Source organism: Eptesicus fuscus, chromosome 8 (genome assembly GCF_027574615.1).
Source record: "Eptesicus fuscus isolate TK198812 chromosome 8, DD_ASM_mEF_20220401, whole genome shotgun sequence".
NCBI lineage: Eukaryota > Metazoa > Chordata > Mammalia > Chiroptera > Vespertilionidae > Eptesicus > Eptesicus fuscus.
The window spans coordinates 101,806,921-101,912,723 of NC_072480.1; the positions used below are offsets into that span (position 1 = coordinate 101,806,921).

The 105,803-nt window shown below is 46.5% G+C and overlaps 3 protein-coding genes across 3 annotated transcripts; 1 reads left to right on the plus strand and 2 right to left on the minus strand.

Moving 5' to 3' along the window:
• Positions 1 to 699: 699 nt before the first annotated feature.
• SPATA4 (spermatogenesis associated 4) lies at positions 700 to 4,902 on the plus strand. The gene is made up of 6 exons (XM_028161074.2): positions 700 to 936; positions 1,271 to 1,400; positions 1,919 to 2,037; positions 2,160 to 2,380; positions 3,818 to 3,934; positions 4,667 to 4,902. Exons 1-6 carry the CDS (start codon positions 719 to 721, stop codon positions 4,690 to 4,692), a joined length of 831 nt encoding a protein of 276 aa, XP_028016875.2. The 5' UTR covers positions 700 to 718; the 3' UTR covers positions 4,693 to 4,902.
• A 1,732-nt stretch (positions 4,903 to 6,634) lies between these two features.
• WDR17 (WD repeat domain 17) lies at positions 6,635 to 75,874 on the minus strand. Its single transcript, XM_054720175.1, has 30 exons — positions 75,777 to 75,874; positions 67,942 to 68,070; positions 66,075 to 66,258; positions 61,617 to 61,847; positions 57,534 to 57,785; positions 53,696 to 53,818; positions 49,847 to 50,013; positions 46,482 to 46,650; positions 45,760 to 45,851; positions 43,545 to 43,627; positions 41,580 to 41,666; positions 39,099 to 39,263; positions 37,820 to 38,022; positions 36,727 to 36,876; positions 36,261 to 36,391; positions 35,835 to 35,960; positions 33,814 to 33,969; positions 30,728 to 30,792; positions 28,091 to 28,223; positions 27,107 to 27,198; positions 26,025 to 26,124; positions 24,444 to 24,583; positions 19,371 to 19,482; positions 15,974 to 16,115; positions 15,576 to 15,678; positions 14,150 to 14,251; positions 13,461 to 13,559; positions 12,975 to 13,158; positions 9,609 to 9,775; positions 6,635 to 6,988 (listed from the first exon to the last, which is right to left on the minus strand). Exons 1-29 carry the CDS (start codon positions 75,840 to 75,842, stop codon positions 9,656 to 9,658), a joined length of 3,906 nt encoding a protein of 1,301 aa, XP_054576150.1. The 5' UTR covers positions 75,843 to 75,874; the 3' UTR covers positions 6,635 to 6,988; positions 9,609 to 9,655.
• An 18,099-nt stretch (positions 75,875 to 93,973) lies between these two features.
• On the minus strand, positions 93,974 to 94,315 carry LOC129149982 (X antigen family member 3-like). The gene has a single exon (XM_054719940.1). The coding sequence runs from the start codon at positions 94,313 to 94,315 to the stop codon at positions 93,974 to 93,976; it is 342 nt and encodes a 113-aa protein (XP_054575915.1).
• Positions 94,316 to 105,803: the final 11,488 nt, after the last annotated feature.

A 105,803-nucleotide genomic window follows, 5' to 3' on the forward strand; every position in this document is an offset into this window, starting at 1 on the left:
AGCAGGCCTCCCGCTGGGCTTACAACCCACAGGATCTGCGGTAAAATGTCCACTGTGCCCTGCGGCCTGGCTTAGTGGTTGCGGGCTCCACCCCCGGTGTGGCGTGCAGGAGGCAGCCCATCAAGGATTCCCTCTCATCATTGATGTTTCTGTCCCTCTTTCCCTCTCCCTTCCTTTCTCGGAAATCAATAAAAATATAAGCCTAACCAATGGACACAGACCACAGGGGGGTGAGGGCATAAGTGGGGGGTGGGGGGGAGTGGGGGGATAAGGACACATATGTAATACCTTAATCAATAAAGAAATTAAAAAAAATAAAAAAAACCTATATAGTTTTTTTAATTTTTTTTAATTTCTTTATTTTTTTAATTTTTTTAAATTTTTTTTTTAAATTTCTTTATTTTATATATATATTTTAAAAAATAAAAGCTAAACCTCAAGGGGGCTCTAAATTAGTGAAGACAGGAACACAGCCTGAAGCCCCCCCACTCCCACCCCCAGGCTGAAGCGCCCCAGACCATGTTCACCTCCAATTCGCTCTGGGATCATGTGCCCCAATCCAGAGCTTCAGATCCCCAAGTTAGGAGGCCCAGGAAGCCCGCCAGGAGGTCCAGCTCCCAGGAGGCCGGCCCCGCCCCGCCCGAGGCCCCGCCCCTCGAGGCCCCGCCCCCCGAGGCCCCGCCCCCGCGGGCGCTGCTATGGAAACCCAGAAAGCTACATGGCAGCCATCCACCGGAAGAAAGAGACTTTGCAAGTGCCATGGGCATCCCAAGACAAGTTACCTCAACTCTCCACACAGTCCTCAGAGGGGGGCCCGGGGCGGCCTAAGAAGTATCTGGTCTACCCGCACCCGCCCAGGAGGTCCCGCCTGTCCCGGTCGGTCCTGCGCTGGCTCCAGAGCCTGGACCTCACCTTCTTCCCCAGGAACATCAGCAGGTGGGGCAGAAGCCGGCCAGGTGCACCCGCGCCTGCCTCCTCCAGGCCGCCCCCCACGCCCCCCCCCCACACACCTGCGCCCTTAGGGAGGGGGCCTGAGAACAATGATGGAGCCTTTCATTCATTCAATCATCCAATCAGTCATTCAATGTTAGACCTACGCTAATAGAGGTAGAGTGCTTTGGTGACTACGAGCGTATTAAACAGCCGAGGCTCTTCAGGTTCCCCAGACCAGTTCCTGGCTGTCAGGCCAGACGGTTAGATTGGTGTTACCTAGAGCACAGACGGTACAAGTAACTACGTGTTATCTCATTTCCTTTCTGCCGTGGATCAGGGATTTTTCCAATGGCTTCCTGATCGCAGAAATATTCGCTATATATTACCCCTGGGACCTCAACTTGTCATCCTTTGAAAATGGCACTTCTCTAAGAGTCAAGCTGGATAACTGGGCACAGTTGGAAAAGGTAAATTCGCAACCATTGACAGCTTTTACTGTTCCGTGGGTGCTTTTAAAGGTCTGGGTTTCTAGACGTGATGGGCTAGGACCGTGGTCGGCAAACTGCGGCTCTCGAGCCACATGCGGCTCTGGCCCCTTGAGTGTGGCTCTTCCACAAAATACCATGGCCTGGGCGAGTCTAGAAGAAGTTTAAGTTTAAAAAATTTGGCTCTCCAAAGAAATTTCAGTCGTTGTGCTGTTGGTATTTGGCTCTGTGGACTGATGAGTGTGCCGACCACTGGGCTAGGAGGTGATACTGCCAAGTTGGCAGCTTGCTCCCTGAGATAGAAAAGAAGGTCATTAACGCGCTCACCTCACAGACGAGTGGGATGTCATGGCTTTCTTGCCGAATAACATCATTTAATAATGAACACGTGAAACAGACAATTAGTGGAGAGATAAAAGGGGGATTGAGGTGAATCCATAGCAGTTGAACATTTGTATAGGACTTCTCGCGATGCAAATGTTTTCTTTCCACTATTAAAGTTCCTGGCCAAAAAGAAAATCCGATTACCCAGAGAACTAATCTACGGGACGATCCACTGCAAAGCCGGGGTGCCGGAGATCCTGATCCAGGAGGTGTACACCTTGCTGACACACCAAGAGTGCGTGAGCTGGGGGTTCTGGGAAATGCTACTTCATCTGAAACTTGGGGTAATACACATCTCATTCCCAAAATGTGGCTCGTGAACAGTATTTTGTTTGTTGTTTTTTTTTTTATTTCCAGAATCCAAAGCGTCCAGGACGACCTTGTGAACTTCACAGACTACAGCTACCAGATGCAACTGCCTCTGCTGCCCAGGTCCACGGCCTCCAAGTTCATTAAAGACAACATTCGCTTGACAGAGCTCATGAGCAATCCCAGCATGCTCAGCAACGAACTGAAAATCGATTTCCTCTTCCTTTTGCAAATGCTGCAAAGGAAACTGAGCAGAAAGTTGCACCCGAGTAAGTTTTCCTTGGAAATCCTCAGCGGAATTCCTCCGCGCCTAACGCCGCTCCGCTCCTCTTGGGCAGGGATGAAGGAAGGACTCTCGTGTCTGCTGCCTCTGGTCACCGGTTTAACGGGAAAATGCACCTGTTATGCAAGCCGCGGGATGAATTGTTTTTGGCGGGGTGGTTTATGTTATCATTCATTCGTTTTGATGAAAGCATAGGTTACCGGTGTATAGACACGTTTCTTTTTAGAAAATCTTTAAGTGAATCTGCTCGTGTGAAATATTGTGGGGATTCAGAGTTTCCATATCAACTCAAGAGACCAAGGAGGGTAGGAGTGTCTAAGAGCCCGTCAGGGTGTAAGTGCGGGACCCCTAGCTGCTCTCTGGCGTGTGGTCAGTGCTGTCCGTTCTGCAGTAGCTGTTGGTGTGTGGACGGCCAGGCCGACGGGGTCAACCCACAGCGTCTTGTGGTGGTGGTGGTGGCTTTTCTAATTATTCAGGACACCACTCGTGCCTGGAACCTGACCTCCCTGACTGCAGACGCTGGGAGACCTCATTACCTAGGCACCCACGCCCTTCGGGAGCGAGGCGGGCGCAGGTCATCAGGATTTCTCTCCCCCTTTGTTGAACCCCGTGTTCCGAAGAGCCATCTTACTCTAGTCTCCGGAAGAAGCGGAGAGCCACAACCTGGCCTCCCTCCCTAATTCATTGTGGGCAGATATTTTGTCCTTCCTCTATCCTCTCCGTTCTCCCATCTTCTGTCATTTTTTGTGTCTCTTCTTCGTTCTACTTGTGAATTTGAGCAGAGACAGAGCTGTAAATTTTGCGTTCAGATTTTTGGTATGTTTTCAAACACTAAAGTTTATCATACATGCATGTGTATAATGCATATACATTTGTGTGCCCCCTTGCAAACAGAATCTCACCAATGCCTTCGCATTCCCCTGTGCGTCCTCTATGACAGCATTCTCTACCCTTCCCGCTGAGAGGAGCCATTGTCCTCCTGCATTATGATTTCCTTGATTTTTAAAAAATGTATTTTTATTGATTTCAGAGAGGAAGGGAGAGGGAGAGAGAAAGATAGAAACATCCATGATGAGAATCATTGATCGGCTGCCTCCTGCACACCCCTCACTGGGGATGGAGCCCACAACCCTGGCATGTGCTCTGACCGGGAATCCATCGAACTGAGACCTCCTGGTTCATGGGTCCATGCTCAACCCCTGAGCCACACTGGCCGGGCTTAAAGTAACTTTTTAAAGCAACTTTTGTGCTTGAAGGAGGTAAGCAATACAGGGAGAGGGGTGTTGAGCTCTGTAGTCACAGCACTCTTAGGATTATGAGAGAAGGGATAGCTACACAATTGGCTGCATTTCTAAATCGTGGGGCTTTGTTTTGCCAACGGCCACAGTGACTTCCTAAGAAACGACGTGTGTCTATCTTACAGGCAGGTTTGAAGTCAAACCGAACGTGGGAGAGCTCACTCTGGACCACATCTCTGCGCAGGCCTGTCGCCACAAGCCCAAAGCAGTGACGTCAAGGCAACGGGCGGTTTCTGTTCTACGTACGCGCTTTTGCTGTGGTTTCCTTTTTAGCTTTTTATCTGTTACAAGAGATTTGTTTGTTTTGCTTTGTTCATTGTATATTAGAGGCCTGGTGCATGAACTCGTGCATGGGTGGGGTCCGGCCAGCCTGGCCAGGGAGAGGGGACATGGGCGGTTGGCCTGCCTGCCTGCTGGTCGAACTCCTGGTCGAGGGGACAATTTGCATATTAGGCTTCTATTCTATAGGATAGACACTGAGTGGCCAGGTTATTATGCGTTCGGAGCTCATAATAATCTGGCCACTCAGTGTATATCTAGCATAAACACACAAGGGGCCAAAGAATGTAGATTTCTTAGTTGCGACAGGACCCTCCCTGGAGAAGTGAGTGACCTGCAGGGCCCGGGTGGCCGGCTGGGTGCTCAGAGTTCCAGAAGCGGGGTGTGCCCTGTGCGTGCCAGAGCAAGGCGCTGGCGTCGTGCGCAGAGGCCTCAGCTGTTTCTGCAGCAACATTTAAAAACAGCTGAGTCATATTCGGATCCACATGAGCCGTGGGTATTTTTAGGCACCACTGGCGACGCCGGGGGGTGGGTGACATGCCGAGGGTTTATTTACGGCTACTCTCACGATGAGCCCGTCTCCGCCTGGGGCCCTTTGCTGTGCATACGTTTACATATCAGAAACGGTGGTGGTTGCGTACATGGTTAATAACCACACATCGATTTTAACTTCATTTTTTTTTTAAATATTCCAGCAAATATAGGCAACGCTGGCAAGTAGGGGAACAATCCCCGGGAAGCAGCCCGGAACAGCTTCTGTCACCCCGAGAGGGGGCCTGTGGGGACCTGGACACGTCACCGTGGAAACGCCTCCTGCTTTTGAGAAGGGCTGCCGCCGCCTTTGCCACGTGAAAGGGACAGATGGCCTCCTCTGGCTTATAGTTCAATGAGAAGTACATTAAAGTGGTGTCTTCGCCATACTTGTACCTGGGCTGTTTTTTCTTCTCAATTCCATTCAACAACCATTTGTTACGACCACCTGGGCCACAGCCTGTGGAAAAGACAAAGTCAGTAATTGGTGCAGAGTGAGCACAGGTCGCTGTCAAGGGCAGCTAGCATGCCTCACCACGACGAGCAGCAGGTCTTCCTAGGAGAGGTGGCAGGAACGGTGAATGTGATGTTATAACTTTGTAATGGTTTCCTCATTAGACATGATGAGAGTTACCCGGCAGCCTGGCAGTGTTTATTCACACATCACATCTATGAATGAAAACATGTATTCTGAACGATGATTATTGTACACTGGCCCATGGGCCATCCTGCCCAGGCCCACAACAGCCGTTAGCATTTCTCACAAGCTGGCGTCCTTCCTGCGGAGGCCGAGCTGTGGAGAGGGAAAGCGCTTGGCTTAGAAGCTGGCTCTGGGGTCGAGCGACCCATTTCTTCCATCAAATACACCCCCTGGTGGCTGCCATCCCCTGCTTTCCTGAAGGGAAACAGAGCAGGCTTATCTCCCGACAGGCGGGTTCCCTTTCATCTTCTGGTCACTGTACGTTCATATTTGGGCATTTTCTCCAACGGGAACCACTCCTGTTGGCTGCCAGCTCATTCCTGGTCCCCTCTGGCCTCCCAGAGGACGACGGTGAGTGCCACCGCGTGTGGGTCAGTTTCCGGTTACACGCGATCACTTTTCCTGCAGCGTGGAAGGCGCACGCAGTTTTATTAGCATTTCTGCCTCTGAGCCTTCCTTGGTTGGTTTTACACACTGGGGGAGAGCATATTTAGTAAAAGAAGGTAAAGCGAGCCCCGATGAAAGAGGTGGCTTCTCAGGAAGGTGTTGGGGATCTGGTTCTACCTGCGGTAAAGGATTTAGTCCAAATGCACGTCCTAAGCAGCTATCGGCTCCCCGCCTCGGCCTTGCATTCTCACAGGACACCTCGCAGGTCGAAGCCGGTGGGGGTCACCGCTAACCCTCCTGGCCGCTCCCCAGGGGAGGGTTTTAGGAAGAAGTCAGCTGAAGAGCCAGGGAGAGGACCGGATCGGGATAAACAGTCTAACACGCTGCTCTGTCCTCTGGACACTGTGTTCCGCCTCCTGAGAAAGCCAGTCCCTTGTGGCCTGGGGCAGGTGCCGGGGCCCCGCGGCCCCACGGAGGGCTGGGCGTCGGGGAATGGTCCGGGGGCGTCACCCCGGGGGAGTGAGTGAGGGCAGCGGGGACGGCCAGAGTGGGGAGCTGTGAGAACTTCCAGGATGCGTGTGCCCCGGACGCCACCGCTGGGGCAAATCTTAGGAAGGCCGTTAGCTCAGAGGCTCTTGGGGAAGGAAGCAGGGACTTTCCCGGGAGCCAGGCAGCCTCGGGAACAGGGTCCTGTCAATCAGGTGGCAGAATGCTCCTCGCGGCCATGGGAGATGGAAGACCCGCTCCTCTCTCCTCCTCTTTGGCGGCCTCCCGGAGGCATGGCTTCCTGCGAGCGGAGGGTCTTCCCCCGAGTGTCCCTGGAGTGACTTTTGCAGGTGCCCCCGGGGAGGGATCTCTGATGGACAGCTCAGCCCTTCGCACCTGCAGTGACTCTGGGAGATACCGGAGCGCTGGGGACAAGACGGATGCTCATCCTGCCAGTGAGCCAGGTCCCATCTGGCTTTCACGGGGTATTTATTAAAATCAGGGGACCTGGGACACATACAACTACATGCACAGTCCATGCTGTTTCAATTCAGCATGGAAGTGTTTTTTCAATTTATTTAAGTACAAATGTTTCAAAGACATGGTACAATAAGCACTTAGTCGGAGTGCACTATAAACATAGCTTCCATGTTACGAGTGCGCTAAACAGGAAATGCCGATTTTACAAATGACGTGTGACGCGTTTACTCTATTCAGAAGACCTGTGAAGACCAAAAAACGTCATTTTCCTAATCACAGGGACAACAAACACAGTCATTGCTGATGCAACCACGCTCCTGAGCACGTCCGGATGGTCTTGTGGAGACACATGTATGCTTCATTAATTGGCTGACATAAAAGTCAGGTTTTCACACCATGTACAGCATCTTGATATTGCAATTTCGTGAAACACCTGGTAACGTTAGAGAGAAGAATGTTTCCCAATGCTTTTAAAATCCACTGTCTTATGGGACTTCCTTCATAAAGGCAGGTTTAAACTTGCAAATTTATTTGTCTACGTTATGGACATCTTCAAATAGTAAAATAAGCTCATATTATTTATTGGATTTTCATGCATATAAAATCTAACAATGGAAATGCTTTTACAAATTTTAAAAATTACTTTTTTTCATATTAAGGTACAATATATACAGATCGACATAGTCAAATGACATTTATAATTCTGCAAAGAATGAATAGTTAAAATTAATATTAAGGTACAGAACATGGTAGATGTCAAAGCATAACGGAATTGCACTTGAATCAGCCCAATTTAGATTTCAGACAGAACCTGGCTTACTCTCCATTGTCTTCACGTGCTACATGATTTTTTTTCATATTTTATACATAAAATATTTTTTGCATTCATTAAAATACAAAATGTGATTACTTATATATGTGTAATTTAAACTCAATGATATCTTTTGAAGGAATTAAAGCAAAAAGATAGGCTTCTTTATTTAAAACAAAATAAAGAGAAATATAGTGGGACTTAGACTCATTTTGAAGTAAGGAAATTTTAGTACACTTATGCCAATTAATAAACAATTCTGAGTTATATTTATCACCAAGGGTTAAAAAATACTCAGATATACTTTATATTATCTACTGCATCTCTGTGTTGGAAACATTCTTGTTTATAATATTAAATTTTTTAATAAAATGAAATTTAATGATGAATTAGAAGTGGTCAGTGTGATGGGTATTATATTATATATTGTTTTCTAAGAAGCTGTTTAAGAAAAATGTTAAAGTATTTTAAATGCAACAAATTTAAAGATAATAACCACGATTATTAGACAAAAACATCTATATTACAAATTCCGCACAACGGCTTGAGTATAAAAGTACTGTTCTTCCTGATATGCATTCACTTCATAAATTTCAAAGTCAGAATTCTAGAACAACTGAGCTACTTATGGCCATGCCTCAGGCTTTTCTTTCTTATAGCTTTACTCTTTTAATTAATATTTTAAAAACCTGAATTTACATAACATATCCAAAATTTTAATATCCTACTTACAGGAAATTTACTTCAAACTAAATTTCATCAAATAAATTCAGTTATAGTTAATATATATCGATTAGAGATTATGTCAATATTACATGCATTACTGAAAATTAATATCTGTACAGACCCAGTCTCTTTTAAAAGTCAATTATCATAAAATGCAAATTCTCATACAGATGCCACCACATTTTGGTTTTTAGCCCCCCAATTTTTTTCATGCTTAGATAACCGATTCCTTTATAATTGGACATTTGAATTTCAGATACAATCCTTGGTAATGTTCCCTCCGTGTGGTTCAGCTGGTTAGAGCATCGTCTGTTCTTAACACCAAAATATTGCAGGTTCGATTCCGGGTCAGGGGACATACCTAGGTTGTGGGTTTGATCCCTAGTCAGGGGGTGTAAGGCTGGCAATGGATGTATGTTTCTCTTACATTGATGTTTTTCTTTCTCTCTCCCTTCCTCTCTCTTTAAAAATCAATTTAAAAATATCCTTGGATGAGGATTAATAAAGTATTTTGACTGTGTATCTATTTATTGATATATATTAAACTTATAACTGAAAACTTTTATTAAAGACTAGAGGCCCAGTGCATGAAATTCATGCATGGGGGAGGGGGTGTCCCTCAGCCCAGCCTGCAACCTCTCCAATCTGGGATCCCTTTCAACTGGGATCGGGCCTAAACAGGCAGTCAGACATCCCTCTCACAATCCAGGACTGCTGGCTCCCAACTGCTCGCCTGCCTGACTTCCTGATTGCCCTTAACCGCTTCTGCCTGCCAGCCTGATCACCCCCTAACCATTCCCCTGCCAGTCTGATTGCCCCTAACTGCCATCCCCTGCCAGCCTGATTGCCCCCAACATCCCTCCTCTGCCAGCCTGGTCACCCCTAACTGCCCTCCCCTGCAGGCTTGATCGCCCCCAACTGCCCTCCCTTGCAGGCCTGGTCCCTCCCAACTGCCTTCCCCTGCTGGCCATCTTGTGGTGGCCATCTTGTGTCCACATGGGGGCAGCCATCTTTGAGCACATGGGGGCAGCCATCTTGTGTGTTGGAGTGATGGTCAATTTGCATATTACTCTTTTATTAGCTAGCATGAGCTAAAACTAGTGGTTTATTATTCATTAAATAGAGGACAAGGTAGGTGTCTGTGAACAGCTCAGCCCACACACCTTCCACATCAATGCCTGAGAAACCCCGTCCTTCGAATGTTCAGTAGGATTGTACTGCATTCAAGCACTGTTCCAAGGGTTGCACCCATTCATGTCTCAACAATAAATACCTGGGTTCCTTCTGCACTTTGTGAACGTTTTATGTGCTCTTTTAGATTCAGTCCTTTATAACTCAAATATTTCCTTCCTCCCAAATATGGCTATCCTATTTTATAAAGGAGACACCTATTTTTTCTCAAAAATATGTAAATATTTTACTTTTTGAAGTTAATGAATAAAATCAACTTGTTATTCCGTACTTCCCCCATCCCCCTCCCAACTTCAGCTCATGCGCAACAAAGGTTAATACTAACCAACGAAAGGTTTTTTAGACACAGTGAAGCCGGAGGAAAGCCTTCCATCAGAATGGGTTGAGTCGAATGCCAGTCCCTAAAGGTGAGAAGGGGTTCACCTTGGCCCACATCAGAGCATCGTTCAGGGAGATGGCGGATTTCCCATCTTCAAGGAAATACACGGGGCCCTGCACACGGTGAGAGTTGAGGGGAGAAGAGGAGTATAAATCCACAACGTGTTTAAACAGAGACAATCCCTCCAATAGAAAACCCACGGCAGATGTTTGCACGGTGCTGACAGGAAATATGAAAATACAGACTTGACTTTGGGTGGCAAACCCACAATACAACATACAGTGATGTATTAAACACTGTACACCTGGAACCTATATGATTGCATTAACCAATGTCACCCCAATAAATTCAATATAAATGTTAACATAAAAGTATGAGAAAATTCGTTTTTTGAATTGCTACATTTTAAAAATTCTTAATGTTAAATATATCCTGATGTCTTTCAAAATAGGATTTAGTTTCATAATTTGAGATCTTTCAATACAGCAGTGTTAACAAAGATAACAGCTAATGTTAATCTGTTAAATACTGCAAAGTTACCATTTTATAAAAGCATATATGTCTCGTCATAGCCTTAAACGTACTTTATGTTTAATCATACGGCTGGGAAGTTATTCAAGCCAGAACCTCTGAACCTGCTGTGTGTGTGTGTCTGTATAATTAAAATCATGCCAAACATGTGACTTGCCAGCAGACCTATAATTTAGTTATATCAGTTAGTCCATATGTCAAAGGCAGTTCTACAGAACTAAATGCAAAATAATAACAACAAACAATGCCCTAACTGGTTTGGCTCAGCGGATAGAGTGTCGGCCTGCGGACTGAAGGGTCCCAGGTTCGATTCCGGTCAAGGGCATATACCTTGGTTTCGGGCACATCCCCAGTAGGGGGTGTACAGGAGGCAGCTGATTGATGTTTCTCTCTCATGGATGTTTCTAACTCTCTATCCCTCTCCCTTCCTCTCTGTAAAAAATCAATAAAATATATATTAAAAAAATAATAACAACGAACAAAAAAACCTTTTTCAGTCTGTATTTCCCAGCTCTGAGAAGGAAAAGCATGATTTTAAAAACACAAAAACCTTGCTTATTTAGATTCTAAAGTTACCAGGTTTCTGAGCATGATTTCAAATAATACAGCTTGTCAACAAATTATTTCTAGACTAGAGGCCCAATGCATGAAATTCGTGCAAGGGGCTCGGACCTCGCAGCCCCGGCTTTGTCCGGAAGTTCATCCAGAAGGTTGTTTGGCTGTCCGGTCTAATTAGCATATTGTGCTGTTATTATTATAGATCTTGGAAGATCCATCATAGGAAGTAGACAGCTTCCCGTCCACAGCTCCTTGAAACCTCACAGGTGTCACCAGGCCCCTTGATTTTCTGTGGAGGCAGCAATCTCCTGGGAGGGCAGCCTCCCGCCGCCTTCACGTGGGTGAGGCACTTCGCGGGGTGGGGCAGAGGTGAGGCAGCACACCCACCGCTCAACCGGTCTCTCGGGAGCGGGAGGGGGAAGAGCCGGAGGAGGAGAAAGCAGCGTGAAGGCATCACCTGGTGGACACGGCACCCGCGTGCAGAGGGCACCGGGGTACAGGCTGGCACTGCGTGTGCGCTCCTCAGTGTATGTTACCTGCTGGCCCCTGTGCTTCTGATCCCTGAACGTCAGTCCTAATGAGCACATGTGCACTGTGTCCTGCCTGTTGTCGGACACACTGTGTGCCCCGAAGACTCAGCCTGAGTGTCGAGGTCACAGGGGCGAGGGCTTACATTAGCAGTGGCCATTTATTTGGAGAGGACACCTCCCCAAACACCTTCTCCGCTGGCCTGGAGGTTAGCGTTAGAGATGTGAGCACCACCCCCATCAGGATGTGAGAACTGACTCACACACCTGTGACTGTGCCTGCGAGGTGGAGCTGTGGTCTCCCAGAGCATTTCACGGGGACTCGGCTTCACTTCCAGGGGCACCTACCCCTGGTCCTGGCTCTGGGGCGATGAAGGCCTCTCTCTTTTCGGGAGGTAACTGCCCTCCCGCCCCCTGGTGTGCACTGGCAGGCCCGGCAATCATTCTCCATCGCTACCCCACTGGACAGTAGGGACCATTCTTAGGAACCGAGCCATCCCTCATGATTGACCCTAATCATTGTTAGTTGCTGAACAGTTCAGTACGTCAATATAAGAACATGCGTACTATGTCAATCATATCCATCTATGAGTTTATAATTGTTTTCTTTGTGTTTATAAGGTACAACTGGAGACTATGCAGTCACATTTAACTGGCTATAACAATCTACACCAGTGGTTCTCAACCTTTCTAATGTTGCGACCCTTTAATACAGTTCCTCGTGTTGTGGTGACCCCCAACCATAAAATTATTTTTCGTTGCTACTTCATAACTGTAATTTTGCTACTGTTATGAATCTTTATGTAAATATCTGTGTTTTCTGATGGTCTTAGGCTCTACAGCAGCGGTTCTCAACCTGTGGGTCACGAACCTGTGGGTTGAGAACCGCTAGCAGGGTTGCCTAAGACCATCGGAAAACACAGATATTTACATTACGATTCATAACAGAAGCAAAATTACAGTTATGAAGTAGCAACAAAAATAATTTTATGGTTGGGGGTCACCACATGAGGAACTGTATTAAAGGGTTGCGGCATTAGAAAGGTTGAGAACCACTGATCTACATTAATAAAAGAGAAAGATGCAAATTGACCGTACCTTCACGACACCCACCAGCCAATCAGGAGTATGCAAATTAACCCAATGAAGATGGCAGGTTAATTTGCATACACAGGGGTCGAGCGGCGGGGGCGGGACGTAGGTGTTCTGCTCCGCCCCAGCCTCTCCGGGCCTCTGGGCAGCGTGGGAAGGCGGAAAGGCGGCTCCGGCCGTAGCGAAGGCGGTGCCTGCAGCCAGGGGAAGGAAGGCCCATTCTTGCACGAATCTTCGTGCATCGGGCCTCTAGTTTGTCATGATGATTGTGGACTGTCTCCCTTATGTAATGTCCCCGAGGACAGGATCTGTATGTATTTTAAGATATTTGTCACCGAGTAGACACATCGTTTGCCTGTTACGTGGGTTCCTACTATGACAACAGCACCAGCAGCAGGACTCTCTGAGTTTATTTTAAGGGGAGAGAGACCATCTGTATAACCCTGGAAGCCTGGGGGGGGGGTCTTCTGGCTGGGCCTCAGGCCTCCGGATTGGCACCTACGTTTCGTCAGATTACAGTTATTTTAGAATCACATTTCAAAAAAATGACGACACAAATAAGAGGATGGAAATGCGTAAATTTCTGCCCGCTGTTAGACAGTACCTGGATTTTTAGCCCCGTGAGACAAGAGATGTGAGCATCAGAATGGCTGGGAAGGTGGGACCCCGTCACGTAGTCCGGCCCAACCATCCCTCTGAGCGGCTCGGCCTGCAGTCTCCGGAGTAGGGCTGCGTGCACCCTTCTCTGTGACTCGGAAGCTGGTGTGTAGGGAGAGTCCTCTGAGGATCTGTATTGTCAACACACATGGCATTTCCATGTTTGCAAAATCTCAGAATGATTCAGGCTTAGATTAGAAACAGTCCCGATGACTTTTTAAGCCCCCCTTCATAGATGATGCCAAATCAATTTTAGACTCAATTTACAGTAAACATGAAGGACTTTAAAAAAGGCAGCATTGTAAACGATTACTGAACATCTGCCAAACAAACCAGAGTCCTTCTTTTGCTAGCGTGAATAACGACAACCCGCATTCTGAACGAGCCTGTCCATGATACTAAGCGTTCCCGTTCTTATGTCCGATTCACTCACGGGGGGATGGGCGGCGTGCAGGCTCTCCACGCCTCCAGCTCCTCAGAGAGGCGCTCGATGGTCAAAGGCACGGACACCTCCCGACGTTTCAATAGCTGACTGCAACGTGAGAAAGAAATTAACAGCTGACATCAAAGACAAAGACACCGGAAAAGCAAACAACTGCAATTTTAGATTTAACAACTACTGTTCAAAAATGTATGTGTATACCTGAATGTGTGTGTGTGTGTGTGTGTGTGTGTGTGTGTGTGCCTGCTCACTGTGTAGTTCGCCTGTAAGTGCTGGTGAGTCATAGCTGGTCCACAGCTGTGGGCTGGGTGACAGTCTGAGGAGTGAGGGATGGATACATGAGCTGCATAATGTATGGAGGACGGTTCGAGAAGCCAAGCTCTGCTGACTGATGGCCATGCACGGCGTCGGTACGGTACAGTGTGTGTTTGCACTAAAATGAATGTTGGGAGTAAGAAAGCGAGCAGGAGAGCGGGCGGACAATGTCAGCTAGCAGGGAGGACTGGGGTGCGGCTGCATTCTCTACAGACAGCTGTGCCAAGGGCAGGGCCCGCGACAGCAGGACCCACCGTCCTGTGGAGTGACACCGCGCAGGCTGAGCGGATACACGGACGCGTGCGGCAGAGTTGGGGACACCGGCTCAGGGAAGCAGCCTGTCCTCCCCCGGCAGGGCTGCTCACCTCGTGTACTCGTAGAGCGCGGGGACGATGCTCGCGTACTGTCTCCTGGCGGCCAGCAGCGCGCCCGCGTAGCCACTCAGGACGAGCAGCTCGTTCCGCGCTCTGCGGGGGAAGATCGTTCGGTTTAAGAAGTCCGTACCTTGAAGTCTGGGACATCATTCTCATCTGTAGTGACTGTACTTGTGTCTCTCTATTCTAATGGGTGACACTGACAGCAAACTCTGTTTAGAAAATTTCCTAAACTCGAGGATGTTGCCTTCATCAGGTAACTCAGCCAGGCGTTGTGCTATGACCAATTCGGGTCAAAACACAGATCTTCAACGTCATCTCACTCTCGCCTTCTTGTTTTTCTCTGTTGCTCCGCTGCTTCTTCATGTGCTCGCTTCCTCGGGAGCTCCTGGGTCAGATTAGGAATCCCCGGCCCGCGGACTGCTCACCCACCACCTTCCTGCCCGGGATCTGCCACGCGTGCTGCCACGGCTTCATCTTCCCACACGGGCATTAAGCGAAAGGGGCCCAAGGCCTCTAGTACAGATCATCCACAGTCTCGGGACCTCAGCCACATGGAACAGTGACCTTAAACCAGGGCGGGGACCTCTGGCCCGCGGGTTGTGTGAGGCCCGTGAAATCATTTGGTCTGGCCCTGCCAACCATTAGGGGTGAGTGAATTAAATGTTTGACCAAATAGGGCAGGCTAATTTTAAAGTTGATACTTTAATGTGGCCCACGAATGAGGTCATGAATATCCAACTGGCCCTGGCAGAGAAGGTTCCCCACCCCTGCCTTAAATGACACCTGTTTCCGGGGGCGGCGTTACCTTTGATGTCCTAGCCAGGCATCCTCAAACTACGGCCCGCGGGCCACATGTGGGTGTTTTTGCCATTTTGTTTTTTTACTTCAAAATAAGATGTGTGCAGTGTGCATAGGAATTTGTTCATAGTTTTTTTTTAAACTATAGTCCGGCCCTCCAACGGTCTGAGGGACAGTGAACTGGCCCCCTGTTTAAAAAGTTTGAGGACCCTTGTACCTAGCCCTTTCACTTCTTCCCCAACCCAGCACACTTTGCACACATGGAGAGTTAACAGATAAGATCATCAGTTTCTCAGGACTTTGGGGTCCAAAGCCACCAAAAAGCTTTAAATTAGCCCTATTTGAACCTGGTGTGCATGTGTGTATGTGTGTGTTCATACATACATAAACATACAAACACTATTAGTAAAGGAGGCCACGAAGATTTATGATTTCTGGTTCAAATTGACTCTGCATTTTTTTTCTTAAGATGACAACAGATAAAAACGTAATTTTTTCTACATGTCCTTCTACCTGTCCAAGATGATCTTATTTCTTGGTCTAAACACCAAAACTCGCAGAGCCACCGTGAAACGCCATGTGGCTGCAGTGATGGATTCTGGGGAAAGGCACTCACTTGGTACACGTGTGCAGGAGTAACTTTTCAGTACGAATGTAACTCAGCAGGTCAAGAACGGGATAAATGGTATCCAAAGTCCAATCTGATCTACTGATGTGTTCTGGCAAAACAGAACCAAGTAAAGAGTCTCTAAGTAACGGTATTCATGTCTGCTCACCCACGGTTGAACCCATGTGATCAGCTCCCTTCTGGCGAATCCTCTGTCCCTGGGATCAGACCGCAGGCATTCATTCGCCCACCGACCCTCTCCCAGGCCCCACACCATGTGGTCAGCAGTGTCTTTTCTTTCTCAAGGTGCGGTGGCTAGTGCTTGATGGGAAAGCTTTTTAGCAGTATGAATGAAAACATGAAATAAATGAGTAGATTTTAAATGTCTCTACCAACTAAACACTCACCTTTGACGAAGTCAATGCCAACAGGAAGGGCTTTCTCAGGTTCTGGACTTAACAAGAAATACTTTACAGCTTCAAACACATGGCCATCCGCGTGCGCTGTCTCCGCTAACTGCATACATTCTTCTACGGTGGGCAGCTTGCACTAGAAAATAACCGGTTGAGGACAATATCACCAAAATGGGCAGGGACAGAAGTAACGTCGTAAGTACTAAATCAGTTCCATGTTTATTTCTTATGAAAGTTGCTCAAAATAGATGTGATTGAAATAACTTGTACTGAGATATATTTATGAAACTATTTGAAGGTATAATAATAATAATAGCAATAATAATGAATAATAATAAATAGGATGTTGCCCAAGAGTCAGCGGTTTTTATCACACATTACCTAATCAAAGAGGGGGAGTGAACTGCCTGGGCTGTGACATCGGAACTAGTGCCTGCAGCTGTAATTTAGGGGAAAATGCTGAGGTTAGTTATTTTAGAACAAAGATGCTGACCATTATAAGGAGCTACACGGCACGCTCTTCCATGCCCTGTACACAATACGTCCATGTCACGTGGCCCCTGAGACAAAGCAGCTTCATTTCAGCAGAAAGGCAGACACTGTACAAGTTTAGCCTTGCCGCTGGGAAACCCCACACTGTGTGGGGTGGAGCCTACGGATGCCATCACCGCAGCGGGAAAGACAGCACCATGGTCTCTGTTTTCAAAAACCCGGTTCGCACCGCGTCTGTTCCTCCCGCAGGCAGGGGAGTTCTGCTTCCATAACGAGGCAGGCATTTCGTTATCTCCTGCATCAAATTCCAACAACGTCCATGGTTGGGTCAGCTAAATCGTTTAAGTTTGCCCTGACCGGTGTGGCTCAGTGGATAGAGCGTCGGACTGCGGACTGAAAGGTCCTGGATTCGATTCCGGTCAAGGGCATGTACCTGGGTTGCGGGCACATCCCCAGTGGGGGGTGTGCAGGAGGCAGCTGATCGATATTTCTCTCTCATCGATGTTTCTAACTCTATCCCTCTCCCTTCCTCTCTGTAAAAAATCAATAAAATAGATTTTAAAAAAAATAAATTGTTGCAGTTTGTCGGTTCGTTCCCGAGTGACACTGATAAATGGCTTGATGCTCTGGCTCTCAGCACTCCGGCCGCCACGGCAGGAGCTGCCACAAAAGAAACGGTTTGTGCTGTGAGGCCGGCAAGTGTGGCTCACCCCGTCTCTTCTCCGTGGGCACCTGCCGCCCTCCTCCCCTCACTTTTCTCTTATGTCCCCTTAAGTTACTGAAAAGGTTTACTCACTTTGCTTACTTACTAGCGAATTTACTCAATAGTTTCGTATTTTCTGTTGTTTAAAAATTAGGTATATTTAACAATAAAGATCACTCAGCCTCTCAGAAAAATCACCATAAACTACAATCCAGGAGTTCTCGTGTGTGTGACATCTCGTATTGTGTCCCATCCCTAGTCACTAAATGACAGTTACGTATCGAGCAACTCCCTGCGCTTGGTCCTGCGCCTGGCTAGATCAGAAAGGCTCCTGCGCTTGAGGAGAGCTCAGAGAGCAGGGGATGCACCCCTGTACCCCATCAGCGTCTACAGACGCAGGCGGCCGACCTTCCCCCGGCCACGCGCGTCTATCGCCGCAAACCGCGCCTATCAACTCTGGTCGCCCACTGTTAAAATCAGACTTGTTAGTGACATCTCTGGGTTAGTAAGAAGATTATGGTAACTTAAACTTGTAAATATCCCAGCGCATCGGGAAGAAATGGGGGTGGTTTCCGTTTTGGAGGCGTGGCAGTTAACGGGTAAAACAGTGGCCCCCATGTGGATGTCCCACTCAAATAGGGCACGGCAGGAGGAGTAAGGCGATCACCCCTGCGGTTCTTGTCGTATCTTAAAATTCCGGAAGTTGTGTGAGTAACATAATATTTGAATATATCATTGTTTGTACTACTCGGGAAGTTGTCCCGTTAGTCACCTCTTCACACATACTAGCTAGTCGTTCTGAAGTGCTGTTGATGGAGCCTGGCGAGAGAGTAACTATGTTCTCTGGAACGTGCGGTGAAGACTTGGCGGAGACCTGCTCGCCCCTCCGGCCCGTCATTAACGGCTGCGATCGTCAGTGCTGATCTCCCCACGCCTCCCATGGCGCCTGCCCCTCCTGGCCCAGGGACACGCTCCTGTCATCCAGACACTGCGCAGCCGATGGAAAGCGCGCCTGCACACAACATCCCTCTTCCTCCCGGGTGCGGCTCATTTCCACAGAAACCAGTTTGCATTTGTCATGTTTATCAAAGCAAAGCACAGCTCACTGAAAGTGAGTCAGGGAAGACAAAGCGTGTGAGGAAGTTAAAATCACTCTTCTCACAACCCACTGGTAGTGCTCAACATTTATCTTTTCACAAGTGTTTTCTCTGATATCACACAAACACACTCACAAACACACACATTCTCACACTCACACACACACACACACACACACACACACTCACACACACACACACACACTTGGTTTATCTCTATTAACACAATACTCAGTAAGTACCCATTATTGAATGAATAGGGCCACTCACACTGGGGGGAAAATCAAGGTTCGTATAAGTAAAAAATCTTTGTTATTTTTAGAGTTGAAAATGAGAACATTTTTTACTTTTATCTTTTTCTCAAAAGAACTATCTTCTTAAATACGCCATGAAGTCATTTTCAAAATGAAAATCACATGGCACGTGCATAGTGTCATAATCTGCTTTTTACTTGTGTTACAGCCGACAAATGTCAATAAAAACAGAACTTCAAGGTCTTCTTAATGCATTAGTCGCACTAAAATACAGAAATGTCCTACAAGTTACCTACACATATGACCTCCCTACTGTGGAACATTTGGGTTGTTTTATATATAATCCTGGTACATAAATTCCTATATTCTGCAAAGGAGCGTTCTTTTAAAGCGCTTAAGAAAAATGCATGCACATTTCATTATACGTTATCAATTCTTTCAAAGACCTCAAATGGTCTACTTTTAAAAGTTGGCATCCGTGAACCTTGAGTGCAAAGGGGGGCAGTGGGGAGGGCTGGGGCCGGGGGCAGGCATGTTGAGGCTGGTGGTCTCGCCCACCATTAACTCACGTAGGCAACAGCTCCCTTCCCTCCTCTGCGCTCACTCTCTTTATGCAACAGGAACAACATCCCCTGCTTTGCAGGGTTCCGTGAGGACAGAGTGAAACACAAACACATGTGAACATTGAGAAGAGGTCCACCACAGAGCAGAAGCGCGATCAATGTCACGTAGGGTCGTGTTTGTTGTACATACAAGGGCCCCAGGGAGAGCAGATCTTAGCTTCCCTGCCTGCATCTACCCCTGAACCTGAAATGAGTTCAGTCACGCGCTGCGTCCCCAACTACCTTCTCACGGAGATCGATCATCTCCTCCTCGCAGCCTGGGTAGAAGGCACAGAGCTTCACCAGCTGAAGTTCATTATCGGGAATCATCAGGAGCAGATCGGCTGCCAAATTCCTGGTCGCATAACAAAAGGGGAAACGCCCATGAGAACAACACGCCACACACAACACCAGCCATGTCAGAGGAAGGAGACTCAGGATTCCTTCCACGCCGTCCTGGCTGCACACAGCACTGACCTCCTGCTCAATCCGCTCCTCGGCACAGATCCCAGGGACCCAAGGGCGGGGGGAAAACGTGTGATGAAATGCCTAAACAGTTCTTTTTAAAAACATGTTCTTATTGATTTCAGAGAGGAAGGGAAAGGGAGGGAGTCATGGATCGGCTGCCTCCTGCACGCCCCCTGCTGGGGACCGAGCCTGCCACCCAGGCATGTGCCTTGACCTGGGAATCAAACCCTGACCTCCTGGTTCAAGGGTCAACGCTCAACCACTTAGCACCACCGGCCAGGCTCTAAATCTAAATAGTTTTTAAAGCTCTGAATTGAGTCTTCACATACTCACAATTGATCCTGTCACTATATAATAATTGCCTGATCACCCCGAGTGGAATTAGGTCTGTGCTTTGGAATGAATTACAGACTGTGAAGTGAATGCTCGCCAGCCGTGGACAAGGGTGTCACTCATTGGAGCACTTAGGTTACGTTTAGAAGCTGGGCATTCGGCCTACCTGTGAAACGTTAGGGCAGTGGTCGGCAAACTCATTAGTCAACAGAGCCGAATATCAACAGTACAACGACTGAAATTTCTTTTGAGAGCCAAATTTTTAAAACTTAAACTTATTCTAATGCCACTTCTTCAAAATAGACTCGCCCAGGCCGTGGTATTTTGTGGAAGAGCCACACTCAAGGGGCCAAAGAGCCGCATGTGGCTCGCGAGCCACTGCATTAGGGGGAAGTCGCACACAAATGCAGTTTTCTGATTTACATTTTTCAAGATGTGATCAATGGAATAAATCACTTAAAAAACTAAGGTGTGTAAGAAACTGCATGTACAGCAGCTTTACATTAAAAATAGTGTGTGTTTTTTTTGTCCAGCTGGTATGGCTCAGTGGTTGAGCATTGACCTATGAACCAGGAGGTCACGGTTTGATTCCTGCTCAGGGCACATGCCCAGGTTGTGGGCTTGATCCACAGTAGGGGGCGTGCAGGAGGCAGCTGATCCATGATTCTCTTTCATCATTGATGTTTCTATCACCCTCTCCCTCTCCCTTCCTCTCTCTGAAATCAATAAAAATATATTTAAAAAAATAAAAAAGTATTTTTTATAAAATTCTTTTCTAAAATCACTAGATGAAGAGTTTTTGGTTGCATACATCATAACTGAGAAAACACTAATTTTCATAGTTTGAGATGTTATTATTCCACTTTCAAGAAACTGATAAACATTCAGCACGACCTTAGAAGAGGCGATACTTCAAGTGCGAATTAGGAGGGTGTGCTGCGGGCTGAGACAAACCCTCCTTCCCCTCTGTGGGGAGCCTTCAGGGAAATCTAGATCGGCCATTGATGTGAACGAGCTATTTTTAAAACATTAGGAGATATTTAATCAAGAATATAGTGAGCACAGAACAACAATAGAGATAATTTGTTGTGTCTGATTTTCTATTATCATTGCAGAGGTAAATCTTTGAATATGTTTCCAATTTCCAAATTAGAGTAATTCATCTGTTCTTGATAAAATTATGAATGACTTTGTTTTCTGACACTAACATTTAATAGCAGTTTTCAATAATGTCCATGAGAATATAGAAATTACTTGCTTTTATAATGTATAAAATTGCTACCCTAAAATTCTACTCAAACTTCTATCAACTACAGACAAAAAAAAATCTGTATTGAATTATATCCTGATACAGTAAAATGTACAGCGATGCTATCTAATTCTATCCACTCGTTAGGTGAAATCACTATTTACTGAAAATTTAGTAAACCATATTACAAGTAATGATATGGACCAAATAAATGATCTAACCTCTTAAATTTCACTATCAGAACAGGTATTTTAATTTGCTTAGCTGAATTAGCTATTATTTTATATTGTAGAGAGCCACAGTTCACTTATACACCTTTACGTATAAAACCACAGTGCTTTTGGCCTAGGCCAGTGGTCGGCAAACTCATTAGTCAACAGAATCAAATATCAACAGTACAATCATTGAAATTTCTTTTGAGAGCCAAAAACCAACTTCTGCGCATGGGCCACGAAGTTTCAGTCGCACTGTATGTGCGCGCCCGCACGTGGTATTTTGTGGAAGAGCCACACTCAAGGGGCCAAAGAGCCGCATGTGGCTCGCGAGACACGGTTTGCCGACCACTGGCCTAGGTTATAGGAACTTTTGTCATTCCTCTATAGTTAGGTTTTATATGCTATAAATTGTGGAAATAAGTTGGCATTCTGTAAGACAACGTGAAAATAGTTAATGATAATTTCTTAATATGGAGTTGGTGTCCCAATAATGTAGAATATAAACATTTAATTAAGCAGTTTCTATAAAAGTAGATGGTACCTGTATTCATCAGATGGAAAGCTAGAAAGAAAACAATTCTGGATATGAATACCAGAGACAGGCAATGCGACCCCAGCAGCAGCCAGCTTTAACCAGCAAACAGACATGTGAAGGGTTCTTGGTTCAGGAAGTTACACATTCTATGGAGATGCTGCTGCTCTCTTAATTACTCTTTAAAATCCGCGGAGCTCTACTACTAATAGCCACTGGACTTACAGATCCCCTTCCCGGGGAATAACCCGATCAGCATCACCTATTTCGGAATTTGAACGTCGCCCTGGTTTTCGGCACACATATCTACGCATCGATGGGTATATACAGGAAGAACACCCCTGGGGGAGTTCCGGGGAAACGGGCGTTTGTTTTATATTAAAAGCACCTAAATAAGATATATAGTCAGTTGAAAGATTTTTAAAACTATTTTAAATTCAGTATCTATTCCTGTTTGCTTTTTTTGTTGTTGCTTTCACATAAACACACACACACACACACACACACACACACACACGCACACGCACACACACACACACACACACACACCACGTTTCCTTAGATTGGATGCTGACTTTAGCATGGAGGCAGTCACCTGTCAGAACAGACCTCACGCTTCGGGATGGGTCTGAGGGGAGCCACGGTGACACGGTGACTGCCCACTGCAGTTCTCCACCGAGGGAAGCCTGGGTCTCTCAAAGGGTCAGCATTACACACACCGATGGGGGCGGGGGGAGGGTACCACGGCGTGCTGGTGGGGAAGAGGCTCTTCTACCCCCGCGCCACGTGGGCCACAGAGAACAGCTCTGGGGTGCCCGGCTCACTCGAGAGCTCCCACGTGCGGGCGGAAAGGGAGGTGGACGGTGTTGCCTGAGTGAGCCCCCACAGGAGGCGGGCCAGTGTGATGGCTGCTGCAGTCTGCATGTGTGTGCCCCCAAATTCACGCGTGGAAACCAAACCCCAAAGGAGATGGTACTTGGAGGTCAGGCCTTTGGAAGGTGCTCAGGTCAGGAGGGCAGAGCTGGCCTGAACGGGACTGGTGCCCTCACAGACGAGGCCACAGAGAGCCCCCCTCCCCCTGGGACACAGTGGAAGATGCCAGCTGTTAACCAGGAGGCCGGCTCCATCGGACACCTAGTCCGCGAGTGCCTGGATTTGAAGGTCTCAGCGTCCAGAACCGTGAGAAATGCCTTTCTGTTGTTCAGAGCCACCGGGGTGTTTGTTACAGCAGCAGAACTGACTGAGACGCTGGGACAGTGCCCGCTCTGGGGACCGTTCATGTGGCCTTGAGTCCTGGCTCTTACGCGCTGAGGCCGAGGCCAATCTGAGAGCTCATCTTAAGGGGGCTCCTGTGCAAGGGGTGTACAGGGGGCGAGGTCAAAGCCCCAGCAAACAAGCTTATCCAAACGTCTCGAGGCGCTAAGTACTCTGGTGAGAGAGAAGATTAAAGTCTAAAACCATCTTTATTCAACACATACCGTCTGAGTGACGGCATCAGCCTCGTCTTTCCTAAAAGTCCCTCCCTCACGAAGGGGGGTCGGCCCCGAGGACAGGGCCCTGCAGGGATGAGTGGGAGCCCATTGGACGGGGAAGCCCAGGTCGCCCCCGCCACTTCCCAGGGTCTGTCTCCCACAGCGGCGCCTGAGTTCGGGGCAACGGCCTGCGCCGAGCCCGCGGGAAATCATCTTCGTTATTCCTCTCCATTGGAAAAGTGACTTTCTCTTCCAACCTCAAACCAAGACACGGGGTCTGACAAGGAGGAGCGGGGGTGCACAATGTGACGTGTGGGAATGTGTGGTGCTGATAATGTTAAGATGCGCACGTTACTGTCTCCCGATGCCTTACGGGCTTGGAGTACCGTGACCTTACAGCGGGGCACTGCAGGATGGGCCCGGCAGATTCCATTCCACAACCATCACTTCCTTCTCACCCCCTTTCCTCTCACAATCCTACCTTTTACTGAAAGAGGAGACCCTGCACTGTTTATCCCTGCTCTCAGGAAAGATGCTTCCTGTTATGTTTGTGGTAGGTTTTTATAAATATTCCTTACCAGATTAAGTACATTTCTTTTTATTCCTCATTTAAGAGATTTTAATACGATCATTATACATCAATACTGTTATCGAATGACTTCCTGTATCTTTGGGGCAATAGAATGATTTTTCTATGTTATTCCATTAATGAGGTAAACTATATTCATTGTATTTCTAAAGTTATCCAACTTTATCTCTCTGGTTTAAAGGCAAGTTACCCTTGATTCTTTTTATGTAGGACTGACTGGTTAGCTAAATATTTGGTTCCAGATTTCTGCATCCATGCTCATGAGTGAGATTCTCTGGCAGTGTTCCTTTTGGTACTGTCCTCGTCCAGTTTAGGTATCAAATATATATTAGCTTCTGATAATAAGAAAAAAATAGGACACCCTGTATGCGCCCAACATGTGATCAAATGCGACTTGCAAGACTGAAAAGATGCATTCCATCACCATAAAATCCTTCTTTACATTTAGAAGCTCTTACCACATTGGGATCATCATGCATTTTCTGGCCAACAATTCCAGGGCGTAGTGGGTGGCGGGGGCTGCCGCCTCGCCCAGGACCGTGCCCACGCAGACCGCCAGCTCCAGCTCGTTCCCGCGGAGCAGGGATGCCATGGCCAGCTTGCCGGGGAGAAACAACGGCCTCGGGTCAGAGACGCACGCGGGGCAGGCACCGCTCCCGCCGCGCTCAGGAAGCACCAGGGTGCATTGGCCGACACTCAGTCATTCTTACAGGACACCGAGTGCGCCATTTCTACCCAGTACGGAGGCGTGACTGCAATGTCAAGTGGAAAAGCTGATAAAGGGACACACAGGAAATACTCTCTAAGGTTAGAATTTAAGAATTTAGAGCATTTGCTCATATTTTTGTAATTAATAACAGTCTCTCTGTAATATCCTCAATATGTCCTTCAGTTTCTATCAGAAAAAAAATGTAAATTATCGCCCTAACTGGTTTGGCTCAGTGGATAGAGCATCGGCCTGCGGACTAAAGGGTCCCAGGTTCGATTCCGGTCAAGGGCATGTACCTTGGTTGCGGGCACATCCCCCGTAGGGGGTGTGCAAGAGGCAGCTGATAGATGTTTCTCTCTCATGGATGTTTCTAACTCTCTATCCCTCTCCCTTCCTCTCTTTAAAAAAATCAATAAGATATATATATTTTTAAAAATGTAAATTATTTTTTAAAATAAATTCTTATTTATTTCAGAGAGGAAGGGAGAAGGAGACAGAAACATCAGTGATGGGAGAGAATCATGGATCGGCTGCCTCCTGCACGCCCCACACTGGGGATCAAGCCTACAAGCTGGGCATGTGCCCTTGACTGGGAATCGAACCGTGACCTCCTGGTTCATGGGTCAACGCTCACCCACTGAGCCACCTGGCAGGGCAAAAGTGCCGGTTCTTAACAGCTTTATAAATAGTGTACGATGAGTACCAACTCTCCCCTGAAGCCAGTGTTCTAAGGAGCCAGGACCCCAAGTCTGCATCTGTACTTAGGACTTCCCTGATTCCATCAGTGGGTCCAGTGGGGACACCCTAGGCCCGTGGTCGGCAAACCATGGCTCACGAGCCACATGCGGCTCTTTGGCTCCTTGAGTGTGGCTCTTCCACAAAATACCACGGCCTGGGCGAGCCTATTTTGAAGAAGTTTAAGTTTAAAAAATGTGGCTCTCCAAAGAAATTCCAATCGTTGTGCTGTTGATATGTGACGAATGAGTTTGCCGACCCCGGGCCTAAGAGTGGAACCGGTGAAGAACATACTGAAGGAAAACAAGATCTTGCACACGTCAGGGACGGAGTCCGAGTGCAGCCACTTCCCCTTTGCCACCTCCTGCTTCTCCCCTATGACTGACACTGCAAGCCGGCTCGTCGCAATAGCAGCTTGTGACGGAATGTAAAAATGTGAGGGCAGAGCTCGGGTCTGGGGCGTGTCACCCTGGGGCGTGGAAAGCATGCAGACCCGGGTATGACTCAGAAGTCAGCCCGCTGTCCCTCAGACACCCGCCCTTGCCCTCACATGCCCCCCACTCCCCCCCCCCCCCCCCGCCAACGCTGGCTGTACCTCCACGTCGTCCACGGCCAGGTGGCAGCAGGCGGCCCGCACGGCCCGGCCGCCCTGGGAGTGCCACTCGGCCAGCCGCGCGCTCGCCGCGTGCAGGAGCCTCGGGAGAAGAGGGGACACCCCAGATCAGCAGGCGCCCCTGGGAGGGACCCCGCGCCCTGTGTCACGGGCTGGTGAGCGGATTGGAGGGACCCAGCTGGACACCCGTGACTTAGGTAGGAAGCCGGACTGGGGGAGAAATCAGGAAAGCCGTCTCTCTTGGCAGATGAGCTGGCCAGTCCCCTAAACGTCAGAAAAAAGCCTGGTTTTCAGTCTGCCACCCTCTGGACTCAGTTAGGCCTCGGCCACAGGGGCGGTCACCTGGAAGAGCTGAGGCGGGACTGGAACTTTCCACGGTGCAGGTGGGGACGGGCTGGGAGTGTGTGTCGGGGCTGCAAGAGGCAGGAGTGGGGGGCAGAGGGCAGCCGCCAAGACCCAGGAGGACACACTGGTCCCCAGCACAGCGCGGCCGGCACCTGATGACCCTGTACCCGGTAAGGGTCCTGAACGCTCCAACACCCCATTTTCTAGGGCGAAGTGGGAGCCCGAGGAGAGGGGGAAGGCCGGCGACGAGATTGGGGAAGGGAAGAAGCGGGGGAATTCGAATCCCTTTGCTTTTGCAAACGTGACTCTTTGGACTTTTTCTCTGCAAGAGGCTGACTTGTCATTCTGGACACTAACACGGGCCCTGGGTGATGACCGAGGCCACCGTGGCACCGTCCGCACCGACTGCAGGGAACATGGGTGAGCCCACCCCCTGCCCCCCAGGCTGGCTCCGCTTCAGGACATGGGGTGCTGGCCGTGCAGTCTCCCCGCGGAAACCCGCTGGCCTTTCCGGAAGCCCAAGTGTGTCTAGGCCGCCCACGTGGCTGACACGTCCTGTGCACCGGGGCGGAGCTGCCACGGACCCCCATCCGGGGGGAAGTGCAGGGGGGCCTGAGCCAGCCACGTCCTCTGTGGGCACAGGAAGGTGGGCGACGGGCCTGCAATGGCCCTGAAGGGGAACCCCATAGAAAACATGGCCCCAAGCACAGCAGGCTCACTCGGTGAAGTCCTCCCCGCGGGCGTCCTCAGGCCCCGAGGCCCCGGGCGGGGTGGGGGCTCGGCAGGTTTGCATGTTTCCCTCACACGCAGCCTGGAGTGGAAGGAAAACTCTCATTACTCCGTTTAAAAAGTAATCTTTACTGTTGGAAGTATTACAGATGCTCCCTTCTCCCCCTCCCCCACTGACCCCTCCTCCCACTCCCTACTCCTCCCCGGGCCTTCACCGCACCATTCCTTTTTGTGTTTTGTTAATCCTCATCCGAGGATATTTTTTTCCCATTGATTTTTAGAGAGAGGGGGAGGAGGAGAGGATGGGAGAGAGAGAGAGAAGAGAGAGAGAGAGAGAGAGAGAACATCAATGTGAGAGAGACACACAGATTGGTTGCCTCCCACACCCACCTTGATTGGGGCCAGGGGTCCAGCCTGCACCTGAGGTCTGTGCCCTTGACCAGAAAGGAACCCATGAGCCTCAGTCCCAGGGCCGAGGCTCTCACCACCGGCTAGGGCACACACTGCTACTTTAATTAATCCTTGGCCAACTGTTGGTGAGTGACACATTTCAGACTCGTATTCTGAACAAAGGATACCTAAATCATGTTTGAAATTTAGGCCAGAATTTGGAGCCACCTTAGAATTTGAAAAATAAAACACACACACACACACAAACAAAAAAAAAAAACAAAAACAAAAAACAGGTGAACTCTGTTGTATGACCATGAAGCCTCAGTGCTCGGTCACCAGGAAAAGCTGGTTAAGCTCATGCAACGTTCAGCAGCGAGCAAAGGCTCCGGGTTCCGAGAAGCGTGTGCACATGAGGACCTAAAGCAAGGTCAGCGTGGCCACAGCACAGACCCTGTGGCTGCAACGCCAGACAGGAGGCGGGGCCGGCCCTGACCCTGTCCGTCAAGACAGCACTCAGTCAACGGGACCCTCTCCCTTCCACGCCCGCCCTCCGACGTGCGTGTGTGACTCTGCACCTGTACCTGGGCCACCAGCAGAGCTTCCTTCAGCTGGCCCCGGGCCATGAAGAAATGGACCAGTTTCCTCACATCGCCGACGGCTATGCAGTACGGGATGGCGTCGTCCTTGTCTTCCTGCATTAGCTGGTCGGCTCTCCTAATGAAATGAGGATCATTTCTCTTTTTACAACACAGTCATGTCAAGGTTCTCGGGTGGACTGGGATTTTCTGAAATATCTAAACTTTGAGGCAGATTTCGTAAAAGCTTTCTTGCATATCACTTTTTGGAAAAAGACAGATTTTATGATCAAATCATAGACAGAAGACAAAGGTTTTCTGTAATAATAGATACTCTAGGTAATTTTCCCTTAGACCACTAAATATATTCAGATTTTAAATGTACTGATCAGGCCAGGCCTTAAACTCAGTGCAGCTTATCTATTTACACGCGCGATATATTTTTCTGAAGGGGAGTTGTAGACCAGATACGGTGCCACGGCAGACCTGCTCTCCACTGGGTTAATAAACGTGTGGGCGTCCGCTTTGTTAAAGAGACTTAAATGGCACCGTGAACACGGGGAACAGAGAGCTTCTGAGGCAACTTGCTTACAAATCATTAAAAAGAACGATGCGAGAACAAACATTGATCATGAAAGGAGGGCATTGTAAGTGACCCGGGAACGTTCCAGACAGGTGAAGGGGTGGGGGATCCTGACGCTGAAGATGACGGAGGGTACCCGGGGGTCCCTCTGTCTCTACTGTACCCACGTCTGTCTGTCTCTGCTTCTCTTTCCCTACCGTCGTCCCAGGTACTTTCCCAAAACCCAGCCTAGTTCCTTCCACTCGCACTCTTTAACCTGCTTTGTTGAGCACGAATCTGGTTTTTCTAATTTGGGTTGGCATTTGCACTAAATTGCGTTCCAATGGCCAATCTTTGGGCAGGGGCAGTAGCTGCATTTTATGTTGTTTTCCCAGCTCACCTTCCACCATCCCCAAGGTACAGGGTCATTGGGGTTCCTCTCATCAGCTCTCTTGTTACCCTGTGACCCCGACGCCCTGGTTACAGCTGATTAGAAACAGTATTCTCCTTGGCATTTGGAACTAGGAAGAGAGACCGCCAATCAAACTCAATGGCTGGGTCTACAGAACGTAGACTTGGGAGCCCTGGGGAGAGAGATCATCTCCTGGCCGCCATGTGAACCACGGAGCAGGGGAAATCTGGTGTCAGTTTTCAAAGGTAAATGAAAAAGAGCTTTTGCTGAGGTTAAGACAAAATTGTTTTAAGGAATAAACGTCCTCAGCTAACTTGACCTCCTAAGGCTTCAGTGGGAGGAGTAGCATTAAGGACCCTAGCGAGGACCCGAGAATTCCTGGGGATCTTGGAGCTCAGGGGAGGGAGCCTCCAGCGGAGGGCGGGGCCGCCTGCTGCTGAGCTCACAGCTGGGAAAGCAGGTGCTGGGGACCGGCCTCCATGGCCAGTGCGTCAATCCCTTGGTGCTGGAGCTTCACTGACTGATTTTATTGGTAAATGTGAGGTGCAGTTCAATTTTATTACAAATCGTGTATAAAAATGAGAAGTATTTAATGCCAGATATAAAGTAAATACTCATTAAACAGTATTCTATAGGCCTAGCACAGTGATTTAACACATAATAAGCACTAAATAAATATTTGTTGAACGAATGAATGAATGAATGAATAGAATAGAGAATAGTCTTATGTTGTGGATTCAAATGTGTCCCCCAAAAAGATATGTTGACATTCTAACCCATGGTATCTGTGAATGCTACCTTATTTGGAAATAGGGTCTTTGTCAATATAATTAATGAAGACAGGGTTATCATGGGTTAGGAGTGAAGACAGACCCTAAATATGATATGGGTCATGCCCTTATAAAAAGAGGGGAATTGGGGCACAGGGACACTCAAGAATAATGCCATGTGAAGACAGGCAGAGGTTGGAATGATGTGTCTGCAAGCCAAGGACTGCTGGCTGCCACCAGGTGCTGGGGGGAGGCGTGGATCTGATCGTTGCTCAGAGCCTTCCGCAGGAGCCACCCATGCCGACAACTTCATATCAGACCTCTGGCTCCGGAACGGGGACGGAATAAATTTCCGTTGTTCCAAACCACCTCGCTTGTGGTGCAATGTTCTGGCATCCTTAGAAAGCGAATGCATCTCAGAAAAAAAATCTTGTTTATTACATTAAGCAAGGACATCTAGCGACGCTTGCTTGGTGTTGACGCTCTCCTTGACCCCCTGCTCCGCCCTAAGGTCCCTGGAGAGGAAAAGGCAGGCATCCGAGTGCTGCTGAGAGAGTGTCTGAGATCACAGAGGACGTGTCCCACAGCCTCTGGGAACCTCCAGAAAATCTCACCACTTACCTTTCAATAGCAGCACAGTCACCGGTGAGCACGTCTGTGGGCCTGTCGTTCCATCCACTGACAGGGGAACGGGCCTTCCACTGACTTTATCAGATGGCAGGTCAAACATAAGAGCAGCAAAATGACTTGCAACCGATTAATGTGTCGTATCAGAAGACACAAAATTCAGTTATTATTTAAAAGAATATAAAGTGTAAATCTCAAAAGCTGCCATCCTCGTCCCCTGCTGTTCCTACGCGAACACGTTTGGAAGGGCTCTGGGACACGGACGGCCTTACCTCTGCGTTAACTTCCTCCAGTACTTCATGGAGACGCCCGGTGCCACGGACAAGGCTCTGTCCCACTGCAGCGGGGGGAGAAGAGCAGAAACACAGCCGTTCCAACACACAGTCTCACGCCCAGCAGCTTGCTCTTTGATGAACTCACATTTATGAAACAAGATCTTAGAGTGTATTTAGAATGTGAGCATTTCCAGGGTCACTTTTCTATTCTATCTCATTCATCCCACAGAGTATAAATATTACTATATCCTATATAATAAAAGCGTAATATGCTAATTAGACCGGACGTCCTTCTGGACGACCTTCCAAATGAAGCCGGGGCTGTGAGGGAAGCCCGGGTCCCGGGTGCCAGAGGGAAGCCAGTGCCGGCAGCCAGGGGAAGGAAGGCCTACTCTTGCACAATTTTCATGCATCAGGCCTCTAGTCTATAATAATAAAAGCTTAATATGCTAATTAGACCAGACAGCCAAATGACCTCCCAGATGACCTTCTGGACGAAGCCGGGGCTGCAAGGGCTGAAGCAAGCCGCCACAGCTGTGAGGGCTGAGCCCCTCGCACAAATTTCATGCATCAGGCCTCTAGTTTTAAAATGAAATGATATGTAAATTGTATTATTTAGCAGAGAAAATCCCGAACTAGTCCTAGACAGAGAGACAAGAGCTAGAAAGAGGGGGAGGGAGAGAGAAAGGAGGTGATGGTGGGGGAGGGAGTTTTTAGTTTGAAAAATACATTAACTCATCATCCAACACAACACCAGAGTAATTTGTTCTGTGGTATTCCATGTTCTACGTTCAAAATAATTTGCACTGAGATTTTATTTCACTGTTATGTTTAACAAATAGATCTACTTCTATTTTTTCCTTACTCATTTTTATAAATTATATTTATTATAAATCCTTCCTTTACAATTGGTAACACCGGTCTTCATATTTAAAATATTCGACTACTAATAAGCTCATTGCTCAACCAAGGCCGATTGTGACTGTGATTCAAAATGTGGAGTTCACTACCTTCAAGTCTGGAAGGGAAGTGAGGGAAAAATATTCTGAAAGATCACTACATAAATCAAAACTTCATTTTATTTAACAAATTTTTTAATCCTCACCCAAGGATATGTTTTTTTAATTGATTTTTAGAGGGAGAGGGGGGAGAGAAAGAGAAACATCAATGTGAGAGAGAAACATCGATCAGTTGCCTCTGAGGTACGTACCCCAACAACCTAGATATGTGCCTTGACTGGGAATCTAACTCACAACCTTTCCGGTGTACGGGATGATACCCCAACCGACTGAGCCACCAGACAGGGTGCAAAACTTCATCTTAATTAAGGCTTTTCAAAACAGAGCTCTACTGCAATTAAGGCTATAAAATTGGTAATTAGCCTAAAAATAATGTTAACATTTAATCAGGTAATTTTAAATATTATATAATTTATAATCATGTTACCTAAGAAAGGGAATTTAAATATGTTTTTAAGGGAAAATTAACTATTCTGTAGTAGGAGGAAATGGAAAAAAGAAGTTGAAATGTAGATTAAATTAACGTCACCAAGCTCTTTCAGTAAGAACAAGTCTTGTAAGTGAAAAGATTACATGTTTTTCTAACCTCATAGTACTCACCTTGCAGAAATAAGCGATCTGTAAGGAGGTGATGATGAACAATGATAAGGACACCCATATTGCTAAAGGATTTTAAGCACAGTTTCTAGATCATCTATCGATAAAACTGCACCTGATTAAAGGATCTTTAATTAAATTTGAATTAAATATAGTTTAAAATTATATATACCAAAATAAAAAATTCATAAAGATAAAGAATTACACTGTTCTATCAAAATTTATTTATTTTTCTCTTTGGCTTTTGATAGATACTATTCTTTCTAGTAGCGCCCTGTTAAAAAGGTAACTTTTAGGTCATATCTTTACTTCTTCATAAGTAAAACCTTTACGCTGCTCCTAGATTAAACACTTTTTAATTTGCAGTGCCTTTCAACAATGCTTTTAAATGACACATTTTATTATTTAAGGTCAGGAAGTAATTGTCTTTAGAATATGAATCAATTAATAGGTGCATTAAACTTCATTTTGATATATTTTATTTTAACTGTTGCTTAGCTTTACTTTATATTGTTTATAAGTATCCTTACTTGTATGTCATAATTATGGTAATTATGAAATTAACCAACTTAGACATTTAAAAAAATGATCAAGTATGAAATGAGTCCACATCATTGTAGTTTTTTTGTTTTTGTTTTTTGGTGGAGTGGGAGAGTTTTGTTGAAAAATGCAAAGCTCAGTAAGTTTCCACCCTGGCTACCCTCATGTAACCAGCACGGGGATCAAGGAACAGAGCCCGCCCCCTTTTGCTCTGTCAGTCACCGCCCACCTTCCGGTGTAAGCACTTGTGCAGGATTTTAACAGGGCAGCCTCACCCCAACCTCCCATGGAAACTCTGTTTAGCTCCGTCCCCTTTAAGAACAGGCTGTGCCATCGGACGACCCTCAGTGGGAACTCTGGTCAGTGCGGGACTCGGGCACGACACACAGTATTCGCCAGGGAACCCGCGGGCAGGTTAGCCGACAGACGCTTTTCCAGGAATCAGGGTCCAGCCTCGGGCAGTGGTTCTCAGCCTTCCTCGTGCGCAGAGGCACCGGGAGGCTTACAAAAGCTCAGATCAGCCCAGCGGGCGTGGCTCAGTGGTTGAGTGTCCATCTGTGAACCAGGAGGTCAAGTTTCTATCCCCAGAGGGCACAGGCCTGGGTGGTGGGCTTGATCCCCAGTGCGGGGCGTGCAGGAGGCAGCCGATCCATGATCTCTCTCATCACTGATGTTTCTCTCTCTCTCCCTCAATAAAAATGTATTTAAAAAAAAAAAAAAAAGCTCAGGTGACCGGCTCCACCCAGAGTTTCTGACTGGAGGCCTGGGGTGGGAAATGTGTGTCTAGCAGGTCCCCGAGCCCAGGACCCACGGTGATGGCCCACACCTGACGGACCAAGGACCAGCGAGATCCGGAGGAAGGTCAGCGTCACAGGCCCCAACTAACCAAGACAGACTGCGGGGTTATTCTCTCCGATGGCCCCTCACCTCGCCAAGCTCCACCATGAGCTCGCAGTAGCGCTGGAGCTGCCCGAGCCGCAGGTGTATCTCCGCGGCCTCCTTCAGCCTCTCCTCCGTGGTCGGCGCGCCGATGCCCCCTCCGAACTTGGACATCTTGACTGTCGTCAGCTCCTGGGCTTCAGACTGGTGGCAAAGAAGAGACCTTCTCCTGAACTGTGTGCCACCAGCGCTGGCCAGGCACCCGCCCGTGAGAGCACGCTATGGACACGCAGTTGACACGCGTTCGGCACGGTGAAGCAGACCCTGAACCCAGCGCTTCTCTCTAAAGGAGGCTGCCTCTCTCACAGTGTGGGTGGGTGGACCTGGGTGGCCTGTGGGTGGGGTGGCAGAGGCGAACTCCCACTCTCCCTAAAGCTCCCGGGTTATGGTGACACAGGCCCCCAGGCCGGAGGCAGTGAGGCAGAGATGCAGCAGGGACGAGGAGGCTCATGAAGGCCGCTGTCAGACGTTAAGTGACTGGCTTCCTCGACTGGCTCCTGTACCGTCAACAGGGAACGGCGACAGTCAGACGTCCAGCTGTCACAGTTCCCTCCATGCTGACGGGTAAGCTCACTGTGGACACTGCACTGCGAACCTAAGAGCTATTTCTTCTTCCCGGGCCCAGGCCTGGCATGTGGTGGGTGCTGCAGGTCACCCAGGTGTGAGGTAACGAATACTTCTGCATTACAATTCACTAAGATCTCCACAGTACGACCAGGTTAATAACACAGCTCAGAAGACAGCCTGCCAGGCCCCTGAGACCACACCCAGCGTGGCCCCACATCCCCGGCACCCGGTTGCAGGGTAAATGGAAGCATCGCAAGCAGGTCCAGGCGACCTGTGGGGTTTCACGAGGTTTGACTTATGAGAACTACGGCTGCCTCCTCGGTTCTCAGGACATTCCTCCTCTCATGGTCACACTCTCATGCTTGGTTTTTACTGGAGATTTATCTCCTAACATTCACGTATTTCAGTCAACTAACTCTACTTATATAAAATTTTAAAATAATCTTTATATTTTAACTAGAGGCCTGGTGCATGACATTCATGCACTGGGGAAGAGGGGTCCCTCTCACAGCCTGGGATCCCTGGGGGATGTCCCACTGCTGGCTATACCCAGAGGGGTCCTTAGTGTTTGCCAGCTGTGAGCCCAGCTCCTGGCTGAGTGGTGCTCCCCTGTGGGAGCGCACTGTCCATCAGGGGGAAGCTCCTGCATTGAGCGTCTGCCCCCTGGTGGTCAGTGTGCATCATAGCGACCAGTCATTCCTCCGTTTGGTCAATTTGCGTATTAGGGTTTTATTATATAGACTAGAAGCCCGGTGCACTAAATTTGTGCATTGAGGGGGGGTGTCCCTCAGCCCAACCTGCACCCTCTCCAATCTAGGATCCCTCTCACAATCCAGGACTGCTGGCTCCCAACCACTCGCCTGCCTGCCTGATTGCCCCTAACCGCTTCTGCCTGCCTGCCTGATCACCCCTAACTGCCCGCCCCCACGGGCCTGGTCGCCCCGTACTGCCCCCCCTGCCAGCCTCATCACCCCTAACTGCTTTCCCCTGCTGGTCTCGTCCCCCCCTCCAACTGCCCTCCCCTTCAGGCCTGGGTCCCCCCAAACTGCCCTCCTCTGCAGGCCTGGTCCCCCCCCAACTGCCCTCCCCTGCAGGCCTTGTCCCTCCCAACTGCTCTCCCCTGCAGGCCTGGGTCCCCCCTAACTGCCCTTCCCTGCAGGCCCAGTCCGCCCCAACTTCCTCCCTCTGCCAGCCTGGACACCCCTAACTGCCCTCCCCTGCTGGCCTGATCACCCACAACTGCCCTCCCTTGAAGGCCTGGTCCCTCCCAACTGCCCTGCCCTGCTGGCCATCTTGCTGCAGCCATCTTGTGACCACATGGGGGCAGCCATCTTGTGTGTTGGAGTGACGGTCAATCTGCATATTACTCTTTTATTAGATAGGATAGCGAGAACGCACAACTCCCTTTTGCCGGAGCCCCTCCTGCGTGCCACTGCACTCACCGTGCGGAACTTGAGCAGGTGCTTCCGGTGCATGATGCCTTTGCAGTAGTTGTGAGGAAGTAAGCTGTCATCCTGCCCTTTGATCACGGCCACCAAGGCCCACAGGTTGTCACTGCCACCTGGAGGCTAACAGTGGACGCAGAGTCAACAGCCAAGGACGTGCTCAGGAGGGAGAAACCCCGCAGCCGCTGCCTCTGCACCCGCGCCATGCAGGCACACGGAACTGAGCATGAGCAAAGGAACAGCCACTCCGCCTCCCACCACCCATCTCCAGGTTCACCTGCTTGCTTACACTGTGCAGGCATGTTCAGAGGGACGCAGTGAACCCGTGACACATGTAAACATGTGATGACTTCATGACCACGGCTGTGACCATCCATTTCGGGGCAGAGGGAAATGCTCACACCTCATCCCTGTCATACTCACGGACAGACACTCCGAAAACCACCGGAGCTTCTTCCCACGCGGGTGTCCACCCAGCTTCTCTATTTCCTGTTTAATGTCCCGCGACACTTTGCCGCACAGCACGGGGGGCGTGCCTCGCAGGATGGCGTCATCTGGAGAACAGACATCACTCAGTGAGAAAAGACTGTCGGGAGATTTGACTTAAAAATAAAAATCTGGCCTGACTGGTGTGGCTCAGTGGTTGAGTGGTGACCTATGAACCAGGAGGTCGCGGTTCCATTCCCAGACTGGGCACATGCCCAGGTTGTAGGCTCCATCCCCAGTGGGGGGCGTGCAGGAGGCAGCCAATCAATGATTCTCAGCATTGATGTTTCTCTCTCCCTCTCTCTCTCCCTTCTCTGAAATCAATAAAAACACATTTGAAAGTAAATAAATGAATAAATAAGTAAGTAAAAATAAAAAGCGGACTCATGCATATTGTCAGTACCCGTGTTCCCGATAATTTCCTTCCAGGGTCTGTCCGCCAGGATGCTGATCTGTAAAGGGGCGATTAAAGGGGCCAATGACCACAGCCGCACGGTGGAGTCCCGGGAGCAGGAGGCCATGGTGAAGGGGCGGCTGGGATGGCACGTTAAACCTGAAGGAAGAAGAAACGGCTTTAACTGGAGTCAACACTGGACATATTTTTTATCTACATGGACCTCAGCGAACGCATACAGGATTGAACTTTTGACGAAGTGTTTCTATCTTGACTGAAAACACTGTAAGAATGGAATAAATTATTTAGCATATTCCATGAATAATGGATATAAATGGAATAGTTATGGGGAAGCAAATGGCCCTGGATAAAAATGTTGAAATTATATTTCAGTTTATTAATACCAATACAGCACACAGCCATCTGTGACTCCATGGAAGTTCTAGCCACAAGGGCGGGGGCCCTTTCGATTTAAAATGACCAGAAATGCGATTCCCTCTCACGCTCAGTCCCACGCTGACTCAATGAAAAGGCCACTGGACCTGAGCACATGGACACACATGGCTGGATTAGGGTTACTTTCTTTGAGGAATCATTTTTGCCATCGTCATTGACCTACTTAGGCCCAGCAAGGTTTTGGTGCTGCAAATGAGAGTGAAGTGATGTGCAAAAGATAAGAAATCAGATTTTCCATACCCAACTCAATAATATTTAAAAACAAAACACCACTCTACATATACGAGAATAGAGGTAGAGGAATGGCTAAGTAAATTATATCTACTTTGTTACTGATTTCCTGTTTTATAACGTACCCCTGGACTGAGGGGAAGAGAGGAAGAAAAATCCAAGCCATACATGCAAATTGTGTGTGTGTGTGTGTGTGTGTGTGTAAACACAAGTACACCTGCAGGTAAAGACACCACAATGTAAACAAAAGTTATATTCTGCAAGTTTCTGATGATGTTTTTATTGTCTGTATGGTTTCTAATGAGAATGTTATTTTAAAATGAAACAGTGTAAGACTTCTTTAAAACACTATACTGCTCAGAAATGACAGTCATCATTAAGAGAGCACAATGTAAAAGCATGAGAAACACTTTACCATACACGTCTGCGCCATGATCGTACACGGTGTCCAGGCACGTCCCCTCGCGAGTGTCCCACACCCTCACCGTGTAGTCCCAGCTGCCGGAGACGAGAAGGTACGGGATCTCAGGGTTCCACACCAGCCCCCGCACGGGGCCCGAGTGCCCACTGAGAACACGGATGCAGGCGTCTTGAGTATAATCCCAGATTCGAACAGAACTGGAACAGAACATTCTGGGTATAATACCATTTCAGTTATAATTTACCTGAAATATTAACATATTCTTATTGGAGCACAATGATTACTTCTCAGTATATTAAAAAAGCATTTTATGTTTCAAGATATGCTAAGACTCTCTTCTTCATAGAAGATGGAAATGAATAATTAGGCCAGAGCTAGCGTACTCCAATATAGAGTATTTTTTCTCCTGACTTTCACTGGTCATTTGCTAATGATACTAAATGTACTATTTCACAGTTTATATGTTTAAAGAATTTATTTCTTAAAATGAAATACCTAGAACAGATAAAACCAAAGAAAAATATGAGTAATAACATGGATACGACAATTTAAGAACACTTAAATTTTTTGTAAGTCATGAAAATACTGTCTATATGGCAATGGATATTACCTAAAAAATCAATTCATATTTATGATTATATCAGTACAGAAAGTCACCCCTCCATGTTTCTGTCAGTATAATAAGTTGCTTATTCAGTGTGGAATCACTCTCAGATCATTACACAATTTAAATATAACTGGATTCATATGACTTGAATCTACTGATTAAACAAAGTACAAATGTTACTAAAATAAAATTTGAACTAAAAATAAACTTAAGACTTCCCCTAATGCCAACTTTGCTTAGACAATTCATACTAATTTTTTAGTCACAGATTTATATCAATCTGATGATACCAAACTGTTGATACTTCAAAGATTCTATTACACTACAAAGGAGACACATTATATACATTTGTATTTTTTTAAGGCGTGTCTCTTCTGCTTTCTAGAAAAAGACCTCTTCTTTCCCCCTTATCCTAGGACAGCACAATGTATCCAGGTGAATCAAAATCTGCTTTTGGGTGCTAATTTCTTATATCTATTTAAATTATTTTGTTTGATATCACACCTTCATAGATAAGACTATATTGATTTTTTTAAATTAATGCAATTAAATTGAATGCAACTAGGTACTTGTTGACTGCCAACATGTTAAGCACATATCTCAAACATCCCCACACCAGTTGGGTCATGTAAATGGGCCGGGAAATTCGGATCCAAAGCCACGCACCCGTCATCGGAGCCGCTGCAGAGGATGCCCTCCCTCAGGGGCGACCAGCGCACGTGGAACACCTTGGCCGTGTGCCCACTGAACACCTTCAGCGGCTGGTCCGAGCTGGTGGCCACGTAGTAGACGCGCACGCCTCCGTCTTCGCAGCCAGTGGCTATCATGTCTCTGAAAGGCCATCGGAGGCCCATGGAGACACGGAAATAGGAAAGATGCGGTGTTACTTGTTGCTGATCATTTCAAAACGCACACAGTTCTAACTTCAAACAGTAGAAGTTTTGCTTCCTTAGTGAAGTGAGACTAAAATCTTACACAAGTAAAAACATAATTTGCAGAAACTGCCCTAATACCAACAATGTGTCTCTCTTACTGTTCCCCTTTGACCAATTACATTTTTATTTTATTCATCTTAGACCTGAGATGACGGTATTTATATTTCTATATGTTCTTTTTCAAAATGTCCAGATTGAGAACTTCTTGACTATTTCTCAGAACTGCTGGTACTTAGGACGGGTCCCCAGTGGTGAGTGACGGAGATGTGCTTGCTTGCTGGTAAGCAGACTGTTAATTACACCCACCGGCCCTCTGGTCGATTCTGCGGCAGCCGGGGTCAAACCGTTCCCCTGGGAAGGCCCGCTGGAATCGCCCCCAAACCAGGGCTGCTCATCCAGGACAGTGGTCGGCAAACTCATCAGTCAACAGAGCCACATATCAACAGGACAACGATTGAAATTTCTTTTGAGAGCCAAACTTTTTAAACTTAAACTTCTTCTAACGCCACTTCTTCAAAATAGACTCGCCCAGGCCGTGGTATTTTGTGGAAGAGCCACACTCAAGGGGCCAAAGAGCCGCATGTGGCTCGCAAGCCGCAGTTTGCCGACCACGGATCTAGGGCGAGTCACAGCCCTGTCTGCGGATTCTCTTTTGGCTTGAGATGCTCTAACTGCTGGAGGCAACAAAGGACCTACTAGAATATAACATGTGGATCTGATCTTTAAATGATCTTGTTTCACATTCTCAGGAGCGTGAGAGTAAGCTAAGCAACGGCTTATACCCTAGTGGTCATGCTTGGGATACTGTTTCCAAAGGGAGTCTGAGTCCTCGGCTGACGGTGGGGTCCTGGGCCCATCAGAACAGCCCCCCTAAGGGCCATTACCCACCATAAGCAGCTCCCACACCCTAGAGGCCAAGAGGCCACATCACACGGCACAGGCCTCGAACTGCTGCCCTTTGTCACAGGGGTTGTAAGAACGTACTTATATAGTCCTGTGTGAAGAAATACACCAGTTTTCCAGTGGGCATGCTGATCTGTAAATGTGCAGGTTACATCTGCCCAAGCCCACTGATACACAGGCTGGTTTCAATATCATTTGCATAATGAAATATTTATGTGTATAAATGAATACATTTATATATATATATATGCAGACACATAAGTATAACATCTTAGAAATTAAATAATAAACATTCAAAGAGTATACCTACAGACATCAAAATTAATATTCAGAGATACCTTATGAATAAACTTTCATAAGTTCAAGGTGTTTCTCACTTATCTCCGAACATGCTAAGTAGAACATGAATATAGCAGTTGGAACAATTTTAAAAAGATCTTTAAAAATAAAAGTTATTAGGCAGGCTTGGTAGTAAGCGTAATAGTTAAGCATGAAGGACTTTTTGAAAAGAAAAGCTTTCTTGGCCAACAAAGCATACTGCTTTAATCACTAGTTTTAATTTCAACTGTCAAAGGCCTATTAAAGCTACGAAACTGAGAGAGGAGAGCGTGGAACCGTGATGTTGGTCAGACACAAGGGAATTTGTGTATTGAACAGAGTGTCTGGCTAAGGACATAGAGCTACAAAAAGGTATCACTCTGAGAGCTGACTGCTCAATTTCGAAAATGACATGCATTTTAATAAACACTGCCTTTATAGTTGTTCGAAGTGGGTGTATAAATTTGGGGGGGCCACCCTATAGATTGGACTGATTTATATTTTTCATTAGTTAGCCACACGCTTTATCCTAAGGCAGTGATGGCGAACCTATGACACGCGTGTCAGCACTGACACGCATAGCCATTTCTGATGACACGCGGCCGCTGAGGCGGCCACATGCCGAGGATGAAACATTTGCTGCTCCTGAGGATGAAACATTTGCGAAATAATGTTTTTTCCTCAAAGTGACACACTACCCGAGTTATGCTCAGTTTTTTGGCGAAGTTTGACACACCAAGCTCAAAAGGTTGCCCATCACTGTCCTAAGGCCTCAGAAAGCTGTTCTGAAAGCAGGGAATTGATGTTTCTAAGTCACATAAAGACAAACCATGAGATAAAAAGACACTTGGACCCACTAAGCAATGCGGAGGCCAGGCAAGGGGGATGCTACCTGAAGGTGAGGAGGTTCCCTCTGGGGTGACATTGGACTTGGTGGCTATTGAAATCTCAGAGATGCAGTGATTCCTGATTTCAGGGGGAGGAGACTCACTTGTTGTTTGGGCTCCAGTCACAACCAAACACGGCAGCAGGGTGCTTGTACTTGTGCAGCACGCTCCCGTCGGGGGTTCGGATGATGCTGAAACGGAGCGCAATGTGTCAACCGGAAACAAACACTGCGAATGCTCCGCTCAGGGGAACAAAGAACGGCGTCAGTCAAGCCTGAGTGTGTTAGGAGAGGGACCTCGCCTGCACAGCACTGGGCACCGTCGAAAGTGCTGGGTAAGTGTGATCTACGTCACATATTACTGGTTATGGGAACCTGTGTATACCCATTAAAGGGGATACATTTCCATTTAGAAATGATTTCTTATAGAATTTTCTATTGAGGAAAGGCACAACTTATACATCTATTTTAAACCATGATGATATAGCTAACATATGCACGAGGTATTCAGCTTCAGAATTTATATTTAAAATAACTCATTTCTAATGCTGGTTACATGTCCTATCATTCCAAGTCCAAGATGTACATGTTGTAGTATTTCTCTGCATGTTCTAAGCGATGTAAGCAGAAATGTGAAGGACCCCTTTTCCCTAAAAGGACCCTGTATGCTTTAACTGCAATACCATCTACATGACACCATTATGCAAGGCCTACTGATTCCTTTAGAAAGAAAAAAGTAAGTTGTGTATAAACTAATGTATTACAGGTTTTAAAAAGTTTTTGGAACAGACCCCCTAAGACACCGTTAGGTCCACCAGACTTCTGAGGTTGCTGGGTGGTGTGACTAAAGCACAGTCGGTGACTAAATACTTGACCCATGCAAATAAGTGTTTAGTCCCTGGCTGTGCTTCATCATCAAATAAACACAGCCCTGAACGGACATGTGTCACCCCATCAAAAAACACGTAGGCACAGTTTTCGTATTTTGGTTTGTATCAATTTGCAAATTCTTTCAAGGGAAATATCACTAATGTTGTTATTTCCGATAATTTTAATATCCCGGTAAAGAACTTTACGTTTCCATAAGTACTACCTTTCCCACTGAAATGAAAAAGTGAGAATAAGAAAACTGCCTGTACAGCAAAACCGAAGACGGGACAAATCACTATCGTCCAGCAACCATGAGTGCCTGTATCACCGCCAGAGACCGCAACCCCTGCAGCTGAGGGGCATCATCAGATTAAAACATTGTTTTAGCCCAAAGGCAATTGCTCCCTTGCGTAGTATATTTTGGAAACCTACCTTCCCCGAGGACTTAACCGAATTGAGAAGCAAGTGTTTCTGAGACATGGGGTCAGAGAACCGAGCTTCTATAACAAGGCATTTCCCACATGCATTCCCTTATCCCTATGCTTTTCTAAATAACAGCACCTCCCAAACTGTGGAGACGTTTCTAGAGCACTGGATAGCTCCCGAGTTGCTGTAACACTGACCTGCCACTCCCTCCAGAATCTGAGGAGAAACGTTTCGACTCTTCATGAAAAGTCCTTCGAGCCTCTTTGAGGCCATTCAGTCTCTTTTCGTTATTACTCGGGTAGTGCTGTCACTTTGCAGCAATGGCTGGTTCCTTTTTATTACTTATTTTTTGTTAATTTTTAAAAAATGGGCTTCAGAGAGGAAGGGGGTGGGAGAGAGAGAGAGAAACATCCACGATGACAGGGAATCATGGATCGGCTGCCTTCTGCACGCCCCCCACTGGGGATGGAGCCTGCCACCCGGGCATGGGCCCTGACCAGGAACTGAACTGTGACCTCCCGGTTCCTAGGTCGATGCTCACCCACTGAGCTACGCCGGCCAGGCTCTTTTTACTTATTTTTGAACATCATTTCATCATTATTTATTACTGATGCATCATAGCAATACAGCAGAGGCCTGTGTGGGCTTCTACATAGTATTGAGGACAGGTGTGCACACATGAACCTCATCAGGACGTGCGTGTCGGAGCTGCCAGGACACGCTGGCAGGCCCCGGGGCTTCTCTGTGGACGTGACAGCCGCACGCAGCACTCACCAGAGACCGTCTCCGCTGCAGGTCGCTATTCGTTTGGAATCTTTATGACTCCAGGCGACGCAGAATATCCCATTGTTTCCATGCTTCAAAAAATGCAAAATGCCTGTCAATAAGAAATAATGCACCTCTTTCTCTCATTTACTTCTCCGTCTAAGCATTACTTTGCTACGAGGAGCTGGCTGTGGGTGATGCTAGCAGAGGCGTTGCGGCCACACCACAGCAGGCAGTGACTACACACTCTAAGAACGTGTCCAGCTCTCACACTTCACCCAGGATCATTGTTTCAGAACATGAATCGGGGGGCTTCTGCCTCTCTTCTGTGGACCCGGGTCAAGCGCCGGAAGTGCTTGCTGAGCTCCCTGAGGATGAAGCTCTGCTCCCCGCCTTCTCCTGCAAACCCCAGGCGGTGGGAGGGTGGCTGGCCCGCTTCCTACCCCAGGGCAACCAGGCATTGTGGCCACGACTGTTCTTCTCAACTTCAAAGTTCTACTTTCATGAAAGCAGAGAAGAGCAGATTTAAGATCATTCCTAGAACAAAGGACCTCACTGATCTGTGCGTCCGCACTCTCAGGCTGAGGGCGGGGAAGGGACGCAGGCCCAGTGCTGCGATGAGGACCTGTAAGACTCCAGAAGGATGTTATCCATGGGCATGTCATCCTTCAACGGGGACACGGGCGAGTAAGGTGCTGTCACCCCATTCCCAAAGCTGATGGAAGACGTTTCAGTCTGACCTGTGGCAGCTATAGGGAGGGAAAATGCCTTTTTACCCTGTTCCATGGCCGTTTGACTAAGGCGGTCTCTAGCTGCTGTTTTTACCTCTTTGGAGCTCCAGGGGGAGGCTTACAAAAATGGATACGAAATGGGGTCGTGTCCATCCCCGTGACCTGGAGCGCAGGCCCCCGCCCGCTCCGCTCCCCCATGTGGAGTACACCCGGCTCTCCAACATCCCGCTGTGCCTGTGTGAGGCGCAGGTAACCGCTAAGTCAAGCGGGCGTTGCTCATTTCCCCCAGTTATTCTCCCAGATCTGAGCCATTTGACACCGGTCTTCGCTGGAAAGACACGGTGGATCCAGGCGACAGGAATACGGTGCTACGATGCCGGGCTCTGGGGTCAGGCTGGGACGGCTCTAGCGCTAATGGACGGCTACTGCAGGTCACAGGATGCCCTAAGAACAGTCCAACAGATCTGACACCTGGGGTAAATTAATGTCTGGTATTGAGGGATCCTCTTCAGGTTCCTTTCTTCTCCTGGCTCCCTTTGTCATGCATGGGGTGCTGTTGTTCCAGCTTGGGGGGGGGGGTGGAGTGGGGATAGGGAGGACAGTGCTGGAGGGGAGTGTGGCTGTTACCTGGAGAAAGGGCAGGAGCGGAGCCCAGGCCTCTGCGGGCGTTTCCTCTGCTGAGGGCAACACTGCCCCCTGGCGTCGGAAGTTCCCAAACACTCCAACCCCGGGAGATCAAGGCTACTTGATCCTCAAAGGGTAAGTCTTTTGTATAAATGGTTTTAAAGCCTCAAATATATACACGATTTTATAGACGTTGTATACTTAATAGACATTAACAGTAATCATTTGAAACGAATGGAATTTCAAAGTAGCAAGAGACAATCCTAGATTCTGTGGCATTTCCCTTGATTCCTATCTAACACGCTGTCATGAGATCATGTGTGTTTCCCAAATATTAGTGGGACTCCGTCCACTCTGGGTGACAGCCGACTCCAAGCAGAAGTGCAAGCCCCATCCGTGACACCACAAATAGGAAGAGGAGAGGTCTTAGGGCTTGTCATGGAATAGAAGGATTTGAGGACTGAAAGGAAACCTAAGGAACTATATAACCGACTTCCCATCCTAGAGGTGAAGAGTCGGGTTCAGGCAACAAAGGATTCTCCCTACGTCAACAGTCAACAGCTAACCAGCGAGAGGCCTGGGGCGGTGACGTGGGACTGCTCTGGGTTCAGTCTCTTCCGGCTACTGGCTATGTGCCGAGATAACTGGGGAGGACGGCTCAGATTCCTGCGAAGACCTGGTGCCACTGGAGGTGGATTGATTTTTCAGAATTCATTTAGACACGTAAACACCCTCTTGGGTTCTCTTCTAATTCAGAGAACACAATGCCACCTGGTGGTTCTCTATTACGTTAAGAGACAAAAGCATTGGCAACGTCGGGAGCAGCCTAAGACATCAGGCTACTCAGCCACCAGTGAGTAACACCTTACCTCATTAAAGCGCTGCACCATTCGGCCCTTTTTAATGTCCCAAATGAAGGCACCATTTTGGGAAGTTGCTCCGGCAATACAATCCAAATCACCTGGGGAAACAATTTGATAGACGTTATCTGACATGCCTGCCAGAAATGTGCTTCCCAAAAATGCAATTTTTGAAAAAGACTTGAGACTTGCTAAGTAGTTCTTTAAAAAAAAATTTTTTTTATGTTAAAATCCACAGAATTAATCACAGGGTCACCAGTGAACTGTGCTGATGTATAAGCACTCATATTTACAAAACAGCTGCATCAGGGGAAACTCTGCATTGTCATTTAGAAAACACATTTTGTAACTTTAGAAAGCAAATTTTTAACACTTTCATATATTTGATTCGCATAAAACTTTAAAGGAAAATGGTCACGTAAAAGGTGTTATATCGTTAAAGGCATGTCTATACAAATGCAACTAAAATTAGATGGGGCACAATCAGCCTGATTTACCTTGGCTTTTCCCTATGGTCACGTGACACCAAAGGGCCCAGAAATCCAAGCGTCCAGGCGGGAAGTCTATTCAGAAAACCTCCCCAAAACTCACCCAACAACTATGTTCTTCCTCTGGGCCTCTGCCGGCCCTTGGAAGACGACGACATTGAGGGGAAGAAGGTGATTCAAAGGAAAATAAAGGTCCGGAAGGCCATTTAGTCGTCCTCCCGATTTTAATGACACACTTCTTACCTGGCGCCCAGGAGAGGGAATAAATCACCCCCTCGTTCCCCGGGGACGTGTACACCGCGGTCAGCGTGTCCACGTCCCAGACCTTCACGGTGCCATCGAAGGACGCTGTCGCTAAGAGGTTGGGGTCGTTGGGCTTGAACTTGCAGTCGAAGATGGTTTCCACGTGTCCCTAGGAAGGCAGCACACCCGTCACAGCCCCTGAGCAAACCCAGGTGATGGCTAAGCAAACCACAGTGTGCAGTCAAGTCCAACCCTGCACCAGGGCTTCCAAATACCAGTGCAAACGTGTGACGGCGAGCGAAGACACGGAGCCTGCGTGCTGCTGCTGTGGAGCGTCCCTGTGCTGTGACTGTACCCCTGCACAGACCCAGATTTTATTCAGCCCCAGTGCCCTAAGTCAGCCACTGTCAAAGATGTCCAAAAGTCCAATTGCAGCTGCCGTTCAATGCATATGTTCTCTTAATACTTGTCATACACAGAGGACTATGCTAGGCATTTATAAAGCAATGAACTCTTAACAGTTATTATGTAATGCTGGGAACATAATAAAAGACAAGATAAAACTGAAAACATCCTTTAATGCAGTTATTGCTTTCTTCATACCAATGACATACTCCAAAAGGACTTCTCAGCTTTAACTGAAAGAAGACGCATCTGGCTTGGTCTTGTTTTCAATCAAGTTTTTAAACTGTTCCAAAGCTTCCTAGCAAGTTTGCTCTTTGGAACTCACAATCCTGTCTCCCTGACATGGTGACACGCATCCCAGACACCCCGCAGGCTGTGCGGTGGGACGTGCGGATGTGTGCAAACATACACTTGCAGAGTGGAGGTTAATTACCGGGTGCCTGCGGGCGAACCTGGGAAGAATCTAAGGTAAGCAGCCAGTTGCCAGGTGTGTCTCCCCAGCACCGGGGATGGGAACAGACCCTCCCCTCCTACTCCAAGCAGCAGCCACTACAGCATGCTGGGACCCAGGGACAATTAACACAGGGACAGGGTGGGCTCTCTTCCCCCCACGCCTGCCTTAAAGGTACAGGGGAGCCTTTACACTCCGGTGCCTCCAGAGAGCAGGGCCTCAGGAAACCGCACCAGGGCTGCAAGGTGCCTCCTCTGGGAGGGGAGAAGGGGAGGCGGGTGCAGCCGCTGGTGCAGCCCCAGGGGCTGGGCAGGGGCAGGGGCGGGGCTACTCCCATCCTCCTGTCACTCACGGCAGGGACTGCCTGCAGGTGCCTTCTTCAACGTTAATTCACGGCTACGCTTTCAGATCTCACTGGAAAAATCATGGAGCAAGACTAAGCGGCGCCTGTTTCTTGTCTTCTTAGCAGGAGGAGGGCAGGGGTGGAAGGAAGAAATGGAAGCATTTCCCTTCATTTCAGTCAAGCCGACATCCACGTGGAAGGACGCCTGTTAGCAAGTCTCTGAACAGGGGTTTCTGATGTCACGTGACTTAAAAGCTTGGAGATGCCTGGCGCACACAGCATCGCATGAGATGTCTGTGCTGGTGACTGTCCTGCCAGCCCCAGCTGGGTCTGCGTTAGCAATGCGACTTTATAAGGAAAAAAGTCACGTCTCCTCTGACTGGCAGACACTTTGAAAGTGAGAAGAGCCAGTGAAATAATTTATGATCAAGGAATGTTTTAGTTTTGATGGAATTATAAATTTAACATAGTTTTTTTTTTAAATAAATCATATTTTAATATGAGGATATACACTCAATAGAAAGTCTTTTGAACTTAGATTGCATAACTTCCTTACTAATGTGAATTTTAAAACACTTGTTATAGTTTTCTCTCTTCCCTTTCATAATTCTTTTAAAAGTAGGTGGTAATTGGAAATATGGAAGAAGTTTCCCACACTGGGGAAGCATTTACACGGAAGGAAAAGCTTACAGGGAAAGAAAATTCAATAATAAAAAGAATATCTACAAAAAGAATGTTTCTATATAACTAAGCTATACATTGTTAAAAAATATTTTTGCTAATGTTCCATATTTTTATTTAAGGATAAAATTAAATTAGCCTTCAAATAACAGTATTATTGATTATTTCCCTTTCTCTCTTTATTTTTTTTAAAGAAGGGCAATTATAGCTGTAGAATCCTTTCTAAGTTTTCCAGGGAAAAACAATTAACATTTAAAAGTCTTAAATGTCTAGATTAGTATAATTCAAACCTGTAGGGAAAAAATGGGCATTTTATAAACAAGGAAAAATGAAGAAGGATGATTCTTGACAAATAGGAATTACAACACAATATGCATGAATACATTCATTTGCTCATTCATTATGCATGTATTCATTCATTCGACAAAACTTAAGGAAGTCTTGCTATGTGCCAGGCCCTGCGTTAGGCAGTGGAGATAAAGCATAGATTAAAACCAAGCAAAAACGCCGGTCCCCCGCGAGGCTGCATTCTACTGCGTGTGGAGGCTTAGTGGTCATGAGCACAGAAGAGCCCTGGCCAGTGCTGCTCAGTCGGTTGAGCATCGTCCCTACAGCGAAAGGTCACCGGTTCAGTTCCCAGTCAGGGCACGTGCCTGGGCGGTGCTCAGGAGGCAGCCGATCGTCGAGGTTTCTCTCTCTCCTTCTCCCTTCCTCTCCCTGCAAAATCAATAAAAACATTTTAAAAAAAGAACAGAAGATGACAGAATCATAGAATTATAATGATTCAATAATAGAAAATAAATCTTAAAAATACTTCATCCATCCGCCTTGCTCACTCACAGATGGGAACACCAAAGCTTGGAGTAGCTGGCAGAGACGGAATTGTCCTTCCTCCTAAGAAAGGGTTATTCTGTTTCTCTCTTTGCTTCCAAAACATGGCGCAGCAATGCAGTTTCCAGCACTGGACGGGGGCTGGCATGGTCCACACAGCAATGGAACACTACCAGCCATGCGGGACAACCAGGGTAAGCAGGCAGTGATGTTCCCTGGAGTTTCATGTTTAAAGCTTAAAGAATCTTAATAGTTTTGTCATCATTCTATACATCATTCTAAAATGTTTCAGCCACCCTGGGTACAGTCCTAATGATACGATTTGTTTTAAAAATATATACATTTCTAGAGAGAGAGGAAGGGAGAGGGATAGAGATAGAAATATCCATGATGAGAGGGAATCACTGATCAGCTGTCTCCTGCAGGCCCCCCACTGGGGATTGAGCCCGCAACCTGGGCACGTGCCCTGACAGGGAATTGAACCTGTGACCTCTTGGTACATGGGTTGACGCTGCTCAACCACGGAGTCACACCAGCCAGGCTGATTCTTTACAAAAATAAATGTTAACAATATTAATATGTAAGTAAAAGTAAACATCATGAGCGTCACACGATAAGTGCTGTGTGTGAGAGAAGGGACGGCCGCAGACATACCATGTCCCTCAGGAAATCCCACTTCTTGGCTCCCAGGTCATACAGGCCCACGCCACCGTCCAGGAAGCAGCAGAGGGCGTGTCCGGGGGGCAGGGAGGACACCTGGCCCGGGGGCAGCGCCTCGCTCGTGGAGGATGTGTGATTTGGGGTGGGAGGCTGGATTGAAACTGAAAAAGAAAAAGATCAGCAGGTAAACATTTATGGTAGCAGCTTCTCGTGTGCAAATGACACCACGGGGATTGATTTCCTCTCACCAGAACTGGGGTTTGTGAACTGTAAGCAATAATCATATTTCTGCCTCAGGAGTACTTTTGCAGTTTTGCCAAAATGAGGGGGTGAGAAGGGTTGCGGGGGAAAAGGAGGTTTATAACTACTACAGTAATTAATCAGTCATAATCCTATCTAATAAAAGAGAAATATGCAAATTGACCGTATATCCACTACACCCACAAGCCATGCCCACCAGCCAATCAGGAGGGAGTATGCAAATTAACCCAACAAATATGGCAGCAGCCACAGAGCTGGAGAGAGCAGGAGGCTTGGGTTGCCCTTGGCGATGGAGGAAGCCAAGCTTCGCGACCACCCTGGCCTGCCCTGGCCTCCGCTCAAGGCTACAAAGTTTCAATTATAGAAGATAAATAAATCCCAGATACCAGGGCCTCCGCTTGGGTCGCCGGGGGGTGTGACCGGCCTGCAAACCACCACAGACCCCCTCACCCAGGCCGCCCCACACCCCAAGGGAACCCCTACCCTGATCTGGGACACCCTTCAGGGCAAACCAGCCAGCCCCCACCCGTGCACCAGGCCTCTATCCTATCTAATAAAAGAGTAATATGCAAATTGACTGTCACTCCAACACACAAGATGGCTACCCCCATGTGGACACAATATGGCCACCACAAGATGGCCAGCAGGGGAGGGCAGTTGGGAGGGACCAGGCCTGCAAGGGAGGGCAGTTAGGGGTGACCAGGCCTGCAGGGGAGGGCAGTTAGGGGCAATCAGGCTGGCAGGGGAACAGTTAGGCATCAAACAGGCTGGCAGGGGAGTAGTTAGGGGGTGATCAGGCTGGCAGGTAGAAGCGGTTAGGGGCAATCCGGATGGCAGGCAGGCAAGCAGTTGGGCACCAGCAGTCCTGGATTGTGAGAGGGATGTCCGACTGCCCGTTTAGGCCTGATCCTAAACGGGCAGTCGGACAGTGGGACATCCCTTGAGGGGTCCCAGATTGGAGAGGGTGCAAGGCTGGGCTGAGGGACACACCCCCCCCTCCCCGTGCACAAATTTCATGCACCGGGCCTTTAGTATGAGAATAAACTCTGTGCTTTGCGAACTCACAACTGTAAACCTACTGGCTCCTTTAGCACAGATATTGCCCCAACCTCTAATATAGAAAATTGGATATTATTTTGAAAAGAGGTGTATAAAATGCAGGGGGAGCAACCTGGATGAAAATTAGTGTGTGAGGAATCACAATATGCTGTGAATATCTAATTTATTATTTCCCCATAGATTAAAGCATGGAATGCTTATTTTTAAAAATATATATTTTATTGATTTTTTACAGAGAGGAAGAGAAAGGGATAGAGAGTTAGAAACATCAGTGGGAGAGAAACATCGATCAGCTGCCTCCTGCACACCTCCTACTGGGTATGTGCCCGCAACCAAGGTACATGCCCTTGACTGGAATCGAACCTGGGACCTTTCAGTCCGCAGGCCGATGCTCTATCCACTGAGCCACACCGGTTAGGGCAGGATGCTTATTTTTTAATTAGAATCTTCTTTCAAAATCTTGATATATTAGCTTACTCGCCCTTCCACACACACACAGACATACATGCATGTGAGTTTTTTCTTTTAAAGCTCATAACTCTCTAGTAATTGCTATTCTAATGAAAATAATTATCTTTGAGATTATATAATTCACTTTAATTTAGCACCCAAATTAAGAACCATAATTGTCTGACATACATTTTTTTACAACTTATTTTTTTAATATGCTCTTATGAACTTTTAGAGAGGAAGGGAGAGGGATAGAGAGACAGAAACATCGATGAAAGAGAAATATCATAGATCGGCTGCCTCCTGCACACCCTCTACTGGGGATCGAGCCTGCAACCCAGGCATGTACCCTGACCTGGAATTGAACCATGACCTATTAGTTCCTAGGTCAATGCTTAACTACTGAGCCATGCCGGCTGTACATTTTCATCTCAGTTTTTCTCTCTTCCTCCTAGAAGAGAATAGAAGGTTTACTTCTATTGTTCGTATGCTTCCGTTTCTCCAACTTTCAATTGCATGTGTCCCCAAGTTTAGTTATTTTCTGCCTAGTCTGTATCTCACACTGTGTCTTCTTGTTAAGAAGTTTTTCCTTAGAACAAGAATAATGTTTTGCAAACATAATCCAAAATAATGCTACCATTGCAAATTATCAGACCAATCTATGTTAATTACATACTGGAATATAGATAAATATTTCCCAGATATTCTCTTTTTTAGTATGCTCCCTTTTTTTTTAAAAAAAAATATATATATATTTATTTTATTGATTTTTTTTACAGAGAGAAAGGGAGAGGGATAGAGAGCTAGAAACATTGATGAGAGAGAAACATCGACCAGCTGCCTCCTGCACACCTCCCACTGGGGATGTGCCCGCAACCAGGGTACGTGCCCTTGACCGAAATCAAACCTGGGACCTTTCAGTCCACAGACTGACGCTCTATCCACTGAGTCAAACCGGTTTCGGCATATGCTCCCTTTTTTATTCAAATATAATCGCCTTCCTTACTGCATTCATTTGGATAACGCTATTTCTCAGAATCAATTCAAATGGCAGGAAGTCCAGGCTAGAATGAACTTCTAATAACAAAAGAGGCATTGGATTCCATGAAACTTTATTGACCATTTGGTAGAAACTAATATGATCCATGACTCACTGTTACAATATTTTAATTTACTGACATTATGGGTGGTTTTGATACCCTTTATGTACTTATCTATCTGTAAGTCATCATTTTTTTTTTAGAATTTGGTATGTCTGTATTTTAATCTCTTCATTTTCACATAACTTTTCTTATTCCACACTTTGTTACGTTTTTTAAAATGGGGTAAAAGACTAGACATCTAGCAATAGATTCCCTAAGAGGAATTACTCACAAATGACAAGATTGGTATGTGCTTCTTCATATTTGATGATTTTCCTCTAATGCTCATGGACCGCTTTTGTAATATGAAAACAAATGTGAAAGAAGAGAATCGGTGACAGTTCAGTCACCCTGTGTTATGAAAGTCATAGCAACTAAACCAGAGGTGGGGAACACAGGGCCCGCTGGTCACACATGGCCCGAGAAGTCATGTGGTCCGGCCCTGCCAAGGCATTAGGGGAGAGTTAATTAAACGTCTGACCAAATACCGCAGGCTAACTTTTAAGTGGATAATTGTGTATGGCCCGTGAATGATGTTATAAATATCCAAATGGTCCTTGGTGGAAAAAAGGTTCCCCACCCCTGAACTAAACCAAGAAACAAATAACCACACACACACACACACACACACACACACACACACACACACACAGAATTGCAGGATATACACCATCTCAGCCTCCAGAATGTTACTTCTCCAGTCTCAGCATCTCCGGACCCCCGTTCCCAGGATTTAGAGGTAGTAAGGCCCGACAGAAAAGCTTAACTCGTGGGTGGTTCCTTTAGCACAGACATTGTCACAGGCTGATTTTTAAACTGGCTTTTCAGTAGCACCTATCTGACATGCCTATATCGCCACATCAGCCATTTCATTTGGAAGCAGCAGGTACAATATTCTAAGATATTAGACTCTGATGATACTCTTACTCACATTTCTTTCTTGGTGGAGAATTCAGTACATGTAAGCAGTGAAATCCTGTTTTCTTTAGTTTAAAATTATCAGTCGGTGTTGTTCTTGAAACATTCCAAACGCGTAAAACGCCTACTTGAGAATCTAGGCAGGAAAAAGCATCATGTTAACAAGTTTTACTTGAGATATAAAATGCCCGGACATAAGAGTAATAAAAGAATCTTCAACTTGCAAGATTTTTAGCACTACCAATGGGCATTCTTCAAATAATAAGACTGTACAATCCTATATAATAAAAGGGTAATATGCAAATTGACTCCCAGGAATGACCAGTCACTATGACGCACACTGATCACCAGGGGGCAGACACTCAACACAGGAACTGCCCCCTGGTGGTCAGTGCACTCCCACAGGGGGAACTCCGCTCAGCCACAAGCTGGGCTGACTGCTGCGAGCGCAGTGGCCGTGGCGGGAGCCTCTTCCGCCTCCTCGGCAGCATTAAGGATGTCCGACTGCAGCTAGGCCGTCAGTCGGACATCCCCCAAGGGCTCCCAGGCTGCCAGAGGGATGTCTGACTGCCAGCTTAGGCCTGATCCCCCGGGGAGCAGGCCTAAGCCAGCAGGTGGACATCCCCCGAGGGGTCCCAGACTGCGAGAGGGTGCAGCCTGGGCTGAGGGACCCCCCCCCCCCAGTGCACGAAATTTTGTGCACCAGGCCTCTAGTAATACAATGAAAGAGACAGCTAACGTGCTATGCAACCTTTACATCTTTGACATGTTTACTGTTTTTTTCTGTTCCGGACCCTTCTCTAGGCTGAGAAACCGCCTTCTCTGGCACCTTTGCCCACAGCGGTCATTGTGACAATCTGGTCACAAAAAGCACCCTGTGACCCACGGGGTCTAGGAAAGCCCGTACTGACAACTCCCCCCACCACCGTTACACAATCCTCCCTCGTCCGACACAGTCATAAGCTGCCCCCTTGCTAACCTGCAGCCAGACAAGGTGCCTAACAGACCCGAAACCCGGTTAGAAAGCCCCCCGAATTCTACCTTCATCAGCTGCTTTGGAAAAAATCTGACAGGCCCTCAAATGATGCAACATGGAGCCAACATGTGACCCAGCAATTGCATCCGATGCATGTACCCACAGAATTAGAAACTCGCCCATACAAAAGCCTGCACACAGATGCTCATAGCAGCGTTATCCGTAACAGCAAAAAAAAAAAAAAAAAGTAGAAAAAAGCTAAATGTCTGTCAGCTGATAAACAAAGCCTGGCATACCCAGGCAATGGAATGTCATTCACCCTTAAAAAGGGATGAGTTACTCATGCACCCAACAACGTGGATGAAGCCTCAACCCCTATGCTACGTCAAAGAAGCCACATGTTGAGTTATTTCATTTCTATGAAACGTCAGAATCCCCAGAGACAGGAAGTAGATTAGCAGTTTATGTTCACACATGTGTACAGGAGGGGTGGTGGAGAGGGGGTAGCTGGGAGTGACTGCTAGTGGTACAGAGGGAATTGACTGAGGGGATGATGGAATGTTCTGGAATTAGACAGCGGTAAAGGTTGCACAACTTTCTGAGCACAGAAACCACTAAACTGTACACTTTAAAATGGTGACTTTTATGGTATGTGAGTTTTATCTCAATAATAATAATAATAATATCAGCTATATAAAAAATTCCCATGTCTATCATTAATTGTACCCTGTGAAATTAAAGGCAATTAAGATGTATAAGAACCTGTCTACTTCCATGTGTAACCTAAGTGCTTAAAGTAGTAAAGAATGTCTTTTTTTAAACCACAGTCTACGTGCAGTACCATTCCGCCCCAGTTTCAGACACACAGCACGGTGGCTGGAAAAACAGGTACTCTACTGAGTGGTCCCCCGCTGCCCAAGCACCCACCTGGCCCCGTGTCCCGTTACCTCCACATCACCGACTATTTTCCACATTGCAATCGCATCTCTGCATCTCTGTGGCTATTCTGCAGCTACCTATGTGACCTGCTCAATCCCCTCACCTATTTCACCCAGGCCCCCAAGCCCCTTCCCTCTGACAGCTGTCAGTCTGTTCTCTTTATCTATGAGTCTGTTTCTATTTTGTTTGTTTTGTTCCTTAGATTCCACATATAAGTGAGATCATATGGTGCTTGTCTTTCTCGGACTGGCTTACTTCACCTAGCATAATACTCTCCAGGTCCATCCAAGCTGTCGCAAAAGGTAAGACTGCCTTCCTTTTTATGGCTGAGCAGTATTCCATTCGTATCCACTCAGCTGCTGATGGGCACTTGGGCTGTTTCCAGATCTTGGCTATTGTGAATAATGTGCAAATAATTTCTTTAAAAATGTTGAGAGGAGAGGATAAAGTCTCTCTTTTATTTTACACTAGGCAAGTAACAGGAAATATTTACATAGTAGCTGACAGCACTCTCACTTCAGAGACCATACTTTCTGAACCTAAGTAAATAGTAATCCTAGTTAATTTCTAATTAGTATTTTAAATTCCCCCTCTTCCCATCCCCATCACTCCTTGACTTTGCTCACTCTCTTGATTAGGAAGCCATGTGATAGATTCTGGGGCTGCCTAGGCATAAGGGCTCACTCAGATCACAATTCCCAGGAAGGCTCATAGGCCTCCTGTCCAGATAACCCACTGTTTGAGTCCATACTTTAACTCTCATCCTGCCATGCCTGAAACTGAACTGTCTTTGTATTTTGTACACATACAAACATGAACGTGCACACATGTGCACACACATATTCCAATTTATTATCAGAAACCTGGATAACAGGGTCTTAATTTCATTTGTATTTGTCATTATGTTAATGACATACAGTATAGTAGGTCCTTGGGTTATGTGGGAGATCTGTTCCCACGGCGATGTAATGCGATTTTCGCCGTAAGTCGGAACCCACCTACATAAGCACCTGTGTCACTCACATGGAGCACATACACAGCAGTAATGAAGTGAAACAGTAAAAACAAATTAAAAGAAAGATAACAATTCCTGGCCTTTACTTGTGGTAAATAAATAATAAAAAGCATAAAGCACATATGTACATATGTCGAAATGATGTAACTATCTTTTTTATAAATAAATGGGACATGGTGACGTAACCACAAAATGACTTATGTCGAGTCTGACGTAACCCGAGGACTTCCTGTAGTAATAAAAGTAAACTAGGCATCCTAATATATAAAAAGCCAGGGGCCATCACGACCTAAACAACCAGACGGATGACCGAACAGTAGGCTGCATGGGGCTACCAGGCCAGCATGGGGGTTAGTGAGGGACAACCAAATGACTAAACAGCAGGCTGCTTGGGGTGACCAGGCCAGTAGGGGGGGCAGTTGGGGGCAACCAGGCCGGCAGGGGGGCAGTTGGGGGCGACCAGGCTGGCAGGGGGAGCAGAAAGGGGTGACAGGCTGGCGGGGGGGCATTAAGGGGCGACCAAGCCAGCAGGGGGGCGTGGTTAGGGGTGACCAGGCTGGCATGGGGGGGCAGTTGGGGGTGACCAGGCCAGCAGGCAGGTGAGCAGTTAGGAGCCAGAGGTCCCGGATTGTGAGAGGGATATCCAACTGCCGGTTTAGGCCTGATCCCCAGGATGGGGCCTAAACTGGCAGTCAAACATCCCTGAGGGGTCCCAGATTGGAGAGGGTGCAGGCTGGGATGAGGGGACCCCCCCCCCGTGCACAAATTTCGTGCACCGGGCCTCTAGTTTACTATAATAAATAATAACATTTGCAATATTAACAAGTCTTACACAGACGTAACCAGTGAAGGAGTATTATTTGCCTGACCGAATTAAAGAATACACGCGCATTTAACACGTGGGGGGATGGGCGCACTCACCTCCAGTGATGAACATCCCCGGGGCACTGGGGACCCAGGCCAAGCACTGCACACAGGCTGCGGCGCTGGGCAAGCTGAAGGTGGTTATGCAGCAGAGCGACTCCGTGTCCACCAGCCGGATCCCGTGATGCAGATTGGCCACCAGGAGGTAATCCGTGGACAGCGGGTCCCACTCCAGGGCCGTGACTGGGTCCTCTTCGTCTGTCCCTTCCAGAGAGTCGGGCCTCAGAACATGTCTCTGACTTTTATTACCTGTTAAAATACGAAGAAAGTGACTTTTAACTACACTCTCAGAAAAAGGTCAGTAACTGAGAGGGTGCTGATTTTCTCTGCGCACACCACAGACCCCAGCAGCATGGAAATATGAAGCTGGTGTGTCCTGAAGAAGCTACTGATGACGTGTGATGGTGGGGAGCTAGGGTTTGTCGCAGTGACGCAGTCAGACTGGACTGCTCTGCGTTGGCGATCTCTAGTACCTGGGAAGTTTGCCCTATTTGTTACTGAAAAACTGTAAGAAAAGGACACGAATACACACGATATTGTCATCCACCACCATTCCACTGAGTGACAAAGCATACAGATAGGAAAAGGCTTACCAGAAGGAAGGACATCCTGTTGTGATTAAAAGCACAGACTTTGGGTCCAGCCCGACCTAGTTCCACCACTTAGGGGCTCCGTGTTCTTGGACAAGACACGTCATCTCTGTGTGCTCAGGGTGTGTTTTTACAGTGAACATAACGATACCTACCTTGTAGAGTTTTGTTTTTTTAAGATTAAGTGGATGAGTTGCTGAAAGTGCTTAGAACAGTGGGGATATCATGAGCAGCACATCACTGTTTACTGTCACTCTTTGTCACACATCAGACCATCTGGCATAACCATCATTCCCTCCTGACTCCACTACAACCCAGGCAGCCAGACACACAGGAGGTAAAACAAGGGGAATTAAATGAAGCCAACGCCCGCCCCAGCCGGTCTGGCTCAGTGGCTAGAGTGTTGGCCCTCGGACTGAAGGGTCCCAGGTTCGATTCTGGTCAAAGGGCACGTGCTTTGGTTGCAGGCTCCATCCCTGGCCCAGGTCGAGGCTTGTGTGGGAGGCAACCAATCGATGTGTCCCTCTCACATCATTGTTTCTCTCTCTGACTCTCCCTTACACTCCCCTTCCTTCCACTCTCTAAAAGTCAATGGAAATATATCCTTGGGTGAGGATTAACCAAACAACAACAAAACCCAACAACAAAACAACAAAATAAATGAAGCCAAGGCCCATCAAACAATCCTCTATTCCTTCCAATTACATACACAACTGGCAACGGGGGGAAATCCGCTTCTGCAGTGCACCCCATGGGACTCCACTCCGCGGACGCGCTCACGCTCCAAAGCAAGGCCGTGAAACTACACTTAGAGACTACACCCTCACGGAGAGCCCAGTTATCCCTGCGTGCTCTACACGTTGAAATAATACTTTATTTAAAAAATAACACAACTGAAAGATACCATAGCTCTGTCATCAGCGCACACGGTTCTCCAACCTTTCAGGTTATAAAAGCAGAGAAAAGCAATTCCCTTGGGTCTGTCAGATATTATGAAATGAATTGAAAACCTTACAGCTTCTGCCTTGACATTAACTTCATCAGAATATAATATTATATAAATACAATGTGGATCTTAAATAGGTATTGTTTTAGTTAGAATTTGTGCACATATAGTCATAGAAAGTGCATGAGAGATTTCTTTTATTTGGGTTTGTCAAATTTTCACAATAACCATCAAGGAAAGTTTGTTTGCTTCTTCTTCCCCCAAACAAACATAATCTAAACTGCTATTTTATGTCACAATAATGAATATTAATATAGTGGGTCACTATAAGGCCAAAAGAGGCAGAAAAATGATTTATTAAGCTAAGCTGTACTTTACTAATTTTTAGGTATTTGCATGTGCCAGTTAGCATTATGACTTATTAAAAATACTCCAGGATATGAAAAAAGCAACAAAGAACATGGTAAAATTTACAATGAAAATGTTATAATATCTAGATCATGTTGCTTCAAAGCCCCATCTTACAGTCAAAATGATAAAGGGTTATAGTCACTGTTTTCTGCTCTATCCGATATCAACATTTTTATTATAAAAGATAGAAAAATTAATCTATAAATATAAAGCCAGTCATTAGAAAAACCGCTGATAATGTTCTAGTTTAATTATTATTTATTTTGCTATTTCTTGTGTTCTATTTTTTTATACAAATATCAGGCCCCTTGTGTTGTCAGATAAGGACAGACGCAAGTGATAAATTGGTAAGAGTGAGGTCGACAATTTCTGTATGAGAGACAAAAACTGGGGCAAGGGAAAATTATGGTTGAAAAATAAAATAATGAGGATGATGCATAAACCAAAGAGCTGTTGAAATTTTGATGTTGAGATCTGGTGGCTAAAGCCACGAGGAAAGAAATCATGAAAGGTGGCACAATAGGATAAAAATAAAACAAAATGACAAACAAAAAAATGTTCTGAGAAGCACAACGTTTCCTAGAACTGACACCAGAAATAAATGCCTCTCCCCTGTGCGTTTCCAAGCGGGGACAGTGTTGTTTGAGGACAATGTCACCAACAACATTTCTAAGATAAAACAACGCAAACTTGATGAAGGCCCTCCTGGGGGCAATAGCAGAGTCAAGTCAATGAAAACAGCTCTGTTATGAAGATAAGAACATTCTCTGATGAGCTGGCTCTGTCCAAGAATATAACTGGAAAGAGGTAAAGCAGTGGTTCCCCAACATTTTGGGCCCCATCCTATTCAGATGAGGATTTTTACATGAAAACACAGATAATACAGAACAAAGTGGTGGTGCTTTTAGACTGACTGAGCCACCTGGATCACCTACCCACCCTTCTCCCCTCCACCCAGCACACACACAAATATGCAAACACACTAATAATCACAATTTTAAAATCACGGATTTAAAATAATGGGTGAACTGCCTTATTGTGGGCAGTCCTCCACGAACAGTTCCCTTTTCTGCTTCTTCCAAAATAGATAAAGCTGGACAGGAGGCACCTGCAGGAGCCTGCAGGACAGACACTCTGTCTTGTTGGGTAGAGACTGAACCCTGTGGGGCCAGGAAGTCAGTAACAAGGGGAAGGGGAGGGCTCCTGTGGAACAGGAAGCTGAGCGCTAAGTAGTAAGGCTACAGCCCTGAGGCTTCAAACTCACAGCAGAGAGTCTCGTGGGAATAAAAAAGCAGCATTTTCTTCAAGACCCATTCGCTCTTGTCTACGCAAAAGGGAAAGGCATGGCCAGATGCCACCTTCCCTAACGGTGTGTGCGTGGATTCTTAAAGCCCTGGGGCGTACATGAGAGCAAGAAGTCTGTGTTGGGTTCTTAGCGGTTGAATTGTGTCCCTTCAAAGGATGTGGGGTCTCCGTGACATTGTTGAGAAGGTGACTCGGTTTGAAAACAGGAGCCCCCAGCCTCAGAGACCCCGGGTGCGGACAGCGCGCTGCTGGGGTGCCAGCAGGACTCTGGGATGAGTGGGGAGCCCTTCAGGGAAGTTTCCAATGTACATTTTGTTATTGTTTAAATTTTAAAAATAAACAAAATGATCAGACCCTTTCCTTCAGCGAGAGTGATGGACTAATGGGGTCTAAAGAGTTGTTTTTCCTTCCCACCCCAGGACCAAAGACCTGGCGGAGGATCTGGGGCGTCCGCATGGTATTCTACACTCCGGCGGGAGAATAGTTCTGACTGGTGAGCCATCAAGGGTTCCAGATCTACGTCCTTATCCACTCAGGCCGTTTTCTGAGTAAGTGTGCAGAAACAAAGAATTGACTTAAAGAGTAAAACCATGGGACGCATGCCTGATTCGGGGTACATCGAAGCAGAATCTGCCCAGCTGGGCTGAATGCATGACCAGGCCCGAGACGTAACTTAGCTTCCCATGATCACGTGGAATCAGTGAGACGCTGGGTACTACTGGCACAGCTGTTATTTTAAACGAAATCCTGTCCTCTTGGCTTTCTGCCGTGTCGCTAAGAAATGACGTGCGCCGGGGAAGAACCCGTGGGAGCCGAGCCCATCCTCACCTGGCTGGAAAACCGACAGGCTCCCATCCACGTGACCACACACGACCTTGCCCTTCCTCTGGGGGTGCCACCGGAAGGTGCAGATGTCGGACACGAAGCTGTGGGCGTCTCGGTGCACGGTCACGCCGCTGTCCGGCCCCGAGATGGTCCAGACGAGCAGCGGGCCCCTGCGGGGAGCGAAGGCCACCGCCTCGCCCGCGTTCCAGCACCAGCTCAGGGAGGCGGGCGTCCCTGGAACAGAGGAAATGTGGGTCACAGCACAGGGTTCCGGCCCGAACTGCCATCCGGCAGCATCTGCTTTGTAAGTTCTGCAACGACGTAGAAGCGTAAGCTCATGGTTTATAAACACCTGACCTTCTGACCTGGGAACTGGATTTTTAAACTAATCCCTGAGACCACTGGGAACGTACGTCGGGTACTTTGTCGGTGAAAGGAACAGCACCTAGTTAGGTTTAAATGACTAATACGATTACACGCTTCCTATTTAAAGAAGGGTACAGAGTTCTTTCTTTTAGAAAACTGTTTGCTTACCAGAGCAATTACTTTTGACCGAGTTCTTGGGTGTGAGACCTGCTCTAGGCATTCCCTATACAAGTTAGTATAGGTGACACTTCCTGCTTTAAAGGATCTTAAATAAAAACTGGGAAGGATGAAATGTAGGAAAAGTTAGACGTTACTTTAAGGATTTCATAACAACGGAGTTCATGCTACAATCTATGTCTTATCAGGAGTTTAGAATCAAACCTTAGCTTTCCCTCAGGTGAACTAAACAAGTCACTTTCTGTCCGAACCTCGTCTCCTCATCCATACACTGGACACAACTACAATCATCTGACCACTTACTTCACATGAACATCGGAAAAGAAAATATAATAATGTATGTAAACGCCCCCTTTAAACTGTAAGACAAAATAGAACAGCTCATTGTAAATCTCCCCACTGTTATTGCAACCAAATAGATCCTAAATGAAATAAGGGTTACGGTGAATTTATGACTCAAGACAGGGATGGTGACTCTTCCAGCAGGGACACTGATCAATTGCGTCAGAATCACCAAACTGAAGACGGGCATCGGAGGAAGTGGAATTAGGGCCTGGGGATCGATTTTAACAGGGTTTGTGAACCACTGGGCTACTGCTCTGGAAAGGAAATGGGATTTAGATTATGCCTGGAAGGAGCCATGGAGTTTAAATATATGAGATGAGCACTGTTTCCCAGGAAGAGAAGACGACATAAACAGAGACACAGAGTCCAAAGTTGTTTGCTGACCGTAAAGTCAATCCGTGTCTGTAATGAGCAAGAGGCAGAAACTGGACATCGTAGGCCTAGTTCAGGGCCGGACACAGAAGGGGAACTCCGCCAGGTGTATTAAATGAATGAATACGTGAATATATAAATGAGGTCAATTAAAAAGACGATGTGGTTTTAGGGTACATTAACAGAGGTAGAATTTCCCCAATAAGGGATGAGACACTCTGTATGATCAAACCACCACAGAACACTTGAGAAACCATGAGAAGGCTGGCTCCCTGAATGGATATTTCCAGAAGAGCAGCAAGGAAGAAAAGGGACAGGAACCAATGCCATATCCTTACAACAGAAAACTCTACCACAGTGGCCTGCTGTATGCAAGTGCTTGTCAGAGCTCTACCAATACTCACTCACTTGGTTCTCCCAACAAGATTCTGAGTTAAGTAGGACACATAATTATCCATTAAAGGTTTTGTTTTCTGACAGCATGTTGGGACATTTTTCAAGTTGGTGACAATTTTAACATTTTAAAATTAAACAAATTAATACATTTTCCTTGAAATTGATTTTTTTTATTATTGGGAAAAAGTTGATGAAGTAAAAACTACAGTTGCAGGTTCGAGTTCAACTGCTGGATGGGGAAGTTCTAATATCGATTCAAAAACTGACATGCAAACTTCTACTTGCTTACCCTGGATTCTGGAAAGGAAAAACAAAAACAAAGTCTAAGCCATTTCAAGGGGACTATCTAAAATGAAAGTGACCAAAAATATTCACAATAACTCTTTGAAAATAAAATATCAAAGTTTCAATCTTCAAATTAAGGAGATATTTGGAAGTAGCATGAGGAACTTATTAATACGTCTTTGAAAATTTCAGAGGAAAAGGTATTCACATTTGATTTAAATTGTTACCAAAATTATTTAATCATTCTGCCAATGTGAATGAAAAGTTTTATTTGTATATTCAGTGGCAAAGGAAGCTGTGGCACGCACAGCTGGTGAATGAAAAAACTCTCCCTCCAGGAATGGGGGTGATGCAGCCGGTGTCGGATGGCAAAGCAGGGGATAAACTGGCTGGTCATACAGCAACGCACGGTCTCATCTGTACTTGAGCGTAACATTTCGATAGCCTGGTCTCCTGTGGATTTTGTGTGACAACTTCATGAGAACAATGACATTGTGTGATATTTTTGGTTTATGTCACATAAAACATGGACAGAATTTTAGGGAGTATTTATTGTGCTATTTAAAATTAACTTCACACAAAGCTAGATTTAAAGCACTGGGGTAACACACGGTTTATTAATGTAAACAATACTGGGAAATCTGGTAGGGTCTGTGGTTGTTGGAGAAACACATAGGACTTGAAAAACATGACAAATCTTGATTGAGGCCATCAATGGCTTTTATAATTTTTTAAAATTCTCACCAGAGCATATGTTTCTATTGATTTTTAGAGAGGAAAGTACAGGGAGAGAGAGAGAGGAACATCAACTGGTTGCTCCATGGGCGCCCCGACGGGGATTGAACCCACAACTGAAGTATGTGCCCCGACCGGGAATCCAGCCCGCTTCCTTTTGGTGCATGGGGCGACAAGCCACCAACTGAGCCACCGGCGGGCTCCCCGGCTTTTACACGGCACAGAGCTGGTACCAAAAGGAAGCTGGCTTTCCGTACTGATGTATGGGAAGCCTTAAGGGAAAGTTTTCCTTGCATCAATGGAAGCTCACTGAATATTCAGATATTTTTAAATATTCACAGATTACAGCAAATTACTAATACTGAAGTTCACTGGCTGTGGCAAGAAAAAACAGTAAGTAGGATGTATGAAACTGGAAATAAGACTTGCATTTTTCTAGTTGAAAAATTAACTTTGTTTGGCAAATATATATTTTTTTAATTTTTAAATATATTTTATTGATTTTTTACAGAGAGGAAGGGAGAGGGATAGAGTTAGAAATATCAATGGGAGAGAAACATCGATCAGCTGCCTCCTGCACACCTCCTACTGGGGACGTGCCCGCAACCAAGGTACATGCCCTTGACCGGAATCGAACTTGGGACCTTTCAGTCCACAGGCTGACACTCTATCCACTGAACCAAACCAGTTGGGGCTCAGCCAATATTTTTAAGATGAAATTTACATTACAAAATTGGTATATTTTACCAGTATTTTCAACATTCCTAATGACCTAAATTTGAAAGACAAGGAAAAAGCGATAAACGGAATATGTTGAACATATCCGAAGACTCCAACAGGCATTACTATTATTTTGGAAGCCAGACTGAACTACCATGGCCTATGGGTTCTCAGCATTGTCACTGCACACTGGAAAGAATATCGTAAAGAATCCTTAAACAAAACAAAGTTAGTGACATTGTCACTTCTCCGTGTTCGCCCTCAGTTATCATCAGAATGTTTTAGGGAAGAAGCTAAATGTGGAAAATGCATCCAGCAGTAGCTTCCAGATTCATAATCACTAACGGAGCTACATGTGGTGCTCAGAAAGAGGTTGCGTTATTGTGATGTTTAACGCGGAGACAGGATGCCCTAACCTCACCATGACTGCAGGGTCTGATTCTAGCAGGAGGAGCAGCGTAGTGATACTGTTCGCTTCACAGAGCCCCCCCGGTCTGAACCAGGGCCCTCCACCTTGACCTGGAGGACAGAAACCCGTGCAGTAGGGCACCGAAGACGCGTGCGTGTTGTCCTTGTGGGTTTCGGATTGGAACAGAGCAATGCATAGGCAAGGCCAATTGTCCCGTTAAGAAAGTCTTATCTAATTATTATTTTTATATTTACAGGGTGGGGCAAAAGTAGGTTAACATTGTGAGTATGCAAACCAGAGTTTACTCTTGTATTATTGTTCATTAACTATTGTATTATTTTAGGTACCAACAACTGTGAACTACTTTTGCCACACCCTGTGTTTTGGAAATGTTCGTGTTTTATTTAAATTCCAGCGTTCAGTGGTGCTGATGGTCCAGTGGACTGACTGTAATTTTTCATGGGATTCCGTTTCCGTCTGGCGCACACGCACACGCACACGCACAGCAATGAGCCAGGACGTGAGCTGTGGTCCTTGTGCAGCTGACCAGGAGAGAGCTGGGCTCCTTCAAAACCCGAGCTCGCCGAAATAAAACACTCTGCTCACTGAAATACAAATGTTTCATTCCATAAGACACATCCCCGTTCCAAAGATACCTTTTGTATTGTTGAGTTTAGCAATGACTTTTTGTTCTGCGACATTCCAAATGATCACTAAGTTATCGGAACTGCCACTCGCAAAGAGATCGGGGTTATGTGGACACCAAGAGAGAGCTGTGATAGTTTTTTTGTGTTCAGACATAATTGCGTGGAGTTTAAATTCATTATAACGGTGATCCAACTAAAAGAAATACATAAATAAGACATTTCAGTGCTTCTTTTCAGATCGTACACTTTCCATTAATCACATTTTCACAAGCTACCTCGATGAAAATTAGCAGACCTCTAATAACAAAATATGAACACATTTTCAAGCCTTGGTCTACTTTCGAGTATATTCGATCAGCTGACAGAAACTATTTTGAAAAATATGAGAGAATTGAAATGAAATGTATCAATTTTAAAAGCAAGTAAAAATAAATGATGCACATTGAAATACGCTTCATTGAATTTTTATCATATTTTTATAGCTATATCTATTTATGAGGAAAACACTCTTCATCTCAAAATATTTTTACTGCAAGGTTTCACTTACATTTGAATAAAAACAGTTAGGTTAAATAAACCACCTCTCATTATTACATTAGTAAGATGTCCAAAGTCTGAAAAGCAAAACCTATTTTAGATCATTGCTTTTCGATGGGGAATTATACTACGTTCTTATATGTAAGTGGACAAAAGGAATTGCCTAATTTTCCTATTTCCTTCGTAAATGTGCCATTCATTGGTGAGCCAATCGATCTTTTTATCATTGCTGACATATTTGGGATTATGTTATGTCATTTTATTATTTCTTCCTTTAACATGCAATGAACTTTTCACATTGTTATTGGGGGTTTTACTGGTCATTATTATGTTAGTTACTTATTATCCCCATCTTTGTTTAACCATGCAGTCACAGGAAAATCCTGGCTGCCAATATGACCTTGAACAGCCTCCCTCGGGAACCTCTGCTATTGGCCAGTATCATTTGGCTTCATTTTCTTCCTGGTCCACTCTGCCCTCCTCTCTCCACTACGGCCAAACCATTTCTGCTGGAGGGCCTCTGCCTGCAGCCCCCTGGGCCATGATGCCCTCCTCCCCTATTTGTCCACAGGTGTCCCTTCCCCTGCCCAAGTCCCAGTTCAAAAACACCTCTTTAGAGACCTGTTTTCTGACCAAAGTATCAAAATAACTTCATGCCCCTTCCCAGAAACGGGCCCATGACTTTCTGTAACCTTTAAAATGGATATATAACGCACACTGAACATTATATTCGCTTCAGGGGTACAATATGATGATCTGGTATCTGTATATATTGAGCTTGCTGCCGTCTTCCGTGTGGGGGATGGGCAGTGGAAAACTGTGAGTTCTAGGGGAACTGCATTTTTCACTGATCTGTTGTGCCCCTTAGTCATGCATTCACTGGTTGATTTGTGTATGTGCCCTGACTGGGGACTGAGCCCTTAACCTTGGCGTTTCAGACGAAGCTCCAACCAGCCGAGCTGATGGACCCGGGCCTGCGGTGGCATGCTGATATTGCCACATGTTCGAGAAATGAACCCCCCAAAACCTTACTCTCCATTGCGGGAAACTCATCAGTGTCTAGATTAACACCATTATTTCCAAAATTTCAATGGACGACATTATTAGCAATTGCAAGGAATTTTACTTCAGAATAAAGCAACATTTTTTTTTTCACTTTTAAGTGAAATGAGTTGGTGTTTCAAGATTTAAAAAAAGTCACTTAGGAACCATTTAGTGAGTATCTGCCGAAGGCCGGGGTGCACGATAACGTGAGAACTGCACGATGAGGAAGACACGTATCACTTAAATGGTCACCGTCCCGATGACAGGGGCCGTCGGAGGCGGCGGGAGTGCCTACCTGGTACACGTAGATGGCCAGGGTGGCGCAGTAGGCAAACCTGTCCCCGCTGGCAGCGCACACGTCCCTGTTCCAGGGCTGACAGCCGGCGGCCAGCAGCCCGACCTGCCTCACCCGGGACATGCCGGCCTGGGGAACAAACGGGGGGGAAGGTCGGTTACTGTCATCCCGAAATAACCTTCCTCTTCATCACTGTCTCCCTCCATCCTTACCTCTCTGCCCTGGAAAAATGTGTTCTATTGTGGCCATCCATCTCAATGGACACTTTCAGAGAACAGGAGTTTAAATCCGCAAATGTCTACGCACATCAAGGCAGGCCACTTCAATCAGGGAGGCAGGAGGCTGTAAAATGCTAAGGGACAGGGGACATGGGCCAAGGGCTGGGCAGCACAGGGGAGTGAGGGGGCCTTGCGTGGAGTGAGGGTGCGCACCCCCCCCTCCCATACCTCTGGGGGAGGCCCTGCCTGGTGCCAGATGCATGGAGCTTCCCAAGCAGAAATATACAGATATTTTTATACATTTTTATTGATTTCAGAGAGGAAGGCAGAGGGAGAGAGAGAGAGAGAGAAAGATCCATGATAAGAGAGAATCACGGATCGGCTGCCTCCTTACATACCCGCTCGTGGGGATAGAGCCCACAACCAGACATGTGCCCTGACCTGTAATTGAACCATGACCTCCTGGTTCCTAGGTTGGTGCTCAACTACTGAGCTACGCCAGCTGGGCAGAAATATACAGATTTTTAAGTAAAATAAAAATACTTTTATGTAAAATGTACAAATTTTTAAGAAGGGGCAATTCATTCAAGGCATCAAATTCAAATGTAAAACTATGAGCCAATATCGGGAGGAGTGTGGCGTTTGTCATAGAACTTCAACGTTTTTACCCGGATGCCATATTCTTACAAAAACGCCTGGAGTCGCACAGGGAGAGCTACAAGCTGGCCTGCGATGTTGTTCGTTGTGAAGAGGGGAGGACGGGAGCCGAGACTGCGGACCATAAACTGTGTGTGGCCGCGCTGGGATTCCCTGCGTCCGTCTGTCTGTCTGTGGCTGCAGGCGTGGGGGCAGCAGTGTCCTGTGACCTCGCTTCTCTCGTGGATCTGAGAAGAGTTGTCCGTTTTCTGTTCCTTCGGGTTTTACTGTTTCAGGCCCAAGTGAGGACTTCTAAGCTCCGTACACGCCTGACTAGAAACTAGAAGCCCCTCAGCTCCATTTTTATGTGTTAAAAACAAATAAGTTACTCTGAAATCCATGCCACTATATTTTTACTTTAACTATCAGTGTATCCTGATTTACTACTTTTTAATTTTCATATTTAGATAATATAAACATTTTGCTTTTGTCATATAATTTGTATGCCCTTTAAATCTCAGGGTTCACCAACTTATGTCCTTCCTAAACTCACAGCTGAATAACTCGTCCACATCAGCCATGAAAATACTAAATAGGACAAAGCAAAATGACATTTTATTTAAAAAACCTAACATCCTGAGTGAAATATTTAAAAATGATGAATTATTAAATATGAATACTATGACTTATAAATCTGAGTTACGTATTTAATCTGGTAGTATTTGAAACTTCCAGATTATTTTCCAAAAGTATTATTATAAGATATATTTGGCACATAGTAGTATGTAGCCTTTATGAAGTGATGCCTAGAGTCTCTGAGGAGATAAAGCTCTGTCATCTCTGTGGTAGGCATGGATCGGCCACGGCGAATGGACCCGCATTCCTGGGAGCAGACCTGCTCAGCCGCGGTCCATTTCAAAACATGCATCTGCATGTTAAATAGGAATCCCGTAGAATGTCACATAGCCAGGCCAGTAAGTAGACTTAACATTAGGTGGCAGGTAATTACGTGCTTCAGAGAAATAGTGTACCCTGGTCTCTCTTTATGCTACAATACGTTTCATTCTCTATTTGAACAACTTACGGAATTCCACGTCTACTCTAGAGATCTGTTGCTTCAGCACCTATCCTCTTTGTGGCCCAGAAACAGCGCGTGCACTGGAAGCTGAAGCCCTCGGCGGTGCAGCTCATGGCCAACGCAGATGGAGAAAGGCTTTGGGAGGAAGAGCGCCTGAGCTTCCCGCACCACGTGCACGTGCTGGTGGCAGTAGCCTGGCAACCACAGCCCTGCAGAGGGAGGTGTGTATTTCTCCAGCCTGAGTACAATTTCAGTTTCAAACACACACACACTCACACACACACTCACATACATTCACACACACACTCACACACCTCATACACACACACACACACTCACATACATTCACACACACACTCACACACATACACACTCACATACACTCACACACACCTTCGCACATACTCACATCCACTCAAACACACACTCACACACTCACATCCACTCACACACACCTTTGCACACACTCACATACATTCACACACACATACACACTCACATACACTCACATACACTCACACCTTCACACACACACCACACACATCCACTCACACACAACACACACACACTCAGACACATATTCACACACTCACACACACTCAGACATACTCACATACAACACTCACACACGCTCACACTCACACACACTTTCACAAAGTCACACTCACACACTCTCTCCCTCTCTCACACACACACACACACTGTAATTGCAGTGAAGATGCTTTGCACAGTAAGTGTACGAAATGCAAAGAAAGTGATGAGTATATTTTCATTACAGTTACATACTATGAGAGCTCACTTTTGAAAATGCAAGAATATTATGAAATGAAATGATCACAATAACATTTAAAATACAGCTATATAGGTATAACCCTGACAAAAAATACAATGTTACAACTAAGTTAAAATCAAGTTCCGTATGTGTCTGTGAGACGTAGAAGTATGTACATATGCCATAAACAAGAATCCCATCAACGTGTACCAGTGAAAGGCCAATTTGGTGCTCTAAAGATCAAACTCGCGCCTGTATGCGAGTTTTCAAACACTACAAATCTCCATTACAACCTTAACTCAAAAATCCATCTTGTGAATCTTTAAAACACAACCTACTGACAAGTTTGCCATGCTGAATGCTGATTATATAGAGTTTAAATGCACATACACCTCACCTGAAAAGTAACAGGCTGGATTTTGGGAGAAAATAAAAGTCAATATTCATGTGCCCATTTTCACTATTTAGAGTAGACTCTTTCTTTCTCGTCTAAGCCTGTGTAAGAGCTGATCGAAACTTGAGCCAGAAGAAGCTCACGCTCCTGAAGACAATATGGTAATTTTAGGGCCACACTATGCCTACAGCAGCTCCTATCATGGCACATCTCAGAACCAGGAACTCATCTATAGAGGCCGGGTGTCAGCAAAGGGCAGGCTGGAGCTGGGAGGGAGGAGGGACTTGAATCCTCACCCTCTCCATGAGCTGCCCCAGAGGCACTATAAGGGAAAACATGATTTTCATAAAAAGCATTTTTCTCTTGGTCTCAGACACCCTTTCCCCCAAATTAGATGACCATCCGGGTCCCTGCCCAATGAGGAAATATGGACGGCGCTGGGAACAAAGCCTCCTGTTCCAACATCAGGATTGCACTTACTACATTTAAAACGCATGGACATAATACAAGGGATGCTGGCGTTGCAGAGTGTGTGGGTATGCGTGGGTGTGTATGTGTGGGCGCGTGTGCGTGTGCATGTGCGTGTGTGTGCATGTGTGTGTGTGTGTGTGTGTGTCCAGGGGGATTGGAGTGTGTGTTAAACTCATAAACTGAAACATTTTATCATTTGCGGGTAGGACTGGAATTCTCAATCTCAAACCTGCAGAATGCTCAGCACTCACAGTATGAGGGATTTTCTCCAGAGTCAGGTATTAACTGGCTCCAGAGCTGTTTACCAGTTTGGTTCACAGCTGAAGAAAAATAATTCTAAAAAGTAGGCAAGAGGCTTTTAAATGGCTGAGGATTTACAATGAAAGAAATAATTAAGGAAAACGAGGAGAAATAAACGAAAGAACTTATATCCTTTTATGCACAGCCCATCAACACGGGCAATAGGGGAGTGAAGACCTGGGAAGAGGGGGTAGAAGGCGGGAAAAGGAAGGTATCTGTAATACTATCAACAATAAAAATACGCTATAAATGAATGAAATAGTGAGAAAACATCTCTGATGAAGGTGAGAAGAATGGGAAACTGAAGAAGTGAGGACGGAGAACAGTCAGTGCTGCACATCTCAGTAGCACCTGTCCTCCAGCAGCAACGGGGACGCTGGGAAACTACAGCCACACACCCTCCTGCACCAACGGGGGCGCTGGGAAACTACAGCCACACACCCTCCTGCACCAACGGGGACGCTGGGAAACTACAGCCACACACCCTCCTGCACCAACGGGGATGCTGGGAAACTACAGCCACACACCCTCCTGCACCAACAGGGATGCTGGGAAACTACAGCCACACACCCTCCTGCACCAACGGGGGCGCTGGGAAACTACAGCCACACACCCTCCTGCACCAACGGGGATGCTGGGAAACTACAGTCACACACCCTCCGCAGCAACAGGGACGCTGGGAAACTACAGCCACACACCCTCCAGCAGCAACGGGGGTGCTGGGAAACTACAGCCACACACCCTCCGGCACCAACGGGGATGCTGGGAAACTACAGCCACACACCCTCCCGCACCAACGGGGGTGCTGGGAAACTACAGCCACACACCCTCCCGCACCAACGGGGATGCTGGGAAACTACAGCCACACACCCTCCCGCAGCAACGGGGAAACTACAGCCACACACCCTCCTGCAGCAACGGGGATGCTGGGAAACTACAGCCACACACCCTCCCGCACCAACGGGGGTGCTGGGAAACTACAGCCACACACCCTCCCGCAGCAACGGGGAAACTACAGCCACACCCCCCCCAGCAGCAACAGGGAAACTACAGCCACACACCCTCCAGCACCAACGGGGACGCTGGGAAACTACAGCCACACACCCCCCAGCACCAACGGGGGCGCTGGGAAACTACAGCCACACACCCTCCTGCAGCAACGGGGACGCTGGGAAACTACAGCCACACACCCTCCCGCAGCAACAGGGACGCTGGGAAACTACAGCCACACACCCTCCCGCACCAACGGGGGTGCTGGGAAACTACAGCCACACACCCTCCCGCACCAACGGGGGTGCTGGGAAACTACAGCCACACACCCTCCCGCACCAACGGGGATGCTGGGAAACTACAGCCACACACCCTCCCGCAGCAACGGGGAAACTACAGCCACACACCCTCCTGCAGCAACGGGGATGCTGGGAAACTACAGCCACACACCCTCCCGCAGCAACAGGGACGCTGGGAAACTACAGTCACACACCCTCCCGCACCAACGGGGGTGCTGGGAAACTACAGCCACACACCCCCCAGCAGCAACGGGGATGCTGGGAAACTACAGCCAAACACCCTCCAGCAGCAACGGGGATGCTGGGAAACTACAGCCACACACCCTCCAGCAGCAACGGGGATGCTGGGAAACTACAGCCACACACCCTCCAGCAGCAACGGGGATGCTGGGAAACTACAGCCACACACCCCCCAGCAGCAACGGGGGCGCTGGGAAACTACAGCCACACACCCTCCAGCAGCAACGGGGAAGCTGGGAAACTACAGCCACACACCCTCCAGCAGCAACGGGGATGCTGGGAAACTACAGCCACACACCCTCCAGCAGCAACGGGGAAGCTGGGAAACTACAGCCACACACCCTCCAGCAGCAACGGGGATGCTGGGAAACTACAGCCACACACCCTCCTGCACCAACGGGGATGCTGGGAAACTACAGCCACACACCCTCCTGCACCAACGGGGATGCTGGGAAACTACAGCCACACACCCTCCAGCAGCAACAGGGATGCTGGGAAACTACAGCCACACACCCTCCTGCAGCAACGGGGATGCTGGGAAACTACAGCCACACACACCCCAGCAGCAACAGGGGCACTGGGAAACTACAGCCACACACCCTCCTGCAGCAACGGGGATGCTGGGAAACTACAGCCACACACCCTCCAGCAGCAACAGGGACGCTGGGAAACTACAGCCACACACCCTCCAGCAGCAACAGGGACGCTGGGAAACTACAGCCACACACCCTCCAGCAGCAACAGGGACGCTGGGAAACTACAGCCACACACCCTCCAGCAGCAACAGGGACGCTGGGAAACTACAGCCACACACCCTCCAGCAGCAACGGGGAAGCTGGGAAACTACAGGAAGATGTTCCACTCATTAATGAAAAAAAAATCCACTAATTGCCTTCATTTGAATAATTTATAATTCATCCATTAAAAGGGTAAAAAGTCTAAGAGAAATCATATGTTATTCTAAACAAATCCATTTTGATAAGGTGCATTTTAAAAGAGCAGTTTTGTACTATTGCAATAATACATCTGAATAGTTATTTTCAAAATACTATGCCAAAGTTGCCATAGTAACAATGCAAATCCCTTTGAAACATAACTAATTGTCTAAAAATTTGTCCAATGTAACAGAGCTCTCTTCCTCAGAGAATTTTTTACATTTCCTTTTATAATATTACTAGAGGCCTGGTGCACAAATCCCCTCAGCCTGGCCTGCACCCTCTCGTAATCCAGGACCCCTTGGGGGATGTCAGACTGCTGGTTTCGGCCTGACCCCCGCAGGCCAGGCCGAGAGACCCCACCAGTGCACGAATCTGTGCACTGAGCCAGTTTTGGCCCAATCCCCACAGGCCAGGCCGAGGGACCTTGGACCTCTAGTCTATATATATATAAAAGCCTAAATGACCAAAGGACCAGTCAACTGGTCGCTATGACACACACTGACCACTAGGGGGCATACACTCAACACAGAAGATGCCCCCTGGTGGTCAGTGCACTCCCACAGCGGGAGCGCCACTCACCAACAGGTGCCAGATGCAGGGCTCAGGGATGTCTGCTGCAGCCTGGAGACCACAGCAGAACAGCAGCAAGCCTACTAAGCGGTGGTGGCAGCAAGTGCAGTGGGCCCAGGATGAGCAGGAACAGCAGGCAGGAACGGCAGGAGGCATTGGATTGATGGTTTCGGCCTGATCCCCGCAGGCTACACCAAGGGACCCCACGGATGCACGAATCCATGCACCGGGCCTCTAGTATGCATATAAGATCTTTGGTTAATCTCTTCCTACCCTCCCTGCTCCTCCCTTCCCTCTGAGATTCATCAGTCAGTTCCATGTTTCCATGCCTGTGTGTTGAGCATCTGCCCCTTGGTGGTCAGTGCGTGTCATGGCTACCGGTTGAACGGTTGGTCGCTTAGGCTTTTATATATATAGATAGTATTATTATATGCATCTATTTATTGAATGCATTTCTTTATGAAAAATTATTTCATTGAAATTATTGCTACTTTTATATATTAACCTCATTAGAAAGAATTCTAGTTTATACAGGGTGGGTCAAAAGTAGGGTTACAGTTGTGAACATGTGAAACACAGAATTCTTGTATTATTATTTACTGTTGTTTTATTTTCCATACGAACAACTGTAAACCTTTTTTTGCCCCACTTTATATTTAAGCCTAAAGACAATCTGAAAACACTATGCATTCATCTTAAACCAGGACAGAAAAATGCCTTTTTCTTCAATGTATAATTAGGACTATTTGCATATATCATCTTCTTACCTCTGCTTTTTAAACCTATCAAATAAACATCTTACTTGCACTCAAAATCTTTCCATGCAAAATTGTCCATAATGTAAATGATGCAGCAATATAAAACAATTGGATGAGAAATGAAACAGAAAAAAAGCATAAAATTGTAACTACAACATAAATATCGCTTACTCTTTGCAGTCCTTCATACCAATCATCTTGCTCAAACCAACTTGAAATGTAAGTCATCCAAGCCATAGGCTGTTTCTACCTTAATCAAGGCAAATGGAAATCAGCATCGCAAGGCAGCACCTAAAGCAACAACAATGAGTTTCAACCACGCAGCTCACCAACTCTGCCTCGAGGAAGGCTGTTCAGGAGAAGAAGCGAGGCGTGCACACACATTTCAGTCACAGCAGTGTTAACGATTTACAAACAACGGTATCTGTAAAAATCATGCTAAACCAGAAAATGGACGCCTATATGCAATCAAGAAAAAAATACATAAAACAATAATGTTATTGCACAGTAGCTGAGAAAACGCTGTATCAAATAGTTTATTTGGTTTACAGTTTTCATTCTAAAAATCTTAGTTTTAACTTTTGCAAGAAACAGGCGAGTTTCTACTAGAAGTTACCAAGTTAGCACAAAAACGCACAAAATAACAGGAAGCAGAAAATTAGTTTCACTGTCAACCTTAGGAGTTGGACCGACAGATGGAAGAAAGTTTCTAGGTTAACAACTGTACGAGGGCAAGGTCAACCCTATAGGTCTATTTGCTTCCAGCTCAGCTGACTGCTAACCTTAGCACCTGAAATGGTTTATAGACCGCACAGGACTGAATGGAGCGCTAAGGTGTTCAATAGAGAATCAAAACCACACCAACTTGACTTCATTTTAGTTTTACTCACTTCCAGAAGAAGTTATCTACTAGCCATGCTAAGGAGGAGATTTCTTGGAATCCTGGGAGGATATCTGAACTTGAAAATAGCCCCCCTAAAGCTTAGAGGCATCGCCCACTGTGGAACAGGTTTTGCGTGATCTTGTCCTGGCCGAACTCATCAAACCCTCACACCTCGGGGAAGGAGAAAGGAAGCAAAGGAGAGAGGAAGGGAGAAGGGAGAGGGGTGGTGGTGGAAAGGAAAAAGAAAACCATCTGAATAGTGTGAGTGTTCCATTTTTCATACCCCAAAAGCAAACTAGCTGTTGTTCTGACAGAGAGAGACGTGTATGGCATGTGAGTGTCACTGGAGGTAAGCGAGAACAGCCTGTGGCTACAGTTTATCAGTGGACCACGGCCCTCTGATGCAGAAGTCTTCTCCTTGCTCTCTAGAAATATTGTCAATCCCACCTGCTTGAAGCCTTACAGAGGACGTTCCCGGATGGGTACTACCACCTGCTTAAGGTTTTCACGTTGGCCCAAAATCACTCTCTTTCCCATCCCTGCCTGTGACCGGCCTAGAGCCCTGCTGGGACGGTCAGAGGAGAGGACGGGGCTGGGAAGACGCAAGAAGCGTACCCGTGCCTCCTGAAGGCAGTGCACAGGGAGCTGCAGACCCGGGATCACCTGTCTGCCTACTCTCACCAGGAATAAACTCTCCTCTGAAGGAACCGCAATTAGTGGAAGGCAGCTGTCAAAAACACTATGTCACTGCAATTTGGGCGATTCATCTACCCCACCTAGATCAAAACCTCCATTAAAATGTCAGAAGGAAGAGCGAGAGAGCAGGTACACGGTTTAAAAAGTGTGCTGAGAACAGTCAGAATGATTCCTCATTTTTGAAAGATTGTTATTTCGTTTGTCAGTTTCTTTTGTTCATTAGATTCCACATATAAGTGAGATCGTGTGAACAAAATAGATGCAGAGACATAGAAGCATGCAACAGAATGAGGATTCTCAGAGAGAAAGTAGGGGCAGGGAGTGAAGAGATTAACCAAAGAATTTATATGCATATATGCATAAGCCATGGACAGACAATAGTGGGGTGAAGGCCTGGGAAGGGGATGGGAGAGGGAAGAGGGAAGTCAATGGGGGGAAACATGGACATCTGTAATATTTTCAACAATAAAGACAAATTTAAAAAAAAAAAATATATATATATTGTTATTTATAAACTAGAGGCCCAGTGCACAAAATTCGTGCACGGGGGTGGGAGGGAGTGTGTTCCTCAGCCCAGCTTGCACCCTCTCCAATCTGGGACCCCTCGAGGGATGTCTGACTGCCTGTTTAGGCCCGATCCTACCAGTCGGACATCCCTCTCACAATCCAGAACTGCTGGCTCCCAACTGCTCGCCTGCCTTCCTTCCTGATTGCCCCTAACCGCTTCTGCCTGCCAGCCTGATCACCCCCTAACCACTACCCTGCCAGCCTGATTGATGCCTAACTGCTCCCCTGCCAGCCTGATTGCCCCTAACTGCCCTTCCCTGAAGGCCCGGTCGCCCTCAACTTCCCTCCTTTGCTGGCCTGGTCACCCCTAACTGCCCTCCCCTGCAGGCTTGATCGCCCCAAACTGACCTCCCTTGCAGGCCTGGTCCCTCCCAACTGTCCTTCTCTGCTGGCCTGATCGCCCACAACTGCTCTCCCTTGCAGACCTGGTCCCTCCCAACTGCCCTCCTCTGCTGGCCATCTTGTGGTGGCCATCTTGTGTCCACATGGGGGCAGCCATCTTGTATGTTGGAGTGACGGTCAATTTGCATATTACTCTTTTATTAGATAGGACCCTGGCTTCCAGCAATGGTGGACAAGTATATATATTCTAGTTCTCCCACTGAGAGCAACTAGAAAAGGTGGATAAAAACATGTAAAATCTCAAAAGAAGTCCAAAGAGCCTAGCCAAGCACTTTTTCATTGATGATGGTGGTTAGGGTTGAGGGGTGGGGTGGATGCTACAGTTTCCCCAACAGCATTTGCCTAAATAAAATACCGAGGAAGCTCTGGAGAACTTCTGGTAAGGGCTGGAGGGGAAGATGACCTAATAATGGTGTCCTTTTAATAAGAACCATCTGAGCCTATGTCTTAACCATCTGCATGCCATAAGCATCTATAGACACAAGCAGCAGGCCTTTTTTAATTAAATTCAAAATATCGTGGCAGTTAACTTTAAGACTAAGGAGGAAATAGAAATAGACCATCCTTCACAAAGACTGAGGGTCAGCTTCAAACACATTCATCTGTGACTGGAGCGAGGTGGTCTTCCCCACGCTAATGCTTTTCAAAAGCACCAGTGAGTTCTCTCTGAGGAAGACAGCACCACACTGTCCAGCTGCAAAGCAATGGAGGGAATTCCAAAGAGGAGGGAGCCCCTCTAGGGAGAGACGGGATGTGCCGATGGTTTCACCATTGACAGGGTTAGGGTGAATGCAGGGTCTGCCAGAAAAGAGGGTGAGAAAAAAATCAGACAAAATTGCACTTCATTCCCAAAGGCCAATGTGCACTAGAGCGTCCACTTAGCATAGCTGGAGGCCCCGGGCAAGCTGAGCTGGCCCTCATAGTGGGGATCTTCTCCACAGGCCTCAGCGGGGTGCTCAGGAGGAAGAGGGCATCAGAGGTGGTGCCTGTAGTGGCTCAGACATGCAGGGAGCCATTGGCTACTGAGAGTGACAGGCAGGAACACTGCAGACTTCCCTGAATCCTCCGCACATATGAAGCAACTAGAGGCCCGATGCACGGCATTCATCAAGGGCTCGGCCCTCGCAGCTGTGGCAGCTGCCTCGGCCCTCAAAGCCCTGGCTTCGTCCAGAAGGTCGTCCAGAAGGACGTCTGGAAGGTCGTCCGGCTGTCCGGTCTAATTAGCATATTACGCTTTTATTATTGTAGATATCCCCATGAGGGGAGAGGAGACAAACAGCCACACTCCCAGGGCCCACGGGAGGAGCAGAAGAGAAGACCCTCTTCCCCTGGGAGGGACAGGAAGCTCTCCTTCCCGGCCCCGGGAACTAGGCAACGATCCACTACCCGGGGCCGAAGGGAAGAAGCAAAAGCTGATCGCCCGGGTGGAGGGTGGGCAGGACAACATCTGCACCGAAACACAGCCCAGATCTGCCAGGGTTTGAGGAGGTGCAGTCTCTTCCACTCAACACCATCGCAGTCTCAGAGTGGAGGGTGGCTGCCACAAAAGGCGGTGGGGAGGGGGAGACATGCCGATCGCCCCCAAGGGCAGGTTCCCCGATCTGGGAGATAGAAATTGTAGTATCGTCATATATTCGGGGTACTGTGCACTAATTAAAATGAGCTATCCACACAAAATGGGTGAAGCTTATAATGTAACGATAACTGAAAGTCAAACATAAAATGATACGTAGCACATGATTCCATTTATCGAACTTTAAAAACAAGCAAAACTAATCTGTGCTATTAGAAGTTTTGAGCACGTTTTCTTTGGGGAGAAGGAAGTAGTCACGGGAAGGAGCCATAAGGGGATTTCTAGGAAGCTTAAAATGTTTCTTTTTATGATAAATACTAGAGGCCTGGTGCATGAAATTCATGCATGGGCCGGGGGAGAGGGGTGGTTGTCCCTCAGCCCAGCCTGCACCCTCTCCAATCTGGGACCCTTGGAGGATGTCTGACTGCCAGTAGTCGGACATCCCTCTCACAATCTGGGACTGCTGGCTCCTAACCACTCGCCTGTCTGGCTGCCTGATTGTCCCTAACCACTCTGCCTGCCAGCCTGATAGCCCCCTAACCACTCCCCTGCCGGCCTGATTGCCACCTAACTGCTCCCCTGCCGACCTGATCACCCCCAACTGCCCTCCCCTGCAGGCCTGGTTGTCCTCAACTGCCTTCCCCTGTAGGCCTGGTCACCCCCAACTGCCCTCCCCTGCTGGCCATCTTGTGACGATGTGGGGGGTGGCCATCTTGTGATGTGAGGGTCAATTTGCATATTACCTCTTCATTATATAGGATGCTAATGGGAAAATGTTGCTGCTATAAAACACTAAGTTGCACATTTCTGCTGTCAGTCATATAATCTAAATAAAAAGAAATTATACACTAGGAATCCATAGCAGTGTTTTCTAATACTAACAACAAAAGTAAAGGAGAAACACCCCAAATAATCTTGTCCACATATAGATTCTATATAATTGGATTTTATTTTCTAAGTTCACTGGGACACTCTCATTTATCTTTTTATTTTCCCCTTAGAGTTCCCTGCCCCAGTTACCACCCCCAGCCATCATATGCCGGAACACATTAACTTACGTCTTTCTTTGAGATATAGCACTAATATTTTATTAATCCACAATTGTTTTTAGAAACAATATCAGGACAAGCAGATGGACACAAAAAGTAAATATTCTCATAACAGGAGAAGAGCAGAAACTGAAGTCTACCAGAATGAGCTGAAGGGGCTGAGAGGGGCTAGATTAAGGACATGCATTGTCCTAGCCAGTGTGGTTCAGTGAATAGAGTGTCGGCCTGAGGACCAAAGGGTCCCGGGTTCGATTACATGTTCGACTGGTACCTTGGTTGCCAGCCTGGGCCCTGGTCGGGGTACATGCAAGAAGCAGCCAACCAATCAATGTGTCTCTCCGTCTTTCCCTTTCTCTTCCGATCTCTCTAAAAGATCAATGAAAAAATATCCTTGGGTGAGGATTAACAAAAATAAAAAAGGATATGCATCTGGGATCCAAAATACAACACTGTGGAATTTAGTTACCGCAATGGTCAGCCACAGTGGGTGCCTGCTAATGCCACACACCGAACAGATCCTCTGAGACGTTAGTCTATGGAGTCAGTGCTATCACAGTCAAATCCCAGCATGGTCAGTGTGGGGTGGGTAAGCAGATAAGCAGATTCTAAGCTTCATAAGGAGATGTAAATGGCCAGGTATAGGCAGGGCAGTCTTGCAGAAGAGGAGCAAAGCTGAAGGTTCATATACTCACTCACCATACTGACTACAGAGCTACAACAACTCAGACTGTGGTGGGGATACAGGCTGTACAACTGATCAATGGTATAGGATTTGATTCCAGCAGAGATCCCCGTATAGTGTTCACTGGTTTATGATGTCAATCATTCTGTAAATTGGGGAAAGAAGAGACTTTTCAATAACTGCTTGTGGGTCAACTGAATACCCTTCTGGAAAAATATGTAAATATCTTAACCCCACTCTTACATTATGCAAAGAGGCACTACACATAACCTTATACACACAGACACATACATCAACATTCAAAACTACAGCACAATTTACCATAGCTAGGATTTGGAAACAGCCTAAGTGCCCATCAGCAGATGAGTGGATTAAAAAACTGCGGTACACCTACACAATGGAATGCTACACTGCGGTAAAAAAGAAGGAATTCTTACCATTTGCAATGCATGGATGGACCTGGAAAGCATTATGCTAAGCAAAAGAAGCCAGTCAGAGAAAGACAAGTATCACATGGTCTCACTCATTTGTGGAATATAAGGAACAACATACACTGATGAACAAAAACAGATCCAGAGACAGAGGAGCATCGATCAGACTGTCAAACCTCAGAGGGAAGGCAGGGGAGGGTGGGGGTAAGGGGGAGAGATCAACCAAAGGACTTGTATGCAGGCATATAAGCCTAACCAATGGACACAGACACCAGGGGGGTGAGGGCATGAGTGGGGGAGTGGGGGGGCAATGGGGGGGGTAAAAACAAAAAAAAACTAAAAGAATACACACTACAAGGTAAATAGCTAGCTCATTAATAGTTTAGAATTTATTATTCTCTTTATTTATATTTTCTAAAGTTATAATAATCACTTCTCAGTTCATTCATTCAACAAATACTTACTGAGCACTAAATATGTGCCCGTCAGGCACTAACGATAAAGCATGGTGCAAGCAGATAAAACCCTGCCCTTCCATAGTTTCCCAGGGAAAAGGGCAAGTAGGCATAGAGATAGAGCCAACACTGTAATTTATTTTTAAATAGCAAGTATATATTTTTATAGATTTCAGAGAGGAAGGGCGAGGGAGAGAGAGAGAGAAACATCAATGATGAGAGAGAATCATTGACTGGCTGCCTCCTGCATGCTCCCTACTGGGGATCGAGCCTGCAACCTGGGCATGTGCCCTTGGCCAGAATTGAACCAGGGACCCTTCAGTCCACAGGCCGATGCTCTATCCACTGAGCCAAACCGGCTAGGGACAACACTGTAATTTTTAAATTGTTGATTCTGAGGAAAGATTTGAAGATGGGGAGGCAAAACACAAAGCTATCTGGCCAGAGAGCTAAGCAGAGGGAGCAGTAAAAGCAAAGACCTGGACTGAAGCTCCCTGGCAGGTCTGACAAATAGTAAGAAAAATCAGTAAACATATTCAAAATGTGTCCTCAAAGCTCAGAGACATCATGATACAGAGATTCAAGGTAGATCTGTTGAACCTTTATACTCTTCAGAACATTGTAAATTTTCTTAGTAGAAATTTACTGCTTGTATTAATAAAAAACAAAAATCAAAACCCTAAGCACATCTTGTTGAAAACCAGCGTTTAAAATATGAATGCACTATATGCTCACGGCTATGCCAACATATTTTTGGAATTATATAACCAATATGTGCTTGTTAGAAAACTTTGGAAACTGCAGAAAACGAGAAGACTTTATTTTCATTCATCCTTGGTTCACTGACTTGGGGTCTTTTTCCTCTGTCTGGTGTCCACGATTCTAAACGGCCACTTTCTCACGGAGATGTGTAAAACCACAGTAATCATGGGTGACTGAGACTTTAAATCGGTGCATCTCCAGGTGGGGCTCTCAGTCTCTTGTGTCAGAATTCACGAAGAAAAGGGCCGAGGGTGCAGATTCCTGGATCAAACCCTAAGCCAGCGGGTCAGCATCGCAGCGTCTGGCAACCTGCTTTGCGACATCATTCCCAGAGGATTCACGTGCACAGTGAAGCGGAGAGCCACTAACTTCATCCAGCAACAGGAGAGTGAATGAGCAGAAACCCACCTCTGTGACCTTCTCTTGGCGGAGATTCAGCTCCTCGATTTCTATCACTCTAAAGCATTCCTCTCATGCATTTGGCAGGACGCTTTATCGAGGCATTCCCAACATATGTCAAGTCACAATGTTTTAGAGCTTGGATTATAAAATAGGTCACAGTAAGCACAGTATTAAGCTACGTTAAAACCCCGGATTAGGGAGCAAATAGAACAGGAGAAGGTCATTGCAGTAGTTGGAGTCTGGACCATAAAATAACCACTTCTACCGGTGTGAATCCCGATTTGATCCGCAAGACGCGGGCATTATATGTAGGACCACGAAACTGACTTAAAGATGTGGCAAAGCTAATGCATGCCACCGTTCAGCTACACACTGTTATACCTCCCTACACTGTAACCACCAGACTGAAAATTATATGGAATTGAATTAAAGAACTGGATTTCTCTAGATGCTCAAAGGGTTATAGGATCTCTTTAGTTGTAATGTGGAAATGCTTTTTAATTTGAGAGAAGAACTAATCCACCTTTGTTGAACAACAGGGTCACTCACATACCTTCAGTGTGAACATTCTGAAAGTCAGCCAAAAACACAGAAAGAGGTAAAATCACATATGTTCATTCATCAACTAAGAAGTTAATATTCCATTAAGAGAGACATTATAATGCAAATATGGAAATACTTGCCATAAAAACATATAGGATTATTTCTGTAATAGAGCGTGGCAAAAAGATGTAGCCTCGTCTCTGTCCATAGGACTGTTCCTCATGAAGGAAGACCTGAGTTACACCATGAACCTGTCAAGCTGAGCATCCCGCCCCTTCTAATTCTCTGCTTCGTAAGTTGGATTGTATCAGTGAGATTTTTAAGTAGGCTGGACCTTTATGCTTATCTATCTGTGACAATCCGGATTTCCATTGGCAGTCATTAAAACTGGCATTTTCATATTCTGGGCAAAGGATGTTAAAAATTATGTTGGCAAGTCAGTTGAAAAAAAATGAGCAAAGGAAATCAAAGGAATATAAAGCTTGAAAGCTTTAAAATGAAAAGAAGCAGCCCACATAAAGTCACTACATCCAAACATTTCTTTAATATATGCACCCATACAATGATGGATGGCCTGCAATAAATCCTCAACTTTGGGAAGTAAAAGGCTGTATCAGCAAAGGCTGGGCCAATGCATAGATCGGGTCGGTTGCTACTCTACTTTGATAGACCACCTGTCAAAAAGTATGACCTTAGCCAACATAAAATCCCACTAAAGGTGAACTGATATAACTAATGATGATAGCTATTATTGAAATATAGATGCTTATGGTCAGGGCACGTGCAAGAGGCAACCAATCAATGTGTCTCTCTCACATGGATGTCTCTCTCTCTCTCTCCTCTCCCTCCCTCCCTCCCTCCCTCGCTCCCTCCCTCCCTCCCTTCTTTCCACTCTCTCTAAAAATCAATGGAAAAATATCCTGGATTAAATAAATAAACAAAATGTGGCATAACTTTTCACTTTGACTCATTCATAATGTTTTGTCTTAAAGGACCAAACTAAATTAAATATTAACTATTTCTTATTAACTTCACTTTTCAACCCTCCAGGTGGAGCTGCTTTTTATTGGGAATGAAGGTTTTCCTACAGCATATCAAACATGAGTGCTCCTTGTAATGAGACTTATTTTCTACTGTCCAATTGGAAAGGAAGTTTTTTGTGTGTTTAGTATGAAATGGAATTTATTATACGTAATTGCAAGTGAGCCTACAGGGATGCTGGTACATGCTCACAGCTTAAAATGCTGACAATCTGGAAGAAAACAACAAACCTACGCCTAAGACAAATTATTTAATGGCCTCTATGGTGAGTTCTCCATGGCTGAGCAGTCAAATCTATGAACCAAGTATTCAATGATGCACCATCTTCACTGCAGCACGGAAAGGTATTTCTTACACCTTTTGATAATTTTCTCAAACATTGCAATGATCAACTATCCCAATAATGGCAAATAACACTGACAAATTATCTCTTGTATAATCTTGTTGTATAAGATTTATATTACTATCTGTTTCCATTATACTAGTATATGGATTTCTTAAATTAGAATATAATAGAATTCCAGAGTTTTGGGAGATAATTAGGCTACTAAATTATACTTTGCAAGTGCATGTAAAGTAATAACAAGTTAAGACTTTTATCCTTATGGTTTAAAAAAAGTATCACTCAAGTAGCTGCTAATGTGACATCCCTATGACAAGGGAGTCTGGGCCTACCGTTTTAGGTTGTCTTTTCTAGAAAGTCTAGCCTGTTTCAAATGTTCGAATTTCTCTCCAGTTATATTTGTCTAGTCTCTGAAATCAAGCGAAAACAGCCTCAACAGTCTCCTAACGGGACAGCCTATGTTTTACCCATCATTCATGATGGGATTTTTACCTTCAATATATAGAAAGGTGTAGGCCAAAGCTGGTCATTTTATAGCATTTCCCTACCATGTTTTAAAACCAAAGTTACAAGTCCTTCTTGAACAGTTTAAATAACCTCAAGAAAGAGAAATGTTGTCCTGTAGGCTTTGTTTCTCTGCAGAGTAATTCGGTGTGGGATTTCTCGTTCTCGGCAGGCATCCCTGTCTAATTTCTTGCTCACAGCAAGGTGAATAGTCTCATCATCAGGGAGAGAACAATGCCCATGAGGTAATCATGGACCACGGCCTGGCCTCGGAGGCTGAAAGAGCCAACCAACTCTTGTTTTATCCATGTTTCTGATACAAGAGAAAAGAAGGGGTCGGGGTAAATAAGAAATCCCTCCCAATCTCCTAATACGATTTCTGTGGATTACAATACTCTCAAGTCCCTGTCTCAAAGACACACTGGAAGCTACAGAACTCCACTTTAATATTTCAGTCAGCGCAATGGAATAGACAAACAAAATATAGAAAGAGACAGTTTGGCAATTGCAGAAAGTAGTAGTATGCTTGTATATACGTCATTATCATCAATGGCTGGGTAAACTGGTTATTCAGTAATCTGATCGACTGTTACCTTCCTCGCATCCATCGGATTTCAAATAAATACTGAAATGTAGAAAGAAAAATCCTTCAAAACTGTTTGAGTTTCATGTTAGCCTTCTTTACAGAGTTTAAGCAAATACAACTATGTGCTTTGGAGAGTGGGTGCACACTTTATCGATAGTGGCAACCTAATCACTCATGTTTGACGTCTGGTATCTATGAAGGTGAGACAAACAAAAACAAAACGATTCCGACTCTTCTCTAAGTCACTTAAGAACTGCCGCTGCCTTCCCTATGCCCAGGCCAAGGGCCACAAGATGGAGTCTATAGAAAACAACCACCAAAACCTTCCCCCCGTGGTAGCCCCTCTATCTGGAGCAGAGGAACTCAAAAACACTCTCCTCTAAGCTAAATTAAGTCTGTGGCTTTCTAATCGGTGGAGTTATTATGTGACTGATGGGTCACAAAACATTTTGGTACACCAGAACTTAATTATTAAAAACAAAAAGAATGAGGAATTTTAAACCTTTTAAATAAATACATATTTTTTCAGAGATACAGTTCTTTAAGTATTTCTATTGATCTCCATATAGGAAAACATGAGATCTATATAAATAATCATACTCAGCTACCTGTTTTATATGGAGTAAGTCTGTAGAGCACACTTAAATACATTATTTTGTTTTCCTTCGGTGTGTGCCCTTTGAAATCGGTATTGGTTTACTCCAGTTCAGAAAATCTCCCAGGAACTAGTAATGCCAGGACAGTAAAGTAGCATCGTAACATCAGTCTCCAAGCAATCCACCAAAGCATGGTCCCCGGAATGTTGTGGAATTCAGTCACCCAATGACCACATTTAACTTCAGATGGCAGAGCGGGCAAGGCGGTCAGACCGCTGGACTCACGCAGGGAAGACACAGCTACGCCCCTTTCTTGCCCTGAGGCCAAGGGGCAGAATCTCAGCAGGAGTGGGCGCTCTCCCAGGGGCTGTGAGCACCAGCCCCAGCACCAGGGCCCGCCCCTCCAGCCAACCTCCCCGGCCAGGCAGGGTTCTGGGCCAGGCACAGGGACATCATTGCTCCCTGAGGGCAGACTCCTCCTTGGAGATGTGCAAGCAGGAATAATGACCCGGGGAGGCCTGCAGGGAGCTGCAGAAACCCCCAAAGAATTTACTCTGTGGAGAAACAAAGCCTCAAGGAAACCTTTTACTTAAAAATATTCCACAAGGACCCGTAACTTCGGCTACAGCGATGGGCAGAGAAATGAGATTCTGTGGCTAGTATTTCGGAAAGTCTCAGACCACGCAAGACTCGGGAATGTAGTGTTTCTCTTCAAATCCTCGTTCGAGACGAGGATTAAGTGAATCTATATATATGGGAGTTACAAAAACAAGGGTGCCTTACTTTTGATACATGACCAAAGTAATCACTAAAGGTCATTCCAATCAATTGCATTTAATTGATATAGAAAAATAAAAGTCAGCCTAAATTTTGCTCCTTTTAATATTTGCATGCAAAAGTCTGGATTCTTTTAGGGGGCAGGGCATGTTGTATGGCCATGAAATACAACGTATACGACGCCCCTCGCATTTCACACTGTCTTTCCCCGATGTCTCCTCTTTTCCTGACCGCTGTCTCGGTACAACCTGAAGACCAAGACCCGCTTCGGAGGGGAGGTCATCCACGCAGCACGCCGGCGGGCACCACGCACACCCGGAGAACACGGCGTCCCCGTCCCCAGCGGGCTGAGATCCGTGAATGCGGGGCGCGGGCTGCGCGGGGCGCGGAGCAGGGGTGTGTGAGGCTGGGGAGGGGGACACCGTCGTGTGCACCGCCCAGGAGCGCGCGGAGCCCGGTCTGCGCCCTGGAGGGCCCGCCAGCACCCACGGTTGCGCGACGCCACAGGGTCCGGGAGGACCGTCCCCGCCCGCCGCCCGCGGCTCCTTACCTGCGGGGGGGAAGCGCCGCCGCCGCCGCGCTCGGAGCCCGGGCAGAAGTGGGCGCAGCCGCCCAGCTCCCGAGCGCGGCCCCGCCCCGCCCCGCCAGGCCCCGCCCCGCCTCGCCAGGCCCCGCCCTCCCCGCCCGCGCCCCGCCCTCTCCGCCGGCGCCCCGAAGGTTCCAGAGGCAGGAGGGCGGGCTCCACCAGCCAACCGCGGCCCCCCAGCGCTCCTGGTCCCGCCCCGAGGTCCACGTGACGGCTCTCCTGGCCTCTGATTGGATCTCCAGGTGGAGAGGCGGAAGTGGCTCGTGACCCTGGGATACTAAAGGCACCAGAGGCGGTTACCTAGCAACGGGCAGTCGGCGGGGAAGACGTGAGTCCGGGCTCCGCGAGGCTTCGGCAGAGTTTGAGGCGAGGCTGACGGTTGGGAAGACAGTGAGCCGCCCCGAACGCTTCCCGCCGGCGGAGTCTGCGCTTTCCTGGCAGAGTGAGCGGGGGACATGTGCAGGCCACGCAGGGGTCCTCAAACTAGGCCCGCGGGCCACCTGCGGCCCGCCGAGGGCGTTTGTCCGGCCCGGCCCGCCGGGGACGTTTGTCCGGGGCCCGGCCCGCCGGGGACGTTTGTCCGGGGCCCGGCCCGCCGGGGACGTTAGTCCGGCCCGGCCCGCCGGGGACGTTTGTCCGGGGCCCGGCCCGCCGAGGACGTTAGTCCGGCCCGGCCCGCCGGGGACGTTAGTCCGGCCCGGCCCGCCGGGGACGTTAGTCCGGCCCGGCCCGCCGGGGACGTTTGTCCGGGGCCCGGCCCGCCGAGGAAGTTAGTCCGGCCCGGCCCGCCGAGGACGTTTGTCCGGGGCCCGGCCCGCCGGGGACGTTAGTCCGGGGCCCGGCCCGCCGGGGACGTTTGTCCGGGGCCCGGCCCGCCGAGGACGTTAGTCCGGCCCGGCCCGCCGGGTGTTTTTGCCGCCGCCGCCTGTACTGGGCCGCAGTGCGCCGCGCTCTCCGACTCCCCTCCTGCTCGCTGAGGGACAGGGAGCGGCCCCTTTAAAAAGTTGGAGGACCCCTGGCCGAGTGTCCTGGAGGGGCCCAGGAGGGAGGCGGGTCTCCTCCAGCAGCCGGCTGCCCGGCCTCACACCTCCCCTGCTCTTCCCTGTGGTCTCCTGGGCCCAGGTAGCTCCCAGGGAGACGCCGTGGGGTGCCGCTGCTTTGTCCCCCTCAGGGGAGCTGTGTGGCGTTCACACACGGCCTTCCAGTGGGCATCGCCGGCGTTCGCCTTGTGGGATCCGGCTGAATGGAAATACTTGGAACTGTCGTTTATATTTTCGTCTCCGTGTCTCTGAAATCCCTTCGCTACCCATGGCCTTTACCAGAGACACGGGAGAAACTAAGCCTCCGTGCACTTGGCGTACAGTGTATTCCGTTTCATTTATTCAGCTTTAATTCTGTATCAGACCCTGACTCGTTAACGAATGGTCGGACTCTCTCCTGACCAGGGAAATTCCCTGGACAAAGGATTCCCTGCAGGCTGTTTCCTCCCAGGGCGCTTACTTCATTCTGCAAACTAAAATTGACTGAAAAGTTGCCTTTCCACACAGACGGTAAGCTTGTTGAAAGCTACAGTCAGCTCTTACAACTGTTCCCTACATCGAACCAAGTGCCTGATGAACAGCAGACCTTCAAAGAAGGTGGGTGGGTGGATGGATGGATGGATGGATGAAGGAATAAAGCAGCCCATCCTCTAGAGAAAATAAAAACGGCAACAACTTAGTATAATTCAATGTGTTAAGTTCTACAGCGGGGTTATATAAACGTTCCGTGAGATGATTTCATGTGAAGGAGGGAGAATTTTTTTCTTCCAGTGTATTCAGAGAAATGTTCAGTAAGAGTGCTATTTGAACAGGAACTCAAAAAACAAAAACACACACAAAACAAACCAGATTTCACCTGCTGGAAAAGGAAACAGGACTTACTCTGCAGCAGGAACAGCATGGCCAAAAGCACAACGTGGGGAAGTGCATGCTAGATCTGCCTGATTTTGACTCGTTTGCTTTCTCTGAGGAGGTGAGGATAGGGACCTAAAGATATGAGGGGGAGAGAAAAATTAAAAAATATATATTGAAATGGCCAAAGAAAACCAGACTGAGAAGGACATGGACTCACTATTCAGATTCCACTCTGACCTCTGAAACCAGGGCTTTTTCTTGAGGAGAGATACCTTGGAGATGTTAGAGGACATCAGGCTGCAGAGAAGTACAAAAGCACAGTTGATCAGGAGAAAAGTGCAGTCATTTGTGGAAAAGATGCTGATGGCCTGAACTCAGACAATGAAAGGAGGAATGATGAAGAGGGAAGATCACAGAAGTATTTCTGGGAAAATAGACTCTCCTTTCCTTTCTGACTGATACTGAGGGGCACCACGCCAAACAGTTGGTAAGATACTAGTACGTGAAGAGAAAACAGTGGGCAAAGACATGCCTCGCTCGGCCCATTGGTTGGATAGAAAAGTCTTGTATGTTTAGTTGGTTGATAATCGTTCCAGCTCTTCAGTTAAGAATCATAAATCAAGCGGAACATTAGAAATTATCTGTTTATGCATTCATAATTTGAAGATGAAGGTCTGAGGCCTGGAGCATTATGCATTTGTCAAGTCACACAGAGTTGATACAATCATCCCAGACGCCCAATCAGCACCCTTCTCCCTTTACTACGATTGCGGTCATTGGTTTTGAAAGGGAGATTCAAACAATAGCAGACGTAGTTAGATTTAGAACCCAGAGAGAAACACTCTAACCTAATTTCGGAGAAAAAGATCTCTAATTTTTATTCTTTCATTCAAGGAACATTGAGTGTGTACTCTCATCTTACAACGGAAAAAATGGTCAGTCACTCAGGCTAAGAGTTTAAGGGCAATCATTCGTTCTTCACACAGTACAGCGAGTTCTTCATGATGAGACTGGAAAGCAGAGCGGTGAGGGGGATGAAATGACTCTAGTCGAGTCATCTTCAAGGCCAGGCGAGTTCTTTGCGATTAGTGTCTTGGAAAAGGTGTTCAGTGCTGTTCATATGGTGAGTTCTTTTTCAGTGAATATTCTAAAAAAAGAAGAAGAAGAAGAAGAACTCCTTACATTTTAGAAAAATTTAGCCAAAGGGGTTTTCGATTCACCTAAATTAAAAGCCCTCTCACACTATCTTTTTGTTCTTGTTAATCCTCACCCGAGGATATTTTTCCATTGATTCCTCAGATGCTCTATCCACTGAGGCAGACCACCTAGGGCCATCTCACACTATTTTTAATGTAAAAGTGGAAAGAACAAAACAAGCATGTCAAAAAAACTCCCAAAAACCTGATCAAACTGAGGCGCAGTAAATACATAAAGAACTAAATATTTTAAAACTTTCTGTATGTGAAAGAACTTTTAAAACTTTGAATAGTTTTTGTTTTGTTTTGTTTTATATTTTATTTTATTTTTTACAGAGAGGAAGGGAGAGGGATAGAGAGCTAGAAACATCGATGAGAGAGAAACATCGACCAGCTGCCCCCTGCACACCCCCTACCGGGGCTGTGCCCGCAACCCATGTACATGCCCTTGACTGGAATCGAACCTAGGACCTTTCAGTCCGCAGGCCGACGCTCTATCCACTGAGCCAAACCAATTTCGGCTAAAACTTGTAATAGTTTTAAAAAAATATAATCTACTTCCACAATATTGTCTATAAATATATATATATGCGTGTGTGTGTATATATATATACACATGCATATATATATGCATATGTATATTTATCACATACATTGAAAAATTAATGTTAACATTTCAGTTGTTATAAAATATAGTACTTACCTAACATTACTCTTTGGACTTCATGATGTACCAAAGGGGCTTAAAATTAATTAACCAATAATTGTATAAAATTTGAGATTTTTATCGCCAGAATAATATTGATTGAATTATTTAAAACATTTGAAGTTATAAAGTATTTAAACAGGAAAATACAGAGAATAGCACAATAAATATGTTTAATACATGTTTACCTTCTGCCATATTTCTGTCTTATAAAAAAAATAACATTTATAAAGTAAAATAGTCCTTTTTTTCCCCTCTTGTCATAACCTCTCATTTCACTCAGATGTAACTGATTTAATAGATAAACCTATATTCTAAATGTGCTTATTCTCTGTCACTATTTTAAGCATTTCACACATATTGGTGTGTGCAGGCATATTTACTTTGATTGATATGGGTCTCGCTGTAGAAGCAAACATATGACCACAATTTGTTCACTTACCTGTAGGTGATGCTTAAGTTGTGCGAACCTTTGCCTCGTGTGAAATGTACTGAATCTCCTTGTCTGTGCACTTGTCTGTGGGCTTCTCAGACCACAAGGTGGGGTTGCTGGGTCATGATCATGTACGTGCAGGTTCAGATATAACATGTATGTTTGGATGTAACATGTACGTGCAGGTTCAGGTATAACATACATGTGCATGTTCAGGTATAACATGCACGTGCAGGTTCAGGTATAACGTGTGTGTAGGTTCCGGTATAATATGTATGTGCATGTTCAGGTATAACATGTATGTGCACGGTCAGGTATAACATGTATGTGCATGTTCGGGTGTAACATGTACGTGCAGGTTCAGGTATAACAGATATTACCCAGTTCCTCTCTGTTTACCCTCTAGCCAGCAGCCTATAAGTGTCTCCCTGCCCTTATCCTCACTGACATCATATTTTCCAACAGATGAGTGAAATGGCATCTTATCACTTAAAGATATATTTACTGCATTTGTTGACATGGAACATTCTTTGTGTTTGTAAATGGACAGTTCATTTCCTTTGCGTATTTTTCTTTATTTGTTTCACTTTTCCTTATAGATTTATAGCTCCTTAAATACTCAGCATGTTCATCTTCGTTAGCCATACCCATTGCTAGCACCTCTCTGAAGCTCCAGTTTTGAAAAATTCTCAATCATTATTCATTTGAATGTCTGTTCTGTTTTTGTCTTCCAAAGCTTCAAGGGGACCTGTGTTTGAGCTGGGAAATCCATCTCTTGTGTCTTCATCACTTTCCTGTCCGTGTTTTAACCGCCTTGTCCCTCTGTCTGAACTCTGGATGCAACACTCAGTACTGGATTTCAGTTTAGGAATTCTTTCCTTCAAGTAGCTTCCAAGAGGCGGGCCTGGCTCCTGCCCAGACTCCCAGGGCACCGGGCGGGTTTCCTCCGGAGCCACCTCCCCTCTGCTCTGACCTGTTTCAGCCTGGAAACGCAGCAGGCTGTGGGTTCAGTCCCAACTCATCGTTTGGAACCCTCAAACGTGCTTATCCAAATATCGAGTGAGGCTAACCACTTTACCATCCAAATTCCCAAAACCATGGTTACCCACCCCCCTGATGTGGACTTACTGGTATTTGGGGGAACATGTTTGTCCCCCCCCCCCTCTCACTTGAATAAATGCTGCAAAACTTTATTGAGAGAACTTTAACAGTGTAGCATCCAACATAAGAATAATCTGTGTGTCTTCAGATCATCTTCCTTTAAACGGGTGGTTTCCCTTCTGCTTCTGGCATTTCAGTGGGCTCTGGTTTTGCACAAGCCTGCCCGATGACTTCAGGATTATTGCCACATTCGCCCTTAGTCACTGGTTTCACCAGTTCTTGGGTATCAGCTTCCAGATCAATCCCTTGAACCTCAGGTGCTCCTGCATCTGCTTTCTCTTCATCAGGTGTAACATCCAGGTTCTCAGTGGGTGACCCCTCTTGTTTAGGTTTTTCATCACTGGGCTGCTGGTCAACCACGGGTCCCACTGGCTGGTCAGACTCTTTATCTTCTACTAGTATTGTATTCCATTCAGCTCTTGATGTTAAATGCTGACTCATATTTCACACAGTTGAATGTCAACCAGCGAGAAAGAATCAAAATGGAAGGAACACGGCTGCCTGTTGGGCAGTTCTCCTCAGTGAACTCGGACAGCAAAGCTCATGCGCAGCAACCAACTTGGGTGAAAGGCACATGCGCGGAAGTGGCCTTGTCTGGAAATGAACAATCTGAACTGTGTTCGGGGAACATGTTGGCGTGTTCACATGGAATTGACATGTGAATTCGGAGGGCTCTCCTTCTCAAACCGCATCAAGGACCCTCCGACCCTTTGGTGACAAGCCCCACCTGCGTTCCGTGTGTCTGTGATGGCTCTCTCCGCACCAGGAGGAAGGCCTGGCCTCTGACAGCGCGTCCACTTTCACAGATGGAGCTTCAGACTCAAAACTCAACACTTACTAATTGTTTCTTAGGATTTAAATGTTGTCTATGCTGTTGGGGTTATTTATGTTTCTTATGTCTACTTACATCTTTGTGTGGTGGAAATTCTACTATAATAGCATGTATTTCTTCCCAACATGTCATTAAGTGGTATCACATTGGTGGCTTGAAATTGTCCACAGTGGGTATATTTACACCCTAGAAATCAGCAGATGCTACAAATCAGGGCATGATTCATGGTTTTGTTAACTGTGTAGACTACATTGTCTAATACAGTAGCTACTAGCAAAATGTGGCTGTTTACTTTTTGATTCACTAAAGTTGAATAGAGTTAAAGTCCAGCTCCTCAGCCACAATAGCTGCATTCCCGTAGGCCCATGTGGGTAAATGGCTACCACATTAAGCAGAGCCAGGGAGAACATTAGGGGCAATTGGGCCAACAGGGGAGGGCAGTTAGGGATGACCAGGCTGGTAAGGGAGGGAAGTTAGGGGTGACCAGGCCTGCAGGGGAGGGCAGTTGGGAGGGACCAGGCCTGCAGCGGAGGATAGTTAGGGGTGACCAGGCCTGCAGGGGAGGACAGTTAGGGGTGACCAGGTTGGCGGAGGAGGGCAATTAAGGGTGACCAGGATGGCAGGGGAGGGCAGTTAGGGGCAATAGGGCCGGCAGGGGAGCAGTTAGGTGTTGATCAGGCTGGCAGGGGAGTGGTTAGGGGGTGATCAGGCTGGCAGTCAGAAGTGGTTAGGGGCAATCAGGAAGGCAGGCAGGCAAGCAGTTGGGAGCCAGCAGTCCTGGATTGTGAGAGGGATGTCTGACTGCCTGTTTAGGCCCCATCCAGGTGGGCAGTCGGACATCCATCAAGGAATCCCAGATTGGAGAGGGTGCAGGCTGGGCTGAGGGACACATATGTCCCCCTCCCCATGCACAAAATTTGTGCACCGGGCCTCTAGTCTATATATGTATAAAAGCCTGAGCAACCCCCTGCCCATTCTACTGTCCAACTGGTAGCTATGATGTGCAGTGACCACCAGAGGGCAGACACTCAATGCAGGAGCTGCCAAGCTGCAGTGACTTGGCAGCTGCAGTTCTTGGGTGATGCACCTATAACCAGAGAGAAGGGAGCCCAATTTCAGGGTGTGTCACCCAGAAACCGCCCTCTCACAATCCAGGACCCCTTGGGGGATGTCAGAGAGTTGGTTTCAGCCTGATCCCCGCAGGCCAGGCTGAGGGACCCCACTGTGCACCGGGCCTCTAGTATAAAATAAAGAATAATATATATTGTATGACTATGTATAAATTGCATGCAATACACCCTTTATATCAGAACATTTATAATAAAATAAATTTATAATATATATATCTACACTCACTTTGTGTGTGTGTGTGTGTGTGTGTGTGTGTTTTCCAGAGAGCTGGTTGTTATACACTTATTAACACCACTAGAAAGTACTTAAATGTGTCTAAAAAGGTGACCCAAGAATGCATTATTTCAGTGTTTCTAAAACTGTCCGTCTTGTGTGTTCATCTATGTGTCTTCCTGATTATGTCTCTAGCTTGGCCTTGATGTGGTGCCGCTCACCTCCAGCTGTGGGCCACACACACCAGAGATGCCCAGCTGCTGTGCTGGGATTCCTCCACCTCTGGTCTTATCAGAATCGCATTCCCTGCATGTTAATGTTATCCCCGTAATTATCGCCCCCCTTAGCCAATAGCCAGTTAAGCCCAGTGAATATTCAAACACCCCAATATATAATTGGTCCAAAATTATGTGAATACATTTCTTCAAAAAAAGAAAGGAAGATGCTTTTTGAACATAGTTTGCCCTGAACATTGGGAGTTAATAGAAATCTGGGCAGAATTACTCTTGCTTACATTGACAGCCACCTGAGCTATGCCCTTAATTTTACCATGTTCCTCTTCAATGATACATTTTCAGTTTATTATATCCCAAATAGAGGCATATTTTGGTATAAGATACAGGTAGCTTTTATCTGAGATAGATATTATACCACCATATATCTAAAACTCGCCAATATGGGCATTCAAATTGTGTGGGGGCATTGTAATCTATACTAATAAAAGGGTAATATGCTAATTAGACCGCGAGACCTTCTGGACAAAGCCATGGTGGCGGGGCTGAGGCAGAGGCAGTTGGGAGTGATCAGGCCAGTGTGTGTGGGGGCAGTTGGGGGCGAGCAGGCTGGCAGGCAGAGTGGTTAGGGGCGATCAGGCAGGCAGGCAGGTGAGCAGTTAGGAGCCAGCAGTCCCGGATTGCAAGAGGGTGCAGGCCGGGCTGAGGGACACCCCCTTTTCCCATGCATGAATATTGTGCACCGGGTCACTAGTATATATATAACTGTCTATGTATTTCAATACAGTTTATCAAAGCCACCCAAAAGCATCGAAGAAGTATATGTAATAGACTGACACAATACAGCAGACTGAGCCTGGGCACAACAAAGCAGAGTGAGACTCTGGTTCTGGAAAAGCTGCCTTAGACTACTTTGCTGTGGAAACAACACAGCACGCTGTTGCCACGCACGAGAGTCCCACATGAAGCAATTTGTTGAAAATATTTCAGAAGACTTGGGCCCCCGAGGCAAAGCTTTTTGGTTCTAAGGATGATTGCCAACACTTACTTTGAACCCATAATTCTAATATTTTAGTGGCACCAGGTTGAAGGGCACTTGATAATTTCTTCCTGTTTTGAAAATGCTTATGATAATACACAAATAATAAGTAAAAACTTGGCATTCCTCAAGTCGTGTTCAGTGCATAACCAAGTTCCCTTTGGCTATGTTTTTGAGAGCAGTTGAAAAATTAAACCTCAGAGGATTTCTTCAGTGTTATTTGTATTTCCAAACATACCTATCCTGGAAAAGAAAAAAAAAAGAAAGAAAAGCTCTAAATATATATTTTATGAAATATAAAACCAATATATGTTACATTGGATTTTTCTGGATGGCAAATTGACAAATTGATGAATTTTATGGCCTAGAAATTTTTTCAAAGAGCACAGTTGATTAAATGAACTATGGCCTAATTTTTTTGCATATTGTTTTTCCACACTACCATATCCTTGTGCCACCTGACCACACCATTATGCTATGTTTTGTTTTGTTTTGTTTTGTTTTGTTTTTTTTGTTTTGTTTTTTTAAGGACGGAAGAGAAATAAGAAACCAATTGATCCAATATTTCTTCCGGAGAAGGTAATATCGAATTTATTTTTTCTCTCAAAAGGAGTGCACAGTTAAAATAAGCCAGCGAAGAAGCAAGTCAATCAGTAAATGTCTAATATGTACCACAAAAATAAGTGGCTTTACTAAGTGAATGTTAAAAAGTGTAACTTTGCATTGGATAAATTGATACGTAAGGAGATAATTATATTTAGCTTTTCAAAACTTTGCCTTGAATTTTCGGTTGAAACTTGCAGAGTGATCATGGGACAAGATCCTTAGGGCTCACTGATTTCCACCGACTTTTCAAGATGGTATTTGGGGAGCTCCTTTGACAACAGAGCACACTCGTCAAGGTGACAGTTATGTGGGCCTTAAATTTTATTGCTCCGATGGATTCCAAACGTACATCAGCTGCAGGTTCCCGGAGGGAACAGAGATAGACGCAGGGAGTAGGAGGACTGAAATATATCCAAGGCTTAGCTTAAAATAGCGTCTGTTACCTAACCATTATCAAGGCATCAGAGAAGGATATTAGCCTATTTATTCACCACCGCTCTTTTAAGATCTTTACTGTCAAATTTACAGTGCCTCAGAGCTCAGAGGTTTTGGTGGGGGAACAGGTGGAGTGTATTATAATGAAATATAATCAGAAAAGCATTAATCTCTTCATGTTAAAAACTCCTGGTGATTTTTTTGCTTGGCTAAGGTATGGAGTTTATTTATTTTTTCCTTTTTATTGGATGTATTGGGATGACACCGGTTAACAAAAACTACACAGGTTTCAGGTGCACAGTTCCACAACACGTGGTCCCTGAACTAACTGTGTGTTCAGCACCCAGGTTAATCTCCTTCCATCACCACGTGTCCGCCTTACACCTTCCTCCCCCACCCCCTGCTGCACCCCAGCAATCAACACGCTATTGTCTGTGTCCATGAGTTTTTCTCTTTTTCTGATCAACCCCTAAGGTTTCTGGCATTCCTGAGAGAGTGTACCCATTGCATTAACAGGACAATTTCACTTTTTCTAGTGACTTTTAAGTGACACTTTGAGTTGCCACTAGATGACGCTGCCACATCCTCAGTAAATGCCACGGTTGATGTCTCTTCTGTTGGTTCTGAAGGAAACACAGTCCCATCAGGGCAGGCTGGGCCGCGCCCCCCTTCACCTGAGCTTGTCTGCTTGCTCATGAAGGTCCGCTCACACCAACCGTCAGCCCCACGTGGTGCTTGTCCAACCCCGAGAGGGTGCAGTGACTTCAGTACCTGTGATCCCGCCTGGCTCTTTGCAGCCAAACCCCTGAGATCCACGCATCGGTCTCCCCTCTTCCAGGTCGCCTTGCTTTGTGCACCTTTACTCCCTCCCCCTGGTTCCCGCCCTATCCCAGGCCTTTGCCACCCTATTGTCTATGTCCATAGGTTATGCATATATGCATATAAAATCTTTGTTTAATCTCTTCCACCCCCACCTCCCTTCCCTCTAAAAATCGTCAGTCTGTTTCATTTCCATGCCTCTGATTTTATGTGATTCACCAGTTTATTCTGTTCATTAGATTTCTTATTCATTTTGATTTTTAGATTCAGTTGTTGATAAATATGTATTTGTTGCCATTTTGTTGTTCATATTTTTTATCTTCTTCTTCCTCTTCATAAAGAATACCCTTCACATTTCATATAATACTGGTTTGGTGGTGATGAACTCCTTTAGCTTTTTCTTGTCTGTGAAGCTCTTTATCTGACCTTCAATTCTGAATGGTAGTTTTGCTGGGTAGAATAATCTTGGTTGTAGGTCCTTGCTTTCCATCACTTTGAATATTTCTAGCCACTCCCTTCTGGCCTGCATAGTTTCTGTTGAGAAATCAGCTGACAGTCGTATGGGTACTCCCTTGTAGGTAACTAACTGCTTTTCTCTTGCTGCTTTGAAGATTCTCTCTTTGTCTTTAGCCCTTGGCATTTTAATTATGATGTGTCTTGGTGTGGTCCTCTTTGGGTTCCTCTTTATTGGGATGCTCTACACTTCCTGGACTTGTAAGTCTAGTTCACCAGGTAGGGGACGTTTTCTGTCATAATTCCTTCAAATAGGTTTTTAATATCTTGCTTTCTCTCTTCTTTTGGCACTCCCATAATGCAAATGTTGGTACACTTGAAGTTATCCCAGAGACTCCTTACACTATCTTCATATTTTTTTATTACTTTTTCTTTTTGCTCTTTTGGTTGGGTGTTTTTTTTGCTTCCTCATATTTCAAATTGTTGATTTGATTCTCAGAATCCTCTAGTCTACTGTTGAACCTCTGTATATTATTCTTTATTTTAGCCAGTGTATGATTAATTTCTGACTGGTCCTTTTTCAATTTTTGGAGGTTTCTAGAAGATTTTTGAGTAACCTTAATACTATGGTTTTGAACTCTATATCCAGTAGTTTACTTTCTTCCATTTCTTTCATTTGTGACATGTTTCTTTGTCTTTGCATTTTGGCTGCTTCCCTGTGTTTGTTTCTATGTATTGGGTAGAGCTGCTATGTCTCCTTGAATTGGTAGAGTGATCTTGTGTAGTAGGTCTCCTATAGGGCCCAGTGGCTCAGCCTCCCCAGTCACCTGAGCTGGGAGCTCTAGGTGTACCCTTTTGTGGGCTGTGAGAACAGTCTTGTTGTGTCACTGGGAGGAATTGACTTCCAGGCCAATTGGCTGTGAGGACCAGCTGCGACTACAGTGAGAGAGCTGCTGTGCAGGAGACACCTTTAGGGAGTAGGACTTGCGTCAGTGGGGCTTTTGTGCTCATTGAGTCTACCCCTTGAGTGTGTCACTTGTGGATGCGAAGAGTTATAATCTGGTATGGTCTGACACTGGCCACTGGTTACACTGGCTCTTGGGTCTCCAGGGAGATGCAAAGTCAGCCACTTGCCTAGGACCACCCAGCAGGAGCTCCAGAGAGATCTGCAGATTCCTCCTCTTTGTATCAAGTTTGGAAGTGCCCAGACGAGGCCCAGCTGTGAAGCAAGGCAGGCAGGTACTGGTGCTGTTGCTGGGTCTTGGGCCTTTTATTGTTAGGTTTAGGGCTCCCTGACCCAGCTGCAGCTTGTTTGAGAGATTTTAGCCTGAGTAAGGACAGGCCATTCATATACAAAAGCTGCTGCAAACTGCTTGGGTGGGGTTGTAAATTGGATGAGGTGGGGTCTTAGGGATCACCAGGGCGGAGCAAACAGAAATGGCTTCCAGTCAGCCCTTACTGGGGCATTCCCAGCATGGGAACAATTATCCCTGTGAGCACCTCCGTCTGGGAGAAAACCAACCTCAAGTTCATGCCCCGATGCCAGGCATTTCAGCTCCTCTTCGTATGTCTGTGTCCCCCCAAAGCCTCGCCTTGGTGATGGAGCTCAGAGGAAGTGGGACTTTGTAAGTTCAGTTCGTGGTGCTGGCCTTTTAAGAGGAACAGCTGGGTCTCCAGCAGCCTGTGTGTCACTCAGCCCCAATCCACACTGGTTTTTACAGCCCGTAGTTCTTACTGCCCATAGGGACTTCTTGTCCCAGCTCTGGGAGCCTGGGCTGGGGGTCTCGTGTGGGACTGTGGCCCCTTGCTCCTCTGGGTGACCTCTGCAGAGACAATCTCCCTCCCAATTAAAAAAGCGGCCCACGTGGGTGCCGGACCCACCCGTTCCACGCCTCCGCACCTCCATGCCTCCGCACCTCCTACCAGTCTCGTTGTGCTTTCTTCTTTACTTCTCTAGTTGTAGGACTTCCATTCAGCCATATTTCCAGTGGTTCTGGATGATGGCTGTTCTGTATTTTAGCTGTAATTTTGATGTGGTTGTGGGATGCACGAGTACAGGCGTTTACCTATGTCGCCATCTTTAAATCTCAGAACTGGCTACTTTATAAGATTAACTCCTCCTAATAAATTCTGCCATTAGACACTCCACCCACAATTCAGGGAATCCACTCCTATCCACAGAGGTTATTTTATCTCAGGATCTTTCCTGCTCTTGCTAGTGCATTCTCTAAGTTAGCCATAGCCCTTCAGGGCAGAGGGGAGCAGAGAGGGTGGGGGGAGCGGCAGAGAAAGTGGTTGGTATAGACCTGTGGGTCTGAGTCCTCCATCATCATCATTGCGTGCACACACACAGACACACGAAACCTCTGCATTAGAGAACAAACCTTTCATGGACTCAGAGAATATCTGTCCCCAGACTCCAATGCCCCTCGAGGAGACATGGCAAGAGTCAGATGTTTCTGTGTCAGAGGGGGTTCACATCATATGAGAGAAACTCTGAAATTATGAAACCAAGAGATTACGTTAGAACTGCTGGGATATCTTCTCATCCTCCCATATGGGTAGAGTGGGTAGAGGTAAAGACGAGAGAGAGAGAGAGAGAGAGAGAGAGAGAGAGAGAGAGAGAGAGAGAGAGAGAAACAGAGACAGAGGCACTGAAGTAGATGTACATGTAGACATAGAGGAAGACAGAGGTAGAGGTAGACATAGAGGTAGATGAAGAGGTAGACATAGAGGTAGACAAAGAGGTAAGCACAGAGATAGACATAGGGGTAGACATAGACATAGAGATAGACTTTATCTTTTACTGTGGAGTGTAAACAAATCCTCCCTCGGGGGACGATGGGAAGGTCTTACCCTGAAATATAGGCATTTGACTCTAAGGGAAGCAAGAAGGTTGTCCTTACACTCTACTGTGCAGAACATTTGTTCACAAGCCAAGCCAGGTCTACTTGTAGCCAACCTGCCAAGAAGCGTGTTAAAAACTCAGCTTCCTGGCCCTTAGCTCTGTGTTGTGCAGACGTCTAAAAATCAAAAAGCCCTTCCTAAACACAGATGTGTAGAGTCGCTGCAGTAGGGTGACCACCTCTGCTCAGTGCCCAGGACCATCCTAGTTCCAGTACTGAATGTGCCATGTCCATATTCTGAGAATTCCCTTGGCCCCAGGCAAACCAGGAAGGTTAGCCACCCTACCAGTAGAATAGACTTTATCACCCAGATTTAGCCATAAAAACCCAAACAATGCAGTGTTTGCAAAGCCCTAGCATTTCAACTAAGCTTTTGAAAAACAAGAAAGAGATCTAAGTCCCCATTCCACTACAATGGTATTTTTGTAAAGAATCAAGACCAGATTGCTTTGAGAATGGACAGTCCATTCCTGCGGTTACACTGCCCTCTGGTGGGTTTGATTGCAACTACAGTCGCCGGAGAGCAGATAGTCCGAGTGAATTGGATTTTTCTCTTCAGGTTTTTTATTTCCTTCTCTGTCAGGAATGAAATGTGCGTCATCTCTAGTTCCCCCTTTGATCTTCAGTCTATGGAGGTAGCTCTGTGGTCCTGCTGCAAATGGACTTTGTCACCCGTGGGCTGGGTAACCACAGAGTGGGAAAACGGGGGTCACTGGTGTCATTGGTACCCACGTTCCCTTAGTTATTAGTGGGGAGCCTCTGCTTTACTGTGAAATCAATGACAAGGCAGTTCATTTATAATCGAGTTGCTGAGTACTGATCTTCACATACAGTGCGCCCTCAGCCTTCACATACGTTCTCCCGATGTCCACGTCTGTTTCTCCTTTGCTTCCTCCAGGTCTCTGATTAAATGTTACCTAACTGTAGAGTGCTTCCTGACTAGTCCTTCCTAACTAGTCCTCCCTAACTAGTCCTTCCTGGCTAATCCTCCATGTATTATATAAATAGTAATTCTCTCCCTGACACTTTCATTGTCTTTAGCCTGCTCTAGTCCTCTTTAGTCAGGCCACCTCTCTCTCTCTTTCTCTCTCTCTCTCTCTCTCTCTCTCTCTCTCTCTCTCTCTCTCTCTCTCTCTCTCTCTCTCTCTCTCAGTATGTATCATCTATCTACCTATCTATTCATCACTATTCCCACTAGAAAAAGGCAGGGGCTTTACTATGTTGTTTACTGTTATATCTACAGCATCTACGATGTGATACCTAGTAAGTACCAGTAGGTGCACAATATACATTTATTGAATGAATGAATGAATGAATGGTCACTTTTTAATTAGCATAACACCAGCTCTCTGAAAGGCAGCCAGGGGCCAAACGCACTGCATGAGTCCTCGGGAAGGAAGGCTTTAGTGAAACGAAACCGCACTGCAGGTTGCCCTTCCACAAGCAATCAGCCTGGTTACCTGATTTCACAAAGGGAAACAGGCAGCACGTGTCACTCCCAGGCCAGGCAAACCAGGTGCCTGCTGGTGTGAAGATGGTAGAGGGGGCCCTGGCAGGTGTGGCTCAGTTGGTTGGGGCACTGTCTCATACACCGAAAGGTTGCGGGTCAATTCCAGGTCAGGGCAAATGACTGGGTTGCGAGTTCAGCCCCTGGTTGGGGCGAGTACCAGAGACAACCGATTGATGTTTCTCTCACATCAATGTACCCCCCCCCCATCTCTCTCTCTCTCTCTCTCTCTCAAATCAGTAAAACATATCCTCAGGTGAGAGAGGGATAAAAAGCTGGGTTAGAGCAGCGCTCAAGAGCAGCCCCAGCTGTCTGTAATCTCAGTTGGGTGAGGCACCAGAGATCAGGGCTGGAAAAGCTGCATTGTGCCTCTGGGTGGCTGGCAGGCCAGAAGGATGGAAGGGGAGTGGCAGAGTTTCAGAAAGTGCTCAGCAGGAGGCCAGGCTCGGAGTTGGGAGTTGGTGCACACAGATTGGAGAAGCATTTCTACGTAAATGAGGGCGGTCACGTCTCGCTTCGTTTTTCTCACCTTGAAGTCTGGGTAAGTGAGGTAATCCGTAAAAGTCACATGGTAATTACTTGGTAAGAGTTAGCCATGTTGGTGGTGCACACAGACACGCACTGAGCATGACGGGGGTAAGTCATGACATTGAACTTTACATGCAAATTGGTCCTGTGGGCCCCTCACTGCACCTTCTCTGTGAAACCTCCCTTCCAGCCGTTAGCCTGGTCATTCCCTTTCCCTCTGGCATCTGTGTATTCCACCAACGTACGTTCAGTGGCTTACATGGCCAAAGACCAGCGTGGCCAAGATCAGTCATCCACAGCTTGGGGCCACTGCAAGATTCTTAGGTTCTTCTTCCATTTATTAGGTAGAGGAGCAGAGATGAAATATAGGGACTTCCTAATTTTACTATCACGCACTGAACTTCTTTAGTGGTAGGAGGAAATCCATGTATACTTTCTCTTTTTATTCTCATTCTCTTTATTAAAAATCCAAAATTCTAGTAATAAAATTAACTAGATTTTTTTCCACCTTGTAATTCATAGGAATCTTTATTGCCTTCTGTAGTCCTCATCACCAATTGTGTTGATTCATTTGTATCGTACCCCACAAAGAAAACTGCTCTTCATTCCTCCAACATTTCATAGCTTCTTTATTCTGTGCTAGTCACAGTAGCATGAAATTTATCTAGAGCCAAGACTTTAGCCGAGAATAAGTTTCTGTTGAGAAATCAGCTGATAATCGTATGGGTGCTCCCTTGTAAGTAACTAACTATTTTTCTCTTGCTGCTTGTAAGATTCTCTCTTTGTCTTCTGCCCTTGGCATTTTAATTATGATGTGTCTTGGTGTGGTCCTCTTTAGATTCCTTTTGTTTGGGGTTCTGTGCGCTTTCTGGACTTGTGAGTCTATTTCTTTCACCAGGTGGGGGAAGTTTTCGGTCATTATTTCTTCAAATAGGTTTTCAGCGTCTTGCTCTCTCACTTCTTCTGGCACCCCAAAAATTCAGATGCTGGTATGCTTGAAGTTGTCCCAGAGGCTTCTTACACTATCTTCTACTTTCTGAATTTTCTTCTCTTCTTGCTTTTCTGGAGGCGTGTCCTTTGCCTCTTTGTATTCCAAATCTTTGACTTGATTCTTGCTTTCCTCTAGTCTGCTGCTGGGTCTCTGTATAATATTTTTTTATTTCAGTCAGTGTATGTTTCATTTCTAGTTGGACCTTTTTCATATCCTCGAGGGTCTCATTAAATTTA

Coding starts and splice junctions, on each gene's coding strand:
- SPATA4 (XM_028161074.2), top strand. CDS start 719: ATGGCAGCCATCCACCGGAAGAAAGAGACTTTGCAAGTGCCATGGGCA. Junction 1,401..1,918: donor ACTGGGCACAGTTGGAAAAG/GTAAATTCGCAA, acceptor CCACTATTAAAG/TTCCTGGCCAAAAAGAAAAT. Junction 3,935..4,666: donor ACGGGCGGTTTCTGTTCTAC/GTACGCGCTTTT, acceptor TAAATATTCCAG/CAAATATAGGCAACGCTGGC.
- WDR17 (XM_054720175.1), bottom strand. CDS start 75,842: ATGGCTTGGATGACTTACATTTCAAGTTGGTTTGAGCAAGATGATTGG. Junction 27,199..28,090: donor AAGCTCTGCTGGTGGCCCAG/GTACAGGTGCAG, acceptor CTTCCACTCCAG/GCTGCGTGTGAGGGAAACAT. Junction 15,679..15,973: donor TGGCATTGACTTCGTCAAAG/GTGAGTGTTTAG, acceptor CTGTTTTGCCAG/AACACATCAGTAGATCAGAT.
- LOC129149982 (XM_054719940.1), bottom strand. CDS start 94,315: ATGAGTCAGCATTTAACATCAAGAGCTGAATGGAATACAATACTAGTA.